This window comes from Cydia amplana, chromosome 1, assembly GCF_948474715.1.
Source record: "Cydia amplana chromosome 1, ilCydAmpl1.1, whole genome shotgun sequence".
Classification (NCBI taxonomy): domain Eukaryota; kingdom Metazoa; phylum Arthropoda; class Insecta; order Lepidoptera; family Tortricidae; genus Cydia; species Cydia amplana.
This window is the reverse complement of record NC_086069.1, coordinates 12,164,334-12,308,512: the sequence shown is the minus strand read 5'-3', so window position 1 is coordinate 12,308,512 and position 144,179 is coordinate 12,164,334. Positions and strand designations below refer to the sequence as shown.

General features: G+C 34.9%; 1 long non-coding RNA gene and 2 other non-coding genes across 3 annotated transcripts; all 3 read right to left on the bottom strand.

Annotated features, from left to right (window-relative positions):
* Positions 1–47,407: 47,407 nt before the first annotated feature.
* LOC134648706 (uncharacterized) lies at positions 47,408–143,893 on the bottom strand. The gene is made up of 2 exons (XR_010096918.1): positions 143,664–143,893; positions 47,408–47,521 (listed from the first exon to the last, which is right to left on the bottom strand). It is a non-coding gene; the product is annotated as an uncharacterized LOC134648706 (long non-coding RNA).
* Positions 63,283–63,354, bottom strand: Trnah-gug (transfer RNA histidin (anticodon GUG)). Its single transcript has one exon. It is a non-coding gene; the product is annotated as a tRNA-His (tRNA).
* Positions 79,489–79,577, bottom strand: Trnay-gua (transfer RNA tyrosine (anticodon GUA)). Its single transcript is given in 2 exon segments — positions 79,489–79,524; positions 79,541–79,577. It is a non-coding gene; the product is annotated as a tRNA-Tyr (tRNA).
* Positions 143,894–144,179: the final 286 nt, after the last annotated feature.

The window sequence follows — 144,179 nt, the reverse complement described above, 5'->3', positions numbered from 1 at the left end:
TTTGAGCCTTGAGGTTTGCTCGATATGGCTGGTGCATGGTCGCTAGGCAGATCATGAAATGCCGGCGTTTCATGATCTGCCTAGGAATATCACCCATTGAGGTTTGCACGATATGGCTGATGGTCGCGCTAGGCAGATCATGAAATGCCGGCGTTTCATGATCTGCCTAGGAATATCACCCCTTGAGGTTTGCACGATATGGCTGGTGGTCGCTAGGCAGATCATGAAATGCCGGCGTTTCATGATCTGCCTAGGAATATCACCCCTTGAGGTTTGCACGATATGGCTGGTCGTCGCTAGGCAGATCATGAAATGCCGGCGTTTCATGATCTGCCTAGGAATATCACCCCTTGAGGTTTGCACGATATGGCTGGTCGTCGCTAGGCAGATCATGAAATGCCGGCGTTTCATGATCTGCCTAGGAATATCACCCCTTGAGGTTTGCACGATATGGCTGGTCGTCGCTAGGCAGATCATGAAATGCCGGCGTTTCATGATCTGCCTAGGAATATCACCTCTTGAGGTTTGCACGATATGGCTGGTCGTCGCTAGGCAGATCATGAAATGCCGGCGTTTCATGATCTGCCTAGGAATATCACCCCTTGAGGTTTGCACGATATGGCTGGTCGTCGCTAGGCAGATCATGAAATGCCGGCGTTTCACGCTCTGCCTAGGAATATCACCCCTTGAGGTTTGCACGATATGGCTGGTCGTCGCTAGGCAGATCATGAAATGCCGGCGTTTCATGATCTGCCTAGGAATATCACCCCTTGAGGTTTGCACGATATGGCTGGTCGTCGCTAGGCAGATCATGAAATGCCGGCGTTTCATGATCTGCCTAGGAATATCACCCCTTGAGGTTTGCACGATATGGCTGGTCGTCGCTAGGCAGATCATGAAATGCCGGCGTTTCATGATCTGCCTAGGAATATCACCCCTTGAGGTTTGCACGATATGGCTGGTCGTCGCTAGGCAGATCATGAAACGCCGGCGTTTCATGATCTGCCTAGGAATATCACCCCTTGAGGTTTGCACGATATGGCTGGTCGTCGCTAGGCAGATCATGAAATGCCGGCGTTTCATGATCTGCCTAGGAATATCACACCCTACTTATTTGATATGCCTAAACGTCGCTAGGCAAATCGTCAAACGTTGATGTTTGAACGATATGGCTGGTAGTCGCTAGTCAGATCATGAAATGGCGGCGTTTCATGGTATGCCTAGGAATATCTCGATATGGCCGATTTTACGATCTGCCTCCGACATATCAATTATATGTGCATTGACAGATTTCAACGCATACCGCTTTATTCTTATGTCACAACTCCTGAATATGTGCTCAAGTTGAGCAAGAAATCATTTGCCTTTATAACTCGGAAATAGGGGCGAGAATGACGCGGTGAATACCGAATTGTTTTGTTTTCTTTCGAGACAAATGACTGTGAATATGAAATTTTGATGAAATGTTCTGATGTGTTTTTGTTTTCATGGAAGATTAAATGTAGCGTGGTGCTCCTGTATTTTGATATAAATGTTCAGTAGGTAAATATGTTGTAAGTAAAGTCGACGTCAAATATATTTGTTTATATTTTTGTCAATATGGCGGTATGTGGAGTTTACGGAAGGATACAAAATATTAAATTCAACAATTATTTGTTTGTCACGCTTTTGGTAATATTTGTTTTCAAAACACATTAGTGTTATGGTTATCTTTAAATTTTGGTTATATTTAGCAATAAATCATTTTAATGTATAACAACTACAAACAATCTTTCTAATAGATCGAAATTTCTCTCGGCAAATCAAAACCACGTAACCAACCCTTAATCTGAATTTGCAACGGGGCTATTCCGCGTGAACGCCCCGCTGGCCCTTTGACGACTTTCGGGTAAATTGTGTTAAGGACTTCTGTAAAATGCCTAAACGCCTTTTAGTATAAGAAGCTAAAGATTAGTTTTCAACGATACACTTGGAAGAGTTAAAGTGGAATTTTAAACTAAGTTTATGAGCAATAGAGCAGGATATAAACAAGAAAGTTGGTTTTAACATAGGAATATAGTCTCACCAGCCATCAACATTTCTATTTCAGTTTATAATTAAAGGGACGTATGTACTTACCTAGTAAAATAAATAAATAACTATTGTGGGAAAATCTTACACAAATCGACCTTGCTCACACTAAGCCCAATAAGGCTTGTGTTGTGGCTATATTTTATTGATATATATAGATAAATACTTAAACACATATAAAACATCTATAAACTCAGGAACAAATATTTGTGTTGAACACAACTTTAAATGCCTTTACCAGGATTGTAGCTACCGACTAGGGTAGGGTAGCTGGCCATCAAGTAAGTCTACACCGTTTTCTGATTTACCTACCTTGCAGAAGCAGTTCTCGTTCATCAGATCGAAGACATACTTACATGCACCTGAAACCGACAATTTTTTTTAATTTGGTTGGCTAGTGTAAACAAATGTTTAATTTTATTAAATTACTTCGTGTATGAGATTCTATTAAATTCCCAAAGTATTACTTGCATCACAGCTCCTTTGATAACCTGTCTCAGGTGTGTTCCGAAACTGCCGCCGCTCGGGATTGCCTTCACAAACGTCCTCAGATATAATGAAATGAGACAATTTGGTCTCATCTGGCTTCAAATTTTAAAGCCCCGTTACCTAGGCGATCATTTAATTTTAATTGGTCATCATTTCGTTTTTCTGCCGTTGGCGTTGTATGAACATTTTTGTTGCCTTTAAGTCGACGAAACAGTTACTCGTGTTTCTTAGGAAATACATGTTTTTCGTTCATTTGAATATTATTAAGTAATGTAACATGTAATGTAGCTTTAACAAGTTATTTATAAAAGAAACCTTTAATAAAAAAATAGGTGGCTACTTTTTTTACCGAGAGTCACATTATTCGCCGTGCCTTATTCTGTCGACTGGTATTACGGTTGGATTCATAATATGTTTTCATTCGATCCGGTAAAGATTAACACATCATTAGACCAGCCCGTAAGGTGAAAATCGAACCTTTTTTACCATGTTAATTAAACAGATTAAAGCCGATGTCCGCATGACCTATTTTTACCCCTTTTTACTCGGGTTTTACCCCACACGCATGTTATTTCATCCCATATGAGGGATTAGAGGCATCGTATGAATGATTTAAAAGAATAAATGTTAATTAATTAGGAAAATATAGCGATGGGGACCGTGTATTGGATGCTTGTTAAGGCATCAATTATTATTAATTGGGGCTTTATTGCATGGAACGTTTGAAATTGTAATGGTCATCCAGGCTCACAATCATTTTGATATTAAACTGATGTTCTTTATGCTTTTTCGTTTTCAAAGTAGGTACGTATGGAAGCTTTGCTTATCATACTCGTAAATGTATTTTTTTTATTGAAATGTACTTAATGTATAATTCAAGTAAGTACATACTCGTACAACCGTGAAATAAGTTTTTAGGTACCATACTCATAATTTAGCTTAAGAATTACTACTAATTATGTTGCACTTAAAGAGAAAATTTTACTCATTTTAACATACGCATTTTAAATATGCCTTTAGTAATATGTTGATGTTAGTTTTTAAAGGAGGATCCCTAGTCTCATTCCTACATATTACCTCTCACAACCCCTTTTAAGATTATAGCCGTCTCAAAAGATTTGTATTATTCCATAGGTACCTTAACCTATACAATTGCAAACCCACATGAGCGTAACAATAACAAATTTCCAAATCCCCGAAAGGGAATCTGAATCGTCTTCCACCACGCTTGGCCGGTCACATGACAAATTGTCTGCGGCTCAACCCTTGCGATTGTATCCAACACAAACAGTCAGTAGAAACTCGGTTTTATGTCCCGGTTACTACCTTTTATATCTGTACTAGAGTACAAATCCTCATACTTAAACGCGGGACTAGAAAGATCTTATGCTATTGAAATAAATACCATTCTTGCTTAGGCAGCATGTAGCAATGATAATTTGGTTGGTCGACTCGCCTGGTAATCTTCCAGGTAATATGTGATTTATGACTTGCAAATAGAATTTTGCTGTTTATATCTGGGCAATGCTGAAAACATTGAAGGTTATTAGGTTTAAAGAACCGTACCTACCTACAAGGAAAATTTAAAATTAAGTACCTTTCAGGACAAAATTAAAGTATAAATATACAAATCACAACATGGCTATTAAGTATCATGTTGTCACTGTGTCACTATATTGATTTAGCCATTTTAGCCGATTTAGGCCCGTGGTAATAATCATTTCCTTTTTAGCAAAGTTAAATAAAATACATTATTAAATTAATATTCAATGAAGTCTGCAACATGATAACCAAGCCAATAATAAAATAAAGGTATCATAAAGTATCATAATTAAATCAGAAATTTCTACAGTTTCATAAAAAATGTCTGTCGAATAATAATGAACGTTCATCATTTACCGCTATACCCATCACCGGGGAAAAAACTAAAGTGGATCATAATATTCGATTATCCCTCTATCCCTGCATTCAGTGATTTGATTACAGCTCCCTTTTACTTCAATTTAGCAGAAATAGTTGCTTCCAACCGCATTTTGGGGCAAAACTATGGATTAGTAAATTTTGGGGTGAATATTTTTCCAAATTTCATTATTATAATATCGTTTGTTATTACACATCTCGTTTTGATCGGGGTTTAAGAGGCGAACGATACATCTGTTGAAATGTTAATGCTCACCATGTTGCTGCGCTTCTTTGACCAGAATATATTATCATTATATTTTGCTTTTTATTACTAGGTATTAATTCGTTATGATCTAAAAGTGGGAAGACGTTATTCTTTTTAAGAGTGTAATGAAAAAACTAATCTGAGTTTAAAACACTCATATTGAAGGCTGCAGCTAACAACCATACCAACATTACCAACCATAAAGTAAAAAAAAAGTTCTAAAGGAATCTATAAGGAAAATCTGTAAGGCATTTTTCCTACATTGTCGTGCAGGGATAACATAATAAAACGGTTTACGCAAATTAAGTGGGTAAAACGTTTGGCACCTTTACACGAATGAAACCTAATGTTAGTTACAAGAGTTGGCCAGGATGAGTCAGGGCATAGAGAAAAAAAATACATAGAGTGCTCACTCCATATATCAGTTCAGACTATTAATTTCAGTGTCTACATCTAGCATCGTGTAGCGGAACTATCAGTACTGCTACTTGACAATAGATGTAGCACCGACCGGAAAGTCTTATCTCAACAGCATAAGGCTTTCCGGTCGGTGGCGACATCTATTGTCAAGTAGCAGTACTGATAGTTTCGCTACTCGATGCTAGATGCTAATAGTCTTTTTGGTACTAAAACTGATGTATGGAGCAGGGTTAAAAGGTCTGGGGATTAAAAGGTCAACTTATTATTTGGAATCAGTAGTAAGTAGGTAGGTAATACGTTTAGGATCAAATTTATGAAATGATTACATGGGCTTAAAGGTTTACGTAAATCGAACCCCAGGTAATTTTTACGGAGTCAAATAGGGCCGATACCGACATTGTAGATGACATGCAGTCGGCGTGCAGTTCCCATACATATTGCAGTCGGGATGCAGTCCGTCTGTTCCCGCGGCATTAGGAGTAAGGTTACATGGCATGCTCTTACTCATGAACTTCGCCCTATATATCCTATATCTATAAATCGGCGTCCCAGAAAACAGAATTATACTTCCTGTTCTGTCCTATAAATTGCCTCAATCTCCAACCTTATAAGTTATAAGACACAATCAAATGCACAGCTCTGGTCACACATGGAGCGCACTTCCTCATGGCGGCGCCAGCTGCCCCGCCATAATTCTTGTTAGGCTCAATAGAAACAAAGATAATTCCTTTGCAGAGGTAGTTATAGGGTATACTTGCGTCCTTAGTGTACAGGATGATGTCGTCAAATAAGTGACCTTAATATTTCCTGAAAACTTTTTTCAGAAGAATTTATGAGTGGTTTATTAACACGGTAATAAATAAATACTTACTAAATCATTTATGGAGCTTAACGGAAAAGTTCCCATAAAAAATAATAAAAATAATAAAACTTCCTTGTAGTTTTACATGTACATAGGTATGTAAAATGTATAATTATAGGTGCAATAACGAATATTTATTTACTTATTTAAAGTGGCAGTTTTCCTAAACCAAATCTTAGAAAGATGGACTTTTTATTAATGCGCCTTTTTGGCAACCAGCCAGCCTATTATGGATAGCTTTATCCATCTTTATCCACGTGATAAAATAACTGTCACTGTTTAACACCGTGAGAAAGAAAGTACGCTGTCACGTAGACAAGAACGACCATCATATCCGTACAGTAGGGCTATTATGGCCGGCTCTTTATCATTTGTCACCATGGCTGTCACGTTCTAACAAATAGGTAAGTGCGAAAGTGACGCATAGCATGACAAGTGATAAAAATGCGACCATGATACGCCGCCTGGATGATATGTGTTATTTAGGATAAAATAGGTGAGGGTGGGGAGGGTCGATCCCTAGGGGACACTTGGTAAACTTCATTTTTAATCAAACCAAACGAGATACATTTTTTTGCACTGTTAACACTCATTCATTCGTTCCTAACTTCACGTTCTGTCATGGCACTGTATCGGAAAAGTCAGTGGTTCAAAAATGGCGGATGGTGAAAGATTTTCTGCGTACTATATTCAATTTTCGGTAAGCTTTAACTGGATTTATTTTCTAATATGAGATGGAAATGATGTTAGTGAGTGTGCTTATTTTATTTGTTGTTTATTGAAGTGATGATTAACTTGGATTACATTGATATACGCGAACACACGTTTCGAGTACGGCACGTTTTATAATCTTACTATGTATGGGGAGACTTTGTCTTTTTCTTCAGGGGAGATATGTTTCCGGGATCATGTCACCCCCAAAGCGATCAAGTATACATTGTAATAAATTTACTTACAAAATGATTCATAGAGCTATCATAAATATTTTCTTTTCTTTAGTAAATCATGCCGCAAAATTACGACCAGAGAAACACTGATTTAAACTTTCAAGGTTTTTGACTCATTATTGTGTAAGGTGCATTAGTTACTGTGTATAACGAAACGTATTGAGTGAGCGAGACAGTATGATTGAAGATACCTTAGAAAGAAAGGGAAGGATGATTGATTGAATGAAAGAGATAGAAATAGGATTAGGTTAGAGTAAGTTGAGATAGAAATATATCCATTATGGCCGAAAACGTTGTTTCAATTCTTACATGTCGCGCGGACGAAATCGGAAAATAAATTAAATCTAAAGTTTCAAATCACAACTTGTAGTAAAATTTGCCTAAATTTCGAGTATACGTTTTATATTCAGTTAAAACTAAAGGAAATACGTTATATTTCTAATGAACTAGGGAACATCGGCGTAATCTTGCACAATGGATAGCACGCGGGAGGAGGATTTACAGGATTTCACAGTAAACCAGCTCAAAACGGAGCTCAGGTCCAGGTATTTGCCCGTCACAGGGAACAAGGATGAGTTGGTGGCACGTTTACACCAAGACAACATAATGAAACAGGAACATGGGATATTGGAGGAGTACAAGATGGAACGTACGAAGAGGTTATCACAAGAGGTCGAGCTTAAAAATCTCCAAATTCAGCTCGATCAGATCAAAAAGGATGACGGTAATAATGGTACTACACCAGGTACGTCTACACCAGATAATACTTTATTGCAAATTTTGCACACTCAATCTATGATTTTGCAACAGATTACTAGTCCGACACAACAAACATTGCAAGTCTATTCTACAACAGACACAAGTCAAGCAATCCCTTTATTTGGCGGTAACAGGTCAGAAAGTGCGACTGATTGGATAAAACAAGTAGAAAGAATTGCAAAGTTAGCAAATTGGTCAGACAATTTAACATTAGTAAACGCATCAATGAGGCTTAGGGGTCCTGCAAGTAATTGGCATAAGGCCATAGGTAAAAACTTAGGTAACTGGCATGAATGGAAAGCCAAATTGTGTGAGAGATTTTCTTTGAAGATGTCATTTGCTGAATTTATAACATTTCAGGCAAAGAGGACACTGCGAAGCACAGAAACTATCACAGAATACATTTACAGTAAAAATGCCTTATTTGTTAAATCACCATGTACTATTCCAGAAGCAGACAAAGTGTCATTGATCCTGGAAGGCATTTGGGACTCTCGTTGGTCCATTCCGCTAGCATCTCATTGTTGTAAGGATGTGGAAGGATTGCTGTCGCATGCTGCTGCGTTGGACAATATTAGAAAAATTATGCCAAGAGATAAGTTTTATAGAAGTGAAACCGTAAGTAACACCACTGAAACCCAAAAATATAACAAGTTTATTCCTAAATTTAACCCACAAGTTGACCGTAAAGAAGATCAATTTTGTTATAGGTGTAGAGCTAAAGGTCATGTGTCATACGATTGTAAAATGCCGTCTAGAACGGGCATAAATGCAGAAATTTCAAATAACAAAGCCAATTACAATAAATTTGATCAAAAGTATAGTAAGCCCCAACCGTCAACAAGTTCGTCACAAAAAGTTAATGCCAATGAAAAACAAATAAGTTGTATTCAAGAGGAGGGTCCCAATGTAACATTGATTCCTGTAACGATTAATGGATGCCTTAAATTAGATGCTTTGCCTGATTCAGGTTCAGTTATCACAATCATGGACAAGGATTCCTTGCCTCAAGACACAGAAGTCTACCCATGGACTAAAGGAGCCTACAAGGTTGCCGGAAATCAACTAACACCTATAGGATGGATGTCTGCTCGAATTGAGGTAGGAAATATTGATTATGTTATGCCCCAAGTTGCTATATGCCAAAACCTACCCGTCCCTATGATAATAGGGAAAGACTGGCAATTTGCTGTATACGCTCGCATAATACATGAACCTGATGGTAAAGTGTGCATAATAACGCCTACTCATACTGAATATTTTCCAGCTGTTACAAGAAAAGAAGCTTCAATTGCATGTTGTGTGTCAAACAATAACTCTGTGCATCAAGTGCTGCTAAATAATAAACAGAAAGTAATGGATTTAGTGGCTGAATATGAGGATATATTCAAAAAGGATGAAAATGATATAGGAAAATTCCCAGATTTTGAATTAGAAATAAACCTGACCAGTGATAAGCCTGTTAGTTGTAAGCCTTACAGATTACCAGAACCTGAACGAGTTTTCTTGAAAGAAACTGTAGAAACATGGCTTCGACAGAAAATATGCAGATTGTCAAATTCACCATATGCCGCACCAATGTTTGTAGTGGCACAGCCGTTCCATGACACCACACCATACAGGCCAGTAGTTGATTATTCTAAAACCATAAACCCCATTACTGTTTTGGATACACAACCAATTGAGAGAATGGAAGACATCATTTCAACAATTTCCCAGTATATATATAAATTCAAACTAGACATTTATCATGCCTATCATAATATATGCATCAGAGAAAAAGACATATTTAAAACAGCTGTTGTAACCCAGGACTACCATATAGAGTTTCTAAGAGTAATGTTTGGACTTGTCGGAGGGCCTTCTATAATGTCAAAGGTCATTAAGTCAACATATGGTAATTTGTATGAGGAAGGAGTCCGAGCTTATTTTGATGATATTACAGGAGGCTCCAACACTATAGAAGAATTCATCAAATTATTAAGAAAAGTTTTTCAAGTAACTAGAGAGAAAAACCTGAAGCTTAACAAAGAAAAATGTATTTTCATAGACACTGAAATACCATTATTTGGAAAAATAGTTGGCCATTTACAAGAAAAGACTGATCCTAAAAGAACAGCCGCAGTCGAGCAATACCAAACATTATCATCTATAAAAGAGGTACAATCATTTTTAGGATTTACAGGAACATTTCGTCGCTTCATTAAAAACTATGCTGCAATAGCTCAACCACTAAATAATCTTCTGAAAAAAGACAAGTCGCAGACCATTGAAGAAAAACAGAAGTCCAAAAATAAAACCATAAAACTTACTGAGGAACAACAAAACGCATTTTTGACGTTAAAGGAACTAGTTGTGACAGCACCAATTTTGACAAATTTTCAACAGAATGCTGAAACAATTGTGGAAACAGACAGCAGTTATCAAGGACTTGGTGCATGTCTACTGCAAATTCAAAATGGTGAAAGAAAAGTAATAGAGTATGCAAGTAGAAGTTTGACAGACGCGGAAACAAGGTACCACATTAACGAGTTAGAAGTGACAGCAGTACATTGGGCAATCGTAAACAAATTTCGAATTTACCTACTGGGCACAGAGTTTACACTGATAACTGACAGCTATTCAACAGCATATATCATAAATAAAGCTAAACTCAACAGAAAATTTGCAAGGTATGTCATAGATTTGGCACCATTCAATTTTACACCTGTCCATCGACCAGGAAAACAAAATGTAATTGCAGACCACTTATCGAGATATCCACTGAGCGAGGTATGTCTAACAGTTGTCAGTAGTAATATGGACAAATTAAAATTGGCACAACAGAAAGATGCGTTCATTCAACAAATAAAGGCAAAATTGGCTAAAGACATAACAACACAGCATTTAAAACAAATAAATGATTCATTTAAAATGTCTGAGGGCATATTACTCCATGTAAACAATGAAGAGCTTACAAATAAAGAAAAAATAGTTGTACCACAAGCATTAAGATCTTCAATTTTGAAAATGGCACATGACGATAATGGGCATTTGGATTTCAGCACTACTATGAACAAAATCAAGAGCAAATACTGGTGGAAATCTCTACGACAAGATGTTAAGGCATATACAGCAGCATGCATGACATGTGCCAGAACCAACCGACGGACCAAGTTGGCATATGGAAAAATGGGAGAACGACCTATCCCAAATACACCAATGCAAGTCGTTTCATCTGACCACATAGTGGCATTACCACCAACGACATCTGGTAACACCTATATATTTGTCCATATAGATCATGCCACTAGGTATGTATTTGCTAAACCATCATGTACATTGTCAGCACAAAGTGTGATGAACACAATAGAAGATGACATAATATATGTGTATGGACCTCCTTTAACATATATATCTGACAGCGCACCCTGTTTTACAAGCCAGTTAACACAAAAGTTTTTTTCAAAATATGGGATTGAACATGTACCAACAACTCCTTACACAGCTCAGAGTAATGGCCTCGTGGAAAGGGCAAACGCTGTGATAGTATCAACTCTGACTAAGTTTGCATTGAATAATGCAAAAGAATGGGATAAACTGCTACCCAAGGCTATTTTATCTATAAATATATCGAAACAGAAAACTACTGGATACTCACCATTCTATTTAATGCATGGATACCATCCGAGAATACCTCCTAATGAAATCCATATTGGAACACTAATTGAGGACAGTGACAGATGCCATCAATTAGATCTTTTAACAGAAGCAAGGAAATTGGCACTAGAGAGGATAGAAAACATACACTTATATAACAAGAAAAAATATGATTTAAGACGACTAGAACATAATTTCAAGGAAGGCAGCTTTGTTGTGTACGAATGGTATAAACCAACAGACACCAAGCTCACGCCAAGGTTTAAAGGTCCATTTAAAATATTGAAGAAGATTGGCTCAGTATGCTACGAAATACAAGATATCAACAAGCCAAGTGTCAAGAAAATTGTCCACACTCAATTTTTAAAACCTTTAGAGACACCACATAATCTAGATTTAATTTCAGATTTCTCAGCAGACGATTACAACCAGTACACTAAGGAGGAACACCCTGTAGATGGCCACCCCGATGATGACAGCCATGAATACCATGATGATGCAACCCGGCAGGATACCAGCTCTGATGAGTACCACAGTAGCGAGGAACTGCCACCCGAACACCACGACCATATCCAAGATGACACCACTAAAGACGACCGTTCCAGTGACGACAGCAGCACACGTCCGTTTGTAACATCCAGAGGCCGGCATACAAAGTTACCTCAAAAATACTAGGCTACTAAATGTAGGTAGGTAAATATAACTATAACACAGTAGCAATAGTGCTGTAACTTCACTTTCACCATAATTTTGTAACAGCTAACAATTAAAATACAAGTTTTTTTCCCCATGTTAATTATTAATTTAATAAAATAAAATACATTTGTAAAACACCAAAAGTAAAAATCCTAGTCCAAATTTTTGTTGCATATATTGCTAGCATATTTTTTAATAAACATAATACAAGTAGTAATGTTATATCTGTTTAACAAAAGAAATCCAATTTTCAGTCATCTTTACGTTACTTTAATATGAAGTTAAATTTAATAAATGGAATAAATACATACTAATTGAAAGTAAAAGTTATAATACCTAATGTTTCCTAATGTTGAAATATAAAGTAATCCATTTTATTATCTTTCAGTAAATCTCTGAACCAATTTCATAGGCCTGTCAATTTAATACATATTTATCTAGAGATACTTTCCTCTATCAGAATCAGAAAAACTAGATAATATTATTATTATTGAACACTATAGTAAACATATGTCAATAAGTAGTTACAGATTAATAGATAGCATATTAATAACTTAATGTATTTGTCACTTAGCAAATGCCTCCTTATAGAAGTAAAATTCCATATTACAGTGTATATTACACATACCTACTATATCATTTTGATAAAAAATAAATAAATTAGATTTCACTACAAGACTTGGTGACATTAATGAACACCACATGAACACTATAAAGTTGCATTTGCTAAATTAAAAAATAAGTAGGTATAGGTTGTATAAATTAGTAAGTTTTTTTTTCTCAAGGAAACAACAGTTTCTTACTTAACACCTTTATTTAATGTAATTTCAGTAACAAGTTTTTCATAAACTTTAACGCCCACTGAATTGAATTACCTACTTTAAGGATAAATAAAAAATGTATTAACAACTCGAATAACTAAAACATATTTGCATGTACCTATTAAATAATTAGATATACGTAAATTAAGTACCTAACGCAAAGAACATGTAAGGTGTGTGAAATATACATGTGCAAAGAGTGTCTATTTGCACATATATATTTCAGAGGGCATGTAAGGTGCATTAGTTACTGTGTATAACGAAACGTATTGAGTGAGCGAGACAGTATGATTGAAGATACCTTAGAAAGAAAGGGAAGGATGATTGATTGAATGAAAGAGATAGAAATAGGATTAGGTTAGAGTAAGTTGAGATAGAAATATATCCATTATGGCCGAAAACGTTGTTTCAATTCTTACAATTGTTTATTAAAACGGGATTTAATGGCGTATAATTCAGTTTTTAATTATACAACCGACTCCGAACTCCGAAAACGGAATTATCCCCGTGGCCTTTGAAAAGACTAACTAAAGTTGACATTTTTTAAAGTATAAGATTATGGATTAATTTGTGTTTGATATCTTCATATATTAATTTTCTGTAGATAAAGTGAATAAATTAATGTAGATACTACCCTCGAAATATGACATTGCCGCTTAAAATCTTTTTACGAAGTGTCCCCAAATCTGGAAGACTTGATCCCTTCGGCTTAGACATCTGATTACCGGAAATACAACTTCAAAGCATGGAAGATGCAATATATATATGTTTGCTATGTATTTTACAAATTATAGATGCATTGCTAATAGCGATCCGAGTTATATAATCAATGCGAATCTGGTACGGGGAGACATGGTAAAAATCTGTTTACCATGTGTCCCAAGAACCAGGGTCACTTGATCCCCCTAGGATCAAGGCTCCCGACCAGGGGTAAACAAGTCTCCCTTACATAGGGGACACATGGTAAAAGTCAACAGTATGGGTTTTCATTAAATAATGGTCTAATTTATTGCACAAATCTGTTCTAATTCAAACTATTAATGAAGAGATAAATTCTGAATCGTATGGTCTATAAAGTTTTTCAATACTACAAATAGTTAAGAAAATGTATGCTAAAAACAAAAGGGGTGATCAACCCTCCCCAGTTTCCCCTATAAGTTTAAATATTGAGTTAGATGATCATGCAATTAAGAATATATACTTACATAATATAATGAAAAATGGCTGACCCAAAAATACGATGTCAACATTTTTTAATGCGGCATAATGTTGATAATTTTAACAAAAGTTTACGTTTGTGTACCAAAGCTAAAGGACAATATTTAAAAGATAATATGTTATGTTTTAGTTTATGATTATGAAATTTATGTTTTGTAGGTAAAGGTCGTGTAAGTAAGAAAAATATCCCAAATATCTACGTCAAATAAATGGTCTCTGAGAAAAACACATTTAACCGATTTGCTAGACCGAAGTGATCCCATAAGTGTTCCGTGAACAAAGTTTTGTACGGAACACTAAAAATATTTCTCAACGCATTTTTGGGCCAGCCTGTACTAAAGAACAGCCTATAGTGCATCCAATAATTCCCATGAATGTTACATGACGTTTTCGCGCTGATATTATTTACCGCACCCCCCTCATAAACCTGTCCGCAATGAAGACAAACTGCGCTGGACATCTTGCGCTCAGTTTTTTGCTTGACCCTCCAGCCGGGGATAATTTGTTCCGATATCGCTGTGCTTTAATGAAAGATGCATTTGTTACTCACAAACATTGATTCTCTGACTAGCCAAACTACATGACTAATTTGTTAAAATAAACAAAACAAGACAAGAGCCTGTTTGTAACTTGCATGAGCGTTTTAAATTTATTTTAAACGGGTCACTAACGTATTGTCGAATAGCTTGACATGTTTCGATCCAATAGCATTAATAGCTGACATTTTTTTTAAATTAGTTTGGATCGAAACATGTCCACTTGTCCAGATATTCGACTTAATAATACGTGACTTACGTGAGTGACCCCGTTAAAGATAATTTTAATAGTATCCTCCCGCCATTTTGCTACGGATAGAACAAGAAAGAAATAAATAAGGTGAAATAACATACATGTATAGATCAGATAGGTATCTATTTGTAATTCAGTTTTATGATTTGTTACCAGAATTTCTAATTTTCGCATATTTTTAATATATGATCAACTATAGCGTCATCCAGCCAAAGCAAACATTTCAATTTATAACCTAAAAAGTCACAAAGCATTATGAATGCAGATTTATCTCGCGACTTAATTTGCATACTGCATGTGAGGACACATTTCGGCACGTGTTCTTCCGAGCGTTACGGGGATTACATTTATTTTCAATCTTCCATGTTGATTAAAGTCAAACTTATTTAGATTTTTGAATGCGGTATCGGTTGACGGGAAAAATAAAAGAAGCAGTTTTATTGGAACAATGGTACATATTAGACTTTAATTTAGCAACGTAAAATGTACATGGCCTTGTATGTAACTATGTACTTACCTACACTGCTGTAACGAATCTTGATTTCACGACTTTCCTTTTTTTTGCCGAATGATGGAAAAGGAATCAGAAACGTAATCCTGCCCAAATATCGATGAAAATTAAGTTTGAGAATGCATTTTTATTTAGGGACAGGGAATACGTTAAAGTTCGCGCTATAGAATCTAGATACATGCGATATATTTAATTTTTAAAGTACTTACGCGGTTAGGCAGCCATGAAACTGCTGACCGAATCGAATTCTAATGCAATGATCGCGATGTCACACTGTTTTCATGCTTTGGAAAAAACATAGTGAAATAGTTACATAAGTCTGAACTTGTTTTTAAAGTGTGATTAGAAAATGTCATGAAATCTTACATACATATATATGTCGGAGCGAGACACCAGAAAGACGTATTGCAGCATTACAGTTCATAGTTAGACGCCTGTATAAAATCGATTAGCAATGTTTGGCGTATTGTTGAACTAAAATGACAGGTAGAAGGTTTTGGAACGTCAAGATGTGTATCTTGAGTGAACGTAGGCACGAGCAGGCATTTTTGTCGTTATGTTGGTAGACTGGTCAGGCAGGTTTACCAACTTGAATTGGAGGCGGGAGCGGTTGGCTCCGCCGCTGGAACTGTACGGTTACCATCAGTTTGTCACTGACATAAACGCCGTCGAGAACGTAATTTACTTTCTATACATCCCGTTTGCACTAATATACGAGTGCGAGCGAGATGTATAGAAAGTAAATTACGTTCTCGACGGCGTTTATATCAGTGACAAACTGATGGTAACCGTACTGGCTTCCTCCTTCTTGATCGGACCGCGCTAGAGATCGGACGTTAGCCAAGCTCGTGCCAATTCGCTACGTTCCTGAAGGCTTACACCTGAAGGATTATTCTGAAAGCTTATAGATTCTCACGTTGTTTAACCGTTTAGCTAAGTGTTTTATTCCAAGTGTTATTTTAATTTCTTATGTGCCATTAGAAGCTTACTTTTGTAAAATAAAGAAACTATGTGTTGTTTTGAAAAGATGTGTCCCGCCGAGTTTGTTGCCGGGTTAAATCTTCTCGGGTCAGTCAACCCTACACGGTTGGAGCCGGTGTAGTTTGACTTAAATAAATATTTGAACGATTTCATGTGATCTTTTTATTTTTATTGAATCCGATTCCATCGTAAGATGGTTTAGTTATTTTGATTATTTAGTACTGAAATAATAGTAGGCACTAGTATGGATAATGAGTCCGAATGTTTATTTCATGCGTTGGTAGCATACCTACTATTTTGGCTGTGAAGTAATACATCTAGGTACTACCCCCACGCGCCCACCGCCGTTAGGATGATCCTTCGCCGACATATATATGAAGGTGTTCTGAGATCTTGTTTTTGTAAATAGGTAGAACTTTCAAAACAATTTGCATCAATTTTAATATGCACCAATGAGCACTGACGAATCGCTCAAAGGAAAATATTTCAAAGCCAATGCAGCATCTTTGACGAAATTGTGCGCGAAACAAGAAATTTGTAATTACGGTCCGCTGATTGGATTAATTTTCTAAAGGTAATGTTTCCGAGTTTGTAAATAGAACAATAGTCCCTTTGACCGTCACCTGCTTTAGATTTTCTGTTTAAAATATCTTTACTGAAAATTTTAGTACCGTAAAAGCACTCAAATATAGTCCAAAAGCTCTTAATTGTGATCCAAAATGAACTCCAATATGGTAGTTTAGGTTAGGTCAGATTAGGTTACAAAGGTGGCTATTAAAATATGAAAGTCGCAGTTCTACAGTAAAATATTTATAAATTATGTATTATATTATATATCTCACGTCTTAATTTTATCCATCTCTTTGTTTCCAATTGCACGAATTAACAGTTTTCATTACCTAGACCCGTTATTTTATAATATCTACTTACTAATAACAAATAAATAAGACGAAACTAAAACCGAGGAGAAAATATTGTCCCCTACAGTCCAAGAGGCCCTTGATCAACGCCATCTGTCTTAATTCGCAGACAACTTGAAGCACCATGCATGCCACTCGAGCAGACCGATCGTCCTGCTGCATATTTATAACATTGCTCTTGTAGGGTGAGATGTGTAATAATAGGATTTCTGAAATTGTTGCAAATTTTGGGGATTATCTGGCAAATCTCTATTATAGTGTTATGATTGATCGCAGTTCAATTTGTACCACTTTATTCATGAGATTATATTGTCAACTGATTTGTTTGTATCACCAAGACTTACAGACACTTTGAAGAACTATTATCTATTTTATACTTATACATATAATTAAATGTAATTTTTAAACTAATCACCAACAATATTTATACTTACCTACTCACTTGACTCATCGTTGTATGTCATTACATTAAAGTATCAGGTATCACAGTAATATTATCAGACAGCTCCCTCGAGGGAAATGTTCTGCATCGTTACCGCCAGCTCCAAACAAAACATCGTAAAAGACACAATTAAAATTAAATAATCTGCATACGTTCCCTGTTTATCTGATCTCAGATTTCGCAAAATAAAACGAGAATCTACTCTGAGTTTAAAACAAGGCACTCGGCTGAATTTTTCATAGCATAATTGCTAATTTGCCTCATCTCCCTTCCTTATATCCCGTTTGTGTATAAAATTCTCTTGTTTCCTATTGTTAAAATTTCTGGATTATCTTCCTTTACCTGATGAATTATTACGTTTTTTGCTTCCTTCCTCTGAATCTGCTCTAATTATTTCCCCTTCAGTTGGTAAACAATGGGACTTCTGAAATGTATTTTGACAATATTATTTGTTATTAATTTCATGCGTTCCATAGGATGTTTTTTTTTAAAATAAATTACTTAATTTGTTTTTACTTTTCTTGCTTATTGTTGACTTGTAAAAATATTTTGCTAGTGAAATCGTAGATAGGTAATTCTATTCATTCTAATTGTTAATTATTGCTTTCACGATTAACAACAAACTACAAATGAAACATTTAATCTGAGTATGAACATACAATATTTAAATAATACCTAATATTGTTTTAGTCTAGTACAACAGCCAAGTCTCACATCGCATCGAAGCCGTGGCCATAACGACAAACGCCGATATAACCGACACTGATGTATCACTTATCCCTCAAATGTCCCCTCCAGGGCCTCCGTAATCCGAAGCCAACATCTTCACAATTACTTGCCCTTACATTCACACTCAATATTGCTTTGAGCACAATAGAAAATGAGCAGATTTTTGTTTACTGGAATAGACAGCTATGAGTAATGTTTTTTATTTGAACTGACTTTCGCAGGAAATGCTTTACTACGGTAAAGCTGCTTATTCTACCAATCTTAGGGCTCATTTAGACGGCACGCGAACTCGTATACGATTTTAGTTACATTGCGCACCATTGAGGTTACGTCAATTCAGCCGAGCAAACAAACGACGCAATGTAATCAAACTCGCTTGCGAGTTCTCGCCCCGTCTAAATGAGCCCTTATTATAAAATAATTATCAAGTATTAGAATCAAGAATAGAAATAAGAAGAAAGTTCAACAATGCACCAAACGTTAGAACTCGGAAATTTAAAAAGTGATAAAGAAGATATTGTTGTTTGTCGTTAGGTAAAATCGATATACCTAATTCTAGATTATAAGTCATTTCCATTTTTATAGTTCTACGTCAAGAATATAATAGGGAACCCTTAGTGAACCCCGATTTATCGCGAGTTGATTCAATCATAGATTTCTTTTTAAAGTTTGATGTTTGGAAACCAATTCCGGATTATGATGACAGGTTCAATTTATTTCTACTTTATTGATAGGATAAGGTTTTGTATTTTAATAATAAATGTTAACGGAAAATAAATAGGTAGGTATAGGCTTTCTTATGATCACTGTGAGTGAAATAAAGCGTTAAAATATGTAGTACAATCATACATTTCGACAAAAAATAATACATGGTCGTTATTAGATCCATATTTAGAAACACATTAAAATTAACAACTTGATCAGATAAAAGTCACATTTTGTACGGTAACGCAGGAGAAAAAAAGTTATCTCCCATACAAAATCAGGGACACACCATTTTTGCCTTTTTCTACTGCGTTACCGTACAAAATGTAACTTTTATCTCATCAAGTTGTTAATTTATTGTGTTAATTAAATATTTACGTATCTAATAATGCCCGCGTAAACAAAAAAGTAAAAAATCAACATGGTTTTAAAAAAATCGATTTTTTATGCTAGGAAGTTTAGAGACACGAAATCAGTGTTCTAAAAGTTGATTCACCCACCTACACATTTTGTTCTAGACACCAAAACAAAGGAAATATGGGTTAATAAATGTTCCAGAAAACGGGCATCTGTCCTTTGGACTAAACGATTTAAATACATTGTACTTTTTTACTATGCAGATTTTAAGAAGTAAATATAAGGTTTGAACATGCATATGGATATTGAACAAGAAAGTTATGAAGGCTTTAAAGACTATTCCACAGGAAAAATGCATAACTGCAAAAAATGTTTTAACGAATATTATAGTATTTTCCTATGTAAGTATCGGCAAATAGTTAATGGTTCAAATATGTCAAACTAGATTCCTTTAATTTGACGAAACAATTGCGGCTAGTCATCCAAGCGTAGCGTAATTTAGTAGCAAGCTATCAAAGGAAGCTGAAACTGGTAAGCGCGGTTTTGCCGGTGACTCCAGCTTAATGTATTCCGGAGTATTGTTCGCGACAGACAGACAGACAGATTACGATTGCGCTGAATATCAAATTGCTAAGGAAATAGAGCTTGGAAAGGACTGTCGATGAAGGATGATGCAAAATTTAAGATAAAATATTATACCGAGATTATGTAAAAAACTATTTTTAATTAGGTACCTATTTACTACATACATATAATGCGTATTGTGTGTTTATTACTATTGAACACACTGATTAATATTTTAAAACATACGTATACAGGTCTTCGAAAAGGGCCATCACTAATCACTTTGAGGTTACAGATATGTCGCAATTCGTAATACTTATGATCCTAAAGGAAATAAGTAATTTCAATAACCATAATAAAATGTTATGTTGTTGGGTGTTTCGTTTTAAATTTAAAAGTGCTTCATGGATACTGTCTCTGTCGAAAATTACATGAATTGCAGTAATAAAGAACGTACAATTATTCCAAAACTTAAGTATGAAAATCTATTTAATGCTACAAGATATTGATCATTAAATAGGTACTAAAATTATTCATCCAAAATATTAAGCAAACCCTCTTAGACAAACTACCTTTCATCCCAAGTTTAGTAATGCATCGCTATTTCACGATCACAATGTTAGAATTAATAGCGCCATCGACAACTTACCTCTTACTCAAATTGCAAACCCTACAATATGGTCAAAGGACAAATGTCTCAGCCTGAGAGATGGTAAATAATTAATTTGACTAATGGAACAGTTTGTTCGTAACGTTTTGATATTTGTCACAATGCTGGCTGCGAGAGGAATTGATGGGCACTGCGGATAGTGCCCGCTAAAAGGTATTAGATGGAATCGATTAGGTACTACAAGTAACTAGATTTTTACAGGATAAGCGCAAAATGCATTATGCGAAGTTGCTTAAAGGCATCGCGGTTATAATGATGTCTACCTCCAACTTTTTCATAGTATTTTCGTCGGGTGGTTACATAAATCTCTGTTTTGACATTTTGCTGTGGTATAAGTTAATTCGCGGCCACGACAGATGAAATCTGCGTCGAAATGAAGATAAACGAAATAAATTCGCGATAGACCCGCTACAATTATTATTAGATGTTTGTTATAAAATCAAAATTTACTTTAAAAATATAATCTATATATATAAACGTGAAAGACCTGACTGACTGACTGACTGACTGACTGACTGACTGACTGACTGACTGACTGACTGACTGACTGACTGACTTAAATCAACGCACAGCCCAAACCGCTGGGACTAGAAAGTCCAAATTTGGCAAGTAGGTTCCTTATAAGGTTTAGGGGTCCACTAAGAAAGGATTTTTCAAAATTCATCCCCTAAAGGGGTGAAATGGGGGTCCAAAGTTTGTATGGGGTTCAAGTTTTATTTTGAGCTAGGAAATTAAAACTTCGTTAAAAGATATATTATTAAAATTCAAGAAAACTAATCTCAGCGTTTTTGAAAATTCATCCCCTAAGGTGGTGAAAAAGGGGTAGAAAGTTTGTATGGAGATCGAAATTTTTTTCGAGTGTGGGACTTGAAACTTTGTATACGGGCATATTAATAAAATACAAGAAAAGTAATTTCAGGGTTTTTAAAAATTCATACCCTAACACTAACAGGGTTAAAACGGGGTTGAAAGATGGAATCCATTAAGAATTCTTTGAAACTTCTTATTATAAACGCGTAACATAAAATAAAAAAATAACATTAATTGAACATTATTAAAAATTCAACCCCTAAGGGGGTTAAACAGGGGATGAAAGTTTGTCTTGGGGTTCAAATTTTATTGTAAGCTAGGAACTTGAAACTTCGTAAAGAAAACCGGTTTCATCGTTTTTGAAAATTCATCCCCCAAGGTGGTGAAAAAGGGGTTGAATGTTTGTATGCACATCAAATATTTTTTTGAGTGCGGGACTTGAATCTTTGTATAAGGGCATATTATAAGAATACAAGAAAAGTTATTTCAGCGTTTTTAGAAATTCATCCCTTAAAAGGGTTAAATAGGGGTTGAAAGTTTGTATGGAGATCAAACATTTTTTTGAGTGCGGGACTTGAATCTTTGTATAAAGGCATATTATAAGAATACAAGAAAAGTTATTTCAGCGTTTTTGAAAATTCATCCCCCAAGGTGGTGAAAAAGAGGTTGAAACTAGTTGAAAGTTTGTATGCACATCAAATATTTTTTTGAGTGCGGGACTTGAATCTTTGTATAAGGGCATATTATAAGAATACAAAAAAAGTAGTATCAGCGTTTTTAAAAATTCATCCATTAAAAGGGTTAAATAGGGGTTGAAAGTTTGTATGGAGATCAAACATTTTTTTGTGTGCGGGACTTGAAACTTTGTATAAAGGCATATTATTAGAATACAAGAAATGTAATTTCGGCATTTTTGAAAATTCATCCCTCAAGCTGGTAAAAAAGGGGTTGAAAATTTGTATGGAGGTCAAACATTTATTTGAGTGCGGCACGATTCAAATCGTTGTGTAAAGGCATATTATTAGAATACATGAAAAGTAATTTCAGCTTTTATAAAAATTCATCCCCTAAAAGGTTTAAGAATGGGTTGAAAGTTGGTAGAGAGATCAAATTTTATTTAAAGCTAGGAACTTCAAACTTCGTAAATAGGTAGTTAGGTAGTAGGTTTTATTAAATAGTGGACTTGAAAATATGCCGGAGGTTGAGAGGGATTATATCGAGAACAATTTTATTCAGTTAGGGGCTTGAAACTTCGTAGCCAGGTTGTGTATAATAATTAACAAATGATTAACAGTCCCTACTGCTATCTTTTGCTGCATAATGTTCTAAGCTAATGTAGAATATGTAACCACCAATATACAAATCCACGCGTACGAAGTCGCGGGCAACAGCTAGTACTTAAAAAGAAAAAAACAACGGGTTGCACTCAGGGAGCGCCGGCAGAAGTGAAAACTCAAGGACTAGTGCAAAATGCACTGTATAATTGAGGTTAACGCCATCTAGCGTTAGCGTTAATTACTTGAAACCCATCACTGTTAGTACTCGACTTATATTAATACCAGTTAGAGCGAAACTCACTAGATGGCATTTAAATCACTAAAGAAAAACTCAATGACATTACATGTAACAGTTTTTCACGTAATGTCGTTGAGTTTTTCTCTATTGATTTAAATGCCATCTAAATGAGTGGCTATCTAAATCTTACGGTCACGTGATCGTCTTACGCTGTCTCGAGTTAAACATTTTTTCCTCACCTCAAAAAGTGCACAGCGCCGCTAAAGAAGTTCTCACTTCAAAAAATAGATATTTTTCTGAATTCCACTTTAGAACCATCTATTATGGGACAATTTGCTTCTTATTTACAGATAGAAAACGATTGTTTGGCCCCTTTTGTTTTATGTGATTGACGCTGTAACGATGTTAACATCTCATTGAATCTTGCAATAAATGCGAAATTCACTCTAAAATCACTTCAATAAATCGGCCCAGGCCGTTGACGTACAAACGACCCGTTTTGAATTTCACAAACATTTGGATCGGGCACCGAAGCTCTTAGATATGGTTCGCTTGATGCGAACACAGGGATTCAGAGGTCATGAAACCAGTACTTAAACACTTTCACTACAATAAATATGTAAATATGTACTTACTTACTAGATAAATACTTACTTAAGCATTATTCAACAATAATAACTTATAGCAAATGTTTAGTTATTAAGTTACAATAGTCTGGTTAAGATTTTAGATAATAGGTATACCTAATGTTTATAGGTTAAGTAACTTCTTTTTTTAATATTGTGTGTTCTGTATTCGCTGTTGTGGCAATAAATACATCTTCTTCTTCTTCTTCTTCTTCTTATAGATATACACTATAATCATCATAATCATAATCATTTATTTGCACATAAAAAGGGTTTTACATACAGGTGTTATGAAGTTACATTTCCAAGCCTTTTTAGCTTTTTTTTTATAATGGCTGGAGCATAATAATTTGTTATAATATTTTTTCTTGCAACTATATTTGTGTTTGTTTGGAAGGAGTTATTATCGTGGCATGTATGGACAATCTAAATATCTAATCAAATATCGTGATGTACGCAGAACTGTTAAACCTTCATTTATACCAAACTTATAAATCAATGCATTAAAACGAAGAAGGTGGCATAATATTGGATATGAATAAAATATAGACAATGCAAGGTAAGAAATAGGTAACTTTATTCTACAGCCCATCAGTCCGTGTGTATCGAAGGTGTTGTTCTATGTTCTATCAAGAAACATCTAAGGGCCCGCTACCATAACAATAAACCGGCAGAAAGGGACTGCCAGCATTAACATACGTATTGCCAAGTCCCAACTTGTTCACTCCTTGACAGCTAAGTATTGTTTCAAGTTGATGAATAACGGTAATCTTATGGGGAAGTTTTGGATATCGGTTTGATAGATTTATGGGATACGTGGGTTACTGTTAAGTGTTTAGTCCTGCAATTATTGATATGGATATTACGGCATGGGATTTCATGCGGTAAATTCTATTGTGGTTTGGTGAAGCTAGCTATGTTTTGGTTTCCTAGTTTGTCAGTATTGCTTTAATGTAGGTAAGTAGGTAGTAGATACCTACCTACATTTTATGAATATTATATCAAGATCTTTACTCTTCTTCTTCCTCGCGTTGTCTCGGCATTTTGCCACGGCTCATGGGAGCCTGGGGTCCGCTTGGCAACTAATCCCAGTAATTGGCGTGGGCACTAGTTTTACGAAAGCGACTGCCATCTGACCTTCCAACGCAGAGGGTAAACTAGGCCCGTATTGGGATTAGTCCGGTTTCCTCACGATGTTTTCCTTCACCGAAAAGCGACTGGTAAATAAATCAAATGATATTTCGTACATAAGTTCCGAAAAACTCATTGGTTCGTACCAAAATTGGTTCGTTCGCTGGGGTTCGAAAACGCGACCTCCGGATTGCAAGTCGCACGCTCTTACCGCTAGGCCACCAGCGCTTCATATCAAGATCTTTACAAGATTAAGTTATATATTACTAAAGTTTTTTTAACATAATCCTAAGCTGCCAAAGTATATAAAAGGAAATGACACGTGTCTATTTTATCCGAAAATTCGGCTTTTATTCGAATACATCATTGAATTATGTATCTTGTTCGTTCCGTTGCGTCATCGGAAGTGATGCGTTGCGCCGCGTGCTTCAAATCCATCAAATTTCAAAACCTTTAATAGAAAAATATCGCATGTGACTTTGGCTCCGACCATAACATGTGTCATTTTCGTCTTGAAATAAACGTTTTCGAGTTTGCGATTCATCAAAGAACTACGGGCTGTTCAATTGGATCAGAAAGTTTACTAAGTCAGAAAGTTTACTAAGAGTAATTTTGCTTGTTTTATATTCAATATTGGGGAAATATTGGGGAAAATGTAACTATAGTGTTTTTCACGAATAATTAAGGAAACTACTCTTCTATTTCCTATTGCTAAACTTATACTTTAACACATTATTAAAAGTAAAATTATAGCGATAGGCTTTATCCAGCAATAAGCAATATTTCGCTAAATATGATAGATGCTATTGATGGTAACTATGGAATATAGAATGGTAACTATAGGAAATTAAATATAGGTACCTACCAGGGATGTTGCGAACATCCGCACCCGCATCCGCAACCGCGGAACTTCCGCATTATTTTCAACATCCGCATCTGCATCCGCATCCGCATAAAATCGATGCGGAGCTTATGCGGATGCGGATGTCGAACAAGTCGGTATAGGTACGCCTTAGCGGCGGCGTAAGTGCTAGGTAATTTCGTCATTACCTATGACGAAATCGTCTAGATCCAGAAAAGTCGGCGAAGTTACTGTTTATTAAATATAACGCACCTATATTCTTGCTCAAATACTAAAAGTTTTCTTTTTTTAATAAAAAAATACTAAAAATGTAATATTTGACGTTTTCTAAGTACCTAATCTTGACATCCGCATCCGCATCCGCATCCGCGGATGTGAGCCTTCAAATATCCGCATCCGCATCCGCATCCGCGGATGTCAAAAAATCTGCATCCGCAACATCCCTGGTACCTACCTATACTGACCACTTTAAGGGTATCACGTTGCATACATTTCAACTTTGCAGAACACGAGTTCCAATTAAATGAAATCTAATTTTGATCATTGTACTAAAACTCCTAGCTTAAATGGATACAAGGATTTTTATTCGCTAGAACAGACAATTGCAGATTTAGTAAATCCGGTTAAATATTTACAGTCTGAAATACAACAAGATGCCACAACGAGCCAGTAAGCCTGCTACTAGTTTTGGTTTCAGTTGGTTTTTCTGAGGAACAAAGACAATACCTATACAGTACAATCTTACTAATCCGGCACTAATGACACAAGAGAGCCGGATTTGTGTAAAATTCGGATTACTGGAACTTATTATTGATGTGTTTTTTTATTATATTATTAAGTTCTCCATTTAGAGGGCCTGAATAAAGTAGATATTTACAGTCGACAAACTATTACTGTTAGGGTCAAAACTGTGGACCGTACGAATGGTTTTTTTTTCTTTGACCATACAACTTTTAAAAAGTGTTAGGTGTTAACGTGCCTACATGGATAAAGTAAGAAAATTAAGCTTTAAAGTCCACAGGAAAATCGCATAGCCTTAACTCATACTAATAAAGTTTTTGACCCATTAATCAAATAATCACAAAAAATGGGTTTTATTTGTTATAGTGAAAAAGAAACCACATAATTATAATTCATTAGTATTTTACCGGTCTGGCCTAGTGGGTAGTGACCCTGCCTGTGAAGCCGCGGTCCTGGGTTCGAATCCCAGTAAGGGCATATATTTGTGTGATGAGCACAGATATTTCTACCCGAGTCATGGTTGTTTTCTATGTATTTAAGTATTTGTATATTATATCTATCGTTGTCTGAGTACCCATAACACAAGCCTTCTTGAGCTTACCGTGGGGCTTAGTCAATTTGTGTAAAAATGTCCATTAATATTTATTTTATTTTTTATTTTTATTTTTTATTTTATTTTTTTCTTTAATCCGTATCCGTAACTTACCTACTTAATTTTTTTTTGTACATTTTACAGCTAAAATAGATTTTTAACAACTTATATTAACAAGCAAATGTACTATTACAAAGGGGTTTAAATACCTACTGTCTTAAATTGTCTATTCCATTCTGAACTTAGCTAGAACAATATCATTGTTAAAATCCAAGCGTCACAACAGACACAAGCTTAGCGAGTCGCGAATCTGGATGCGGATCAAGGGCTTTGCCGCGTTTACACTAATTGCGATGCGATGCGTCGATGCTGGATTCCAACTTCTTACTCCCGCAACCACGTATCGTGTAGAAAAACAATTTTGCAAACTACACCTTTTAACGTACCAAGAAGGTTCAATTTCAATAATGAAGGAAAACAGGTTATGTGACTGTAAAAGTCATTAGCCGGATTTGCATCTGCGAGATAAGTCCTTCAAGGGGATGTAATTGAGGAATTGTAACGTCATTAGACGATTTGGCTTGTTTCCGAAACTAATGAGGAGAAATATATTTAGGTACGGGTGAGAGAGGTGGGTATTGTCTTGCCAATCAATAATGAATGAGAAAATAAATATCTACATGATATTGAATTGGTTGACGTACTTGGATTCAATATTGATTGATCATAGATGTTCGTAATATTTGTGCCGTAAGATATATTTAATAAACCTATTAAATATTTTATTTGCCGGTTATGATTACATTTAAATATTAATGAATCTTTCCGTTTTTAGGGTTCCGTAGTTTATCCTCCTCCTTTCGCAGACTAGAAACAAATAGTAAAAAAAATCATTTCCCAATTCGGATTCGATTGACTTCTGGTTAAATTAATAAACTTTCTTGCTGACCACTCCGAAGTAATTAAAACCAACCCTACCACGTATCCACTTCCCAACTCCTTTCACTTATCATCCCGTGACACATCCTCTATTTGTCCACTCCTAAATAATCCCGAGGGAAGAAAAACATCCAATTGGGCCAGCATCACGTAGCGGGCGTTTAACTTTCCTATCGTCCTGTCCGGGAATTAGTCGGGACATTGATCGATGGCCGACTGACCCGCGACAACTAATAGACCGTGTTTTAGGGTACGGAGTGGTTCTAGTTCCGTTTCCCGTTGTTTTTCTCCGATACAAGTAGCACATTGATAACCTCATACCATATAGTTATACCTAAGTATATCAAATTTGAATTGACCAAAAGAGTAGGTAGGCAACTTACGTTACGAGTAGGTGTTTGAGAACTGTACACCAATTGCCCGAGTTGCAGCTAGGATGCAATATCTCTGGGTCGGTTCCGATGCAAAGACATTTTATACCTACCTACTTTTTCACCTTTCACCATTTTGGGTTTTACTCAAAACCACCAAGGAAGTTGTGATGGTGATAACTGGATCTTTTATCGCTAGGTTACCTAGTTATATACAATCAAGAAAATATGAAAACTGGCTTACTTCTAATAGCTCTTTCCATTTTCAATTACAATAACAATGGTTTTAATATGAATATGACAAAATGCAAATTATAGGTGATGAAATTATTTTCCCATGGAACAATTTAAAAAAACCCTAAATTATATTTTAATGCGCACAATCTTGCTCATTTCACGTTCCCATGTCCCTTTGTAAAATTTATATTTATTTCCATATTATAGTTGTGATTCAATCCATGATCAATTGGGTGTTACAGAAACCATTACACAACGCTAAACAGTAGCGTTGACATCACGCCCTGGAGTTTACATTCCAATTTGATTTAAATCTTCTATCTCAAAAGCAATAGTCGCATCTAAACGAACTTCTTTAAAGTCCAAATTGCCATGGCTGTTCATCAAAATTTTTCTTTGTCAAAATCTAGTAGACACGCGCCTTCACACATGAGTGGATTATAGTCATTTGTCATGTTTAAAAGTGTTTAGATGTAATTATTTGCTAATGTTTGCAGCGTGAGAAAATTTTTATTTGTGTTTTTTTTTATGTACTTAAGTACTTCATCACTTATAAACCCAGGCTTATCTATAATTATGGTAATTTTTTGCTCTTCATGTTTATGTTAGTCAATACTCGTAGTTTCCTGTAAAATTCAAAGGAATTATTGAAATTTTGCATTCTTACATATGTATGTAGATCGGATGACTATGCAATATTATGATGACATTGAGCTTATCTGATGACGGAGACAAGAGGTGGCCATGGGAACTCTGTGGTAAAACAACGCAAACTAATTGTGTTTGGGGTTCTTAGAATTCTCTTGATGAGTTGCCTGTGGAAAGAAAAGTACAGACAGCGATAAAAGCTTGTATAAAAAATTGTATAAAAGATTTTTTTTCCATAAACTTATTTTGAATATTCAATCATATTGTTATTCATCAATGTGCATACACAACAGTTATAAAATAATTGAAAGTAAAGGTGAAATCTAATTAATATTAAATTACCATGCTTTACTCGGAACCAAATTGTTAGATTCATAGATATGTATATCTATGAATAGGAAAACAAAAGCATTTTGTTGAAACCAAATACATAGATGTCGTCCAGGAATCGGACAGCTCACATCAAAGGCCTCTATTCGAGCCGCATACCTCCGTCTAATTGGATTACCTACAATATTAGCTCAATATCCCGTGGACTACGTTCTCGCACATTCGAGGAAGAACAAGATTGTCCACTGATAGTGGTAAAGATTGTATTGATGTGAATTGTGAGATGTTTAGGTACTATACGGAATTAAGGAAAAATAACTTTCGATTAAGTAATATATTCTTATTTTGTTCATATTATAAAATACAAACGTGAAAATTGTAACGATAAAATAAGACTTCATGTTCCAAGAGACTTTTTTGAGAATGATGTTTTTATAAAAATATCTATTCACTACTTTAAAGTGCAAATATTCTAGTTATTTTTTTCATTCGTAGCATACTACGATCAATACATATATTGATTAGTCATCATCATGTTTATTTATATCTTCCCTAGCTCTCTGTTGATCATCGTTGCGGTGTCAAAGTACACTGACCCTAGCGCCTTCACAATCGATGGGGGGCCCGCGGCGAATTGTATCTGTTACTACGAGGGTGACGGCATTTAGGGACGCTACCGGTTGACATGCATTGCCGTCATTATGGCGCTCACAGCATTCTAGCCCTTATGGTGTAGAATTCGCCCTTATTATATACTTAGCTATAACTATCTATATAAATTCTTACTGATGATAATGCTAATAAAGGCTTAGCAATGGATAATGACAATGTTCAATCATAATTTTTAGTGATCAAGTGTAACCTGCGTCGAAACGTTATAATTACATATGTTTAAAGTTAATAAAACATGTTTCTTTCACATTGTGAATCAGATCACAAAAAAATCGACAGGAATAGGTATTTCCGTAATCTTTTTTCAATTTTAGCTCAAATGTACCTTTTATAACTTATTTTGTCTAAATACCTTTAATTACATCTCTAATTTCAGAAATTTACAATCATCAAATCTAGCGCCTTTGGTAACTTAGGTAATATAATTCTCCTCGTGAATACAAAAATACTTTCTCTTTATTTAAATTGCTCATAGTGACTATTTAAACATGCCTGCTTTTCGTAAATGTATTAAATGCAACACTAGATCGCACACTATATGAATCAGTACAATGCACATAACGATACATCTAACCTCAAAACTTAATCCATTACCACATGCTGCATGCATACAGTGTGCACAGGATCACCAGCAAGTGACCATTAATCTTCCCGATGTATGTAAATTTGCTCTGATAAATCGTTGGTCAAGTTTTGTGAAACACCATCAGTTATTTTAGAGGGATCATTTGGTGGGTTTGGGCTTAAGAGTGATAAAAAACCACTGACCAAAAATAGAAAACCATTCGATTAGTATACACAGCGCAACTGCCGTATTCGAACTTCAAGATATTCACAAGAGACGACACGTATTAGATCCATTCTAGATACGTTATAGTTTAGATTTCAACTAGTTCTCTTTTGCAGCGCAATTCGGGCAACCAATGTCACTTTTACGATAGGACGTGTTAGATATCTATTAGATGTGAATTAGATCTCTTAGTAATATCTTGTGGAAATCGTTCAAGAGTATCTCCAGAATCGCGGAAATGTCAAATTTGACAGGTTAGATCTTAAACATATCGTTATCGTATCTTGGCGATGTCTTAATAGATGTCTATTACAACATCCGAATCGGGCCCCAAGCCTTCTTTAAACAGAGTACTTGTAGGTACCTACGTTTAATTAAGCTTGTGTTGTGAGTACTGGATTATAATAAATATAAATTATAGTACGGTAGAGTAAAATAGAGAATAATAGATAGATAAAGAAATACGAACTTAGATACATAATAAATAAGTATATCTCCGGAAAAAAATATATTCATGCTCATTATAGAAATAAATGCCTTTATCTTGGTAAAGCTCAATGTGCAATGTGTAATGTACTCTTCGTATTAATTGTACATGAGTCTCAGAAGTTGCGAATCAATTTACATTGAAATTAAATAAAATTTCAAACCCGCATTGCACCTCTGAGCTACATTCACAGAAAAAACCTCATTTGTCTCGCCTCAAGATTGCTTTCCAGCTATTATTTTCACGTAAATCGTTGCGATTTAAAACTCTACGACCGACGTCCGATTCCCAATTCTACAAAACGGTTGTCCGTTCTGATAGATGTCCATGAAAGTCGTTGAAAACGCTCAAGGAAATCTCAATCTGGGAATATGCATTAAAATCTCAACTGTAAATTTGACGGGGTAAAGTCCAACTTTAGTTGAACAGATGCTCCTTGGTCAGATTGCAGCTCAAACGGTGACGTGGAAAAATCAGATAACTAAAAAACGCGAGCAATTACGTTTGCTTTATTTATGGCAGTTTAAGTCTTCGAACGTCGACTTTAAAAACGGAGCTTAGGATCGCTGAAAAAGTGTCAGATGTCGAAGTTAATCCGCCAATTAAAATGTAACGTGAAGCTGATTGAAGTCATGGAAATTAGGAAAAAGACGAGAGTGGTTTTACAGCCACTTTGTTTTGAACAATTAGGTTGTAATATAAATAAAGAAAACCTCTTATTTGCTTTGGGTCTCTATTGTTTCACAAAAAGTTTTGTCATAATGTATTGTTTGCCCGCATCGTTCGTCATAATTTACGAGTATTTGCTTCAGAAACGCGTCACTTTTCAGGATTGCCATAAAACAAACCTAACCTAACCTATCTATAGGATAACCTTACGAAAATCCTGAAAAGTTAACAGCTTCAGTTTTATGACTAATGATAATATAAGGAGGGGTCCCTTTGTTTCCCATAAAGTTTGTTTTATTTATTTTTCTGAAGTTATTAATCGAACTCTCTTTGTAAATACCATGATTTCTATTCAATAATTAGCAAATTATTCGTCAATTTTTACTATAAACCACTGGTATATTATTTCCGATTAAAACTTACAATTTACTTAGTTGGCAACAAGTGAATCCGCTCATTTGCATCGCGGAGCAGTTAGCGATGCCATTATTGAAATTTTATGTGCGTTTGATTATTATTCAGTAGACCGCTATTAGAGGAGTGGACAAGGGCTTTGTGAGGTAAGGTTAGTGTCGAAACTGCTCTTTTTAAGTTAACGGTAAATTTTAGTTAATATTTACTACATATATTGTTTGATGCCTAGCCTATAACCGCGAAAATCGAAGTTCGCAAATTGCGGGCCTTTTTCTCTGTCACTGTAATTATTCATTGGAGTGAAAGAGAAAGATCCCCGCAATTTGCGAATTTCGGTTTTCGCGGTAGACCCTCAGATTAGCACAGCGTTTAATTTTGATGCCAGAATAAACGATTATTTTTACAAACTTACTGCCATTAAGTTTTTTTTTCATATTAGGGTGCTAAGGTTTAGCTATCTTTGATATTTAACTACTTTAACTTTTTTTATACGATTTTAATGTTGACCTATAGCATTTGTACCTTCCTTAAACGTTCATTGTGCATTTTGAATAAGTGAATTTGTTTGTCGATATAAAAAAAAACTGTGTGTATTTATTTTATATTAGTATCTTCCATGATAACTTACCCTTACCTTGAATGAATAGACATCGCTGAGTTATGTAATGGAAGCCTGGTAATTGCTTTCAAAGTGCTACCATACATAATTTATACGAACTTATGTAGCATGGATGACATATGGATTGGTGAGTTTTTGCATATCACACGCCTCGAGTTACGGATGATAATCTGAAGATAATATGGTATGTAAATTTAAAAGAACTATGTTAAATGGTCTTAATATAATATATTGGTAGGTAATTATTCGATTAGGTCTATATCTTCTTTTTTACTTATAATCTTCGTTAGCTTTTACCCAGCTGCCTGCTAAAGGATCACACGGTCAGCTTTAGGACATTAACATATTTAATTTGAGTCTATTATTTAAATAAATAATCATGAAGGTGATATTCGGACATATTAGGTAACTGGAGCTGCATTACTGCAGCGACATTTCTGCGATGGCGTTGATGTTGCCTCTGTATCTGTCAATTTTCTTGATAAAATCAAACCGGCCGGCGTGACGACCGGTCTGGCCTAGTGGGTAGTGACGCTGCCTGTGAAGCCGCGGTCCTGGGTTCGAATCCCAGTAAGGGCATTTATTTGTGTGATGAGCACAGATATTTGTTCCTGAGTCATGATTGTTTTCTATGTATTTAAGTATTTGTATATTATATATACCGTTGTCTGAGTACCCACAACACAAGCCTTCTTGAGCTTACTGTGGGGCTTAGTCAATTTGTGTAAAAAAAATGTCCTATAATATTTATTTATTTATTTTTATTTTTATTTAATGTGTGGCGTTCGCCGCTGCATTACTACCGCGATTATGACTTTTAGGGTAACATTCCATTTCTGACCGCAGCTGCACTACTGGTACTGAACGCGTCGCTGTTACTGTCAATTTCCATAGGTGAAATGAATAGTGCAGCTGCGGTTGGAAATGGACTATCACCTTTAATCGGTCAGGCGGCATCATCACGGCCGCAGTAATGTCTGCAGTTGCCATCCAAAAGTCAACTTTACGAGAAAGGTCGTAAATATATTTTATTTAAAATATTTTCTTGTTTTATATTAAAAAAGGTTTGAAGAGTTTATAGGTATTATTGTATGTTGTCATTGTTTTCCGGATATAAAAGCTGGAGCACAGAAATATTTTTTAAATTATCCGTACGTTATAAAATCACGAAATCCCAGTATTTTAATTAACCCTTGTTTATCCAAACAATAGAATGTCGTTCCAAACGGATTTTCTGCTAAATCCGTTTCATATGTCCATAAAGCTTCATCCAAGCCGTCTGTGCAAAACAAAGACAGCCTTAACAGCCTTTCAGAATTCCACAGACCATTGTCCATTTTGCCAAAGGCTAATACGCCCTAACCAAACGTCGAAGACCTCTGACCGACTACATACAACGCCCTTATGAAATCATTTAAATGACATAAAATTCCGGAGAGAGGTAGATCAATTTAGTCTGGTTTTAAACTAGATGTAAAGGGGATATGCAGGAATATTATACTCGGAATAGGAACAGAATGCGGTTTCCGCATATGAGATGGTGACATCTGATAGCCGAAGTGTATAGGCGTGTAATATGATTTGATAGTGTTGCGGCGATCGCTATCGAATGAAAATTATGAACAAAAGAATATTTACATGAGCGATATCACTGCTTATACATATATTATTTACATTAATGCAACATCCATGTTATAAAGAAAATTTGTAGTGTAGATATTAGAAATAATGTGTTCCATCGTTATAAGACTTATAAGGTCTTCTAATAACTTACAGTCCGACGTGTATTTTTACATAGTTAGGTATACCTCTTATTGGATTCATATAAATATAAATGTTACGTGTGTAGTATACAACAATTAAATAAATCTGTATTTGAAGTTAAGTAAGTTTTAAATTGCTTAAGCGTGTCGATATGCCTAGATCCAATCCGTTCCCTCTCTATGTTACGTCCGTTAAGTTAGGGTTTATTAAGGCCTGAACGCTTTCATATGACAAATTATACGACTGTATTAGGTACGCTTCAGATGTAATTGAACAGTGATTGGAATCGAACGTAGCATTGCCCTGATTCTATCACTAATCAACCCCACAACTTCGTTAAGGACAATCTGACATTGCTTTATTCTCAAATAGGGCTATTTAAGTTGGTTTAACTGCACCATCATAAATAATATATTAAACCTTTAGTAGGTACCTAGCTGAAATGGATTTATTCATGGTAAACATATCAGATCTATGGTACATTTTAAATGTGATAACAACGAGATATTTCTTTGTAACTAGATAGACATTTATCGACCTACCACAATTATAAAAATACCAAAATGTAACATTATGAATGAGTATGATGTGGAATTATACTTAGTCGTATGCAATTTCTAATCTAATTAGAATATTGCATTTGATTTGCTGGAACTCAAAGCATATCTGCGCTATACAATATCCTGTATAACCTTTGGACAGTGTAAGGACAATAGTGTTGCTCGCGGCGACAGTTGTAATTAAATGCCTGAAGTCCTCAACGCCAACGCAGTTCTAATTGTATCCCACTATTCTATCGGAATACCTATGTATCTATTCCAAAATTAACTTGAAACACCGAGTATATCCGTGTACGTAGATTTTATTACAAATTCAACCATAATTTACATATTTTGATTATTTTGTTTGCCTTTCATCTATTTCTATCTATTGGACCACACGGTTGACTGCACTGTTGTCCCACATCTTATGGATTTTCATAACTCAGATTTTTCTATTGCTGTGATTTCTATCACTGCTTCTTGTAATTCCAATGGCTAACATTATACTTTGTAATTCATTTATTTGGCCCATAATCAAGCTATCCCATAATCCCGAGCCTAAATCTCCTATCCCGGCCGTTTGTCTTGCGTGATGACAGTTTTACTGCTCCGCCGAAGTGCGAAGCATTAAATATTAATACACAATTTGTCCGAGTGGCCGGCTGTTCATCTACTTTTATAGGATCTGTGGTGGAAGAATTAATAAGGTGAAGTTATTAGGGGACTTTTGTCTACGAGGTGAGAATATTTGTGGTATTCTTTTAATCGTTGTAAGTACTGTATACAGTCAAAATGATATCGCACAAATTTCAAGGTGAGTAATAATATCAACCGTAGCATGCAAGGGCTCTCACTTAATATTTTACTACCTATCACAAATAAACAGCGGCAAGGTGCACGATGATAATAAATATAATAAAACATGAAAAAACTATATTTAGGTATTTTGATAATTATATTTCGTTAAAATAATTTAGATTTAAAACTAAGATTTATATACCCATAAAGGACAAACAAGTTAAATAGATCTAGGTCATTTCAACGCTATCCAAGCATACAAAGTTACAAGGACGAATAATTGCTAGTTAAATCCAAGGCCTTTCACTGATTCAACTTTAATGCGTAGCTTGTAGCCCATTAATTTAATCTTTTAGCCCCATCCCGACATAAGTACACAGACATTGACACTACTAATTAAATACGATTAGTAGCAATTTGATCGGAATGGCACGTCACACGCATGGGCACTAATTAGACAACGCATCGCGTCGCCGCATCTGCGCCGCGTCACTGGAGCGGCAACTTGTAATTAGTGCTATTGATCTAGTTTTTATAATCTTTATTATTCATTTATTTATATTTCAATTAAATAAAAATATTGCCGGTTAAATTCTATGACTATAAAGAAGACATATTCCGGCTGTATCTTAGGGTGTGGGTGAGAATTTGGCGATATTTCTACTAAGACTTGTTTCCTCCGGAGGTTACCTCGTGATTTTTTAGGGTTCCGTACCCAAATGGTAAAAACGAAATCCTATTACTAAGATTCTCATGAACTGTGATAGCTAGACAGTCGAAATTTTTTACAGATGATGTATTTCTGTTGCCGCTATAACAACAAATAATAAAAAGTACGGAACCCTTGTTGGGCGAGTCCGACACGCACTTGTCCGGTTTTCCTATTTAAAAAAATCTTATTGCTAAAAAGCTGGTGATAAATATGAACATTTCAATTAAAGTGTCATTCAATAGAACTTGCTAACTAGTAAACAAAAGTTACTAGTAAATTGACATTCAGTGTCAATTTTAGTATGGCGGTTTGTTTACATAGTTAGCAAGTTCTATTGAATGACACTTTACATTCTCAATTCTCATTGATAGGTGCGAGTTGGGGTTTGCACCGCCGTATTCCTGATTGAAAGTTACATACATATTAAAATTATAAGACAGTTATTTCTTACATATATTGTTTGTATTTATATTTAAGACATTAACTATATTAACAAAGATATATAATAATCATTTATTTACAAACAAGATACATACAGTGTATTACTAAAAGAAATTAGAAACTAGCTTAAATCTAAAATAGGCCCTTGAAGCATTGTACCAAGGATGCTGGCGACATTTCCTCGCTGTATCGCAATGTTGATACGTTGTGCGAAGTAGCCGTCAGCTCTTCGGTCACCAGTTACGTCAACCAGACGCTATTACAAAGATATTATATGATGAAGACAATTTTGTTGGTTCTATACATAATTAGTAAGGTACAAATTAGATAAAAATAATGTAACTTTGCAAAACCGGGGGATAAGGTTATGTCTTCACTAAAATTACATATACGACATAAATGATTGTAGCTAATCGAATTTAAACTGTTGTGAGACATACTAACATTGAATAATCCTACTACTATTGACTTAAGCTCTCCGAAACATGTTAGTCCCTGGCGCACACGACAAAAAAGTGCGATTTACGGCAAATGATGATGATGGAATTTCCTTTTGCAGAGTTGCTCCTTTTGACTTACAGATTGATTTAGGAAGGGGAGCCAATCGAATTTTTGATGCAAATTTTTGACTTCAAGGGGGGTGCCCCCCGAAATTAGTAAAAAATAAAGTTTTGCTATTTGGTCAAGTTTGGTATCATTTTCGTGTAACTCAAGAATGCTAAATTCATTTCTGATATCTAATTTATATGGTTTCATATAAATAATTTGAAAAAAATTAAAAATTAAAATTTGTTATTTTATTTTTTTCCGAATAAATGCCAAAATTTTTCTTATTTTAATATATACACAAAAAATAAAAATTTCATGAAATAGCCCTACTATTCCTCGTTATAAAAAGTATACACATGGTATATTTATTTCTAAAAATGTGAAGAAAAAAAAAAAATGTAGACCTACTTTCGACCACAAGCTCACCGAATAGTATACAACGATGTGTGTTACAGCTATTAGAATTACGGCGTTTGATGATGATGAGATACCTTTTAGCATAATGAGTCCTTAGAACCCTTAGATTATTTTAGGAAGGAGAGCCACCTTGATTTTTGGTGCGGTATGGATGAAAGAGTGGGGTGTGATTTGTCCCATACAATCATAACGTTATGAAAGCACCTGTTTAGGTTTCTGCATTACGTTTGGTGTCATTATCGAGAAAATTAAAAGAAAAAAAGGGAAATGGACTAATAATTACATTATTTCGTATTTTAAAGATTTTACTACCTATATATAATTTGAATATTATATAACAACGAAACCTAATACCTAAATAAATTGACATGTAATATTTAAAATATTATAAATAAATGACTATGACTATGACTATGACTATATTTGTTTACACTCTTTAACATTGCTTATGCTCGGTGCACAACCTAATCCGATTTAAGGGACGTAGCTATACGCAGGAAAATAATGTAAATATTAGTCAATATTTACATTATTTTGTATTTTGAAGATTTAATCACCTAAATGATCTCTTCCTTTTGATTTACTCAAGAATGTCACCAAACTTATTGCAAAAACCTATACAGGTGCTTGCATAAATTTATGATTGTATGGGACAAATCACCCAAACCTTTTCATCCCGACCGTACCAAAATCAAGGTGGCTCTCCTTCCTAAAATGATCTAAGGCTTCTAAGGACTCATTATGCTAAAAGATATCTCATCGTCATCAAACGCCGTAATTCTAATAGCTGTAACATACATCGTTGTATACTCTTCGTCGAGCTTGTGGTCGAAAGTAGGTCTACATTTTATTTTTTTTCTTCACATTTTTTTAGAAATAAATATATCATGTGTATACTTTTTATAACGAGGAACAGTAGGGCTATTTCATAAAATTTTTATTTTTTGTGTATATATTAAAATAAGAAAAATTTTGGCATTTATTCGGAAAAAAATAAAAAAACAAAATTTTTTTTTTATTTTCTTTTTCTAATTATTTATATGAAACCATATAAATTAGATATCAGAAATGAATTTAGCATTCTTGAGTTACACGAAAATGATACCAAACTTGACCAAATAGCAAAACTTTATTTTTTACAAATTTCGGGGGGCACCCCCCCTGAAGTGAAAATTTTGTATCAAATATTCGATTGGCTCCCCTTCCTAAATCAATCTGTGAGTCAAAAGGAGCAACTCTGCAAAAGGAAATTCCATCGTCATCATTTGCCGTATAATTAAGTCTGCACCAGGGACTATGTCGCGCGAGTGACTTAAAACAAGTGAGTCTAAACCGTAAAATTATTCAATGATTGTAGCTATTGCAGCCGGTAGTTAGTTACAGTTTGGTGGGTTACATAATATAATATATCATCGTTTCCAATATTACCTAACTGAGTGTAGTGCTGTCCATGCTGATACGATTACTCTATGAAATTATTACGCAAAATTAACTAATTCATGTTTGGCGGTAATTGTAGGTAATCTAATATTACTATATTACTAACGGGAAAACAACATTCGATACTGTTGACAGCGAAACAGTTAAGGTTTGTTTACAGTTTGTTTACTGCTAGCCTAACGGCTACATTCATAAATATAGACGGTCAAGCAGATCTTGTCAGTAGAAAAAGGCGCGAAATTCAAATTTTCTATGGGACGATATCCCTTCGCGCCTACATTTTTCAAATTTGCCGCCTTTTTCTACTGACAAGATCTGCTTGACCAGGTATAGATGACAACATCTTTATTTTACATAACGGAACACATTTACCGGTTGATTAATTGTTTTTATAAGTAGGTACCTAGTTTGTTTCTTTATTTTAAATTACATATCGATTTTGCAGGTATTATTTTCAAATTAAGATATGAATAAAAGTAGCTTATATAATTGATGAATTAATTTAATTAAAGTATTTTCATCTCCTATATTTTCTTTAGAACCAATAATAATAAGAATGTTAAGTTGAATGTGTGCCTAATTTTATTCAAGTCATCTCTCAGTCGTTTTTAGGGTTCCGTAGCCAAATGGCAAAAAACGGAACCCTTATAGATTCGTCATGTCTGTCTGTCTGTCTGTCCGTCTGTCTGTCCGTCCGTATGTCACAGCCACTTTTCTCCGAAACTATAAGAACTATACTGTTGAAACTTGGTAAGTAGATGTATTCTGTGAACCGCATTAAGATTTTCACACAAAAATAGAAAAAAAACAATAAATTTTTGGGGTTCCCCATACTTCGAACTGAAACTCAAAATTTTTTTTTTCATCAAACCCATACGTGTGGGGTATCTATGGATAGGTCTTCAAAAATGATATTGAGGTTTCTAATATCATTTTTTTCTAAACTGAATAGTTTGCGCGAGAGACACTTCCAAAGTGGTAAAATGTGTGTCCCCCCCCTGTAACTTCTAAAATAAGAGAATGATAAAACTAAAAAAAATATATGATGTACATTACCATGTAAACTTCCACCGAAAATTGGTTTGAACGAGAACTAGTAAGTGGTTTTTTTTTCATACGTCATAAATCGCCTAAATACGGAACCCTTTATGGGCGAGTCCGACTCGCACTTGGCCGCTTTTTGTGTAACTGATCAACAAACAATGTATTAAACGTCTCAGAGTCAAAATTTTGATACCTACGAAGATTAACATTATAAGTATAAGTAGATATACTGATTGAGAAATTAAAGTTAAATGCACCAATCGACTCTCACCTAAATAATGTGCCTGGTTATTTGCCACCGCCCATGATTCGATTTGGGCGGTTAAGGTGATAAACACATAGCACTTCGCCTGATTAAAACCCGCGCCACAAATGGCCGGGTTGAGGCCGGATTTATTTTACGATGCGCCCGTATTTATGAAAGTAGTCAAGGGTTAGCAAATTTAGCAATTAGCTTAGAGAGTTAGATAGCGTTAGATTCAAATATACAAAATTGAAACATTTCATATGGTCCCAATTGGTTGATTTCGTGAAAGAATTCCAGTATTATTAGGATCATGCATACGCGACTTACGCGAGGCCGAGTCCAATATTAAGAACAATAAAAGCGGCCAAGTGCGAGTCGGACTCTGTTGGTAGGTTGCTATGAAACCGTTGTTATTGTAATGTCTGTACAATCAACCGTCAGTCATCTTATTTTATGTATCAAATATATTCCACGAAATTCCACTGCGACTTATTATTCTTCAGGTTATGGGCCCAGTTTACAAAATTTTCTGTTACCAAATTAAACGGATTAGAAGATTTTACGTCATGGAAATTCGCAATTAAAATGCTACTCGTTCGCGAAAAATGCTTCAAGTACACGTCAACACTACCGAAGAATCTAGATACTGCAGAAATAGAGAAGGATCAGGAGGCTTTCACGTTAATATGTCTACATCTGGAGCCGCATCTGTATCCGTATGTGCAAAATCTATCTTACGCTAAGGAGGTGTGGGACGCGTTAGCAGGCATATTCGAAGATAAAGGTATTAACCGGCGGATCTCTTTAATGAATAATCTCTTGGATGAAAAGCTAGAAAATCACAAGTCTATGCATGAATATGTTGCATCCGTGATGAGCCACGCTCAGAAGCTGAAAGAGATTAATCAGAGCTTTGATGACGATCTGATAGCCGTAGTGCTATTGAGAGGTCTACCAGATGAGTATAAACCATTGCGAATGGCTTTAGAACACTCAGGTATGAAGCTTACCTCTGAAAATGTCCGTCAGAAGCTGTTACAAGAGGATTCCGGCCAGAGTTCTTCGAAAGATTCCTCAGTTGCGAATTCGGCGTTAGTAGTAAAGAAGCAAGGTCAACATTCAGTTTTAAAGCTCAAGTGCTTCAGATGTGGCCAGAAAGGTCACAAGAAGTCAGATTGCCCGAAGCTGGTAAAGGAAATGGATGGTGAAGGCGTATCAACGGTTTCTTCAAAGTCGAAGAAAGTTGCTTTACACTGTTCACTGTCGGTACATGATTCCTTCAGCCCCTCGGCATTTTATCTGGACAGCGGTGCGTCGAACCACATGAGTTACAAGAAGCACTGGTTTAGAGACTTTATGATAACTGATAAGAATGTTGTGACATGTGCGAATGATGACAAAATGTCAAGTGAGGGTAAGGGTGACATTATGGTAAGTTTAAAAGGAGTTTTGTTACCTATAAAAGATTGTTACTATGTACCCGACTTGAAAGTTAATCTTTTATCGATATCGAAGTTGGTACAGAATGGGTGGAAGGTGATATTTGATCTTAATGGTTGTAGGATGATTCACCAGTCGATAGGCCAAATTACGAGTAAACTTGTGATGACTGCTAGTGAAGTCTCAGGTATCTATAAGGTGGATGATTGTTTTCCTGTTGTAGAAGGGGCTTTGGCTACAGTTCAAGTTGAGGACTCGTTGGCGCTTTGGCATCGGAGGCTTGGGCATGTGAATCTGAGTTATTTACGGAAGCTTCCACAGATCGAGCTTGGAGGTAAAAGCGTAATGGAACCTTGTGTCGCTTGTATAAGAGGTAAGGCACATAGATTACCTTTTCCAAAGGGTGAAGCAGGACGAGCAGATGACAAAGTCGGGTTATTACACGCCGATTTGTGTGGACCAATGTCGGAACGTTCTTACGGGGGTGCTCATTACATGTTTGTCATTGTGGATGATTTCACTAGGAAAATGTTTGCTTATTTTCTTAAAGAAAAGTCGCAAACTTTAAGCTACTTTAAGGATTTTGTGACGCATGTGGAGAATGAGACAGGTTTGACAGTCAAACGATTGAGAACGGACAATGGTACCGAATTCGTTAATAAAGATTTTAATGCATTTCTTTCCAGCAAGGGAATAAGGCACCAGTTGACGGTTCCCTACACGGCCGAACAGAACGGAGTCGCGGAAAGGTCCCTGCGTTCGATTACGGAGATGGCACGGACCATGCTTATGGATAAAGGCTTAAATAGGAAGTTTTGGGCGGAAGCTTGTAATACAGCGGTATACGTCAAAAACAGACTTCCTCATAGCGCCAATAATGGGAAGATTCCGGAAGAACTGTGGACAGGGAAAGTACAGAAGTTGGATCATTTAAGAGTCTTTGGTTCAACGGCCTATGTGCATATTCCGAAGGAGAAGAGAAAGAAATGGGACGCTAAGGCAAAGCAATATATTTTCGTCGGCTATTGCGAAGATACTAAAGGGTATCGCTTTGCGGATCTTAGCAATCCTAGACAGATTATAACAGGTCGAGACGTTACATTTATTGAAAGTTCTGATTTAAAGGAGTCAGAAACTGGTTCAAATGTAGAGTTGATATCGTCTCAGAGGACTGTTCAAGATGGAGACGATGCTGTTGTATGGGAAATCGGTCATTCCTCAAAGACGGTTCCGAATACGTCGATGGCAGAAGAGTTCTATGAAGATGTGGTAGAGAGCTCGAACGCAGCCGATGTACCTGTAGAAGCTTGCGCGGAAACTACTCGTACAGCTGAGCCCGATGTACTCAATGAAGCTTCTGGACAAGAACCGACCATTGAAGATCGTAACGAAGAACCAAGAGCGGCTGATGTGCAAAATGAGGCAGAACCTAGGTATCCTCTAAGGAATAGGTTACATAGTGCACATAGCGGACTGTATTGCTATAACAGTACTTGCAATGTAGAGGAAGAGCCCCGGTCATACAAGGAAGCATTACAGAGACCTGACAGTCATGAGTGGCAAGCAGCAATGGAACGTGAGTTGGAGTCCATGAAGGAGCACGACGTTTGGAAGGTTGTTGATAAACCGCCAGAAGCCAAAGTAGTGGGAAACAAGTGGGTCTACAAGTACAAGTATGACGCCGATGGAAACCTGACATACAAAGCCAGACTTGTCGCAAAAGGCTTCACTCAGTCATACGGTGTAGATTATTTTGAAACGTTTTCACCGGTCGTGAGAAGGTCAACTCTAAGGTTATTGCTGGCGTTGGCTGCTGAAAATGATTTACAGGTGCATCATTTCGATGTAAATACTGCATTTCTGAATGGCGATTTACACGAAAAAGTTTATATGCGATTACCGGAAGGTTTTGACAGCGAAGGTCAGAAACAAAAGGTTTGTTTATTGCAGAAGGCAATATATGGCCTTAAACAAGCAAGTCGCTCGTGGAACGAAAAAGTCAATTATGTTTTGCTGTCAATGTCATTTCAACGTTCTGAGTACGATAGTTGTTTATATTTTAAAGACGATATTTTTATATGTCTTTATGTGGATGACTTTGTAATATTTTTTAAAAATATTAAAAGCAAAGTGGCATTGTTGAGCGGGTTGCGAAAACACTTCAAAGTTAAGGATTTGGAGGACGCTCGCCAATGTTTAGGTATGAATTTAGAACGAGGAAAAGAAGGTACGTTTTTCTTACATCAGAGGAAGTTTATCGAAACCGTTCTAAAGGATCATGGTATGGATCAATGCAAACCAGTGAAAACTCCGCTGGAACTGGATCTGCATAAGGTTTTGGCAGATGGGGGTGGTGAGGAGTTGAATCGCCAAGAACAATTACGATACCAGTCTTTGGTTGGTGCATTGAATTACCTAGCCTGCAACACGAGGCCCGATATCTCGGCGGCTGTGAGCTTCTTAGCTCAATATAATTCATGTTGCCGATCTGTACACATGAAGGCGGCTAAGCGTGTTCTACGTTACATAAAGGGAACGTGTGACTTAGGCCTTCTATTTAGGAAGTCAAAAGGTGAACGTAACATTCATTTAATTACAGGTTACGTTGATGCTGACTGGGGAGGCGACTTTAGAGACAGAAAGTCTTATTCGGGGTACATTTTCAAAGTTGGACCGAATATGATATCCTGGGAGTGCAGAAAGCAGAGCTGCGTGTCACTTTCTTCAAGTGAATCAGAATTTGTCGCATTGTCTGAAGCATCCAAGGAAGCTGTATACCTCCAGAGGTTAGTAAGTCACGTATTCAAAACGGGGAACTCTAAGAGTGTCAAGTTGTTTGTAGACAACCAGAGCGCCATAGCGTTGGCGAACAATCCTGTTTCTCACCGGCGGACGAAGCATATTGATATTAGGTACAATTTCGTTCGTCATTGCGTCAATGAGGGGTTGATTCAGTTGGAGTACATCCCGACTGAAGATAACTTGGCCGATGTCTTAACTAAGCCATTGCCCCGCGTTAAGTTTGAAAGGTGTGTGACTGGTTTAGGTTTAGACTTGAGTGCTTGATGATGCTGTGGCTGTTCATATGATGATGGACGGTTGCTTGAGAGGAAGTGTTGGTAGGTTGCTATGAAACCGTTGTTATTGTAATGTCTGTACAATCAACCGTCAGTCATCTTATTTTATGTATCAAATATATTCCACGAAATTCCACTGCGACTTATTATTCTTCAGACTCGCCCATGAAGGGTTCCGTATTTAGGGGATTTATGACGTATTAAAAAAAACTACTTACTAGATCTCGTTCAAACCAATTTTCGGTGGAAGTTTGTATGGCAATGTACATCATATATTTTTTTTAGTTTTATCATTCTCTTATTTTAGAAGTTACAGGGGGGGGGGGACACACATTTTACCACTTTGGAAGTGTCTCTCGCGCAAACTATTCAGTTTAGAAAAAAATGATATTAGAAACCTCAATATCATTTTTGAAGACCTATCCATAGATACCCCACACGTATGGGTTTGATGAAAAAAATTTTTTTGAGTTTCAGTTCTAAGTATGGGGAACCCCAAAAATTTATTGTTCTTTTTCTATTTTTGTGTAAAAATCTTAATGCGGTTCACAGAATACATCTATTTACCAAGTTTCAACAGTATAATTCTTATAGTTTCGGAATAAAGTGGCTGTGACATACGGACGGACAGACAGACGGACAGACATGACGAATCCATAAGGGTTTCGTTTTTTTCCATTTGGCTACGGAACCCTAAAAAGTAGAAAACAACACACGATTGGTGACTAGTCTGTATTATTAAATATTTAGTAAATAATATGCTTTTAACTGAATGGTTTTCTCCCTTTTCTTTCAACGTTATTCCAGAAGTGTACGGAATAAACGTTTTACAGCCAATCAACATAATCTGCTTCAAATAAGCAGTACACGTAAACAAGACGATAAAAACTAAAAAGCAGTTATAAACAGTTTTATAGTTAAACCCACTCCGAGTTAAGACGAGCTATCAAAAGTTTACGCTAATGGTATTATGCTTTTGGCGAAATGGTTTGAAATGATGACTGTCATTAAGGGACGAATGAAGCGTCATGAGTCACCGTATTTACTTAATCAATTAGAGCTAGTTACTTAGTCCAGTAAATTGAATTAGCTTACGAAGTTATGTACGATCGACATACTGAACTCCGAGGTTCTATATTACACCTAAGACATCAATATAATAAGTGATGGAAATTGTGTCTATTAGCTTGTAAGTACCTATACCTGTGAAGTTAGTTAACCGACTATGAGAAAATTGAAGTATTTCACTTGCATTTCCACTCATATGTATTTATATTTTGTACTAAATTTTAATTCAAAATGAAAACCAGCAAATATACTTACAGTACATTTTTCTCAAACTATCTAAATATACGTATAATGTTACAACATTTTCATTATTTAAATTTCGTTTTATTAGAGGTGATTATGCATCAAGACAAATTTATTAAACAAGATTAAATTCCGAAGTCCCTAAAGACCGAATTCTAGAACAAATTGCAAATAAAACGTTTGTCGCGATATCAAAAAGCTTTGCCCCATAAATTAAAGGCAATATACATGTTAATGGTGTAAGGAAAATCTACATCTTCCCCTTTTCTCGCGTACACTTAGATTCATACGGGCCATGAAGCTGTTTAATATGTTCAATGGATCAGGCATTTTCCTAAATAGGTACTTAGATAAAAAAAAGCGGCCAAGTTTAGTGCGAGTCGGACTCGCCCATGAAGGGTTCCGTATTTAGGGGATTTATGACGTATTAAATAAAAACTACTTACTAGATCTCGTTCAAACCAATTTTCGGTGGAAGTTTGCATGGCAATGTAAATCATATTTTTTTTTAGTTTTATCATTCTCTTATTCTAGAAGTTACGGGGGGGAGGGGAAACACATTTTACCACTTTGGAAGTGTTTTTCGCGCAAACTATTCAGTTTAGAAAAAAATATATGAACCTCAATATCATTTTTGAAGACCTATCGATACCCCACATTTATGGGTTTGATGAAAAAAAAATTGAGTTTCAGTTCTAAGTATGGGGAACCCCCAAAATTTATTGTTTTTTTTTTCTATTTTTGTGTGAAAATCTTAATGCGGTTCACAGAATACATCTACTTACCAAGTTTCAACAATATACTTAGTTCTTATAGTTTCGCAAAAAAGTGGCTGTGACATACGGACGGACAGACAGACAGACAGACATGACGAATCCATAAGGGTTCCGTTTTTTGGTAATTGGCTACGGAACCCTAAAAACCGACTTAATTTTCGACATATTTAAGTTATAAATCGTTATACGTTATACCCGCAGATTCATTTGATGCAGTAAAACACGTCAAGTGTTTCGGTTTTTAGAACTATCTTGGAGTTTTCTGATCTAAAAAAGTTTTGGACTCACTTGTAATAGGTACGTATTGTGTAAGGCTTTGTTGAACATATATGTAGTAGATATTGTGACACTGCGTTTTGTATGGATATGTCAGATTAACGTTTTTAGATAGGTCTCAAATAGATAATGATTTTTTTCTGTGGCAAGGATGTCTTTGATGTAGCAACAATACATATGACAACCATCTAGCCAATAAGAAACTAATTGAAGCTGATGGGGTTGCTACTTCAAAATTAAATTCTAAATTTATGGAATAATATTAATTACAATAATGGTTGAAATATGTTTAGATAAATAAATATGATTTATTTCTGTATGTTGAACTTACATATAAAATTATTTCATGAATTTCATAGTTAATGTTATTTTGATTGTTGTCATCCCAGGGAGAGTAGGCCTGAGATTCATTTTCCGGTTAGCTTTCGCCCGGGATGGGCATTTTTTAAGTTCTAAAGTGAAGCTAAAAACATCATGCTCTGGTAGCATCGATCCGAGTCCTGGAGAGGCAGCAGTCGCTGCGCCCATGAGCTGAGAAGCTCATAATATGGTTATTTTGCCACAAACAGTAGGTAAGTAGAATATGACAATATGTAGTGTCTTCAGGTTTGACTCTTTATTGAATCCTTGTCCTTGCATAATTTGACCATTTCGCTTTGTTTCCAGTCTGCTGGTAAAACAATGTGGTTGGGAGGGAGAGTCACAGCTGAGAGATGAGTCCACTCTAGGAATTTCCAACTGGTGAGAAACTTAGATCATATAATGTCTCTTAGGTTAGCAGACCACATGTTTCTAGTTATTAATCTTGAAATGTTTCTTTCAGCTGACTGGGTGTTATTACGAATGTAAATTCGGGTATTATATCGGAGTATGGAAGTCTGTCCATATTCCTAAAACTTCAAGTGTGTCTGGTGAGTAGGGATTGCAAATATTCGAAACTTTCAGGTATTCGAATATTCGACTTTTTCTGACGATATATTCGAATATTCGAATAATTATTCGAATATTATACAAAATAAGAAAATTTTAATAACAATAAAAATTAATAATTACTTAATAATAATTTTATTTAAAATAAGAAAAGGAACGAGAAATCGGTTTATTATCGTTTTATTTAAAAGCTTTTTTCACATATTGCTAAAACTAATGAAATCTACTTAATTGACTAGATTTTAACATCCTACTATGAGATGCTCACATTTTATAAAAACAAGTAAAACGCCAAAATTAGACGTATTCAATATTTCTAGATAAAACTTATTATAAATGCGTCGTTGCGTGAAAATATAACTTTAACCATCCAAACACCTAGGTATGTAAGATTTTTTTTATTAGGTAATTATTTTTCGATTTAAATTAACTTGTAGTCACTCAGAGGCCTGTAAAAAGACCTTTAATTTCATTGTATTTTGAATCTTTATTGACTTTATTTGTTTTGACAAGTTTTTATTCCTATAATGGTCGGCTAATTATATAATATTGGAATATTTAAGGGAAAAAGTTAGTTGTCTACTGGGTGGATTATTCGTCAGCTAAAGGTGCATGGTTAGATTACCTAGTCGGGCAGGTTTGGTATGATCAAATTTGAGAATTGCGATAAGTGGCAAGGTTTAGACTTCAAAAATTCGCTTAACGTGCGCTTGTACTGAATAAACAGAATGACCCTTTAACTTAATACTTACGCACCGTAAAAATAACATACTTTTTGATTTAGTTTTCTTTCAAATTTAGTTAGGTTTCACTGTATTCACGAAGTCTATCGAGAGGAATACAGTAAAAATATTATTTCCTTCGTATTTGGGTACCTACCATTCCTCATTCACTGTAAATACCCGGAAAACACACAGAAACTGTAACTACAGCGGATAAAATAGATTTTTTATAGTAATAAAAAATATTCGAATATTCGAAACCTGAGCGGCCGAATATTCGAATATCAAAACGGTCGAATATTCGACAAATTCGAATATTCGAATATTCGAATTGCAAGCCCTACTGGTGAGCAGTTCGCCATGAGAGTTTCGCTCTTCTCCTGGGTGGAGGACACGACACCTTCAAGCTGAGGGCTTAGTCCTTCTGTGGTGCTCTGCGGTGTCGGTTCGGACTCCTGCTGCTGCAAGTCGGCTCCGGCACAGCGGAGGTTGACACGTCGGGCTTGAACTGGCGGTAACATTGTAATGAGGTCGGTGTACGCTTTCCTTCCATCCTAGAAGCATTTTTCCAAATTTAAGGTTAGAGAATTTAGAACAATCGTATGTGATGGCAAATGATAGTTTAGGGACTAACAGACTTAGATAGATCTGCTGGTAAATCATATAGAACCATTTTGGCACGACCCAGCTTCTACCAACTGAGACCATAGAATAAGGTGCTTAATGCTAGCTTACTGAATGATTTACTTGTAGAGAAATTTCCCTGTGAGAATAGAAATAAATTATGTGTCACAAAAACTAACATTTCATTTGACATCCTTTAGGAACCCCTGAAAGGCTGATGGAAATAAGTTGTTAGCACCTGCTTGAGCTTTTGGTAAGGTTTAGATTGGTTAATTGAGGAACCTCAATTGTCCGTGGGTTTCCGCTGGGTATGGCCCACAGCCGGGCTGGGGAATCCACGTGACAGTATGCTTATTCTAACAGTACATAACCATGACCGTAGTCATGTGATTATTAAAGTAAAGCCGAAACAAGCTGTTACAAAATTTTTGTAGTTTCATAATATTATAATCAAGAAGTGAAGATAAATTGTAAAATAAACTATGGAGAGATGATAAAATATTACAAGTATAATAAGTACATATAATACCATTAATACCCCATTGACATGTTTTGTTTCTTTCTGCAGAGTCCAGCCCTGGAAATATTATTAAGGTATTATCTCCTTGAAAGTAGCTATCCAGCAACAATTAAGATTATCTCCCTAAACAAGGGACATAACATAACATAGCATATGCTTGACGTCAGTCAAGTTAATTAGTTGTTCATTTAGCGCTGTTGGTATGTAAAGTCCATGAAAATATGAGTTTCTTGGGAAAATGCATTTACCACATCCAACTTCCGTCGACTTTCTTCCATCCTCCCTAGTCTATTCACAAGCATCGCCGAAACAGATCGTCGGCTAACGCGCGACCACTGGCGTGTGACTAAGAGCATTGTAAATTTCGCACAAATGCACTCCTTGCAGAACAAGATGAAGTACTCCCAAGCGAACATTCTAGATACTGCTTTTTACAATATTATACTACCGAGTGATTTGAATATTCTTCTATTACTTTTAGCAAACGTGTTCTCTTTCTCTCTCTCATTTAAAAACAGCGATTGAATAGGTGTGGACCATCCTAGTGTGTAAGCAATCGAAGAAAAATTAGTTTATGAAGTGTTAGACCCGAAATAAATGAACTGCATTCCATCTACAACTTGTATAGGAACTGTATTGCCTCGGTGTCAGCGTGCAGAAAAAAGAAAAAAAAATGAACTGAAACAAAACAGACGAACACATTACACAAAACTCCGAAACAGCAGCAGGTGAAAAAAAAACTACCGCCAGAAAAATTATGACAAAACACTCGATGTATTTTCAAACGGAAATCTGTAAATCTAGCTAAAGCCTCCGGCTTCTAAATAACAGATGAGTTTCGCAAAAATCCTGTAGGAATTATGAGAACGCCATTACTCACACTGAATTTGAAATAGTGGGTGCGATGAGCGTTGCTGCAGGAAGGAATATGAGAGAGTTTAACACTGATGAATTTATGACTTTCCGTTCGAGTTTTAATAGTACGCTATTTTTTAAACAAGTAATGTGACGTTGGATAAGCACACACTAACAACAACAATATAGGATCAGTACAACACATCTAAAATATCATAAATAGTATTTTAAAATAGTTTAGAAGTATAATTTATTTCCAACGATTAGGTATACATATTGTAGAATTTATTTAAACATAGTATGATACCTACCATTCATCAATGTTTTAAATGTACACTTTAAGTAAATTTTATATGCTCTTTAGTCCTTAAGGGCTACATACGTATACAATTATAGATGCGTACTTTAGATTTCAGAGTTAGACAATTTGTGGATCTTTTTACCCGCGGACGTTTTAACTGTACCCGTGGATGATTGAGAAGAAAAACAAAATATCGTTTCTAGAATTGTTCTGTAGAGCAAACAATTGGCAAGTCACTTTGAACAAAGGGTTAACGCCGCCAGACTTAACACTAGCGAAAACTCAAGGAAATGAAATCCACAATTCAATGCAGCCAACAATCAAGAGAAACAGATGACACTCGTTTTTCTCGCATCCGTTTTCTCGTATTCAAATTTGACGTTGACAAATCCCCGGTCATTTCCGGTTTGCGGCGGATGTTCATATCATTTGTATTCATTCGAGTCAGCGAAAAGATTGTTGATGATGCGGGGCGTGAATTAAAAAGGGGGATGATTGAGTTTGGTGACAAGAATTAATCTTGTAGAGTGAGCAGTGATATTGTTTGTTTCGAGTATTTCATGATATGTGCTTGCAATCGCCTTTATATACATCTAGCCTCGATACGAGCCCAACCTCAAGGAACACATATCCAGCTCGAATAAAAATGCGCAGAACTAGAAATATTTATATTAAAACGGGTCACTCAATCTGCAAGTTTTGACTTAAAATAGGTACGTGATTGACCCGTTTTAGAATATATATAATTATAATACATATTGACACTTTTATTTCTAAATCCCGTGTACACTCATTCCGTTGTTTGTTGTTGTATTCCGTTGTAGTTGTGTTGTTGTGTTTCTTTAGTAAACAAAACCTCATCGAATTCGCTAATCAACCGAATCTTTTTTATTTGTTTTCCGTTTCCAAAAATAAGAAACACTCTCCGTGCTGTGACCATTTCATTTCATTAGTCGGGACACGGAATGCATTGTCGATGTTTATCAGTTTTTCTTCTCGATTTTGACAAAGCGTGGTCCCCGAAGTGCATACTAATTCTGTGATAGATTAATCAAGTTTTGTGGTTTCATCGAATCTGTTGGATGTAAATTAAGAGTAACGATCTGGACACAGTTAGTTGTTTTTTCGTGTCAATTTGTTACCTATGTTGATTGTTCTTTGTTTAGACTTGCTTTATGTTTTCTGTTTTAGAGAAAAGCATACGTTTATTGAGCCGTGACTGACCTTAACTTTCTTTCTTTTGTAGTACCTATTAGGCAAAATATTCATTTAAAGTACCATATAAACATAATTATTCACGTACTTACAGATCCCCTGCTGATAGATATCATGCATGTAGGCAGTTAATTATATTTTACTTTAAAATAGATGACTTACAAACTGTACAATCCTACATAGGTACCCATAGTCCATAAATATGGTGTAATATACAGTGTGGAAAGATAAGTCGGGCCCTGGAGGGAAACTACCTTAAATCCTTAACCTGGCTCATTTTACTTAATGGAGACATTCCTTTATTTTTAAAAAGAAACAAAACTGCATTCAAAGTATTTTTCTTTTTTTCTTCAATTTGGCTTGTTTAAAAAAATCTTGAGTACTAAATATTACATTTTATGGAACTTTTGTACGACAGACGAGTATAAGACCTCATGTTTCTTGGGGAAATGTTATCATTAACATTAACTGTATCGACTAGTAGAATAAAATTGCGAGTTTTTATTTTTTGGAATTTTTAGTCGGTTCGAGTCCCGGGCGAGGCAAGCGAGTTTTAGAAAATCTTTCTTTCAGCTGCGTCGCAATATTAGAACTACATATACAGATATGTAGTTCTAATATTGCGACGCAGCTGTAATCAGCATTACTTCGCTTCACTAAACAATAAGACTTCTACAGCTTTCCTGTAAAAAAAACAGGAAAATATCCCCAAACTGAAAGCCACATCGGCGTGTTAAGCGACCCGTTCCAAAATCACCCTCGCGACTCAAAAGCCCGTATGCAAATGCTCTCCTGAATTTATTGTTATAACTTCTCTTTCGCTAAGTGATATTCGAGATTTCCTTCCAAATATGCTGCGAACTGTTCCCTATTTTATGTATAACCTGTCCAATTTATCGAGACCCATCTAATTTTATTGATATTGCTGGAACCTTACAGGAATCTTTAAGATTTAAGGATGTAAGAGTCCAAGTTAGCCTGGACAAGTGACTCGCATTTTCACAATGGTTTATTTCGTATTTTCGTTGATTGCTCCGAGCCGGCGCCATTTTCAAATTGAATAAGGTAATATGGTGCTAAATGAAAACTGATTGCTGAAAACTTTGAAATGAAGATAATCCTTCATTTGCATTTCACTTTTGAGATGCGGGAAAGTTAATTGTAATGCTGAGTTGACGTTTATTTAGGAGTTCTGGTTGCATTTAAATTATTTTAAATTTCATAATATATGAGATGACAGAAAATCCCATGAGAATTATTTGAGATTTAGGGTCGGTTGCACCAAACTGTTCGTATCGTTAAAGAGTTCGCTAAATTTTTATGTACGAAAAGTTCCATGGTAAAGCGCCGGGGCGCGCCGGCTGACGTTGATCAGTCTGTCAAATGTGGTTGGTGCAACTGGCCCTTAACCTATCTAAAGATTACATCGTATTTGTAACAAAAGTTAGACAATTTCATTAAATTTGTGATCCATTCTCACTTAAAATTGTCAAATAAGTAATTATGATATTCGTAAAAGAGCTTTTTTTCCTCGCTATTAGGAGGGATCAAGTGGCACTTTTCTATTATAGGACACTGTTTTTTAACTTTATTCTTATTTTTTTCATACATAATAATTTCCTCATAGGTGATTTGAAAAGCAATTTAATATATCAAGCCACAAGATAGCAAAATTATTTCCACCTTGGGCGATAACACGAACCTCTCACTACGCTCAGGATTCCATTTTAGAATCCTTCGTCACGCTCGGGATTCAATTACCTATAGCTTTCTCCGCATCGTTATGGATTCAATGTACGCCCACGCCATAAACATGTAATTTTGCTCTCTTGTGACACAATCTACTATTTTGCTCTATGTGATGATTTCCGTGATTAATTGTATGTAGTTAATTGTAGTTAATCACTAAACATTCGGTATTTGTAATGTGTTCGCGTAAAGTTCGAGGTACCGGACAAAGAATGTCAAACCTGTACAAGAGTTCTTTTGTACATAAATAAATGCTAGCAGATTTTGATAACGATGCTCCGTACAATAATTCGGTGTTGTCCCTTGAACACAATTCATCAAGTGGGATCTCCAGCCAGTGCCTACTGAACTAACTACACAGTTACACACACTGAGAGTATCACGCGTGCATTAATCATCAGCTTTTATGTAAATTCGGTTAAGTGCTGATAAATGATGGTCAAGCTTGCCCAGTGAGATGGTCGAGCTGCTCCATAATGGGCTTTGTTCACCCATTTTTTAATTTCATTATTCAGGTTTGGTTAAAATGCATATAGAGCAAATTAAATTACGTATAAAACATAACAAGGGGCCTCTTTCAAGGACTGAGGGTCAATCGCGAATATCGATAAATCGAAAAACGTTAGTGTCTCTCTGTCGTTCGAATTTGCAAGAGCGATAGGGAGACAGATAACGAATTTCGATATTTGCAGGCCCTCTGACCTTTGTAATTCTTTTGGTTTGTTGTGCATTGTGCCTAAAGAGGAGCAACCTCGTCGATTTTAGTTATATAGAAGTCTTTATGGCAAGTAATTATTGCATTACTAATGATCCGCTTTTTTATATAATTACGACTATTACGAGTATCTGTCGCCAAATAATTGAATTCATTTTGTAGGTACCTATATGTACCTTATACGTGGTATAATGGATAATACTCTGGTTATCTTCGAATTGTCATAAATGGACACCTATAGCTCCCTAAAAGTTAGATTACAAACTTAAATCGCTACCGATAAATCCATCAACGTCACCACGTTTCATATTAATATGTATCAAGTTACCGGTTCCGCTGCTCCCTCGGACTGTCCACTTGATTTCATTTTTCATTCTTAAAACGTTTTGTTCTCTGACAAGGGACTGCATTGAAAGAGTTTGTTTTGCTGACCCTTCTCGGGGTTGATGTAGCTGACCATTAACTAGTATTAAAGGTTTACTTGAAAAAGGGTTTGGGTGTTGTTATGGTTTGATTCAGAAACGGATGTGTGATAATAGTACATAAGGATTTTTACATATTTAGTTTACAAAAAGTAGGTATCGAGCTATCTGATTCAATATCTAATTGGAGTGAATGTTAAGATGCAGTAAATCGAGGCATGTGAAATTTTGGTTAAACTCAAATTTCAATAATTAATACCATGCTTTCGACCTTAACCAAAAGTGGCAAGGCAACTAAGAGAGCAGATTCTAGTTCCTGAAAATGATGTGTACTTATAAGTATTAAAAAAACAGTATATTACGAAGAACACAACACTTAATGATAGTGATAACTAGAATCAAATGAACGAAATATATCCACTTAGCTTCCTTTACAAACCAAGTCTCCATCAACCTAATGGCTCACTACATCACTGACCAATACGAATGAGGTGCACTATGCGTCAAACGACTCAAATTTGTCGAAACTAGTGCAGCTCAATCATAGCTGCGTTATGGGATGATACCGATTTATCAAAAATTACAGTATCAATATCAAATGATTTTGAATCTTATACGTATAATGGTACCGTTGATTTTTACTAAACTAGTAGTTTTGTTTGTGTTGTTTGAATTCTGAGAGGAGGCTAGGGTAGGCTAGGGTTGACCAGAAGTCAAAAGGATTTATTTATGTAAATTAAATGTCATCTATTTGGGATGGAATTATTTGTCATTGATTCATAGGATCAAAGATAAATGCATATGAATATGACTACCTAATATCAAATATTTGTATAATAGTCTGCATACAATACTTCTTCTTCTTCTTCTTCTTAAGTATTTATTGCAGTGTTTCAGGAGATTAGTTAATTTGTAAAGCTAACGTAAAGTGCATTGTAGCATAAGTACAGCTTTAAATTAAAACTACCTACTCTTAAGGGGCCCACTGATTAACAGTCCGCCGGACGGTATCGGCCTGTCAGTTGTTCGGAACTGACAACTTTTTGTTCTAACTGACAGGCCGATACCGTCCGGCGGACTGTTAATCGGTGGGCCCCTTTAGTTACGAGTATATCGACGAAAATTACCTATGGCTATTTATATTGCAGTTGTTATTAACATGCTTTTTTAGAATTAGGTTTTAGTTTTTGGACTCGATGAATTTATTAAATATGTGGGAAAAGCGTGAATTGTTATAGTCATATCATATCATAATTGTTTTCATTTATTCTGAAAGAGAGACAAATTGCCCCTTGGCTTCATGGAATTATTTATTTAAATTAAACTCCGTTAATACCCTAGCTTCCCCGATAATTAAGGCGCTAAGACTCGCTGCTGATTACACTTCATAATCCTTAAATATAATATAGCAAAGTTAAAAATAATCTTAAAGTAATGTATATACAGTACATTATCCCTTGACATTTTAAATGAACTATATATTACAATCAATGATGTGAGCTTGAATACTAAAATTTATTTTAGCCTTTAAGCTTTAAAAATAAGGTTCACGTTAGCATGATTTAGTTTTATTTTATATGGTGGCAGCTTAGCGATTTTGGCAATACATTTTACAAGTTCTTTTGAACTTAGTGGTCTTTAACCTAAGGTTCCATTTCGATTGCGCGGTCGATGAATTTTATTATACAGGCAGTGACAAATGGCGTTAATAAGAAACCTGTCGTGGTGGGATTAAGGTTTGTTAATCTAAGTTATTATTGTCGCGGGATGGGTCTTTGACGATTTACTCGACTATTGTTGTAATTATCTATATTGCATAGGTATGCAATATGTAGCCAAAAACATTTTTTAAGGGATTAATTTAATTTAATATCTTAATGAATTGTGATTAGCTTACTACTCGTAGCTTAGCTAAGATTAAGACTCGAAAATTCAATCATTACCTATGTAACTACAAACTATCTCTAAACATCCGAAACATTTAAATATTTTAGATAGGTATTACCGACTTATATGTACCTAACAAACAAAATTGAGGACATCCCTTCGGTGTTGATTTTAAAACCACACTATCGCCGAATATCGTAAGCGGATTAGTATTTAAATTAAAATGGCGGCGCAGTAATTAAAATGTGTCATCCGAACAGAGGGTGAGAAAATGAAGCGAAAATAAAATGCAAGTAATGTTCGACCGAGTTCTGCCTTCTAATATACCTTCAAGTATAGATATGACTACATCAGGTAATTCTAGGAAAATAATATGATTGATTAGATCTAGAGCTAATTCACATTAAAGACTATAAACTTACTTTTTTCCTGATATATAGCTATTAAATATATTTAACAAAATTTACTATCTTAACGAAGCTAAGGCTTTGGCTAAAAAGTACCTAGCTGCCTGAGGTCCTATTTAAAATTGACTTCCGAGTTTTGAGTCTTATTCCCATACGAATATCCACAACAAATTTCATAACGATAATGATATTATAGGTAGGTAATACCTACCTGTTATGAGTTTATAACACAAGAATTACTCGTCTTAAACTTTACCGATTCGCCGGTAATAGTGCGATCGTTTCCCTGATTTAAAGATTGTTTTTATTAATATACATATGAAAGATTCAAATATGTCCATTTCTGAAATACACAATCACATAGGTAGATTATATGTTAGTATAGCGTGCAAGTGTTTAGGGTGCAACATTTTCCAACCCTACAGTAAGCCGCAGTATTTAGCGGATTGAAATTTTCCTCTCCTAGCAATTATGGGATTAAAATTTTAATTGTAATATTGAAACATATGTGGGCTTAGCTCTTAGTCTTAGGTTTTAAATCTAATGAATAGGTATTTAGAGCTAGAGCTAGAGTCAATTTGTTGGCGAGTTAGATTTGTGGTAGGTACCTAAAAATATATTAAAACATTGATCATGGGTGTACAATATACATGGTAAGTACATGACAACAAGCTATGACATTACACTACCTACTACATATTTAGACTAGTAGTTTTTTACATAATCATTATTTATTATGTATTGATCGCATAATTTAAGTTGCACCTAATTTACACTTTAATTTAGGTATTTATTAATGTCGACTTATATACTTATAAAGAACATTACTATTATTTTTATCGTCATGCCTTCTTAGGTACCTACCTACTGACTACTGTAGTAGAGCGTTGCAGAAACCGGAAAAAAATAAGTTGAATCAAAATTTACTTTTATCATGAAATCTGTGCACAGTGTGGACAATTTAAAGGGTAGGTAATCAAATCGCTAACGCGTTTTTCTAAATCGTTATGATCTAATCACTAATACTTACATACAAGTAATATAAAGTATTTAAGACAGGCCATTCATCCGTACAAAAGCACCAAAACTAGTTATAAAGTCCATTTAGCACCCGGACAGTATCTTAAAGTCGCATTTTATCATTTTATTCAAAACGAAATCGTTGACAATACTAATATTGCTACACAATGCGAAATAAATGATCCCCATTTATAATGGCTAAGTACGGTGTGATAAGTGCTTTCATTGTGGCTGGAACTCTGTCACAGTTATGAAGGTTTCGAAATTTGGAGTGTACAGAATTTGTGAGATGCAACGACAAAGCTATAAACAAGTATAACGATGACTTTAAAAACTTTTTTTGTCACTAGTGAAGTCTGCAGTGATTGAAGCAAACCGTAGTATAAATAAGAGAGTAAATTAAGTATTTTGTTTCAGGTTACCTAACTTAACCTTAAATAAAATCTCTATTAATAATATCACAAATATCACAAAATGTTAACAACAACGTTGCGCTGAATAATTCGGAGTCGTAAACTGTACAAACAGAGAAAAAACGATGGTCTAATTTTAACCGAGCGCCTGATAGTTTTGAATAGCAGCCAGTTGTGCTCTCGCTTGGTGTCGTGAAAAGAGCGCAGGAGTTCATTATTGCCTGTTTTTGTGGTGTAAATAATATAATAAAAAGCTATGGCGCCATCTACACACAGTTACTCACAGTTGCTGCGTCGCCAGTTCCTTTTTCTTTGAACTTGGCTGGACACGCTACCGCGTGTCTAGATAAAAAGCTATGGCGCCATCTATTCGAGCATACAGTTTTCTTGATTTTCCGAGGCAAGTTTTCTCTTTAGACTTTACTTATCTTATACGGAGTTTCATATACCTTTGGTGATGATTACAACAATAAAAACATTAATAACCCAACAAGTGTAAGTAGGTACCTATTTTACAAATAGAGTTTGTTCGGAAAGAGAAGAGCCGTGGAATTTATTGGGCTCCATACATTCCACGACTCTTCTCTTTCCGCATAGACTCTATCAGCATGCATCATAAAATATGGCCATCAAACGTCAAGCCTCCACATCCCCGATCACCCCTAGTTAAGGCAAGATATTAAGATACGGCTAATCCCCCCATAACTTAGGCTCAAGACCGTTAACCGTGGTTTAGCCACTGACCATTGTCCTGCGTTTAATTTAAACGGGAAACTGGCTGAGTTAAACTGTAATGATTTTACTGGGCCCTAAAACCCAATGACGCAGCGCTGCGTATAAAATTATCATATACCTAAGGAGAGTCACTGCAAGGTTCAATTTAGGACAACTGTTGTAAATGTGGCAGTAATTTTAAGTTTGCATTAATGTGATGTAAGAATAATATCCGTAAATTTCGTACTAGCCTTAGTAACTACATGATACAGTCCAGTTTAGAACGGTTTTAATCAAGTCGACGTCTGTATTACGTTTGTATTTAGGTGTCGTAAGATTTTATGCACTGACTCTTTATGCAAAGAGGTCCTAAGGGTGGTGTTTTGGTTTTTCGGTGTATTGAAAATGGACCCATATATTGTGTAGATATGCCCTTATAGTTATTAGATCTATAACCGGGAAGTGTAATTTACTTTAATGTGTTATGAGGCAATCAGTATTGTTGTCTGAATTGTTTAGGGATGTTGATTATGTAGAGGTCCAAGTGGATAATAGTACGGCTTAATTTGTTAGATTCTAAACTTGAATATACATTCTGAGCTGATTGTTGATACCAAAAACGGTTTTTCAAACTTTTAAACACATTTAGGTTTTACCTCTAGCAAGCTAGTTAGAATGTCAACCTTTTTATATTCATTAACATTTTATCAATCTGACATCTTAAAATTGAAAATCACCTAGCCTACCACGTTGCGGATGCCGGGATGCGTAGGGATGAAAGTCATGTGACGAAAAAGGTAGGTATCAGGAATGAGTGTGGGGGGATGTAAGTTGAAATGGAAACCTGGATGAAAAAATGGATGGACTGTGCGAGAGATGATATCAATAGAATATAGATCAGATGACGAACAACACAGAGGTATGGATAAACAAGACATGCTGCGCCGACCCTAAGAGAATGGAAAAAGGGCAATCGAATGATGGTGGTCCTGGCTCAAACAAATTAGATAAATGCACTTAAAACATAAGAACATAATTAATAAAGGTTTTATTACGTTTCCTTTTTCTTACTTCTAACATCATCAATAATCATCATCTCAAATGTAAAATAATGATTAATTACGGGCCTTGTTGGAAAAATCTTTTTAATTAAGGCCATTAACGATAAAAGACGTGTGCAGCCAAGTGGAAAGCGGGGAGCAGCGGCGTATGTAGGGGCTTTGATTGAAGTTATTGGGCTGATGAATAGTCCTAGTGCTTCTAGGGTGACATCATGTTTTGGAACAAATGAGGAACCTTTTATATTCTACCTATAGTCATAGTTAAATACTAGGAGGTTATTATGAAAGTCCACTAAATGGATTTAGTTATTAGAAAACATTTACCTACCTATTTTAAAATAAATAGAAGTTAAATGCCATACGATTTTTATTAATTTATATCCAGACAAGTTAAAAAGAAAGCATATAATATTATTATTCTCTTTGTTTATTTTTCGTCTTAAGTTAGGTGTTTTATAATATGGATATAAAAGTAAAGTATAAAAACACTTACAAAACAATAAAAAATACATATAAACATATTATAAAAAAACCTAACCTAGGGAGCCGCCAGCAGCAGCGGGGCAAGACCCAAGCTACCGGTGGTCAGGGCTGCAGAGAGAGGAACCGGCGGACTATCCGCGCCGTGTCCAAGATCACCGCCTTCTGCATCTGACCCTTGATCCAACCACATATTATTATTACTTATTGTTAAGCCTCCTCATCAAAGACCAATTTCCAAAATACAAAGGTACTCACTACTCACTGAATTTAACGAAAACTTTAATTTTGTGTTGTTTTTGAATGGTAGGCGGTTCTGACAAGAATTTAATGAAAACTTTCATTTTATGTTATTTTTTAATGGTAGGTGGTTCTGATCTGACAAGTACAACATAGAAATCATTAGCATTTTACGTAAAGAAGCATAATTTATGGAAATAAATCAAAACAAATAATAAAGCGCTTCCATATCGCGGCTTCAGACAATGGGGGCGACAGCAAATTGATTGTGCCGTGCCGTTTGTTGCCCAGATCGCTGATATGCCGTTCATAAATGTGTGTTGGGTACTTAATTAAGAATTTGATTTCAAAATTCATGTGTGAAAACTTGTGTAATGAACATAACTATAACATTTGGAATTTTGTCAGTATAATTTTAATCTTATGCGAGTTCGACTCGCACTTGCCCGATTTTCAATAACAGATTAAGTACATATATGATGGTGGTGGTGGTGGTATGGTTGTCAATGTTGTCATATACTAGTAATCTGTTTTCTGGCCTCATAAATACAGTAGGTACTTAAAAGAAAAAAACTAACGATAAGTATACATTAAATACTAATTTCATAATCTCTAATACCTTGTTTATTTATTTATTTATACATATATATTTCGGGGATCTCGGAAACTGCTCTAACGATTTCGATGAAATTTGCTTTGCTGTCGATAAATTTGCTGGCGATAAATCGATCTAGCTAGGTCTTATCTCTGGGAAAACGCGCATTTTTGAGTTTTTATATGGTTTCCGAGCAAAGCTCGGTCTCCCAGATATTATACATAATTTACATAATTTTTTATCTTATTTGGGCCAAATAAAAGAGTGTTCAGTGCTTCATTGGTTTTGCTCTGTAGGTACAACATCTTACTACGTACAACATTTCAGGTAAAAAAAAAGAATAAGCTCCGCCGTAACAGTGTCAGACACTGCCGTGACCAGGATTCGAACCTGGGTTACTACGGCCACAACGTAGGGTCCTAACCACTAGACGATCACGGCTATCGGAGCGGTGAGCGGAGCGCCGAAAATGTCGAGTGCGTGCCGTGGGCGGTGGAATGCGTGACGTCACTGCGTTCAGATAAAGCTTGGATGGTTGTCTTTCGTAGTACTTAGCAATTTGACGAATTTGTTTTAATCTTTTTTTATTAGTGTACAGGCACCAGCAATAATATGTTACACAACGATGGCCGCAAAAATATCTGAAACGATCTTATTTGTAGCGCAATAAGAGCGCGTCACATTTAAGTTTGCGGCCTTCGAAGAGTAACATATTATTTCAGGTACTAACTATATTACTGTAAAAATGGATATGTTTGACCTAATAGGTACATAACTATAAAAGATATTATCTAGGCCTAACCTATTACCTATCCGTTTTGTAAAATATGTTATATATCATATCATATGTTTATAAATGTGTGTAGGTATGTATAAATATGTACTTCAAATGGTATTACTACTATAGCATGGATAATAAAATAAACACAATAAACTAAGTAGGTAAATCAAACAAAAACACTGCTCGATAAACACGGAAACAAAACAATAACGGAATTAAATAAACAAATGACGATCAATTACGCCCGAATCGTGGGCACACAGGAAAATTGGTGCCAAATTGGTCCGCGGCAATTTGTGTTGTTTTGGACACGTGGCGATGCAAGCCAACCATGAGCTTTTTGGGGAGTCAAGTTTCTTCGAGTTTTTGGAGACCATTTTTGTATCAACCGATTTAAAAAAAATAAGGTCTTTAGCAATATTCCACTAGTAAGTATTTGCTAGTGCTTGCACCTAATACGCACTGAACTGTGAATTTAAAGTTGCATATAGACATTATGCACTTATGTACTTTACCCACAGCTAAATAGCAACAGAGCCTCCACATATTGAAAACAGTTGGTAGGTAAATAATAGATATTCCTCTTAAAAATTAGTTGAATACAAAAACATACAAAAAATTATGAAATTGAGAGCTCCTAACTTGTTTTATATCTTATGTTACCTTGGTTGGTAGTCCATTCGAAATCGGTATCTGAAGAGGATTATGTAGTTACAAGTTATCATTATACGGTAATGTAAAATCAAAAGTCCTGAATAACCCAATCAAATAGGTATAATTTTACGTAAAATAGCTTGATTAGTTACTTATTTTATATTTTTAGTAATATGTAAGTAAGTACTGATATTACTTAAATAATGCTGAAATACCCTTAATAATATTAAATACGATCACAATCATCGATTATTAAATAAAACTAAAACCATACTTGTAAAATTGTAAGTCACCATTTTAAATAGGCTATTTACATATCTACGTAAATAAGTTATTTACTTACTTTCACAAATTACTGTTACCAGCAAGTTACATAATTATGTCAAAAACACTGCCTCGTTTACGAAATTGCTACTTCTCCCATTAAGCACAATTATTTTGAAGCTTGACAACTGAATATTTGAAAACATAGTATTAACCCTCAACTCGCTTGTGGGTAATAGGTATTGAACACTAAAACTAGAGAAGGACATACATTAATACGATTCATATGGCACTTACGCCATATTTAATTTGAGCGAACGTTATTCATTTCATTAGTAAAAAGAGTTTTCTTGTTATAGTAAAACTACTTTCTGAATAATTTAGTTCGTAGGTAGGTAACAATCCAAGTAGTTTTCACAAAAAGCAATTACAGGCACGTTTCTTTTTAGTTACAATTACCTACTTGTTAATTAGTAATATATTTATTACTTTGCAAATGCAAATAGTAAGTTAATCTTACTATTTAATGTAATTATAGTATTGAGAAAAAGAAACCAAAAACCAAATACCACTGCCAGCAAAATTATGTAGGCACCTAACTATAATATATGTATGAAGTGAATAAAATATTGCACACTTTAAAAAGTAATACGACATGAAATGGTTTGATCTAATATCATATATATACTACTCTTTGCCTAATAGGTACTTCATTTTTTTTGCATTAGAAATAGGGTAAACAATCATGATGACTATTTGTGTCTTTTTATAGAAAAATACCTTTGAAAAATAAGCCACAGCAAATATGTAACAATTATATAGCAGAATATATATAAGATCATTTCGGCAGATTCTTTTTGTTTCAGAAGTAATTAGTTACTATTTTTAAAGCCATTTTCAATAAAGTTCCATTAGCTAGTGCTAAAAAACGAAGTATAAAAAATATTATTGTACGAGTATTATCATCAGTGTCATAATTGTATCATCATTTTATTTTGAGTTCAAAAATCGTTAACGTCCATAAAACGGTTCTCGTCTCGTTCGATCACCGAATTTAAGAAGCAACGTCGGGCGCGGTCAGTACCTACTTGGATGGTATGTATGTACCACCTGAGAACACCACGTATCGTAGGCTTTTTACTTTTTTGCTTGTACATACTCGCTATATCTACATAATTATAATATGTCACGGCGATACAAATACGCAGCCGTCAACGTAATCATGTGAGACGACGCCACCCGCAAACTACGCAAATAAATAAAGCGACAGAATTTATCGACAACCATTGCTTCTCTTTACGTTTCACAGCGGGATGGTTATGAGCCAAAGTTGAGAAGCCCTGACGTACAAGTTGCAAAGGTATTGTTAACCCGGTTCCAAAAGTCCCTAAACCTTATAACTGAGGAATAGAGGTTACTACTCAAGCAGGGGTGGCGAAGACCGACTGCATAAGAAAATGGTTTTGATATAATGTGTACCATTTATAACGTATTGTGTTTTGATTGTGCATGTCAGTTTGCAGACTAGTTTCAGTCGACGGATGATCCTTGTATGAGAATAGGAAATGGTTATGTCTTGGATTCCGAAGCCAAGTTTGAATGGTCCAAATGGCAGGCGTTATAGACGCTCCGTTTACTAAGTTTATTGTCTTCGATGCTCTCGAGCGAGAAATCTATGGATATAAAGACAAAACTGTTGATGTCGAGAATATTGAAGAAAGATGGTTAAATCCATCTTGTGAATTTGTGAAAATATTGGAAATAAACAATAATTGTAATAAATTTTGTGATTCAATTGTAATATAATTGTAATAAATCAGATAGGTAATAATTACCAGGTTCACGCACATGATGCATGTATGAGTACAGCAACGACACATAATAACTAAAATACTTCTAAAGTGGGGCCATTTTGATGTCACATCAAAATTCGATCATATTTGGCAAGCGATAGTTCTATTAGAAAGTCAAGTAGGCGTCTGAAAAGAAAGATAAATAAGACCTGTCACGACTAACGCCCCAGAATTTTCCCTTTCACAATTTTGAAAGGCCTTTATCTAGCCACCGCATTGATGGACATGGTATTATAAAACCACCGACACAGTTCAAAAGAACGGTGGATTATAGACCTTATTTATTTGAAAAAATCCAATTGCACCGGTATCGGTTGAAATTTGGCAGCTAACAATGTCTATAGAAAAGACACCCCTCCACAAAGTGCATGTCGTACGAAGTATCATTTTAGATCAAACACGTGATAATAGCCATAAGAGCGCCCCTATTATTTGATACAATAAAAGTGAAGTGCCGACATATTCCGCATTCTACTGCGAAATGAGAGTCAAGCGTAAACTGACCGACCTGATGATAATCTACAAATCTATAATGAACTCAAACCACCTTCTTATTAGGTTGAATTCCGTGTAAGCTTTGAAGATATTTTTGAAAGATTTTAGTGTAACACAAGCAGAATGCACGGTGCTATCGTACGCAGTGAAACGGTCGGTAGGCTCGCAGATACGGACTAATGGTGATTGAGAAAAATATTGCTCCTGTACCAGTCGAACAATAATTCGCGGTTATGTCTTCATGAATATTGAAGATCTACTGATACCTATTTTTATTTTGATTCCGGCAGTACGTTACAATGCCGTCGTTAATGGAAATCATAAATATGTTGATACGCGACGCTGATGTCTGTTTTATTTTCAGGAGCAAAATATGATAATATTATATCGAATTGATATTTCCTTTAGGGAGTGAAAGCATAGGAGGTTTATAAATTATACACTTTATGATACACTGCCGGGACTTATGAGCTAAAAACAACATTCTAATAATTATTATGAATGATTTTGTTCATCTAACGATTCTATCGCACTATTGTAATGTGTATCACATTTTTTTTAAATCGTTATACCAGTGTAAATATGTATATCCATTGCATTTGTATGGTTTACCATCTTTTCAATCCTTTTTTTTTTCGTAAGTTTGAAAATTATATAGTTAGTTTACATAAACATAAATGTGTGCTAGGTTACTGACCAGACTCGTGGAGCAAACAGAAAAAAATCAGGACGGTATCCATTGCATTTGTATGGTTTACCATCTTTTCAATCCTGATTGTTTTTTTCGTACGTTTGAAAATTATATAGTTAGTTTACATAAATGTGTGCTAGGTTACTGACCAGACTCGTGGAGCGAACAGAAAAAAATCAGGACAGCTTAATAAAAAGCGAAGATATTTTTATGCATAGGTACTACCTACCTAACTAGGTTTGACTGAAAGACTGTAATATTTATAATAACTGACTAAGTGCAAAACCGACAAAAAAAACACCAAAGCAGCATATTTCAGAATTCAAATCTTTACAGATTACCCTTCTAGCAGAAATTATTAATATACAGTCAACTAGTCCGTACGAAAGGGGTGAATAAATTTAATATGACGACAAAGTGTCGCGTCGCAACCAGTAACGCGTACACAATTCGGTAATTAATACCCTGAATTACATTTCGCAAATAACCAGGGTATCTTTGGAAAGGGGTCTAAGTAGAAGCTTATTAAAAAGGGTGTATGACCTGACTCGCTTAATCCTGAGGCCTTAAGGAGCAATTAGCAAGGATAGAATGAGAGGGGGATCTGGAAGTTTACTTCTTAAGTTTGACATCACGGATTTTGTAATTACTTGTTATGTTTAAGTCTGTAGGTGGATGGGTTATAAACATAATTTTATGTTACACGCATGTGGTCAACACCATGTCTAAAGAAAACTACAAAAGTACCTACATGTTTACTACTCGTATGTCTACATACGCTAGTTAATTAAACACAAAATTTTAAAGAATTGGAGAACAATAATTTACTTACCTAAGTACCATATTTGGTTTAGAGACGTAAACCTACATTGCAATCTTATACGTTTCCATAACTAATAACTCGTCTAATTTTAACTTCCAATAAAAATCTCCAGTAGCCCACAACTCCAATTAGAAACGTAATACTAGACCACTTTAGTTTAATTTTCATTTCAAATAGATCGTCCCCAAATTGGTATCTTTTTTCTAATCCCCATTTTGAAATTCGAGGTATCACTTATAACTAAAATCTGTCGTCGGCAAACAGTGCCATATGTGTACATGTACACAAAGAGCTGCAATGAAATTGTAAGTGTGATGGTATTTATTAAACTTGAAATAGTTTTAATTCAATCCTAAATTTTATGGCAATATATTATTTTAGCCACGAAAAATATGTTAAAGTTGTAAAATATGTAGCGATTATTTAGAATTCATAATAAATCTGTTGTTGTAAAAATATATGTAATATATTACATACTAGCTGAGGTACCTGGCTTCGCTCAGAGAGTTGATATGTGATTGTGTGATAGTTGTAAAAAAAACCGGCCAAGTGCGAGTCGGACTCGCGCCCGGAGGGTTCCGCACCATCAACAAAAAATAGAGCAAAACAAGCAAAAAACGGTCACCCATCCAAGTACTGACCCCGCCCGACGTTGCTTAACTTCGGTCAAAAATCACGTTTGTTGTATGGGAGCCCCACTTAAATCTTTATTTTATTCTGTTTTTAGTATTTGTTGTTATAGCGACAACAGAAATACATCATCTGTGAAAATTTCAACTGTCTAGCTATCACGGTTCGTGAGATACAGCCTGGTGACAGACGGACGGACGGACGGACGGACAGCGAAGTCTTAGTAATAGGGTCCCGTTTTTTACCCTTTGGGTACGGAACCCTAAAAATCAAATGCCCCCAATGGTACACTTGCTTTTATAATATACATATATTGATTATTGGAACAAACTCAAACTACAAGGACAGGACATTTAATTTTAAAATTCATACACTAATGTACCTACATCATTAGTTTTTATCGTAAACTACGGGTAGTAATTACACGGTCGTCTCTACAGTAGCAAAGATAATTAAATCACTTGTACTGTAGTACTCGTATGTTTATACGCCGTGGCTATGGAGTCTTACCTCATACGATATTACAACCTCTCAGTTTCACTTGACACCCCGACGTGTGGGGTGAATATATTTCGGATTCCAATTCGAAAATTGTCAACCCCAATATCGAACGAGCATCACAATCGAATTTGTTCATAATGGTATTACTCTGTGATTATTTCCTATTAGTTATATGATAAACAATTTGACGTGGTTGGGGATTAGCTGTTTTGTTAGTTAAATTGTTTGGGTTATCTAGTTATATTAATTCAATCGTCAGTAATATAATTTATTTAATTCATACAGATTTTTATCAAACTTCCAACGTAAAAGGATATTATATTCTACTGCTTTGATTAAATAAAATCACGTAAAGTTTTTAATAAATATTTGTTGTAATCATAGAATTAGAATAGACAAGAACAACTGTCAATCTTCAAAAGTGCGACCAAAAATGAAATGCAAGTGTGTGCGTAAATTGTCTATGTGAGATCAAAAATAGTGATGTCATGTTACAACATATTAATAATCTGTCGGTGTTTGATTGCTTTATCGACTACTTTTTCAAATGTGTTATTTTAAACGTTAAAATTCTACGACATTATGATGTATAAAATAACACCTGCACTGCGCTATCAAAATCGTTACAGCCTTATCTTAGTCTAACTCTTACTGTGTTGGAAAGTGAAGTTTAAATTTACTGCTAAACATCTGCACCTTCAAAAAGGGTATAACAATCGTTATTATTTGAAGTCGGTTATAAAAGTTAATATCTTAATTATGTCTTGTGAAGAAATGATTACATAGCTATTAATATACCGACAAGATATCGATACTGTCACCTGAACATTTTGTCAAGCCCTAGCGTAAAGTAACAGTTTATGTTTTTACACAAAATATTTTAAATTATTGAGTAATATGATAAAATATTAGCACACAAAGGAAGAAAAACTTATAATCAACTGTATAATCCGGCTTCTTACACTTTTTATGCTGTTAATTTGACAAAATATCGTTAAGAAAATTTCGCTCGGAATATCATTATTCCTCTGAAATGAGTATTTGCTAGGTTTATTTGGCCCCGTGACACTGAAATCCGGTACACTACAAGACACTATCTTCATTGTATTACTTTATCAAATAGTTTTCTTCCGAATTTGTGTATATTTTTCAAATTGAAAATTACGGTGATACGCTCTTGGCCGTCCGCGGCCGTCGTCAAACTCAAAAATGGTCACGTTTTCTCATTTGTACTCCGACTCTTTCGCACTCATGCGATGTTCATATACGTGATGGCTTCCCTTTCGCACACTTCAGCTGTCTGTCAAGCGCGAGCGCGAGAATGACAAGTCTGTGGTTGTAATGCCAAGTTGACAGGAACAGAGTACCAATATACAAATATTTTTTTTGTACCTAATTGAATTAAGTTGGTTTTGTGATACTGATATCATTTAATTTAGGTAAGTAATCGTTGTATTGACTGTTTAAATACTTTAAATGTTGTTGCTTGATATAATCACCCAGTGAAATCATCCGTTCAGCTTTGTCCTAATAGAAGCTTGCCTAATGAGTTCGCCTATCCACGAGTATCCTAAATCAGCTTTATTTTTCATTGGGTATGTACCTAAGGATCGTACGGGTATATTTTTCAACGATTTCATAATTCATAATTCATTTATTTGCGTAAGATAGTACATGCAGGCTCATATAAGATTACACATAGGAATCAACTAGCTCGTTGCATAGTGACATGCAAATAATATTAATATTGGTCTTAATCTGCATATTTACATATACATACTATATTCGTTGGTTGGTAAGATTGTTTGTTTCTTAACGTCCATAGAGCAGAGCAGGTTTCACGGTAGTTTTTGATTTTATTTAGGTTCTTCTTTCCAAAGACCAAGAGTACGGTATACATATTTATAATTAATTTAAACAACCCACATTTTAAATGCCTCGATTACGCGTAATTAATTTGATGCCTTGTCCCATCCATTACCATGATAATGTTCACAAATTACTGTTAAACATCGCATCAATCTTTTTATTAATTATTTTGACAGTATTAAATGATAAAAGGTGATAAGGCACACGCGATATCACACTTGCGGTTTTATCGGGACAAATGCCCTTATCTCTTGACACAAGTATATTTGCATATTATAGGTACATTTTGTATTTATTATTAATACTATAAATAAATACCTCATGCATGTTTACTATCCTGAAAAGGAGGATTTAAAATGTATAATTATATACAGACACGGAAAGGAACATTAAGATTCTTTGAGTCGACCAAAATTCAAAAGTATTTACCGCGATTCTTGACAACTGTATCGTACACGTTTAATTCTTAGTTAGCTAACCAAACTAAAATGTCTGGTATTATTACTTTGATAAAATAATAGTCGTCTTTCTGCTTATTTATGTAACTCTATCGGTTTCTTATAAATATACTCTAGACACAAGCAATAAGGAAGATAAATAGCTTCACAATACATGTTTTATAAACATTGCATTACTGTCAACCTTAGTGGAGGATTAACCCTTCACTTGTCGGAATGAATTACCCATTGTAGATGTCTGCGATAACTAAATCTTTGGCTAATTAGTCTTGACTGTATTAACTGTTAATTGCAGTAATTATCTGCGATCTAATCTGTTCATTAAGCGTTACATCGTATCGTAATGCCACTTCAATGTCTGTACTTCTTGGCCCATATTCTGCAACCATCTTATACATCCCTGTATGTAGGTAGTACCTATGTATGTCATAGGTAGGTTTACCTTTTCAAAATGTCCTGCTCTAGTGCTAGTGAGTTAATTATTGATTTGTACTCATTTAAAAATTTGTTATTATATGTCTACATCATGAGAAATACAGATATTTTCTTATCATTTAAGTGAGGGTATAATTTACTTATACTAATTTATTTAGATTCAAGGAGTCGGAAACAAGATGTAATTTTTTACAAAATAGACATGAAAGTTAGTCGAGAAATGCAGGCCTTCACAAAATCCACCACTTGTAATTAATTTAATTTGCACTACACATTACTGGAATAATGTAGTCATGCTGTATTATACTATACTAATAAGTATAACATTACAATTTAAGAGGACCTTAGCGATAATAATTTAGTGTTGATTTCTCATGCTCTGAAAGTGGTTCATTGTTTATCTATGAAGCGGGTTGAAAGTGATTCGTTTCGGTCCTAGGGCATTTTAGTTTCCAAGTACGTATTTTTATCAATTAACTATAAAAATTTGGGTCTAAACGGATTTGTTGTACAATTTTCATCCTGATATGTATTTAATACCCGATTCCATAAACATACCCTTTACCTAAATTGCAAATTTAAAGTAGGTACCTATATATGTATTAAAATACTACTTACTAAAGTACCTATAATCATGTTTTGTAAAAGAAAATATTACATTCTAATTGAAACTTGTATTGCATAGATACAATGTTTTCTCATTTCCACCGCCAAAACATAACTGACGACTGACATTAAGGTGCATATTTTATTTAAATTTACTTAGATGAATCACAATCAATAAAAACTTCGATGACATCAACGACGAGTGATTGATGATTTTACTAATATTACAATGTTAATGGAATACAAATGACATGGATTCGATATGCATGCTTTTGGTCTCGTATTGTTGGCTTTAAGTTTATAATTCATTTCTGCATCCGACGAAAGGGGTAGTGTATTCAAAATTCAATTAATACAAATTAGGCAAGCTCGTCAAAAGAAACGATTTCCTGACATTTCATTAACAGTAATTATTGTCAAAGGATTAGAAAAGACGGTTATATAATTTCATCATTGTCATCAACAATGAAATATATTAAGACATCGATCTAGGTATATCTATAATCAAATAAATATTATTTTTCTAGTTCATATATCACATGTTACCTTTTGATGCGTAAACAGGAAATATAATGGAAATTGCTTAAGGCCTTACCTGCGGTGCCTATGGCCAACATTTGTTCTGTTATGGAACTGGCATAACATTGTATGGCGTGCCCAGGACTACTCTGGCAAAATAAGACTATTAAAATGTATAAATAGGTAGTTACTTTTTTACTTCGCCAATTGACTCTATCTAGAGCACACGTTTAAAGACTTTAAAGTGGACACCCAACACTGATGCGGGCGCATTGAGCGAGTCTAATCGATCAACTTGGGCTAATTCCGCTCATCTGCATATTAATTCTGTGCTCCCTTAATAAGCAAGGGGTTTAGCGTGTTTCGTGTATAGAGGTTGAACTATTTTATGACATAACCAGGGATAATTATTAGATATTTAGAAAAATGTTATTATTAGAAAAGTGTTATTATATATTTTTTCTACTCCCGTACTTTTATTTGTCATATAAAGGGTCGTGCTTATACTTATACACCTTTAAAACCCTACCTTATAGTTGTCAAGACAAGTCTTGCCCCAAAAAAGAATTTGTGCATACACGCAGTATCTTTTTGGCGATTTTACGATACTTCGTGTAGTGACCACTTAAAAAATATTGAATGAAATACAGTGTTGCCAACCTTATTTTAAATGTCATCTCTGACCAATAAGTGAATCATAGACATGTTTTTCTTAAATTTCATTCATTCATTCTTTTCCCGCCCGTACCCTCCATTTTTGCTACTTCTCGAATTAAAAATATTTGTTAAATTTACAATTTTATTTCAAAGTGCTTGGTCGTAGAAAAAGTATTGTATGCAACGTTGTTTAACTGAGTCAAAAAGTACTCGTGGCGTCTTTATTAACAATTTTCGGCTTCGCCTCAAATTGTTACTCACGCCACTCGCCTTTTTTGACCTCTCTTAAACAACGGTTGCATAAAATACTATTAATAACGGATTGAGGTATTGAATTTTGTAGCTTTTGCTATATTATATCGATAATTATCCATATATCATTATTCTGGAACACTTTTAGGTACAGAAATTTACAAACTTATAACTATTTCTGTTCAGGCAAAAAAACTAATTTCATGCTCGTAAAATTTGGTAAGGCGATAATTACGAGTAAGTAGGTAACTATATGGATATTTTTGTCGTTTCGGTTTTTGGAAATTCTTTTAAATCGTCAGGTTCGCGAGGTCCACAGTTTACAGAGCCAGTTACCCTTTTTTTTATAGCATTAAATGAAATTAAAACTGAAAACGTCATAAAAAATCATACAATGACTGGTTTACCGTAATTATTTCATTAGTACTGACAAGTCGTAAGTTCTTTTCAGTTTCTAAAACTTACAAATGGCCAATATGTTTTTTCATTGAAATTTGATCGTCTATAATATTATTAGGTAGGTAGTAGTCGTTGAAATTAGTTTTGGTTTGCAATAAATGGTGCACCCTGTAGCTCAGTTGTAACCTAACCGGTCATATTTAGCTATGCGGGCAATTACGCTATGAATATGTTTCCCATATCCGCGTGCGAAATTTTATTAGTCTACTCATTAGATAACATGTATCCTTCAACAACACACCTATCGGTTCTTATTTACAAGTATGGATATACCTAATTACTTTTTCTAGAACGTAATCAAACGTAATAGGTGTACTGCCAAAAGTGCCAACTTTGAAAGAGATCTTGATTTATATCCAGCCGATCAAAAACTATCTATTCACGATAAGCAGATTTGCTATTACAAAAAGTGCAGGCGCCGTATTTAATTTTATAATAATCTTTATTCTGGTAAAAATTTTACAGACATTTAATATTATAAAACAATTATACCTAAATCGAATCTAAATGATCTAACGTTGGTTGCTGAAATCGTACGTAGAACCATAAGGACCATATCTGCCTGTAGGTACACACCTCTATATAAGTACATATGTATGCTCTTTTAATACTCTATTATTGGACTAATACACAAAAGTACACATCTTGCCTGGTCACTGGACTTGGTATCTCAAGTGGAGCTTGGCAGCTTGGCACCAATAAAGTTGCGCGGGACGAAGCTGGTCGTGCTAGACTTACACGGCATTTTCTGTGTGCAGGACCTTGTCTGGAAAACCCTTAATTGTGTTTGTTTTATTTATTTTAATTATTACTTGTAATTATTTTCGTATCACTACTAAAATGAATGGCAATTATCGCCCCTCTAATTACAGTCAAAACGCATTAAACGCATCTTTGTATTAATCCCTAGAAATTTAAGCAAAAATCACGCTCATCAGTCAGGAAGACCGACCGTTACATTCAAAATTAAATATGCATAGAAAAGGGTTACTTACTAGTTACTATAAAACTGAGTACCTATTCAGGCTAAAAACTACCATGTTACCTAAGAGTAACATCCATTTTCAATTGTAACGTCAATAAAATTGTATTACAGAAAATGCAAACGTATTTCGAAGCTACCAAAGGTTTTATTTGTTTGATAAGCTTTTCCGAGTAAATGCCTATAGTTGGTCAGATTTGCCACGCTTTCGGTATTAATATCTTGATCCATCAACAGTTGACGGGTTAAGATGAATCAGCGGCGGAAGGGTTAACAGGGGTGACGCGCTATTTTGTCTGTAAGCTAGTCGTGTGTGTGATTGTAGGGTTTTAAATAGATATCAACGCCAGGATTTATATATTTTATATTTACTACAATTATTAGCTAAGTACCTACGGCGTTCACTGGACTGGACAAGTACACCTTGTTAGGGTTCCGTAGCCAAATGGCAAAAAACGGAACCCTTATAGATTCGTCATGTCTGTCTGTCTGTCTGTCCGTCTGTCCGTGTATGTCACAGTCACTTTTCTCCAAAACTATAAGAACTATACTGTTGAAACTTGGTAAGTAGATGTATTCTGTGAACCGCATTAAGATTTTCACACAAAAATAGAAAAAAAACAATAGATTTTTGGGGTTTCCTATACTTAGAACTGAAACTCAAATTTTTTTTTTCATCAAACCTATACGTGTGGGATATCTATGGATAGGTCTTCAAAAATGATATTGAGGTTTCTAATATCATTTTTTTCTAAACTGAATAGTTTGCGCGAGAGACACTTCCAAAGTGGTAAAATGTGTGTCCCCCCCCCCCTGTAACTTCTAAAATGACAGAATGATAAAACTAAAAAAAATATATGATGTACATTACCGTGTAACATTCCACCGAAAATTGGTTTGAACGAGATCTAGTAAGTAGTTTTTTTTTAAATACGTCATAAATCGCCTAAATACGGAACCCTTCATGGGCGAGTCCGACTCGCACTTGGCCGCTTTTTTTAAATATGTTCTGCAGCGCGCTGTACTTGCACACAGAAAAACGAATCGTAGCACAGTCATACTGATGTTTGAAGTTAATAATCATAATTAAAAGTAATATTGTTTTAATAGGCACTGGAGACTATTATTTGGGACTATGATCGATGTCAAGTCAAAGATCGATGTTTGTTTAAAGTGACATTTAAGGTAATCCTAACAAAACCATCAAGAGGTAAAAAAAACTACAAATAAATTAATACTTTCTCAACAATATCACATTCCAAATCCGCTCACAATAGACGCGAAGCTCAAATCCAGAACGTCTCAAGTTCCAAGCGAGTTACTAGCGACTGATGACCTTTTTCTTCAGACAGTGGTATAACATCGCACCCACCCACATAGATTAATGATTCACTCGACAATGGATCCGTTTTTTGATACGATCCCTTTTCGATTTAACAGCAATTAAAAAGTTTCACAAAGCAGCGAAAGGGTTAACTTCATTTGCGTATAATTGGTTAGATTTGCTGGTCGAAATGGGATGGAGGATGTTTTGGATAGTCACGAGACGAGTACGATACGGGATATTAATATAATTAACTGCAATTTAACAGATTAATTTCAGGTAAGTAGGTACCTACCTACTACGTGCTTAAGGGCATTTATTTGTGTCTACTTATTAAGCGATAATTGTTCCTTAGTTATAGATTGACGAAGATTGGGTACTGCAGTCACATTTATGAGAGCGCACGAGCGGGGCGGACCAGGGGGCCGATTTTTGAAATTCGACCGCTCGATTTCGTGTATTTCGTTCAGTAATATCTCCACTACTAGGCATGTAAATTCTACTAATAGAATTGAAAACGAGTGGTCAATACCACTAGATTCCCAATTTGTATCGGTCGTATTTCAAAAATCAGCATTTTGCCGTTTTCCACCGATTTTCGAGTGACGAAATCGAGCGATCGAAATTCAAAAATTGGCCCCCAGTTCAGTTCCCGCTCCTAGGCATAGTAATAGTAGCTGTAGCCGAAATCGGCCAGGAGAAGAGAGAGAGATAGAGAGAGAGTTTGAGAGAGAGATAGCGAGAGTAACACAGTGTATAATAGTTTGGCAAAGTTTTTGTAATAGGTATTTAAAAGTTTTTTTCATGTAATAAATAAATAAAAAATACCTACCTACTTGTCAATTTAATACATAATACATATATCTTAACTTTACCTAGCTTTAAATTTTCACTAATCTGAAATATAAAAAGCTGACTTAAAATTTATTATAAATTTCAAATTAATTAAGGAATCATCAAGAGTTAAATCGTCACAAGAAAAGATTCCCCGTACAAAAATTTCTTATTTTTTCCCAACTTAAATTAATTTGTATAGAAGACATCCCCGTCTTAGTAATTGATTCCTCACGGTGCTCTGCGGTGCGCAGGTCCCATTGTTCGACAATCGAATTTACACTAATTTGATTGCATTTCTTCTCCGGTATTTCTGTACTTTTTAAAGGTCGGATCTTTTAAATGGATCCTGATGAAGGGGGATGAGGGGGTATTGTATTCCATTTGATTGCTTTAGTATTTACAGTTGTGAATGTTAAGCTAGTTCATTAATGTATGAAATTATCATAGTAGGTACTTATACATTATTTATTTAATCGCGTACTTATTGCGTCATTGTGTATTTTTCAGACAATTTATAGGTATACTTGCCAATTGTATAGTATTCTTAGTAGTCTTGAATTTCAGGTGAAACATTGATAAGATAAATTGAAAAGCTGTATCAATATTTGTATGATAAGATTTTATTCCAAAAAAGGATCATACAAAAATTGAATGTACAGTCAAGGTTACGTGAGTATGTAGTAGGCAATGATTGCAGTAGGCAAATATTGTTTTATCATTTTTAAACAACAATAACTAGTGGCTCTGTGAGCTGTTGACCTCGCGAGCAGAGCTTAAAACTGAATAAATGTATGGCAAAAATATTTATTAAAATATAGGTATAGTACATGTAACATAAACAAAAAATTAAAAACTACATAAAGCTACAAACAAAAATTAAACGAATACGCTTAACCCGCGCTTGATAAATAAAATATACGAAATTTTTCATTTTTTCAAAAAAAAAAACAACTACTTATACGAAATTTAAGTATAAAAAAAATACAAAAAGTTATGTAGCAGTATACAATTACTGGGGATGGAACCAGGGACCTGCCGATGCAAACAAAAAAAAGCGAACGTTTGCAAACTACGCCATTATAGTTCTTACTAAAGCTGACGAAATTTAGCTACTCATTCTCAAGTAAAAACTAAATATCTAAATACCGCCAAAACCAGCGATACAAATTTTCTGAATTTTTGGCCATTTAATCTATAAACATATCTCAAAAAGAAAAAAACTCTTATGATACCGATACGACTATTTGTTTAGGCGGGAGCTATCACGACTCCGCCATTTTGAAAAATTTCCAAAAACCGGATCGACAAAAAAAATTTATTTAGTCATAGAATTCGGTCACAAAAATCGGTTAAGAATTGCGACCTGTAGAGAACATCCGGACATACAAAAGCAAAATGCCCGAGTCAAAACGTAGACCTTCGCTACGCTACGGTCAATAAAACGACAAAATAAATAAAATAAAAAAGGTTGTTTCATTTACACGATCCTTCGAGCCGGATTTGAACCAGCGACCTATGGATTCCCGTCTTTTGCCAACTACAGTCCACCGCTCTACCAACTGAGCTATCGAAGGGGTAATGTGATTGCCGAAATTTTGGACTGCTTACCTTTCACTTAGTATGTCTTGCGCCGCGATTGAGCGTAGTGTGCACTGCACGACACACTCGAATGTGGAGGTAATTAATACACTAAAATATTTTTTGTTGATATTCTTTGTCCGTCAAGTTATTCATTAGGTACCTAATTGCACGATTGTTGATTTAATAGGGTACTCGTTTTAATGTGATTAATAATTTGGGTAATACCTAGCAAATACTATGAGTGCGATCAAATCAATAAACATTTTAAAATAAAATAAAAAATCTAACGTTACTTATTACAGTTATAGAAACATATCAAAACGTTTCCACAAGATGGCAAAAATATCTCTAGGTTGTAAACAAGATGGAGCGAGACATCACGCTAATAACATCAGCGGGGATGAGCAGAATGCCCCGAATATTTCATCGCGAGAGCACCAGTAAATTATCTAAATAGAGATCACTCCCCAATCAGTGAGGTTGGCTCGGATGCAGTTACGCTGGAAATGACAGTAAGTACGGAAAAGAAAGAGTAAAAGTGGTTAGTCGTAGAATATTTGCGTAGTTAGGTAAAACATATGTTTAAACTTGGTCGAAATTGCTTTTTCTTCATATTTTACGAGTAATTGCTAAAATATTACTATTTATTATATAAGAGACGGACAGGCCAATTTGAACCTGCACTAATATAAAAATTACATCTAACTGATATCATTAAGATATCGTGCATTTCGCTCGTATTTGTTCGTATATAGGTATGTATTGACGTGGGATAGACGCACTATAACTACCTAAATAACATCATGAATGTCAGTGCAGTACATTGGAATTAGCCTGACAGAGTGTATTTACCTATGTGTATTATACTAATCTAGTGAATATAATCAGAATCAATATGTTAAACATAAGTAAAGAAACTCAAGGAAATAATGAGTCGCTTCTTGCTAAATTATACATTTTCAGACCTCCAACCGGATGCACAGTGTTCAGCCAAAGATGGCGCGCGGAAATGCGTCGCGCCTACTGTCATGGCCGCCGGAAGTTCTGCCATTTGATAAATAGTTGTTCTTCTACAGTTTTTATCATGCAAATGAAGGGACGAATGACGGATCGCGTTTGTCACAATTTTCTCGGGTGGATTTAATTTGGGATGCAGGGGTTACAAATCTTTGGCTCGCTCGATGTGAATTGCGACCGACGGTTGACGATTGCTGATTGCATGGAAATGTTCAGGTTTTGTATTTTGACATTTGTCCGGATTCTTGTCTAGATTGGTGGGGGTTTAAATTGAGATCGATCTGTGAGGCGATTGACTTTATAAAAAGTTAACTGGGTTTTTTAAATTATGTAAGTATGGGGATTGGGGACCTAGCGATCTAGAGGAAATGCTAGTGATAAGTTATATATACTTAGTGTAACTAATATAGCTTTTAATTTAATGTAACTAACCATATATGGACTTCTGGGTCTGAAATAAAGATATATTTAATTTAATTTAATTTATGCAAGTATTATTAATAAATGGTGGATATAATTGTTGTTTTTAAATATATATTTGAAGGCTGTAATGAAAATATGTATAGAAATGTATAACTATGTATCTATGACATATATGGTGGTAATTTGTAACAGGTCTAATATTAATCGTAATATTCGTTCAACGTGATTTTTGGGTTTAAATACTACATTTTTTGTAGCAACTTTAAATAAAATGAACTAAATACATACGTAGTTTAATTATAAAAAAAAACTTAATGTATATAAAAAAACTAGTGAGGGTATCCATAGCTCCAACGAAAAGAGGACAATTTAATACGTGAAATAATTTAAGAAACAAATCGCAAGTCACTGACTCTGGTCCATCTGCTATATCGTCGGAGCGAATAAAAAATCGCCATGTAATTTTTAGCTACTTTACAGGAGACAAAAAAACTGTTTATTTTCCTGTTTGTAGTATATTTGTTGCACCTGTATTTTTGTGGTACCTGTGGTTTTTACACGATACTTATGCAGAAAATACAAATTTTTTTTGGAAATTTTTTAGAATATGAATTATTTTAACCAGAATTTTGCTACATAGCGACTTAAATTTGGTTCACTTAAAATCGTCATGTGTAAAGTTTACACATAGCGATTTGTTGCCAAAGTAACAAGTAGTGCAACATTATCGCCATCACCCTCGACGGAAAACAAGCCATTTAATTTCGTTATGTGCAAAAAAAATCACATAGCTATTTTTTTGTACAAATTTTGTTAGTTATTTTCAAAACTAATATATGTATATATATATAATAAAAATATTTATATAGGTCAACGGGAAATTGAAAAAGGAATTAAAATATGCCATAAACAAAAAATCGTAAAAAAACACATAGCGATTTTTTTATTCGCACCGACGACATGGCCTATATGCAATGAAAAATCTAAATGGATAGATAATACACGGGATTCTATACCTCTACGTTTATAACTGTCATTAGAAATGTTCGTTCCCCTTGACTTAACTAACGTAGCGTTAAGATATGCAAGGTGCGGCTACTGCAAAACTGCCACGTGCTTCTTAATTACTAAAGGTTAAACGACAGATGTTAACAGTACGGTATAGCTGCTCATGCACTGCATATTTTTTTTTTAAGAATAATGATTGAACATTTTTTTATTCTAAATAACCGTTAACTATTGGTAATTAATTTGTATGGGCGTGTTTGATAATTATATTTCGATAAGTTTTAAACTTATACACTATACAGGCTGATTCAGGCGACGCCCAGCAGGCCCAACCCAAAATACACTATAAATGTTAAAATTCGTTTACCATAATATTTAAGTGAAACATACTTTTTACACTTTTTCTCCTTTTTGTCACGTAAAAGTTTGATTCGCTGGTACAAATACTGAATAAATAAAACCTATTCAACTGGAATGATATGAACTCAGAGTACTTAACTCTAAAACACGAATTATTACATTACATTTGAGTGAGATATGATATTTCAAAACTAACCAGATTCTGATGTCATTCAATTTGACACGTTATTGCAGTGAAAACAAGGAATATTTGAGGGAATTATGCTGTTGTAGAGTGACCATACATGTCGTAAATATATTTTCTTTTTAACATAAAAAAGGTAAACATCACTAATACTAGTACTATGACACAGTTAGACGTTACCTGAAAGTTAAAAATGTGTTACATTCATAAGTGCTTATTTTGTGTATAATGAATGAAAAATATATAATTTTATATACTACAGTAATCGTATCACAACACCAACGGTCTGCGACGTATAATACTCAAGAAACTCAAGATACCGTAACGTTATTCTCATTCACAGTTTTAAAGGTGAACTTGATGCAAAAAAGGTGCAATGTGCATCTGCTCGCGTGCTAGCAATTAAAACGGAAAAAGTGACCACGTGTCCTTTTGACCTTAAGGATGACTCATAAACGAATGCACCCCCATGTGCCTTACCGACCGTGAACACACCTGGTTGTTCTAGACTTTCTTAGAACTTTTGCTGAATAAAAATGAACTATAATGTAATATTTATTACGATTTACTTTGGTTAGTACAAATTAATTAGAGATTGTAACATACATTTCTATGCAAAGTAATTGTTTCAACACTCATCACAAGAAAGTTTTTTTTCTATGCGTTTGTGTGTGTACTCATTTTTTTTACAAAAACATATACCTTTTGTAATGAAATAAATGCATTTGTATTTGTATTTGTATTTGTATTTGTATATGTATTTATAACATTATGCACAACAAATACCTACTTATAGCTCAATTAATCAATGTAGCCCAATAATGTTTTAAGCGATATAATTAGAATGAATATTGCACTTCACCATTCCCACCATTAAAAAGACAAACTGGTCAGTTCACATTTCAAACAATCCACCCACATGAAATGTCCGGTCCATTAAGACCTTAAAAACTCTAAAACTCAAAACAATCTAAAAGCGTATCACACCCTTTTAGCAAAACGGAAGCCATCAATATGTAACTCGAAAACAATAACACAAAACAAATGTACATATTCCCATTCAAAAACTTTAGTACGCGGATAATAAGACTCAAAATGTAACCGCTCTGAAATAAATAAAAGTTCAAAAGTCCGGCTCGAAGGACCAATTTTAAAAAAGTAAAAGAGACTTCATTTGAACCTTATAAACAAAGTTTAGAGTTTACTATTGAATGGGTAGTTCTGTGGCAGATCATGGTCCAACGAAGTAAGGCCCGGTTAAGAGTCAATACGTTAATCTGCATTATAAAGGGAATATTTAAGTTATGCGGCGAGCGTGTCCCCTTAATTGCTTGATGCTGGCGATCAATTGCAAAATAGGAAAAAACGGGATGAATGGCACTCGCTGGACCATTGAGTTTTGAGAATTTCACAACGGAGAAGAATGGAGTGTAACTGTAGATTAAACAAAATTGAAGCGAGTCAGTGAAAGTGTTGCATTGTATACTTATCTACAAATAGTGGTGCTTTTTTGTGTCTAAATAGTTACTAAAAAATGTCGATCCTACCTATAGCGTTGAATTGCGTACCTATATGATACTGTAATAAATAGTTATTTACGATACAAGTGCGGAAAACAAAACAAGTAACAACGGTTGCACTCCGGTAGTGCCGATAGAAGTGAAAACACACCTCACTATGTTACCGACGCCCGGTAACACGATACATACATTTAGCGGAAGTATTCTATTTATTTATTATATATTATTATCATTCTCAAATAAGATCACACTTTTTCATTGACATGTTTATTTACATACTGCCATGACAACGTCAAATTATTTGAACATAGGTAAAGAGTCTTGAAAAGGAGTCCGCAACATAAATGTCAAATAACATTGAGTTTTTCTTTATTGATTTAAATGCCATTTAAATGATGAGTGACCACCTTACGGGGCTTACGGTCACGTGATCACGCCCCTTACGGTCACGTGATCGCCTTACGTTGTCTCGAGTTTATCATTTTTTCCCCACCTCAAAAAGTGCCCAGCGCCGCTAAAGAAGTTTTCACTTCAAAAACCGAAATGAGTGGCGATAAATCGACACGAGTTGTGAATTACCTTTTCGCACGTGTATCGTACAACGTTTTACAGTACATATGCTCCTTTGAATTTTTGACATAGCCACGGAATGGGCTAATTTCCGCTTTAGTGCAGGAAAGTAGCAACATGTGTACTGTAATAGTAATTTAAACTATCCCTTTGGATTTTTCCGGAGAGAACACAAGAAACTTTATAGACAAAATGCTACTTTCATTTTTATTTTAATACTTATATTACATTCTTATTACATTAACGACTTTTTATTTTTTTGTAAGTACCATAAAATTGGCATTTTACAACCTGGCAACAAAAACTTTACCTATTACTTACATATTGTATTACCATACCCACACCATTTCTAGTATGTATTTACTATGATTATGCTTGAAATTTAGACAACCCGACTCCACGCCACCCAATTCCGTCAATAAAGGGGTGCGCGGTCCAGCTTTTGTCCGACACAAATGACCCTAAATAATAATCATCTCCATTCACTAGCCGCTCCACTTTCCCATAGTCCTACTACTATTATAATGTTAAGACTAATAAGGCAAATTTCAATAGGTGACTCATAGTCAGATACGACGTTTTAGCTTGTAGTACCCTATAGCTCTGCTAAGATACGGGTACTTTGATTTGCGACGAATTTGAATACGATAGAATTAAACTTAATTAAGCGAATTTCATGTTTGTCCTCTCATTATCTCCTGCGGGGTCATTGGTTTGGGGTAATTTTCATTATGTGTAAAAGACATAGGTAGCCGTAGGTGTCCTTTAATTAAATTTCAAAAGGATTAAGTTTGATGATATTTTACAACAGCATACATGTATAGAAATTTCTTTACGCAAATTATTCATATCAAAAGATATGTGTATAAAAATTCTAACTATTATTACTATAATAGTATCGATAGAATTATGCTCTGTACGTGTACCTACTAGATACTAGATAAATAAATGTTAGGAAAAAGACTAAGTTTTTAATAAGTCTATCAATCAAAATGTTTTTTTTTTTTTACAGTTACACATAAGTACAAAATTTAGCTTATTTCCTCATAAAAAACCAGTTCTCATCGTACCAGCGTTAATAAACACCCATTTGCACACATTAAAGCAGCATTAACAACTCTCCCGTAAGTTACGATTATCGGTAAAACCGTAAACTGAATCGTAACGGACGGAACTGAGCCGGGACTGTCCGTCAATAAACGTCAGCGTGGATAATGACGTCACGCGCGTATCCGAAATATTTTTACGAATGCACTGTGCACGGATCGTAAAAGGTTTACGACCAAGGACCTAGGTTTATTAATGACATATATGTGTTTATATTTTATTGTGAGATGTAACAGTTAATTTGGTATAAAGATTCAGGAGTTGTAGGGATTAGGTACTTGTCATTAAACAGCATTTCTTACGATTATAGGTAACCAAGTCAACAATATATTTTTATAATTGTATAAATTATGGCGTTATATACCTATATTTATTGCTCATGCCTTATTTATAAACTTATTAATTGATTTATGAATGCCATCCAAACCAGAGCGGTTTGACTTGTTAGAACATATGAGAAATGTTCTCTACATTTCTCATATGTCCAAATAAGTGTAGGTAGGTAGCGCTATTCTAAGTAGCGCTGGTGTAGCAATATATTACATCTGCATTTTTATTATACATCAAAGACAATCGGCGGCCGCAACACAATATTCACGACGAAAAAAACCAATTCCGTGTCAATTACAATCACCCTACGATTTGAGTCATAACATGTCGTTCATATCCCGGGCCATAAATGTCCCAGAGCGCTCCCGGACGCGAATTTACGACAGCGCGTGGACACTTTATGATTATGTCCCGATGTTGATTGAATGGTCATGGTCACCCTAGTTTAATTGCGAAGATGGGATAGTGTGAATGATAGTAAATATGTCAACGCTGAAGTGTTAGGTATTGTATGTACTTAATACTAAAATATATAATTACTAGCTTCTGTATGCGACTTGGTCTGCATGGAAGCCTAAGCCCTGCTGTGCGACGTAAATAGGCTAGTGATAATGAAATAATACTGTCTATTAATTTAGTATTGTAATAAGGGTGTTTCTTTAAGTGTAGTATTGTAATAAGTGTAAGTTGTTTTAATACATTTGGTGTACATAAAACACCTTTTATATCACGGCGGTAACAATACATCATGACTCAAGCAATCCTTTTAAATTCTTTTTCTGCTTTCAGGAAATGCACGAATATTCTAGTTTACACAAATGCGCTAAAATGACAAACGTTTTGTTGCTCCGGGGACGTATGATAATAGCCCTGCATTGTCCCCTACTCCCATTTCTATTCCATCTCCTAGAATATATTGAAAAATTTATAATTTTATATCAAACAAGTGTAACGCAACAACTGATCACAGACCTAGAATCCGCGCTCGCGCTTGACAGACAGCTTAAGTGTGCGAAAGGGAAACCATCACGTATATGAACATCCCTTGAGTGCGAAAGAGTCAGACTACCAATGAGAAAACGTAACCAGTTTTGAGTTTGACGACGGCCGCTGACGGCCAATAGCGTGTCACGGTAATTTTCAAATTGAAAAATATACACGGATTAGGACGAAAAGTATTAAATAAAGTAATTTAGTGAAGATGGTGTCTTGTAGTGTGCCGGGTTGCAGTGTCACAGGGCCAAATAATCCAAGCAAATACTCATTTCAGAGGATTTATGATATTCCGAGCGAAATTTTCATAACGATATTTTGTCAAATTAACAGCGTAAAAAGTGTAAGAAGCCGGTTTATACAGTTCATTATAAGTTTTTCTTCCTTTGTGTGCTAATATTTTATCATATTAGTCTATAATTTAAAATATTTTGTGTAAAAACATAATCTGTTACTTTACGCTAGGGCTTGACAAAATGTTCATATGACAGTATCGATAACTTGTCGGTATATTAATAGCTATATATAGCTGGTCAACCAAATCTTGTCAGTAAGAAAAGGCGAGAAATTCAAATTTTCTATGGGACGATATCCCTTCGCGCCTACATTTTTCAATTTTGCCGCCTTTTTCTACTGTCAAGATCTGGTTGACCAAGTATAATTATTTCTTCACAAGACATCATTAAGATATTAGCTTTTATAACCGACTTGAAATAATAACGGATGTTATACCTTTTTGAAGGTTCTCATGTTTAGCAATACATTAAAACTTCACTTTCCAACACAGTAAGAGTTACATTAAGATAAATCTGCAAGGATTTTGATAGCACACGCAGTGCAAGTGTTATTTATACGTCTTAATGTCGTAGAATTTTAACGTTTAAAATAACAAATTTGAAAATGTAGTCGATAAAGCAATCAAACATCGACAGATTATTAATATGTTGTAACTTGACATCACTATTTTTGATCTCACATAGAAAATTTACGCACACACTTGCATTTCATTTTTGGTCACACTTTTGAAGATTGACTGACTGATACCCACGTGCTTCGAACTTTTAAGATGTCACATTGGCATTGTTTGCTGTGACATCTCAAAAGTCGGATGAGTTTCTGTAAAGTGTCTGTGAGTGATTGAGTAGCTCTCATATCATATTCACACCTTATGTAGCACATGTATAGGTAGGCTTTTATTACGTATTTCTATCATTATTTGAAAGAATAATTAAAAAAAAACTATATTATTATAGGTACAACTTATCTATTTATGACTCTAAGTATATTATTTAGCTAATAAGATTGAGCAATGGCTATTATAATATTTGAATGTATAATTAAAAAAAACTATATTATTATAGGTACAACTTATCTATGACTCTAAGTATAGTATTTAGATAATAAACTTGAGCAATGGCTATAATAATACACACTGACGTCACAAAGTCATACTTTCGCCACACAATAGGTATTCTCACAATTTTACTAACATTCGTGATTGTGTCTATAAAAATAATGAAATTCCTCATTTTACACAACATGATAATTAATCGCATATATGTTTTATGTTAAAAAAAGCTCTATGAAAGCCTTCCTTGGTATCTTAGGCAAATGGTAGGGGTCGTCCATATTTCCAACGACAAGGAGTCCCGTCTCTAGAGAATATTTGCTGAACAAACTTTGTTTCTTGCAGTTAATGTACGCGAGACCTGCTTCAGCTTCAGACACCCTAATGCCAACGAACATTATTGCTGAAAATAACCTAAGACATGCTACATTTTAGCATAAACTTAGCCATACTAATTGTGAGTTTCACACATGCAAATATATGGTATACTGACATTAAGTGAGTTACTTGTACTTTACAGTACTTAATGTATACATTTGTTTACGTGTTAATGTTTAGAGTTGCCTTACTTCTTTGCTCCTTAAGTCCTTGCTAATATAAAAGTCTTGAAAAATTCTGCCGTTATTTTTTAAGAGTTTTTTCCGCTTTCATTAACGTAGCACCTTGTTCGAGCCACAAATCGGCTCATAATAATAATATGGCGGCTCGGTAATATGTGAATACATTTTGGAAACGTAGCAACTTGTTTAAACAAAGTGGTCCTTCGAGCCGGATGATCGCTGATGGGTGAAATGGGTCAGTAATGGGAATAGTAAATTTTCTTACAGTTTAGCTTTACGTAACATATACTATGTACTTCCATATTTTCCTACATAAATATCATATATATTTAGTAATACTTCCAATAAAACCGATCCCATCAAAAACATTACATGTAAAAAGGTGCAAGTCTCGCAACGCTTTTACTACAAAAAAGTTTTGAGATGTAATGTGAAACCAAGTCGGTTATTTTAATCAGTGCCAGGGGGTGTTAAAACCGTATCAATAAGATATCTTTAATTTGTAATACCTATAATGACTTGGCCATCGCACGGCTGCATAATGACAAAAGGATCATTGTCACCTATTAAAAATAATTCTAGTTGAACATAATGCTAGCGCTAATTGCGGTTTGAGCATTACACATATTTACGAGTACGGTACGAGTAAAGCATTATGTGCGATTGCCAAGTCATTATATGTATTACAAATTAAAGATATCTTATTGATATGGTTTTAACACCCCCTGGCACTGATTAAAATAACCGACTTGGTTTCACATTACATCTCAAAACTTTTTTGTAGTAAAAGCGTTGCGAGACTTGCACCTTTTTACATGTAATGTTTTTGATGGGATCTCATCTCTTTTTGTAGGCAGTCCTTCTTTTCGGGTACTCATACCCATACTATGTATACACATATCATAACTAAACACATCTTCATTCATACTCACATCGTACATCGTAGTGTACCTTTACTTTACCTACTATTTGTAGGAACTGCAACAGTAACTTTGTAATATCATATATTTATATGGGATTACAAACTTACTTATGCAGTCCTTAGCTCTTTAAAACGTGACTGATATTGCAATATTTTTAGGTTTTCCCTTTATGTGGCCATTAAATCCTAACTCTGTACCAAATTTCAGCTCTCTGAATTTATGGGAAGTACTAGATCTATTCTGATGATCATGAGTGAGTGAGTGAGTGAGTGTCATAAATGCGAAACTTTGCTTTCGCTTAACTTCGGAACTAAATGACCTACAGACTTGAAATTTTGGATTTTAAGTATGTGATTATAGCTTACTGGATGACGAAAATTTCTGCGTTCTGGTCTTATCCAGAGGTTCTCAAATAGGGGCCTGAAAATGCGGCGAAATGGTTCCAGTAAAGGATGGTACGGCAGTGTTTGCTTCGCGCTCGACTTGGCGGGGGCACTGCCGTGCCCCCAGATATTATTCTATAAATGGATAGAAGTAAATTTTGATAGTTATTTTGTGCAATTATTTCACAAGTCCGTATCTTATCTAGAATGACGTTGGAAAAACGCCTTTGTACTGTACGCGCAAGGCTCAAGTTCATAATTTCGATAGAATTTATGAAGTTGGTTAGTCCCAAAGGATTAAGTAGTCAGTATTAGAACCTGCGTGTTTTAATTAGTTTCGGATTATGCGGAGTCCTGATGATTAATGAACTAAGAAGTTTGGACATGTGGATTAGACGTTAATTGTCTTCGCTGTGATTGTGTCACTATGATTACATACTGAAGTGAGGTTTATTAAAGTCAGAGCTCGTGGGACGTGGACTCCTCAAAGACCATTATTATGGTTAACTCCACAGTACCTACGTAACGAAGCAATAAGGTAAATATAGATATAAGTTCTGTAAATATAGTTGTATGGTTATTTAATTTGTATGTCTATAATAGGCTGAAAATGGAGACACTGTCTATAGAATAAGATCATTTATGTATAAGTACCCATTTTTTACAAATAAATATTTTCATTTCATTTTCATATATACTTACAAATGCTAAAATATACATTTTTCATGAGCCTGGAGTAATATTACTAGATATAAATAATAAAATAATAAATAAATAAAATAAAATAAAAAGCTTTTATTTCAGGCAGTACCCATATACAAATTGCATTAGAACTAATTTAAAACTAAAACTACTGACACTGTAGAGGGGTGCCACTCATGTTAAAAATGTTAAAATAAAATAATATAGGCGTTGTTTTGTAGTGTAATGATACAAATATGTACTATTACGTACTCATCGACTACTTATATAGGTAGGGTTTCTTATCGGAATAGCCTAAGTAGACAAGCATTAATATAAGTAGGTATGAAATAAATAAACCCAACAAAATACTACAGAACAGTAACTTAAAACTAATCGACTCCCTCTTAGAAACACGTCCACACTAATTTGCATCCCAACCTCACCTCCATTCACGTCCAATATTTTTTGGTCCACTCGAAGTGCTCAAAGGGCCAGCGAGGGCCGCAAAAGGGCCACAAGTGCGGGCAGATTGGTCGCCCCGATGCCCTGATATTGATAAAGGGTGTGAGGTTTTTCAACGGTGAAAGGTTTGCGGTTTGATCTCATTCGGGTCGTTTTGATTTTGCTTTGATAAAACACGTATGCAAGGGAAAATTTATTTTTCAGCACGTTTATAAGTTGAACTGAATTAATTAATATCTGATTCTGATTTTAATTTATTATTCTGAAACTGTTATGGATTTTTAACTGTCAGCTGTGAACAACATTTAACACTTTTGAAAGCTTACAGATAAGATTCATAACAGTTTTAGAATAAGATATTATATTCAGAATCGGGCTCTAAGTTTTTTGAATGTATGATATAAGTAAGTAAGATTCTGTCTATTTTACTGATATACTCTAGGATCTAAAGCGGCCCACTGATTAATAGTCCGCCGGACGGTATTGGCCTGTCAGTTGTTCGGAACTGTCAACTTTTTGTTCTAACTGACAGGCTGATACCGTCCGGCGGACTGTTAATCAGTGGGCCCCTTAAAGTATTGAGTAGCTTGAAAGTTATAGGTACCTACATCTAGGTAGGCTAGGTAATAAGGTGTCAGTATCCCATTCACGGGGCTTAAAACTTTTTTCGTTGACTAAGGCCATACTTTTTATAACTGCCCGCGGCGTTATATAGCCGACGACAGCTCACGGAGAAGGTGCCGGTACCCTGCCGCCTCCGCTCGTACTGCCAAGAGTGAGACCCTTCCTCTACGCCTCTCCCGGGGGTGCCTATCGAGTCGCGGAAGTCGAAATAAACTAATCCGAACTTTCAAACTGACTTTTATTTACTCGCGGTACAAAGTATAAAAATACTCCTAACTCGATATAGCGCGGTAGGAACTGTTCTGGATCTGGAGTTTCTTCTTTTCCCGGTTTTCTTGAGGACTTCTTCTCGATTAGGCTGCTTGTCGAAAACTGCATGCTCCAGACCAGCTCCTTCCCGCTTTTATACAGAAATCTTAACGGTGCGATAGAGAGATGTGATCGATTCTCATTAGCTGAGCTTAAAGCTTTTTGATTGGTCGGCTGCGCAATACGGCTAATTGCGTACTAATTTTCACTATCTCGTTACCGCTTGCATGATTATAAATCTACTAAATACTTAATTATCATAACAAATATTGCATAACTCACTAACTCGGTTACTTGGGCATATAGATAAGCAACAACACGTGCATTCTTCGTTCAGGTTTAGATAATAGGGCCCTTTGTTCGCGCGCTCGGCGACACAAAAGCAGGTACATTCCACTTTTCTCTGTATGCCATTTTAAAACGGTTCGGCCTATTACGATAGGATTTATGTTAGTGGGTCAGACAACTTCTTATCTACAATGTTTACAAACATTATAATGAGCTATTAATTACGGTTTCTGAGATAATCGACTGAATTGACCTGATTCATAGTAAAAATTAGAGTGTATCGAAAACTTCTATGGAAATTAGCTGACCAATGGGGTCACAGCTTGCTGTCTCGCTCTATTTATGTGGTCTTTGTCTTGATTTCAATTCGATCAGTTGACCAATGACTGAGCCTACTTTAATTAGCCTGTTCTATTGTTTATCTCATTTTAATTTACTTAGAAAATGAGGATGTAGGGAATGATTTTCAGTACTTTCGACCTAAAATACTAAATGAATTAAACCCTATTACGAATTTAAGACCTAGATAACGAACATTACGAATATTTACATAGCACTTATGTCTATTAACAATCTAAGCGTGATTTTACCTACCTAACGTAAAAACCTTTATTGCGAATACAGACTTAAATATTTGATTTATATAACTAAAACTTAGAATCGTCTAGATCGTGTCGTAGCGTCGCTAACACTTTTAGTCCTTAAAATGTCGTTTTTACATGTCATGGCAAATCGTGGTTATTACTGAACAAGAAAAGCAACAACGGGGTAAAACAAGGCCGAACTTCTCTGACACAGGCGGGGCTTTGTGAATCAGTAATGTATGCATAAGTGGGCTCACATTGCTTGTTCGTCTGTTTTGACAATTGTAAATGTAGCTAAGTATATATGTGTCGTCCGTAATATACGGATATACGTTAGGATGGAGTCATGGCTAGGCTAGGATCCGATGAAGAACGCGTATGGAAAGGCTATGGCTCGGAGAGAGCATTTATTTATATGTACATCCATCTCATCCATCCATGTCCATCTTTGGGACATGAAAGACTATTAAACATCCCTCATCGCCATCATCAAAACACATTTAAAAATGGGCGTTTTTTTTTTGTTGTCCCAAACACTTTTTTTTTCAAATTTGGGATTTTTAATGTTATTTCTACTCAGAATCACGAGCTCTTTCTATCTTAATAGGAGAAAAAAAGTGTCTCAAAATTTCTATACATTTTTCGATCTTTCCATTACGCGACCATCATACAAAGTCTATGAAAAATGGTGACGGAATGGAAATAAAAACCTTAGGACACTTTTTTTCTCCTATTAGGATAGAAAGAGCTCGTGATTCTGAGTAGAAATAACATTAAAAATCCCAAATTTGAAAAAAAAAAGTGTTTGGGACAACAAAAAAAAAACGCCCAAATATATATTTAGTCAAAAAAAATGTTGAAATCTTCTATTAGTTTTGGAATGCCTATCCAAAAAAACATCTCCACTTTACGTGTCGGAACAATTATTTTTGAAGTTTTTAGTTTATCACTTTGTCGGCATGATTGATTTATATATATGTCGCAGGGAAATGATCAAAACAGAGATTTGAACAAATCTCTAAGGGATATGATCAAATCACGCAGGATGTTAAAATGGCGAATCTATATCATCATTTCCCTAGAAAAATTCAGTCATTTGACCAAATCACTGACTCTGTTTAGTGAAAAGACAAAATCGGTCAATAAACGCGAAACGCTTTTTCATTTCACTAGATTTGTTTAGGAATTTGACAAAATCCCTAACCACGACAGTAAGTTGACGAAACGAACTTAAAAAGTCAACTAGTATTATCATTTCGCTAAACAGGTTTAGTGAAATGATAAAGTCTCAACTGGAAGATGGTATATGGTGATTTGATTAAATCTCTGAACGGTTTAGTGAAATGACGAAAGCAAGTACAGAATACAACAGTTTACTCTACAGTTAAGCGATTTGATCAAATCTCTAGATTAAGTGAAAATTTTTGAAAATATCGCCTGAAAAAATTAAAGAGACTTCTCTGCACAAATTTAAAGAGTTGCTAATCAAATCAAGCGTGTTGGTGGACGTCCCTAAGGTAGACAGAGGTCCATTAGATGGAAGTAATGTACCGGGGATTGTTTTAAATAGGTATTAAAAATTATCTGTACCAAATCGGTACATCTGTCGGCATCATAATTTCAAAAATGTTCACTTAATAATCAGAGATTTGATCAAATCGCTTAACTGTAGAGTGAACTGTTGTATTCTGTACTTGCTTTCGTCATTTTTGACTTTTTAAGTTCGTTTCGTCAACTTACTGTCGTGGTTAGGGATTTTGTCAAATTCCTAAACAAATCTAGTGAAATGAAAAAGCGTTTCGCGTTTATTGGCCGATTTTGTCTTTTCACTAAACAGAGTCAGTGATTTGGTCAAATGACTGAATTTTTCTAGGGAAATGATGATATGGATTCGCCATTTTAACATCCTGCGTGATTTGATCATATCCCTTAGAGATTTGTTCAAATCTCTGTTTTGATCATTTCCCTGCGACATATCCATGCCAAACTCCAGCTTTCCAGCACTAACAGTCAGTCTGACAAACAGACATGGCTATAATATAAGGGTTCTTAGTTTATTACGGAACCCTAAAAATGATGTGTTTTAAAGATAGCTTTAAAACTTGCGACCATTATAGGCTCCTTTCCTACAAGTACTCTTAACTATACAAATTCGTTAAATAAAATCTTAATACAAACAATGTTACGCGATTTTAAACATCAATAGATACTCAATAAACCTGATTGTTATCAAATCAACCGTTATAGTACCAGAGCAATCTTGAACTATTTCTGTCCCCCATCCATCTCGTCTTGAGCGCCAAAATTGTATGCAAATTCAATGTGTCACTCCCATGGCACTTGAAGTGAGGTCGTGATTTAGAGCTACGGGTGAGGGGTAGAATAACATACGTGTACTGGGTATTGTAAGAGGCCTTTTTGGCGGTGTCAAGTACGTATCTACCTTCTACAAATGTACACATGCATATATAGAGATGTCAATGTTATATTGTAAACTAGCGACCCGCCCCGGCTTCGCTTGGGTTAACAAATTATACATAAACCTTCCTCTTGAATCACTCTATCTATTATAAAAAAACAGCATCAAAATCCGTTGCGTAGTTTTAAAGATCTAAGCATACATACAGACAGACAGCGGGCAGCGACTTTGTTTTATACTATGTAGTGATGGGGAATATGGTCCGCTACTTCTTTCTCAAAGCGATTAACCTATTTGCGCCTTTTTAACTAGGTGTTAGAATCGGAACATTTTCAGTACCTATGTGCTCTTTCTATTATTCTACGTAAAAAAAAGTAACCCTTCATTTAAAATATTTTAAATATAATAGTATCTTTATGATACTTGCCCTGCTGACAATGAACAGTTTTATATTTCAATCAAATTAATTAATTTAGTTCAAAATATTTCACGCACTAATAACCAAGTCCTGATTACCAGAGATTAACCCACTAATTACGTGCCAGTTCAAACCGTCAATTGATCGCAATCCCACTTAATCCTCTCAGACTAATAACTGTAATTAATTTCTGATTATTGATCCTAACTCTGGCCTAAGTCGACTTAAAGGGTGAAAGTTTAATTCTGATGCCATATAATTGATAAGTCTTGGAGTGCTTTACTTCTTGAAACCAAACGAAACGTTACTTTGAGCTGCATAGGGCTTTAGTACTAGTACTCTCGCATCGAATGATGATTCCTATGACTGTTACTTCAAGTCCCTTTTGGTTGGACTGAATTTGAAAAAGAATTGGAGTAATGTTATTTTGTCGTATTTTTATTACTTAAATGTTACATTTCTAAATAAATTAATGTGCTAAACTTCCAAAATGTATCTACAACCATTTTACTTAACACCTACCTACTCCATATAAAATTAAGCGTTCCGTGAACAAAGTTTTGTACGGAACACTAATTAAATGTCCTAGGGGATCATCATTCGATGCAATAGGTATTATATAATACAACATCGCTAGCTAAGTTCAAAACATATATGAATATACGATAAAAAAACAAGTTTTGTTCAACTTGATATAATTTCCTCTTATAAAATTATTGACAAGTTGACTACACACCAATACATATTTGCGAGCTTTAGTGTTTATTTCTAGCAATGGAGGTGACTATTGTAAACGAGCCATAAACGATTGTAATTGGGATATCAATACTAGGGTCTAGGACGTTTACCGTACTTCCTATTATTTCATTTTCTTCACCTTACCAACAGTATCTCTCAAGTCAATACCTATAAGTCGTACCTACTTAAACATAACCTCAACCTGTTCTCAATACGCCCCTTACACTCGTAAGCCAAAGGGCCCTCCACACAGATCGCCCGCATACTCGCTGAACATTAAAGAGTTAAATGCATCTTAGACTATGCAAAACTTGAGAGACACTCGACATTTTTGTTTGGCTTGAGGTAAGAGCAATTTAGAAGTCACTTTTTGTTTTTATCTCGAATAAGGGATATGGAATCATGTTAACCTAATACTTTTGGCGACTTACCAAAGGTGATGAACTGATGAAAGACGAGGTAGATAAATCGGCATCAATGAAACAGGTGAGACAAAAAGTGGCGTAAAGATACCTATCATCAATTTACCGCAAATTAGCAATGTCACGACATGTTTTTGTTATAGTTGAGACAAAGCACGCAGCGTATTGCTCAATAACTCTGTTTTATTATAACTACTAGCGACCCGCCCCGGTTTCGCACGGGTTAACAAATTATACATAAACCTTCCTCTTGAATCACTCTATCTATTAAACAAACCGCATCAAAATCCGTTGCGTAGTTTTAAAGATCTTGTTGTTGTTGTTGTTGTTTTATACTATGTAGTGATTCAAATCATAATGCAAAGCAACAAAATGCAAACGCCACCAAAGTCAACAAACAATGGATATGTGGTTGTAGAGATTAGTAGAGCTCATAGTTTATTGCCAACAAAAGTTTTAATTAACTATTAAATTTACTTACTTTTTACTCCAATAGGTATATTATATCTCACCTTAATTTTCATAACCAAGAACATTATACCAAACACAAGTCCTCATGTTTATTATTTCATACAATATCGTTGCGTGAGTATTTTTCTTCCATTTTCCGCTTCAAGATTGTTTGTTTCCAATACGGGAGTAGGTAAGTGCAGTCGTGTTTTTCTAAGAAATTGGTTTTGTATCAGACGAGCTACATGAAGTGAGATATTGCCAAATGTACTAATCGAATTATAAACCAAAATATAAGATAAGTTAGTTAAGTCTGGATTAGCTCTTAGATTATTATGAGCACAAGCAGCATGTAGTACCGACATATGTAAGTACGGTAGCTCCAAGCTTTTTAAGCATTCGATTCTCTACTAGCACTAGTGATAATGTCAAACTAGCTTATGAGGAAACAATAAAAATCCCGTCTGTTTTTGATTATGCTCTTTATTCCTATAAAAACACTATTCATTATGGATCCTAGCTTAGTAACTTACCGGTTTCTAATTTCTGAAAGCAAGATCGTGATTTAAAGGAGGAGAATTTAGTAATTCAATATCAAATAATATACTCTTTTTAGCCGACGTAATGTATTAATTAGTTACACCATGCCGCATCATTATTTAAAACTTTCGCACGAGTTTCAATTCTGCACACACTTCAAAATGTCAATCATGGTTGACGCAATTTGAAAGTACTCCTTTCTTCCGTGCACCGCGACGAATCCTGGCGGGTTTTAAAAATGTCGTTTTTATCAACCCTTTCTCTCTAATAATCTATCATCGTGGGAATTTAATTTTGTTTTTAAAATCGCAATTATTGCTTTAATTGTTCAGTTTTATTGCCCTATTCAAATATGAACCGCAGATGCTCAAATGTTTTAACCGGCGAAATAGAGACATTGTTATTTTTAATGCGCAGGTATTAAGTTTACGATCGATACGTCATTTGACTAGTAAAAGTCATCCCTTTAGTCATTAACGGCACAACCCAGCTTTTCATCTTTTTATAGTGCACCATGATTATGCAAATATCCTTCGTATTAACAAATCAACCGTTACAAATTAATATTTACCATCATTAGCATACTTTTACAAAAAACGCGTGTCATCGTCACCCATGCGATATATATGCAAAAAATAACTGCCAGTAAAAAAAAATATGCGTCATAAAACTTAAAAAAAATATATTTTTAACCGATTATTTTTTACGACATCGATCAATCAGAATCGTTTTTGTTTATGCAAATTTTTAAATATCGAATTCTTAATTCATTACAATTTTAAAAATAAAAGTGTTTGATCATAAATTGTTATTTTATTACGTCACAGATTTAGGGGTTGCCACCCGACATTTGTAGCAATATCTTCCACATGAGTGTCTTCGGTGATTTTTAAAAGCAATATTTTTAATGGCACGTCAAATTAATGTCGATCTTTTGTGCCATATTGTCAATATGTCGATAGGGTTGCCTAAGGAAATGCACGATGTTGTACCAATGTACCCCTTTTAAAATTTCATGCTAGGGCTTTATATTACAAATCGAATCAGTACAATGTGTCGATTTTATATTTCATTTTGTCATTTATTTTTAAGTCTATGTAGTGTGTGTTAATTATTAAATTTATTTGACGGGTATTGTGTCGGCAAAAACTGGCCGGCAGTATTTATCATAGTAGTGCAAATGGTTTTAAAGTATGAAGTGTAACTAAAACCCTATTTATCTTCGTTAAATCGATTGAATTGTTGTAAAATTAAAATCGTAATTAATAAGTTTGAATTAAGTACAAATATGTAATATATTTCTTAAACCATGTTTAGAATTGATTTACAAGGGTTAATTAAATAATAATCAACTACGCTACCAACCAAGTTTATTGTTTTACTGTAATTAGAGTTGGTCATAAAAACGGGTTGTAAAACCCAGAAAGGGGTTATCGTTGCTGTTTTGTGCCTGAGATGTGGGCATAATCAGATTATCATTGGTTTTAATCAAATTTGACGTTCTTTTACAAGTATCTAGTGAACGCATAATACTCGTAAGTTTTAGGGTTGCATTCTCAAAATACAAAACGTTGAATTGTTCTAAACACAAAAACCCTAGATGTTTTTAGAGGTTCACGCTAGTAGGTAAGTACACAACAATTTTATTACTACCGAGATACAACTGCGCGGTCATGGTGGCCTAGCCAAAGTGACAATCGCTATCGCTTCGCCATCGAATCGCTTTGTGTCTCTCTATCACTCTTCCATATTCGTGCGACAGTGACAGTAAAGTTGCGTTTCGACCGCTACGGAGCGTTAGCGATTGGCACGTCGGCTACGCGGCCTGTAACTCCTTATCCCTTTACGGGAACTAAGTGAACGTTTTACGTCGTTTTACGTCTGCCTCTGAGGGATTGTTAGCTAGTGTAATTATTTGTAGGCAGTAATTTTGCATTTATTTACTTGTATATACAGCGTAAAGAAAATGAACATATGTCAAAAAGACAAAGGTTAATAAAACTTAATTACATTCTGCACAAAATGCCGACAACTAATAAAACGGAGAAGCTCACCAGTTAGCTCGTGGGTTGTAAGCATTTATAGGAGGATTGTCGTATTTTTACGACACGTCTACTGATAGCCGTGACGACAAGGGAAGAAAATTAGTGGAAAGCTTATGTTGGGATTAAAAGAAAGGGAGACTGCACATACAAGTTAGGGATGAACAATTTGGTCATTTATACATCTTTATATCTTCTTTTACTTAGTAATAACTAAATAACTAAAGTTATTAAAAAAGGAAAAAGTTACAATAAGATGTGGCTTCTAGACTAAACATAGATATTTCGTTGTTGTCAATATGAATAAGTAGGTTTAGTAAATAAGTAAACATATTTTATATTAATATCCTACTCCTACTGTCCTCAATCTATTTTGTATTTCGAAGCTTCAAGTCAGTATTTGATTAGCGTAATTGTATTATCTATTTCTATAGAGCTACGTAATTATGTAGGTATAAGTATTAACCAAAACTAATCGTAATTCACAAAATCATCCTTAATTATTACAATTCTACTCGCCAATTATAAATTAGTGCCCTTTTCATATAAAAAAAAACATAAAAGATGAAAAAAAGATAAGAAATAATCAAACCAATTATTTTTATCATTGTGACACATTGACATCAATTGGAGTGGCAATTTTACCCCACAATAATTTGGAATATCTTTAAAATCACGGGAAATGATAATTATGGCAATTTGTCGCCCCACGCTAAAAATAGGGGGATGTTTACAATTATTACCAGAAACAAAAATTGTGTAAAAAAGGAGAGTTATTCTGATTGTAATAGAAGGTAAAGAATTTGATCTGGACTGGACATTTCTTAAACCAGGAATGTCACTTTTGACAACTTACAGATCATAAATAAATTCTTAACAAATCGAGATCAAATACGGTGATTTGTTCGAATCACTATTACTAGGTACATAGTAGTAACAAAGTTGCTTCCCGCTGTCTATCTGTCACTATGTATGCTTAGATCTTTAAAACTACGCAACAACGGGTTTTGATGCGGTTTTTTTTAATAGATAGAGTGATTCAAGACGAAGGTTTGTGTATAATTTATTAACCCGTGCGAAGCCGGGGCGGGTCGTTAGTTTATAATAATTATAATAAGTATCTTCCTTCTTTTTATGAGTCGCGGTAAGATGTGCTAGCCATGTTCATAGTTTTTGTTGAGGACATTATATGTATAGTCTGATAAAATCAAACTAGTATTTTTACTGATTTTTTAGGGTTCCGTACCCAAAGGGTAAAAACGGGACCCTATTACCAAGACTCCGCTGTCCGTCCGTCCGTCTGTCACCAGGCTGTATCTCACGAACCGTGATAGCTAGACAGTTGAAATTTTCACAGATGATGTATTTCTGTTGCCGCTATAACAACAAATACTAAAAACAGAATAAAATAAAGATTTAAGTGGGGCTCCCATACAACAAACGTGATTTTTGACCGAAGTTAAGCAACGTCGGGTGGGGTCAATACTTGGATGGGTGACCGTTTTTTTTGCTTGTTTTTTGTGGATGGTGCGGAACCCTCCGTGCGCGAGTCCGACTCGCACTTGGCCGGTTTTTTAAATCACACTTCATTGAATATTCTATGTAGTGAAATCAATCATTTTTATAATGACTCCATTGTAACTAACATTTGTACAAAACGTGACATGTGGGGCTAATGTTATCGGACAGGTACGGTCTGTCATGGAATTAACACCTAATCACAATATGTTTTGTAACTCTCACGATTTAAAACGATTTTTATCTTTTGTTTTGGGTTACCTACTAAATTGATGATAAAATTTAGATTCATCGTTATATTATCGAAATTAATTAAATATTATCTTATCTAGTTTACTGTGTAAATAATCGACTCTATTATTATTTCCCATCTCTTAATAGGTGCTGTAAGAAAATTTTAGTGCATTAGAAGGGTTTTTTATTTTACTTAGTGACATTTTCTTTCAGTGGCATATTGAGGAACTGCCATAATAGTCTTTTCCACTCCCTTATGGCCATTTCCTCTAATTTCCGTATAAATATGTAACAATTGCCATTGCGGGCATTATCGTCTCTCAGCGCATTTCACGGAGGAATTATCACGTAATCAAATTATTGCCCCGCTCCAAGGTACAGGCCAGCACACAAGTTGCCACCAATGCCTGCGAAAAAAACTAAAATACCACCATAATATAACCATGTTTCATTTAAATGAATCCATGAATTTAGAAAGGAACTTAACGTGAATTAAAAATCTGTAATAAAATAGATTTAAAAGATAATACCCCAATTATTCCATAGAAAACATATGCAGAAACGTCTGCAAACGATATACACATTAAGCTCAGAAACAAATTAAATTCACCATTTATCTTGCTTGAGATGACGAATTTATCTCTATGCGCAATAATGTTGTACTTTTTTACATTTATTTACAAAAAATACACACACATTTCCATTGCTTGTGGCTAACGTTGCATGCACATTTGTGTGGTCAACTGTACTATAGGCTTAACCCATTAGAAGATGGTGCAGCGGGTTTCAATTTGTGACACGGGGACGGCAAATTGGATTACCGGACTAGTCTTTGACTGTTATGCTCGGTGAGAAGAGGTTATGGGCCCGAGTCTGTGGGAAATAGCCAGGCTCACATATTTGGATTACGTTGGATCTATACTGTTTATAGTCTATTGATAGACCGCAAAGACTAATAATTATACATATACCGCTAATACACATTAAAAGGGATGCATTATTAAAAGTAATAAGAATAAGTATTATTTATTACCATTAGTAGGTACTCGATTTTGCTATAACTGTTAGCCACAATTAATTTAATAGCTGCTCAAGCACTGTAATCACGGAAGTTCTCGCCAACCGCAATTCGGACGTCATAAATATGACGGACCATCACTCTCCACCGCTCGTGACGTCACACGTGCGTCACCACTGACGTTATCGTAAAATTTTACGATTGCGCGCGATCATTGTGGCCTTCCGTTGTGGGAGATTTGAATTGTTATTATAATAGAATGCTTTGCAAAAATCTTCCCAAACGAATTTGCCATTTATGTCAATAGCGTTATGGTGAAAATGAATATAATCCTGTCATTCTAATTAGAGGTAATGTGAGTTCCCACGACTGAGTAGTATTTATACGACAGTTAGTTAATTTCCATTACAATTCCACTGCTTCCAAAATGTTTATAATGTTAGCCTCAACATGATGATGAAAAAACCCTGATGCTATTGATACACATTTTTAGCGTTAAAGGTTTTTATTTGTATAATAGCTTGGCATGGTAAATTAAGATTCCTTGGCAGTTGTGATCCTATTAAGCAGTAGGTATATTCAGTATTTTCGAAATGCTTAAAAACAAAAAAGCCCAAGTAAATTAACAATACAATTTTTATTTTTTATTTTTACAATCATTGCTAAATACATAAATTTCATAATAAATTACAGCTATTTTAATATTTCACTTTGCGCGTAGTTTGGTCAAACGTTTCCTCGATTCGCCTTGTTTAACAATCATGTAAAAAAACTCCTGAATTTCCAAATATTCGCCCGTGTCCCCGACGTAACGGTTGTCTGTGATAAAAGCATGTCCATGTAGAAAATAATAACGAGGACATGCTCGTTGATAATCTACCTATTTGTTGTACCTTTAATATGTTGTTGTAGGTATTTTATAAAAACTGAAAAGGTTAATCAAAGAGTGCGTACAAAATGTTGAACAAACATGATTATAATATTATTGAAAAATATGAAATACGTAGGTATTAGTCTTATACCAATAGGCAGTTAAAAAATAATTCGTGAGCTAAACCTGCACTGGCTAGTAGGTAGGAACTAGCTAAACTGTACTTAATAAGCCATAATGAAAAAAATATTTCATTTAGCATGTAGTTTTAGCCGATGGCGACATTATGTTCCTCTTCAGCGCAACTAAAATATTTCTTAATAGGTATTCTTATTACGTATTACGGCTCCAAAACTAAGAATGTCCATACAACACTAGCCTTCTCACATCCTAAAAGGAAAATCCACATCGAAACGCTAAGAAAATATTGAACAGAGATTAGGCCATACACTTTTATTACACCCACTATATTTATGTAATGTTTTTCCTTCATGGTACGATCTAAAGAACTTATCGGCCACTTCCTACAAATCTCTGTTGTGTTGAGTTTTCCTCAGGGGTTCTTTTTAAGTTATTGGACAAATAACTGTGGAGTAGTTCACGTGATAACGTCGCGGTGAGCCGAATTTATGGTTGTCTTTTCTTTTGTATCTATAGCAATTCGGTAAATAATATGTAGGCAGGGTTTTATTTAAGCTACGTACTAGCCGAAGGTTTTGGTTAAGTTAAGGGAGTTAAATTACGAGTATATTATTACCTACATATTATTTATATTTGTTAAAAGAAACACTACCAATCTGTTCCGGATCAATTAGTTAAGTATTTAGTATACTGTCCAAAAACGTGATCACATTGTTACAGTTTGTCTTTTATTGTTCTTTATTTTTCAATTCACTATGAGTTAATGTAATACATAGCTGTTTTCATGTAAAGAAACGCTATAAAACGGTTGTTGTCTAAGATTGTTTAAGTTTTTTGAAGTAAAAACTTCTATAGCGGCGCTGGGCACATTATGAGGTGGGGAAAAAATGATAAACTCGAGACAGCGTAAGGCGATCACGTGACCGTAAGGTTTAGATGGCCACTCATTTAGATGGCATTTAAATCAATAAAGAAAAACTCAATGACATTACATGAAAAAGGTTCTAATCTTGTACGGGCTGAAATACGAGGATCTCACAGTTACATTCTAACTTTATATCTCTCAAATAAAATTCAATAAAGCTACATCTTGATGAAATCGCTAATAAAAGTGAACTCTAGTACTGATGAATAAAACTCAAAATATTATGACCAAATATATTTAGATGCGAGGTCTGCAAGGTAACTTTACAATTTCTATTCGAATTTTATAGTACATTACTGCAGACGCCGGGAAAGAAGGGCTTGCCGGGTGAGTAGGTATAGCCGGCCGACCGTAGGGAGGCCGGATAGTGATACGAAGCCGGCAAGACCTTTTCACGGCTAGGCATGTATAGTGCTTTTCTCAAACATGCAATGAAATAAAAAAATACACCACTCAAAAAAAACAAATTTATAACCTTTATAATAAAAATCCAACTTCATAACAAAAGTTTTTTAATTTTCCTTCCAATCCCGCCATAATTGTCTTTTTTTTACGGAAGTCGTCCGTATTTCGCGTGTGTAGTGTTCGAATAGACCTTATTAGGGCCATTATACACAATCTGATGATAAGAATCTCAATTTCTATAAATAAAATAAATGCAGAGGATTTTAAATATTGTCTATGGTCTCTGGTGACTTACGTGTAGACAAAATTTTAAATTTATTCATTGAATCATACAGATTCGTATTCTTAATATCAGTACGTTCGTGTATAACAGGCGTTAACACGGATATTTTGGTCCGATAACCATTCATTCACTAAAAATAAAAAATAAAAAATATAATTCGGCTGTTTAGCCTGTTCATGGACACAGACCCCATGTTTACATTAGAATTTAAAAAAAAATTACTTCCCGGCCTAGGCCTTCAATTTCGTATGAAATTCCTTTACAGTTCTCTGGAGTTGCTCCGCCCTAAACGTGATACTTCGAAGCCTGTTATAACGCCCGGAGCGACGACATTTCATTGCATGTTTGAGAAAAACAATTAACGTTTATTATTAATTAAAGTTTTTCAATAGAAAGGAGGATGGGTCAATTATACATAGTGCTGCAGACATTTTGGACTAGTCATTGAGTTTTCACTTCTGTCAGCACTCCCGGAGTGCAACCCGTTGTTTTTTTTATATGTAATTCGCTTATCCAACCGGATATATCTCACATTAAGGCATAGGTATTTCTAAGGTTCTGAAACTTATTTTATATTAACCGTAAATATCCGTGAACAAACAGACACGGAATGATCGCGACGGATGCTTTTTTAATAAAACCCGGGCGTTAATCCCCGTAGGGCCGTAAATGTTTACGACTCGCGGTGAGGGCCCGCGCGACGCCGTACTGCCAACGCGTTTTCAAGTTCGGGGCACAATGGGACACCTGAGCCCGTACCATGAGTCACTGACAGTGTCAAAACTGACATTTACGCTATCGAGAACGTAATTTACTTTCTATACATCTCGTTTGCACTAATATGCGAGTACGAGCGAGATGTATAGAAAGTAAATTACGTTCTCGACGGCGATTATGTCAGTGACAAACTGATGGTAGCCGTACTGACACAACACTACTGTGTCGCTGCGACTTCATATGCTTCATCATACAAACGTAGTCCACATTTTCCTCTGGGGACACCTATTAATATTTTTGAAAATGTTTTTACGAAATCCAATGTACCTGTATTACCCAATGCTATGACCTATGACTTTTAGTTTGTTATTTATTTTAGATTTTTTAATCATTATTAGAGTTAGTCACTTTTGATTTGTGTCTGTTTTTCGCTCCTAAATCTTATAGGTGATTGGCAAAAAATTTAATAAAGTCAAACGAAGGGGTATAGGGTGGCTAAGGTTAATATAGGTATGTACCTACGTCAAATTGTGTAGAAACCTTTACCTACTTGTACTATAACATGTCTTTCGAAAGTGATTAGGAAAAAACCCATAAAAATCGTCGGTTTTTTTACTGCTAACAACTAAGTTCTAAATTTATAACCTGAACGGTCTTGAAAACTAAGGTTAAACTCAACTTTATACGTACCTTTTTTGTGCTAATGCTGACAAGAATTTCAACACCCTAGTGTACCCACAACCTGTCCCATCCACGACCATCTCTCCTCTCCAATATTGCCACTTATTGTATTTTGTATTATTTACCCACTTTTACGACCTGTATCCTTCATATTTTTGAGTAAGTCCAAACTACTTAAAGTTTTATGTGACAGTTTTCCGCGTCAATTGCTTAGCTCAATTTTATTGTAGTTGTAAAATATTTTATTTGTATTTTAATTAATCAATGTTTCTTGTCACACTGTTTATCAAATTATGACTGCTTTATATGATTTACCGTATAAAAAAAATCCGACATAAGTACTAAATAATAATATTATAACTTAGGCAACTGTTGTGAACTCAAGCCCACTCTCGGTGGTGTTTCAGGTTCTAGCTGCTGTTGTGTTGGTAATGCTCAGCTCACTGATATTTGTTTACTCCAATTATAGAGTTCCGTACTCAACAAGAAATTATCATTCTTGTAGTCTTGCAATATGTTTGTCCAGCCGTCTCTCCAGTCTCTCCACCTATGTCTATATCTTAGAGAGCTTATTTAAGTCTAGTACCAGAAAACTGCAACTAAGAATAAATGGGTGATTACTGAATTAAACTGTTTAGAATTATTTTATTATTAGCTGTATGTTATGTTTATCTGTCATTGTCACTATGAAGTACAATAAAAAAAGAGATGCACATATCTACTTATTATAATTATGTTTCCCAAATCTTATTTGCTCTCTGAGAATATAATCCAACCCGGGTTCTCACCAGCTAACCTCATTACACCAACCACGAACATTTAGCGATGACCAGCGCAAAATCCGATTACCGCTAGCCAGTGGTCAAATTGCTTATAATTGGCCTTTCAACATTTGGACGGAAGTGCGTAAAATTAAACTAACTTGCTGAGCAGGAGAATATAATAATATTATTTACAGTACATATGGGGCTATTTTTCCGCACTAGTGCGTAAAATATCACTTTTCGTGCGTATGTCGAAACTTTAAAGTGTCATATGTACTGTAAAACGTTGTTCGATACACGTGCGAATAGGTAATTCGCAACTCGTGTCGATTTAAAACACTCCCTTTGGACGTGTTTTAATTTATCGCCACTCGTTTCGAATTTCCTCTTTTTCGCACTTGTATCGAAAATAACTATTTATTTATCGGAAAGCTAATATGAAAAGTAACGTTAGGTACATATATAATATACGGAGTAATTACTGTAGAAAAGTAACTTCCTAAGAAAAATAAAATTTATATTGCAAGTTTAATATTTTTTATAAGTTAAGTTCTAAACAATGTAAAATAGAACGATTTTTTTCATATAACACGTAATATCGTTATCAAGCCCAAATTGCGTAGGTATTTCATTTTACAAAATGGCGCATAATAGTTCAATTTGGCGTATTATTTGTCTCATGGCTTTAAAACTGAGCCCACAGCGACTATCATGAATTCCCATAGCAAATAGCGGTGACCGCTCAATCCGATTACTAGGCAGTGGTCAGTGGGTTTGGGAGAAAAGGGTTGTTTCCAAAATCCCGTGTTTACGTGACCACTAGGGAATTTTGTAGTTTTATTGATGCGTGGGAAACAGTAGGGTTTATTTAAGTATGTATGTCATTAAATCAATATCCAAGTGAATTAAAGCATCATAATAATTATGTTGGAATGGTACTGGTTATATTTAATTAATACTACCATAAACACATTTGACTCCTTAAAAATTTAGGATTAATTTGAATGTGACTAGAAAACTTGCACCGCCAATCTCTTGTGATACTAAAATTTCAAGCTAAATCTAAAAATATCTAGTTAAGAATAAAATGATTCCAGGATTGACAATCATTTGACTTCAACAAATCATGAGAAACTTTAAAAGTACTCATCACATAATTTATCAAAGTATACTTAAAGTCAATAAATGTTGCGATCAAATGTCATTACGCGATTATATGTTTTGACAGACCATTAAGCTTTAACTTCATAAAGGACTTCTGACAGTTTACAATCCATCGATTGACTGCTATTGACAGTTGCATTTTACAGTTGATGTCATTCTTATGACGTCTAATGATGTTTAATATAGTTCTTTAGATATATTAATGGTATTGTAAAAATACTATTATTGAAAAATAAACTATTACTTATAGTAAAATAAGGTAAAAACCGAATTACTTAATGGTTGTTTAAACTTTAAGTACCTACTAGCAGAAGATGTTCTGAGTAGTAAGTAGTGATCATACATAAAACACTATAATAAGTACAATGATTACCAGGATGAATAGATAAATTTCCAACATACTGCTGAATTCAATATCTTTATGACTCGTACTATTTATATAATTATGTACACTTTGTAAGATGACCAATTAAAAATGATAAACTGATTAATATTCAAATTTAAAACCCTCATCATGTCAAACTGTCATGTAACTGTCACTTACATACGAGATGATGTCACGATTGGACGCAAATTAATTATTAATTACTCGTAATTACTTTCAACCCTTTAATTCAAGCTAGTTTTATGGTACCGCAAAAAGTAGGTAGTATCTACGTATTATTTTCACAATGATATTAAGTATAGTTTAGATAAATGCGAGGCGAGGTGGGCAGCAGATTTATTGCAGCAATAAATATTTACAAAACTTAAAACTGCTATATCAATATTTGAGACTAAAGACCTATGAAACCTACAAACAACGGTACCATAATAAAAATTAACTGAGACTCTTTTGAACCACAATCTTACATCTTTTCATAATTTTCGTTTAAAAAGTATTATAATACTGAACCTCATTAAACCACGAGACTTTGCACTTAACTAGCACTGCATAGTGTGAGGGCAGTATCGACCACACGCACTTTAGTAAATATTGTAACAGCTAGTAGTTTAGATTTAAAAGGGAGATTACTGCTGTAATTTGATTAGCTTATCTAACTCACGTGCATTATGGAATATTTCATAGCAAAAGTACAAAGTTGCAAAGGATACCTTACTGATGTGCCTAAGGAAACTTTCCAAAATTGCGAAATGTTTCGGAAATTTAACGTAGGAAAAATTCGGAAAATTTCTTACATTTTTGTATGAGAATTGAAACTTTCCAATTTGAAATTTAAATTTCCCATATTTCGTAGTGAAAGTTTCATGCAATTTCCGAGAATTTATAGAATTTTATGGAAACTTTCCGCAACTTGCACATCTGTAGGATACCTACGTTTAAACCACAAAACACAGCACAACATCTGCCTCGGCCTAAAACATTTTTAGAATGGGTTAGCATATTGTTATGCGTCTTTTCTTTAGACATCACTAAATAAATGTACATTAAATCCTAATTTTTTTGCTGAATCCTAACAGGTGGTCTAGCATGAGTTGCGTTCTCGCGCGCGACTCCATACATCTGGCGCGACTTCTAGTATGGACTCGCGAGCGAGAACGCAAGTTGTGCTAGACCGCCAGGCATGGACAAACTCTCTACTTCTAAAAACCGTATGATGAAAGCTTTAGTAAAATGTTTAATTTAATCTTTAACTTGTAGGTAGGAAATAGGCCCGTTTTCCGGAACATTCATAACTTTCATAAGTCTAGTTATTTTTTCCTTACTACACAAGACACAAGTAACATTTATTATTTACTAGCTAATACTTAGGTACACATTAAAGTTCCACAGTGTATGAATAAGTACAATTTAAACAATCAACCCTACGACTGCCTCGGTGATTGCAAAATGACCCGTGACCGCTAAAACGGTCGCACGTGGTCCAGTTTACATTGTAAGCAGTGACGTCTTAATTCAATGTGACGACATTGCGGCCGATGGTCAAGCTACGTTTTAATATGTCGTGACCATGTCGCGGTAGACAGCCAGATTGGTAAGTGTACTGTGAAATTACCCAAATTCTTTGCATGATTCTATTAAAAACTGCTAAATTATGTTGAGAAAAACAATGTTATTGTTATTTGCGCCTAAAAAGATTGAGCGTTTCAATATATGTTTACTTAAACAGTACCTACTGGTTGCGCGTTCCGAAATTCGACTGATCATTTGAAAGTCGGTAAAATTTGTAGGTACTTACATACAACCAGAAAAAAAAATACGACATTAGATATTGTAATATGACATTAAAAAGCTTTTATACTTACTCTTTTATATTTCAGTTATATGCATAAGCATAACTTATTTTAGTTTTAAATTTGTATCAATATGTATAAGTGTGGTGTACCAAAGTATTATAAACTAACTGTAACTCAATGAGATAAAATGTGATATTTAAAGTTAACACTAATATTAGGTGTGACTGGACGAAATGACCCTTACGTTCACGGACAATGTACTTTTAAGGACAATACTAATGTAGCTGCGATAAAATTAGTTCCGGAATCTACGACAAGGGGTCAAATTTATAAAATTGCCAAAATTTTGCTTTTGCTACTCAAAGTTGACATATTTATGTGCGTTGGTAACAAGTGTTACGATGTGGGTGTTCAGATTTATTTTTTTACATTTGTGTACCCTTATACACATTGTAGTGATAAATTGTAAATCTCCATTATGTTGAGACACAAACATAATTAATGCTCTACGGATACGAAAATTGACGGACCCTGCGAGCTTATGTTAAAAATATTATTAATGTTTTTAAATAGACAATATCGACTTGTATAAAATTGTAAGGGTGTGGCAATTTAAAATACAAATGCTATACAATAAAGAAAGTAACCCAACCATCATCGTCTTACCACAAACAATCGATTAAGAAAATAATAAAGCATCGATTTATCAAATAAAAAAACATTAAATGACAATAATTGGCAACGAGATAAATGTGATTTCGATGTTTTTTTTCGGCTGCAAGGGGTTAAGTCAGTGGCAATGACGCTAATGCGTTTCACGCTTCACCGATTACGTGAAGGGGAAAAAACTATTTTTTCACCTAAATCGAATTTTGACGCAAGGATATTACTAAAATTGGAGTGACCGAAGGGAAATAAGAAAATTATTGGGCACGGAGCCGTTGAGAGTGTTAAGGGATTAAAGGAAGTGTTTTGGTTAGTGAATAAATATTGCTTTTATATTCGGGATATATTTATGAACAACTGCCAGTTTAAGAGAATTTAGAGGTTAGGTCCTCGAAAAATACAATTTACATTAGTGTTATTTTCAACGGAAAACTCAAAACCTTATATATTTTTTAACACTGCCAAAAAACACCTACGCGTAATCAAATATCGAGTTGATACAATTATAATCTATATTTTTGTGTGTGAAATTAGAACACCAATTACACGATTTAAAAAACGCAGTCACAGTTGAATACTTATAGTGTAGGTAACAATTCACCAAATTCTAACCTCGTAAAGTTAAATGGAGTGTTCCCTCCACCCCGACATGTGTATGCTCGCAGCTTCTAATGGATTTAAAATTTATTATATTAACACCCACTTTACTCTAACATCGGGTTTAAAGGTTAGCTGGAAGAGATCCCTTAACGGGATAAGTTCGCCTTTGTACACATTTACTGGATTATCTATGTGTTATGTACTTGTTTTGTGCAATAAAGTGTTTACTACTACTTACTACTACATCATTGTAGATTTACAGTTACAAAAGAACGACACAGGCTTTTTGCGTATATAAAGTTTATATTTGCGAAATTGTCGTTTGAAAGGCTTATTTTGTATTTCATATTAATTTACCGACTATAAGAAATATGTGGTATGCCAATATGATCGTATTATTATATATTGTATAATTTGTATAAAATAACCTCCAGGCCCCTATTTCACCAAGCTGACAGGTACGACAATTGTCAAAAAAATGACAGACCTTTGTTTCACCACGCCGACATTTGTCAGTGACATATGTCGAGTGACAATTGTCAAGTGACAGGTGACAGATGACAATTTCGTAAATTGTTTTGTATAGAACTTCATATAAACATGACAGGTAGTTTAGTACAATTGTCCATCTTAAATTTAATGACAATTATTTTGTGAAACAAGGGTAATGTTTACTAGTCGACATATTTGTCAATTCTTCACAAGAGATCGTTAATTGCTTTCGATGTGCCGTGTTGTCATCACTAACATGATATTGATTGAGATCCCATCTGTGTCCCGACCCCATTTAATGCAGCGTATACCTACATTATTTGTTGACAAGGCGTCAAAGCATTATTTTTTTGTTTGTTTTAAGTAATTTTTTCTGCAAATGCAAAGTCAGTGACGTCAAAGTAGGAATCTATTCGTACTTTATATATTCCCTTGTATAAGAATATCACCACTACTGCTTTCGCGGAGATTCATTTTCTAACTAACCAAAACCCTAACTTTACTGTTAGTGCCCAACTTCGCCCAAGTAAATTATTAAAAAAACAATACCTACCTAAACATACCCAATTTCGCTACCGGTCCCCAACTTCGCATTATAATTTTTTTTTAATTATGAAAACTATACTGAGACTTATTCCAAATCCTAAATGTTGAATTACTAAACGCCTTCATAGGCAACAATTACAATTTTAATGGAATTATGATTTAATGCTAGTTAAGAAGAATTTAAAAGCGATTTAAAGCGATTTTTATTTGTACCCTAAAGGCGAATTTAGGGTACACAGTTTTGCCAACGTTTATTTTCAATGAACTGCAACAATGATAACGGGGTTTGCTAACAACGAAAACACTACAATTGTCACCCAAGCCTGACACAGCTCCGATCTCATGTCAAGAATTACCGACAAATAGACAAATATGTCGACTTATAAAAACTACTCTTGTTTCACCAAATCATTGTCAATTGGACAATTGTAACTAAATGCCTGTCATGTTTATAAGCACTTCTATACAAAAACAGTTTACGAAGTTGTCACTTGTCACCTGTCACTTGACAATTGTCACCCGACATATGTCTCTGACAAATGTCGGCGTGGTGAAATTGGGGCCAGGTCTTTTTTTTATAGTAAAATGACGTGCAATGCACTTTTGACGTTCGTATTTTATATGAACTGTGTGCGTAAAAAATAACAAAAAAATGCATTTCGAATTATTAAAGCTGTCATAATTATTATTTCTTAGGTTATTTTATTATAATGCGCATTAAGCTTTAACCGTCTATTTTTTTTAAACAATTACAAACAAAGTATGTTACAGTCGCCATCAGATATAACGGAGCGGCCAAAGTGCTCACAAATATCTTAACACGCCTCTATTGTCAAGGCGTTACAGTGAGTGTTCAGATATTTTTGAGCACCTCGGCCGCTCCGATACATCTAAAGGCGACTGTACTTAGCCAAAACCAAAAAAAAATCATAGAAATATAAAATAAGCAAGCAAGGTTATTGGTAGGTGCGCGGTAGGTGTATGGAACTTAAAATATAATGCTTAGAAGCATTTAAGTAATTTAACGCAAGGTGAAGATTGACTACTTGCATGTGTAGTACAAATAATAGTTAAAGATTATAAAATACTGTATATTTTGGCTGAAAGTGTTAGGGTAACGTCTGTTATGCTCTCATCCAGAAGACGATTGAACTAAATCACGGCAATATGTCCCTGCATCCTTGACGTTAATTTGCGGAACTCTCTCGTAAAGTTTTACGACGGCCGATTGACTTCCGAAAAGCGTTGCCGAAAGGGTTCCGAACGTCACAATGGATATTTCTTGCTAATAAAGACGTAGGCATTTAGCAGGAAGCTTAATAAAATATGTAGTTTTTAGCAACACACTCAATTCGTTTTTATGTCGCTTTATTTGTTTCGTAAACTCTTTATAAAAGTCTTTGGGTATATCTACCATACCTACACAAAAATTACACAGCGATTAAAAAAACGCCTAATGCGTTTGAAAAATTATAAGACCACGACTTAAAATTATTGTTTACAAATATGGAAATATAAAATAATTTTTTTTTGTTATTTATTTAATTTTTACCAGATTACTGTTAAATCAACGTTTACATTGTAATTTGATCTAGTAAGTTTTAACAGTATTATTTTTGGATCAGAGGCGGCTGGTGTTCACTCACAATAAAAAACAAAAACTAAACCTACACATTCAATTAACCGTCGCAAAGTACCTAGATGTCGGTTTCCGTCCACCCGGTCATTGAACTCTCTCATAAATTTTCGGTATTACGAATATCTTGACGACCGATAGACGCCAACTGCAGTTCATTTTACAAATGGATATAATGTCTTTATTTAAATTTTATGGAAAGATGTGCTAAATTGTTAACACACCTGTTTCGGTCCAAACAAACTCACCGCACAGCCGTCGCCTGCGCCCGCGCCAAACACAAAACATATAGGTAAAACGAAAAACAAAATAAGCTAGTTACTTTTATCACATTCACACAACACAACCACGGTGTGTTGGCAACCATGGCGCCAAGCGCTGAAAGCGCCACCTAGCGGCTTACGAAGACACTACGAGGAGCCGCTACAGCGCCACCTATCGGAGAGCTGCATCATAGGACCAGGTAGCCGCCGCCCCGCCTACCTGGAATGGCAGCAGACTTCGGCGGGGATACCGAGCCTATAAAAGGGGCTGCACGACCTTCAGAGCTCTCTTGATCCAGCGACAGTCGATAGGTTTACTTAAAGTGTAAATTATAACGTATTTTGTAATTAATTTGATTAAAATAAAGTATTTTAAAAGTCCAGTATTTTACCTTTACTTATCATAGTCAGGTCGTTTACATCAGAAGTGTTCTTACCTTCGTCCAAATGGGTAAGCGTAGTAAACGCTCTAAAGCTAAACGGAAGCGGCAACGGTCAAGTTCGAGTTCTTCGAGCGTCATTAGCGTGTCTACCGGGAGGACTCCGTCACCTCCACCACCAAAGAGAATTAAGGTATCACGTAAAGCTGATATCCAAACAGTGAGTACAAATAATGTTCCTACCTTGAATAATATGATACCAGAGTTTAATCCACTAAATGATGACGTGTCTGCTTGGCTCAATATAATCATGAACTACGCGCGAACTTTTTCATGGAAGGATGAGATGATCCGGTATCAGGCTTTAAACAAATTAAAAGGTCCCGCGAAAGTATGGTACGATTCTCTCTTGCGCACCGATTGTTCTTGGCCCTCGTGGAAATGGGAGGATTGGAATAGAAAGTTAACATCTAGTTTTCAACGGCGTCGAAACATGTTCGACTTATTAAAGGAAATTGTAGAGAATAAACCAAACGATAATCAATCTCTTTATGAGTTCTTTTTCGAACAGAAATGCAAAATTGATAGGTTATCGTTGGGTTTTTCGGAACAAGATATAATTTCTATTATTGTGGGTAATATAGGAGATTGCGGTATAGGAGCAGCTATCGAAGCTACCAATTTCGGAACTAGTGACAATTTAGCAAGTTATTTACATGGTCGCGTGTATAAACCATCTAAAAACGCGAAAAATGTAGGCGCGATTTCTCGTGACGTTCCACCAAAAAGTGAAACACAGTCGTCGACAAGTCAGAACGTTTCTTCATCTGGGTCTTCAGTTTCACCTAATGTATCTGAGCGATCCACCACCGCGCGTAATAATAACACGCAGCAACGAAAACAGATCAAATGTTATAACTGTGGCGGTAATCATACAAAAGCAAATTGTGATGTTGTTGTTAATAAGATTGCAAATAAAAAGCAATGCAGTTACTGTAACAAGCAAGGACACTCTGAATCTGAATGTTATCATAAAAAGAATGCAGTTAAAATAGAGAAACATGAAACAAAATTCGTGTCTACCTCTAATCCGCGGAACAAATTTATAAAGAATATTCGTATTAACGATTTTGAACACGAAGCTTTTGTCGACGCGGGTAGTAGTTGTTCACTCATTTCTGCATGTTTGGTTAAAAAACAGAATATAAAGATAATTAAGCTGCCCTTGCCTGTTACATTGCATGGCTATAAAATGCAAAATACAGATACAGTTACGCACAAGATAACAGTTGATCTGAAAATCGATGCGGTTTGTTTGACAGGAATAGATTTTTACATTATGGACGATTTAGCAGATTATGACATACTGATTGGCAGGAACGTGACCGAACGCGATGATTTAATGTATTCACGAGTAGGGAATTCATTGAAGTTTGATTATGCGTCTTCATTTAAGGAATTCTGTAATACAGTGACCGATCTTGAGTTAGATGCTGATTCTCACCAGAACGAATTGATAGCGCTTTTCAGAAAGTATGACGGTTGTATTGCGTCAAACATTAAAGAATTAGGTAAAGTCAACGGTCATGAAATGACAATAAATGTAACCAGTCCTCAACCAGTTCAATGCAGGCCTTTTCGAGCCTCTATTCCAGATCGAAAAATAATTCGGGAGATGGTAAATGAACTTTTGGAAAATAATATTATTCGTGAAAGTAAATCACCGTATGCAAGCCCAGCTTTGCTTGTTAACAAGAAAAGCGGAGAAAAAAGGCTCTGCATTGACTATCGGGCCTTGAATAAAATTACAGTTAAGGACAAGTATCCCATGCCACGGATTGAGGAACTGATAGACAGACTTCAAGGCCATAAATGTTTTACAAGTTTAGATCTGAAAAGCGGATATTATCAAATCGCGATGAGTGAGGAATCAATTCCTAAAAGCGCATTCGTTACAGAAGACGGGCATTATGAGTTTTTAAGGCTCCCGTTCGGGCTGGCCAATGCACCTAGCTGTTTTCAAAGCATGATGAATAAGGTTTTGGGGAATTTACGGTTCGGAAATGTTATTCTTTACTTAGATGACGTTTATTTAGTAACTGAAACAGTTGAGGAAAATTTAAAACTTCTAGAGGAGGTTCTAAAAATATTTAAAGAAAACGGACTGACTTTAAACCTAAAGAAGTGTCATTTCTTTAAAAAAGAGATTGATTTTCTCGGATATAAAATTAAACCAGATTGCGTTATGCCGAATGAGAAGAAGTTAGAAGCTGTACACAAATTTGCCGTTCCTAAAACCGTCCATCAACTGCGGCAATTTCTCGGTTTGATAAATTATTTCAGGAAATTCATTAAAGACTGTGCTTTAATTTCGGCCCCATTAACTAAATTATTGAAAAATGACACTACTTGGGAGTGGAAGTCAGTTCATGATGAGACGTTTCAGTTGCTTAAAAGTAGATTAACGTCAGATAGCGTTTTAGCAATGTTCGACCCTAACAAAGAAAACGTATTGTACACAGATGCGAGTAGAGATGGCATCGCAGGAATACTAATGCAAGTTACAAACGAAGGTGAAAAACCTGTACATTTTTATAGTAGACAGACTACTTTAGATGAAAAAAAATTCCATTCTTTCGAATTGGAACTTTTGGCGATCGTTTGTTCCTTGCAAAAATTCCGGCTATACCTATTGGGGTCAACTTTTAAAATTGTCACCGATTGCAATGCAGTTAGATTCGCCCTGTCAAAAAAAGAAATAATTCCCCGGATTGCCCGTTGGGTGCTATCCACGCAAGAATTTTCATTTGATATCGTGCATCGCGAAGGAACTCGGATGCAACACGTGGATGCATTAAGTCGCAACCCAGTGCCATCCGGAGAAAAATCGGAAACTGAGGTTATTATGTCTATAACGGAATCAGATTGGTTGCTCTCGGTACAATTACAGGATCCAGAATTACAAAAAATTAAAAGCATTATTGAATCGGGTGACTTGGCTAGCAACAAAACTATTTTTTCCCAATATGAATTGCTAGGTGGAAAAGTGTACAGAAGAACTGCCCACGGTCGTCGATGGGTTGTGCCAAAAAAATGTATTTGGCAAATAATTAAATGTAATCACGACGACCTGGGGCATTTCTCTCTAGACAAAACGGTTGAGCGAATAGGAAATCAATATTGGTTTGCAAGAATGAGACACGTTGTAAAAAAATACATAAATAATTGTTTAAACTGCATTTATTATAAAAACAAAGGCGGACCTAAAGAAGGAGAATTATATCCACTTCCCAAATACGCTCAACCGTTCCACACACTACATCTAGACCACCTAGGCCCTTTTGTGAAAACTAAAACTAAAAATGAGTATTTACTGGTAGTCGTTGACGCGTTTACAAAATTTGTTTTTATCTCTGCTGTGAAATCGACAAAATCATCTTGTGCAATTAAAGAGTTAGAAAACATTTCAAAATCGTTCGGTAACCCTAAGAGAATAATAACGGATGCTGGGTCATGTTTCACTTCGAACGAATTCGTTGAATATTGTTTAAGTAAAAACATCCATTTGCACACTATAGCAACAGGGATGCCACGTTCAAACGGACAAGTGGAACGTTTCAATAAAACAATTTTAGAGGCCTTAAAAACAATCGGCGCGGATACGTCAGATGATAGGTGGGACCAGTATATCAAAGCTTTACAGCAGGGCTTGAATACTACATTCCATAAGACAATTAAAGCGGTCCCGAGCGAGGTATTTTTCGGTTACCGATTGCGCATGGATAGTGATAGTTTAGCCCCGGATAATGACTCTCAACAATTATTAGACGTGACTAAGTTGCGCGAGAAAGTTGATGAAAATATTAGAGCTGACGCTGAAGCACAAAAGCAGAGATTCGACCGATCAAGAATCAAAGCACGAAAGTATACTGAGGGTGATTTGGTTTTAATCAAAATCCAAAGTCAAAATAATGATGGCAAAAGTAGAAAGCTGTTACCTACATTCAAAGGTCCATTTCAAGTTAAGAAAGTAGTGGGTAACGATAGATATGAGGTGACGGATGTAAAAGGTAGTGAGAGAACCGCTAAAAAGTACACTGGCATTACGTCGGCAGAGAATATAAAACCATGGATAAAAATTGATGAATGGGACCTAGCTTAATCAAATGAAAAGTATGTATTGTGGCCATTTATTGTCTAATAATTTTTATATATATTTTTAATTTTTTTTTTTAAGTTTTGTTCGGCTCCTCAGATTTACAATATTTTACAAACGCGATTATTCCAAGATACGAGAGTAACTGTAATGTGTTTTTGTTTTGATTTGCCGTGTTGGCAAGGAAAATAAAACGATTCTAATAAAATAAATAGAAACTTTATTTCTTCAGTTTAATTTAAAATTATATATTTTAGGGCGAGTCAAGATAAAATGCATTGTTTACGGGATCATTAAGACGTGCAAATATTTCTATCATAACTGCCATCCAAGTTAAGCTTGAAAATCTTAAGTGCGGCGAAATGCCCTTTAAGTGCAAGTTATTCCGATGTATAAAGGCCTAAAAACTAAGTGCGGCTACAGCCCTTTAGTCGGTGCCTGGAATTCGGGACTTGAATGGAGTAATGAGGAAAATTTGCTAGCCGAGATGTTTTCCGTCAAATAAATGTACAATATATGCTAATTATTATTTTTGTATGTTACAGCATTTCATCTTAACTCGTGAGGTGCCCGAGGCGGGCCCCGTGCAGGAGGGCCGTGTTGGCAACCATGGCGCCAAGCGCTGAAAGCGCCACCTAGCGGCTTACGAAGACACTACGAGGAGCCGCTACAGCGCCACCTATCGGAGAGCTGCATCATAGGACCAGGTAGCCGCCGCCCCGCCTACCTGGAATGGCAGCAGACTTCGGCGGGGATACCGAGCCTATAAAAGGGGCTGCACGACCTTCAGAGCTCTCTTGATCCAGCGACAGTCGATAGGTTTACTTAAAGTGTAAATTATAACGTATTTTGTAATTAATTTGATTAAAATAAAGTATTTTAAAAGTCCAGTATTTTACCTTTACTTATCATAGTCAGGTCGTTTACAGGTGTTTTTGCATATTGATCTGATTTAAAAAATATATAAGTTTTTGTTTTCGACTAACATTGCTACGAAAGTTCAAGGTCTTCCATAATTTAACTCGAGTCGATTTTGTAAACTTTTTCAATTCTCACGTTACATTCATTCATTTTTAACCACCTCACAACAAACAAATTATGTGCTTTAACTGTTTAAACTCTTGTTTCATTATTTAGAATGAAAACAAGCCAAAATTGCATTCCCGCACATACTTTAAAATTGGCTAAGGTCTGTTTAGAAACAAGTGACAACAATATTCAACATGGCGCGCGGGATGCGCGCGCAGATCAACCGGGCTCAGAGCGCCGCACCGATTTTGCCTCTTCCCTCATAGAAAATATTCCGTTTCACGCGCGGAGCTCTGGCGAAACTTCTCTTTCGCTCTTATTGAATTTCCTATTAATCGAATGTACTAAATCTTTTTCCATAGGAGCGCAATCCAAAGCGCTCCGCTTCGCGCGTTACCTTTGATTTCTATGAAATTATAGGAGTACGCCGTGTAGGTAGTGGTGAGCTGTCTATAAACTTATAATGAATAAAGATATTGAGTTTTTTACGATCGATCTTAAATAGTAATATATTAAATAGGTACCATAATTTCATTTTGATTATTTATGGGAGTGCACCGCACAAGCGCTCCTTAAGGCGGGCCGCGCCTGTTTTGGATATGGCATTGTAATAAAATAGGTTACCTATTACTTAAATAATATTTATAAAAGGATTACCTAATTTTTATTAATATTATACTCAGTGTTTTGTCACCTTTAATCATTTTCTAGTGAAATGTTTAGCCGACAGCTGTTGGCAAGTCAACTCATAGGTATAGGTATCTGGGGGCACGGTAGTGCCCCCGCCAAGTCGTACCATCCTTTTCTCGAAGCGATTCAGGCCATTTTCGACGTCCTGTAATTTTGTGCTGGCTGAAGCTAGAACCCTGAATTTTCAGTAATATATAGGGCTAAACATGCTTAAGATATATTCTCAAAAACATTCAATTTGAACTAGTAGTTTAAGAATTATTGTATGTCAAAGTTCCTTATTTTCGACACTGACACACTCACTCACTCACTCACTCACCTACGATCATCATAATTCTAAGGTACTTCTAGTATACCCACAAGCTTCAAATTTTAAACATAAGTAGTTTTCAGCTTATCAAGCCATAGAAAACCTAAAAATATTGCAATATCAGTCACGTTTTAAAGATCTAAGAACTGCATAAGTAAGTTTGTAATCCCATATGAATATATGCTATTACAAAGTTACTGTTGCAGTTCCTACAAATAGTAGGTAAAGTAAAGGTACACTACGATGTACGATGTGAGTATGAATGAAGATGTGTTTCTTTATGATATGTGTATACATAGTATGGGTATGAGTACCCGAAAAGAAGGACTGCCTACAAAAAGAGACGAGATCCCATCAAAAACATTACATGTAAAAAGGTGCAAGTCTCGCAACGCTTCTACTACAAAAAAGTTTTGAGATGTAATGTGAAACCAAGTCGGTTATTTTAATCAGTGCCAGGGGGTGTTAAAACTGTATCAAATATATATCTTTAATTTGTAATACATATAATGACTTGGCAATCGCACATAATGCTTTATACTCGTACCTACTCGTAAATATGTGTAATGCTCGAACTGCAATTAGCGCTAGCGTTATGTTCAATTAGAAATATGATCCTTATGTCATTTTGCAGCCGTGCGATGACCAAGTTATTATACGTATTATAAATTAAAGATATATATTTGATACAGTTTTAACACCCCCTGGCACTGATTTAAAATAACCGACTTGGTTTCACATTACATCTCAAAACTTTTTTGTAGTAGAAGCGTTGGGAGACTTGCACCTTTTTACATGTAATGTTTTTGATGGGATAGGTATTATAGGTAGGAAAATGATAATATCAACTCTATATTTCTCCCCGACTTTTGTGGTTAAAACCTATCTATAAAATTTATTTCTCGGTAGTGAGGTCGTTTAGAACTGCATTACTATCGCTCCGGGGTCGTTAGTGCCAGTTTAGACTGTTAAAGCTTTGACTCAGCTATTCTCGATACGTTTTTAAGAGATACGAGTCTATTTGGCATACAGTGTGTTAACATATCTTTTACTCGACTAAGAAAAAGGAAGGGTACCTAATGAGACTAATAATTATTAATGTCTGTTTCAAACAGGTTGATTACTGTACCAATAGGTACCTTGTAAGATATCGTTATAATTTATAATACATATTTATTATACTTCTTAGAGGTAGTTTAATGATGTTGTTTTGCTCACTTTCCTGTTGTTTTGCTTCAAATAATGATAATTAAGCTAACCTATTCTGGTTTTAAGTTAATATTAGGGAGTTTGTAAACTTTTTTAGGTCAAATCAAGTATGTAGCTATTTGTGACAAGTGATATGATCTTAAATAGTAATGTGTGCAAAAGAGTTTACTTTTTAAATCAAGGCATTTGATTTTTGAAAATAGTTCTAAATACTAGATATAAAAGAGGAAACAAAATCTATACAGCATAGAAAACGAAACGCTTTACACACATTCCATATTACTGTTGCAATTGCAATACACCATCATTATTTATGACGACTGCAAGGAGAACAAATCTGTCAGAATTTAACAGCCTGCATCAGCATGACAATGCGCTGGCTGCGGAAGCGGAGTTGTAAATTTTTACAACTCTCGCAATCGTGGGCAGGGGAAGGGTTGAATTAGATGCCTGAAGAAAACCGCCGTAAGCGCCTATAAATTTATAGACAGTTAGGATGCTTTAGCTAAACAGATATCGGGAACGCTCTTCAGATTGCATAAGGTCCGTTATTTTCAATGTGTTCGGTTTTTAAATGGTGCGGAATGCATTTTTGCAATAGGTCGCGCTTCACGTACATTAATCGTGTGTTAATCTAAAGATGCAGTAACATATTATGTTGTTGTATTATGTTTATCATAAGATTAGAAACAATACATCGGTAGGTACATGTTCTACTAGCATTCTAATAATGTAGGCAAAGCAAAATCCGTAGGTACTTACTAATTTAACCTCCACATTTAGTGGCCTTATTCGTATAGCAATTTTAATGAAAGTATTGTTTGATTTTATTGCCTGCCATGCCTTTATTTTACAACATATTTATTTTCCGGAACTTTAACAAAAGTGCGTTTGACCCCACCCGAGATTATATTGAAGAGCAATTACGCTCATACATCTAACCTCTCGGCACCCAAATCACCACGGGCGCCATAGAAACCCTATACTCTTAACGAGAACTGGACATCAAAACAAATACTCAGGCACGCGGCCGGCCGACAAATTGTACGAAATATGTCAATTATAATTAATAGGGAGACTTGGTACATCAATCCCGCGTAAAATGATGTAAGTGCTCTTAATTTTTATTTAAAATACGACCTTTCAAGCAAACCCAACCATTGTTATGAACGGTAAGGATGGTAAGTATTGTGGGATTTGGATGTAATGATGGTATTATTTGGTATTTACATTATTATACTCCCTCTACCTAGTACTTTGATTTCTTTAGAAATGTATATTTCTAACTTCTAAATCCTGTAGATCTTTTGTAAGTTTTCTGTACGTAATTATTTCGATTTGTAAATATGTTTGTGTACACATATTGTACTTATTACTGCGTCAGACAGTGTTTTCCAAGTATGTTTAACAATTACAACCTGTAAACACATTAGTACCTAAGCTCAGAACCCGGTCAGTTCAATTTAGCTACAATACATTCTTACCCCTAGGAAATGCAAATTGAACATTTTTGTTTAACGATTCCATCAAACGGTTGAGTCATTGTCACCATCAGTGCGGCAGCCAAGTCAATCAAGTAGGCTGTCCTCAAAGGCAATATTTGTCAAGACCCTCTTAAAGGACCATCGACGCTAACACGTGTCTAATAGAACGTGGGAATAGTGCTTGAAATTCGATAATTTATGGACACTTGAGTAAGACGCGTGAATTAAATTTTGATGTGTTGATTTCGATTCGGTTGGATGGCCATATTTATAGTTAAAAGGATCGTTCATTCCTCATTATTTTAATGAAATACTTAAGACCGGTGAAAATGAGTACTTAAGTTTTAGAATCCTCTTATGAAATTTGTAAATTAATAGTTTTCCATGATGTTGTAAGAGTCATGAGTGCCAAAAATATTCTGGTTAGAATATTCTTAACTTTTGAGATCGACGACGGATGTCAACGTTATCACATAACATAGTCGTTAATAATATCAATCGGTTAATCTTCGAAACGTGACACCACTGTTCTCTGTAACACTGATTAATACACTGCAATCAGTAATCTTCAGATAGCGCCCCTGATTCTATCTCAAACGCACTGAGTATTGGCTGAGCCTCAAAGATGTTTGCACACAAAGACATATATACTAAACATGGACAAACATACGAACGCACGATTGCCCGGAGCGGGGAGCGGGTTCTAATCCAGCCTTGGTGCTATGCAAATGTCTAACAAATGTCAAAGATATACTAAAACAAAGAGTGGCTTTCAATTTCAAGCAAAAATCATGAATTTAAAAATATTCTTGGGGATATCTAGAATGTTCTTAAAAGTTTCTGTAGGATGCAAAAACATCAGTGAGTTTTAGTTAAATATAAATAACTCATCTGCTTTGTCATACCTTTTTTATATGAACATAAATGAAGTACTATTATTTTAAGGAATATAGTAATTTAGTCTAAAAAATACTGAATGCTTCACGGCACTAAGTTTTCCCTCTAAAGTTGTCTTCTCGTATGAAAAACTGGTAAACCCGCAAGTTTAAAATGTCCTTATTGCCAAGTCACAAAAAAGAAGTAGGTACAATTTAATAACTATGTTCTTTTTTTTGCATTGTAAATCTGTTATTGAATTTTTATTTTGTGGTGCAATAATAGTAGTTTATGCAACAGTGATATAATAAGGCTTCTTAAAATTCAAGGGTCGAAGTTACAAAACGAGACGTAGTCGAGTTTTGTAAAAAAAGACCCGAGAATTTTAAGAACCAATTATGAGCTGTTGCATACATTACTTTTTCTATGACAGCTGCAGCAAAAAAAAGAGTTATTATTAAAAAAAAGAGTTATTATTTAAAAAAAATTGAGTTATTATTTAAAAAAAAAAGAGTTATTATTGTAAATGAAAACATACCTCTTTCAATCAAGATGATCGGAACTTGTATCTTTAAAAAAAATAAAGCAGTTGTATTATACTCATAAGATGACTGCTAGCAGTCATCTTATGAGCCTATAGACAAATCATTCAAATGACATTGCTTTAGATATCACTGTCAGTCATTTAATTGACACATTTAAGTGCTGGAGTAGAAAAAGTGTATTTACTTTACTTAGGTACTTACGTGTATAGAATGATTAAACTGATCCCAAAACGTACGTCGTACGCAAAAAGATACATTTTCATATAAAACGCTAAATATTATTTAAAATTATTACAAATATGAATATTCCTGCCACATCTAAATACACACATCACTGTATAAGTCAAAACTCGCTCAGGTCAATTTCTGATGGAAGTTATCTCCTACACAGCCGGATTAAGACCCTTTACATGCTCGGCTTACATCCTCCACGGCTTCAGGCCGAATGCCGATATTTGCCCAATCAGTGCGTGAACTTAGCTTCTACTGGCAATTTCCAATTTCATAGGCGTCAAAGCAATACTTGCAACCCTTTGTTAATTAATATAGAATAACAATACAATCGTGCAACCGAGTCTATACCTATTACTGAATCGCGATCAGAAAGGGATTAGAAATAACAGATTTCCATACACTTACGTCAAAATCAATATGGATTGACAGCTATCTCAATCCCTTTCTAATCGCGATTCAGTAATACTTATAAAATACATATAGGTACATAACATATTATTCATAGTTTGAACATGGAGTGCACAAGGCTATATGATGTCATTAATATTCATCAGATTAATTATATCCAAACTTTATAGTAGTAAGATAATTAATTTCGTTACCATGCCTCAAAAATATAAAATAGTTACTTATTTAGGTTTCTGTTTGATATAAGTAAGTATAATTATTTCTTCGACTAGGATCATTTAGTCTGGAAATAATTTAAAGAGCTTGCCTATACCTACTTACTAGAAAATTTCCCTAGAGTATGGCAGGATTATCTTAAATTATCGAATTCATTTGTAAGTAGGCGATTGTTAAGATACATATTATTTGATTTTAAATGTTAGTTTTATTAAACTAGACTACCATACAAATTATAACCCTTTAAACCAAACTTTGCTAATTCCCACGTAACTTCGAGCTGTTGGTAGCAATAAATAAATAAATTATTAACTCTCTAGTGCACTAATTTCCAAACATTGACTTTGATACTTTGTTAATAGCCACGCGAGCGCTCCAGGCGATTTTAACAAAAAAACTTTAACAATAACGTTTTAGAAGTGGGCGATGAATAAAACATTCTCCCATTTATTGGGGACCAAACTGTAAATATGATTTTTATTATATATTTCAAGGACTGTTTTACAAAATAAACTTTTTTTTTTGAAAATCGTAACGTATGTTCACAATATTAATTTTATAACTGGAAGTAGCGGTCTGTATTAATCGTATTCCAAAAGTATTCAATATATGCCGACTATTCACTTTCACTATCAAATGTGATTAGGATTCAACAATTAAGTATGTAAAAAAAACCGGCCAAGTGCGAGTCGGACTCGCGCACGGAGGGTTCCGCACCATCAACAAAAAATAGAACAAACCAAGCAAAAAAACGGTCACCCATCCAAGTACTGACCCCGCCCGACGTTGCTTAACTTCGGTCAAAAATCACGTTTGTTGTATGGGAGCCCCACTTGAATCTTTATTTTATTCTGTTTTTAGTATTTGTTGTTATAGCGGCAACAGAAATACATCATCTGTGAAAATTTCAACTGTCTAGCTATCACGGTTCGTGAGATATAGCCTGGTGATAGACGGACGGACGGACGGACGGACGAACGGACGGACGGACGGACGGACGGACGGACGGACGGACGGACGTACAGCGGAGTCTTAGTAATAGGGTCCCGTTTTTACCCTTTGGGTACGGAACCCTAAAAATAGGGAGAAAGAGTCATGAGATTCTTCAGAAAGGGAGTAAACATGTTTCTAAAGGTCGGCAACGATCATGTGACACCTCTGGGCTTGCAGCGGTGGCCGCTTTTCATAATGCCATATGCTTATTGTTTGCCACTAACATGGTATTTAAATAAAAAAAGGCAGTCGAATGACTGTTGACCTATGCCAATACCACGGCATATGTTTATTATATTGGCAAAAACCCTAATATGTTTATTGTTATGTTACATTACAATAGATAACTAGATAACGATTGATCTTAAACGGTTTTTTTTCAATAACAAATATAACTAACCCCAAGACTAAAAACTGCTGGTATACGCATTGTTTTCATATTACTCATGGGAGAGAGGCGAGTAACCTGAGGCGTTGCGGTAGAGCGGGACTTTGGTAATGTTTACATTGTTACAGTGCTCCAAATGTTGGGTTGATTTTTATGAGTGTGTCTGAACAATCCAGCAAAATTAACAATAATAATAATTATTATAAGCCTATACAATGTCCCGCTGCTGGGCAAATCTCCGGCCAATCGTTGAGATATGCGTCCAGGTCGTCCCGCCATCTCCTTCTGGGCCTACCAGATCTTCGCCCGTCTTGCGGCACCCATACTGTGGCTATTTTGGCCCACCTCTGTGGGTGCATACGGGAGACATGGCCGGCCCAGTTCCACTTCAGCTTGGTGGTATTAGTTAGCACCAACATCAGTAATGCGCGTTTTTGAGCGCAGCGTAGAGTTACGGATTCGGTCAATCCGTTTAAAGGGGCCCACTGATTACCAGTCCGCAGTCCGGCGGACTGTTAATCAGTGGGCCCCTTTACTCCTAGTATGCTGCTGAGTTGAAACAGTCGCCGTGGTCGAAATCGGCCGGGAGAGTATATATATATATATATATATATATATATATATATATATATATATATATATACATATAGTATGCTGCGCTCCAATAATAATTAATTACAGGAAATTAATATTTTAATAATAATAAATGACAAAATATCAATCCAAAAATAGGTAGGTACATGCTGTAAATATTTAGGAGTATAAAAAATACACCCGTTTATTGTTTTACGAAGCATCCCCTCCAAATTAAATTAACCATAAAAACGCAACATCTCATACAATATTTGTTCCACCAACTTATTTGTTATGTATTTTGACCTATGGGCGTGTTCACAAGGGTAAGTAATTGTAGTTTGCTATTACAATAAGATATCCCGTAGGTCGGCGTGTGGTGGCCTCAGGCGAATGTAGGAGTTTATTGTTCAAATTATTTGTCATTGTATAGCACTTTATTGTATTATGATTTGATAATTAGGGGTTTGGTAAGCTTTGAACATATTGAAGTAATCAGCCTTATTTTTTATATACGTGATCGTTGATGACACTTCAAATATTAGATTTCTTTTCAGCACATTTATCTTTACTTACACGTATTTCAACTATAATTGTACTAAACTTTCCTGTTAAATTATTAAAAAAAAAAACAGATTTTTAAGTAGGCCGGCCGCGGCCCTACGCTAAGCAACCATACTTTGCGCAGTTAAAAAATACTACGCTACGAACGAGGACGCTACGCCTTCGTAGTAAATGTTTTTTGCTTGATATAAGTTATATATGTACTTATAAATAATTATAATCTAAAAGTTAAAATTACAAAAAAGAAAGGATAAAATATAAATGAATAATGTAATGATAAAATATATTACAAAAAATTTCAAAACTTTACACCAAAATCGGCGACCGCGGTCACCCTTACGCTGGAAGAACAAAAGGGGAAGCAGGGGACAGTCGGACGGGCAGGAGTCGGGGGAGGCAGGGTTGATGGAACACGGCACGTGACCGACACGTGATCGTAGCGTGATGGGCACCGGAAAATTGATGTGTGGATCAGTGCGGGTGAAGTGGAGTAGGTAGCTGTTGAAAAGTTTTTTCACGAAGTTTTAGTTAGAAAAACCGATGTGATTTCCTTAAACAGCGCCGGTTTCGGGTGAGACATTAGTATGCATTTTTATAGCACTATCTCATTCACATAGCCGCAATTGCGAATAGTGTAATTACTACCTTACCTTATATTACAAAACTAAAAGAAATGGAAAATTGTGTCACTTGTCAAATAAAGTAATAACACAATGATAAAATAAGACTTGTGTATGTGTATATAAGAAACTACGTGTCCAATGTCCAATAAAGTACTTTATGATCGTTAAAACAAACAAAAAATAAATACAATAATACCAATACACAGTTACACCAAAATTCTGCCAAGTTATATATTTCTAAAAATGTAACCGCTCCACAGCTCCCCTAGCCCACACTTCTAAATCTTCCATTCACGTACGTTTGATTCGATTCTGATTTTGTCAAAGCCATCGTAAAACAACCAAACTCGTGCGATTGTTTTTATACAATTTACTCACACACTTCCATTCGTTCATCCATTCACTCATTCACTCACTTAGACATGGCGGAGCTTTATTTAGTTTGATTTGCGAGTGACAACCTCTTTGGTAGTAATGTTTTTTTGTGTTTATGTTTTGTTGTTGTTATCTTTTTCTATGTTTTTGGTGTTGGAGCGTGGCTGTTGTGATTGGGTGTCAAATTTACATTATAATGATGTGTCAGGATTTTGACACCGTGAGAACTTTTTTAAATATTTTCATTGTAATCGTCACGTTTTAATGTGATGTCGGGTTTAGCGTAATTCTGCGTAAATTTGAAAAGGGTGCGCGGTTTCAAGGAGACGTCAAGTTTTGAATTCCTTTAATCGTGATCTACCCTACCTTTTGAAGGCAAAGAACTTCCCTAAATTTGGGTAAGTCGGGATATGAGATTATCAATATTAGAAAATACATACGTGCCTAAGTTGAAAATCATTTTAAGGTGAAATAATATAACGTAGATCTATGAAACATACTGCGGTGTATTAAATACATTTTTTACAAGAATCTAAAAGTACCTACTTTACGTAAAGGATGTATTTTAGTGTAAAACTTGATATTAAGGTTATTCTGCATGTTTGATTTGTAAATTTTACACCCTGTGGGTTCATAGAGTAGATACTGATGAAACATAGGTATCTCGATTTAAAATTCTCATCAAATCATTTAAAGATTATTACAAACCCATCACGCATGGTTAATTCCCCTCCATCAATAATTGCATACGTTTCTACCGATACCCACCCATACATTTGAATATGGTCTCATTTCAATTGACTTGCCTCAAATAAGGGTCGTTTCTGCTCTTAGGCTAACTCGACTCAGTGAAAAAAGAACCGTTTCACAAAATACAAAAGGAATATTTTTCAATGTAGTCTCTAGATTTTTAGGGTGATTTTAGGTATGAATTTGTACAAATTAATAAATGAATTTAGTTTTTTAAAGCGTAACTGTATTTGTTAAATTGTCACCGCCACTTAAAGGGCCACATGTCGCCTTGAGGGCTTTTGTGTTTATTGTTCTATTCGCGTGCTTCGATTATGTTTTGTTTTTGGAATTTCGACTTTGATATTGGCACGTGATGTTTCTTTATATACTCAATGTATAATTATGAATAAAGATTATAATTGTTTTATTTTTGTTTCTAATATACCAAGTTATATCCTCCTTATAGTCACAATTTATAGTATAGTAAACAATTTTCTGTAAACTGTCCAAAATTCCAATGGGTGAGCAATTTTCTCTCACTTACGTAAAGCCGCAATCCTTAGAATCCAAATTGCATTCTGGGCAAACTTTAAAATTTAAAACCAATCTAAATCGCACATGCTTTATTTAAATTATCTGTGGCGATCCGGTCGTACACGGAACAAAACTTAAAATAATTGGTGCCCGTGCCTGGCTGTTGCGGACGAAGCAGTTTTGATACTTTTACAAGAAATTGCAAAGCACGTATGCAACAGTTTTAAAATAATCTTATTATAGGGAAGACGAATATAATTGTATTTAATTTTTAAGTGTAATTGTAAATATATGTATTACAATTTACCATTATTTTTACGATACTTATACGTAAAGTATATGTTTTTTAAACCCGGATAAAACAAATTACTTTTATAAATAGCAACTTTTTTGAAAACATTATTAGGTACCTACTTCATATATCTATTTGTAACTATGCCAACATAAATGTTTAATTTATTCTTAAAAGACTGGATGTTACAATATACATTTTGTAATTGACAGCTTCAGAAAGTTATTTCTGTGACTTAAGCGAGAATGCATCCGCGACAGCGACTTAAGATGTTGACTTCATTCATCCTTTCAGATTAAACAATCGGTAGGGAAAGGCAGATTAGTTACGTCTTGCCCCACTGGTATAAGATATTCCACTAGCAGTAAACATCCAATGCAACGGCAATATAATACGATAAATTATCAAGACTACTAACTGGTGTGACATTATACAGGGGAAAGAGTTATACGGTCGTCGGGTAGACGTGTATAAGTCATTAACTAATACAAATAAATTAGATTTACGGCAAAAAACAGCGGATTCGCCGATGGACGGTAATACCTCCCAGGGGACGTTGATGTAGCGGTGATATAGGATGATTTTAATATTATTTTCGTATTACTAAAGTGTAATGAAGAACTGGTACAGTGCTAACAGTTTCCGTGGTTGCAATTCCAATTAGATTTAATTAAATTTATTAAAAATCAACATACCTAACACATGAAATATAAGTGCAACATACCAGTACCTACTTATAATAAATCGGAGCGTTTAAAGTTACCACACTAATATATGTATTGTCAACTTTCACTAACAAGTTTATGTAAAGGTTTATGTATATAAGTTTACATTACATACATATTATGCACATACAATATTCATTACCAAAAAACAATCCGTTTACGGTTTCATATGCAGCTCAATCTGCACACGGAAACGAAGCTGTAGTTACACACAAAAATCCACAATTCGGTTTCCGTACAATATTCAATTATTTAATCCGAGAAGCCGACGTGCACGGAATAAAGGCGCTGCACTGGCATTTAATTAACTAGTTATACGGACAGACAATTTTCAGGGAACGCTTTCAACTTAAATAAATCTAAATTTCGTGTTTACCTTGCTTTTGGCACGAAACTAAATAGAACTAGTATTTAACTTTAAGTGGTAATTTGGTTCTAATTTTGTGTTTAAATTCTGTTTTTGCTACCGAACTTTTAAATTTAATAAAGTAGTTAATAAAAGTAGATAGGGTCCTAGTTAATTTTAATGTGAAATTGAAATAAAGTTTAAGAAAAAGGAATTCAATAATTAAAACAAGCTGTCAATTACCCACTATTATTCATGGCGACTAAGTGTTTAGAAAAATATTGAATTTACGTTTCTAATATTTTAATTTTTCCATATTAATAACAAAAAAAGATAAAATTTGAATCAGCCTGTATCGATGGATTGATCGTGGTAAAGTCCAAGCGTTTTCCGCAATCTAATTACTTTAAGTGCTTTTCTCTCTTCGCTTATGCTATAAACATTAACTCGCTGGTCTAATTTACAAGAATTAAGAAAAACATACATATTTGTATGCAGAAGTGTTAAGCGAATAGGTTTACTAAAAATAATATTGAATTCTCATACAATGCCAACTTATAGGAAGGATAGCTTAAGCGAAGGTTAATAAAAAAACAGTAAGTATTTGATGAGTTAAGTACTCATATCTCATAGAACTGTATTTTGAACAACATTGGTGTTTTTACTTCTTTCAATCAACATACTCTTGCGGCATAGCTTACGATATTGAAATCTCCGTTTCTTATAACTTTTACCTCAGTTTGAGCGCGGGTTAAGCACAGTTGGCTCGGGGTTATATAATTCGCACCAGTTCCGAGTGGACAGGGGTCGGCAACATTAGGTGACCGGTTAATTAATTATAATTTGTCTACCAGGGGAGTGGAATCTTTTGTTCCGTTGTCATTATTGCAGTGACGCTGATGGATTCCTATTTTGATATCAAGCCAAGTCTTTGTAAACATTACGGAGAAACAAGATGAGAATGAAAAGGCACTTAGGTACTCAACATAGGTAATTAAATTGTATGTATATTACACATAAAACTGCATATTGCTTTTAAAGGTGGGTGCTAATTTATTAAACAAAAGGCTTAACAAATAAGGCACACTTGAAATAAGTAAATCTTCATTTTATACGAATACCTACAGATTTTTTTATGTGAGTAGGTTTATAATATTTAGAAGTGTTCTAGACTGAGGATAATAAAATATTATGTAGTATGTTGAAAAATGTTTCATATGTTTTTTTAATGTTACGTTAATATGCGTCTGAAATATGACTTATCGGGTGCACCAGACTTATTAATCACCTGAAAACATTCCAACACTACTGCACATTTGTAAATAGCAAAATGCATTGAAATATTTATCTCTCCCTCGGAACACATGTCCCTTATTACTAATAATGCTTGTTATTTCACCATTTCGTACATCGCAAGAGTATTTATTTTCATGCAGTCACGCGATGGTCTTCATTTAATTAAGTGAAATAGATACCGGTGGTTTATTGCGATGCAACTTGTTATTACTGCATTATTTACTATTGTAAGTGTTATTCAATCATGCAAAATAGTGTCCCTATCAAATAGTTCTATATTATATTTATTGATAGTTCCCATAAATATGATATGACACAAAAACCACGGCACCCGATAATAATGTTACTAACTTAATAGTGTTAAATGGTGAAAAACGTTCTACATAATATTTTCCGCAAAAAATTCTGTAACAATAACATTCTAGACTCTGACCACGCTAACTTTACATTGGGGCTTGGGGGATGAAAACTTAGCGTGGTCCAACTCTAGTAAAAGTAAAACTACATTCATAACATAAGAATATGCAATAGTATCTTTTGAGAATATTAAATGTTATTTTTCTTAATGACGTCAAATGACACATACCTAATATTAAAATCTCAAAAGTTACACTATTGGGCTGAACAATATTGCGTACAACAAATCATTAATTTTAATATCAGATCTCCACCCCATTTATGTAATAACAGCGTAAACGGCCATCCCATGTAATTATAACTAGAAGCTAATTTTAAAACAACTACGTAATAAATTAATGACACACTCATCTGACCCCCCTTCGCCCATTATGTATTGCGGTTAATTCTAAACAAGAAATACAATTATGAACCTTCACTCTTTCACAATACATTTTACGATATAGTTCAAAGTCGAAATAATAAGTTGCATTACCATAATTCTAACTTAGGTGGCCCAGCATCTGTCACTTTGACGTATTTGTCACGTGATCCTTTTTAATTTGACGCCATTATGGAAATTCAGAGGAGACTGCAATTATAGAATTAAAAATGAATTTGTCCAAAAAGGTTTATGATGGCTTTTTGATTGTGAACATTTGACGCAGCGCTTGTTTTAAGTGATTTTGATTACTTGTTATTCAGTCCATTAATTGTTTTTATTCGGTCACGATTTTGCGGGAATCAAAATTTTATGTTATGTATATTTCCTCATATGCAATATTTTGTTAAACTAAACAAAAAGAAACATTGATATAGTTTTTATTTCTAGTTTCAGCAGGCAAACCATTCATCATCATCATTATCATCATCGTATCAGACCTTTTATCGCCCACTGCTGAGCATTGTGTATCTAAGCGAATATAATCAGTGGTAATACCAATCAGTGATTCTAAACCAATCATTGCCCATATAGGATAACATTGTTGCATTATTCAGTGATTTTATAAATTGGTGGACTTAATATACGTCCGCAAAAGAGATAAAGAGACAAAGGATGTTAGCCTCTCAAAACCGAAACAAAACAACACCTTCATTTCACCATGTATGTTTACCCGGTCGTTGTACAAACGCAATTAAGCTCTCGTCGTTCCGATATCGGTCCTAAGTGTTTGATAGACAAACATACAGTCGTGATCTTCGTCGGTCTTTTATAAAACATCATGTATTTATGTATCGTACAGGAAAACGGGTTTTGTGGCCGTGTTTGTAACAGTTATATAAATTAATTTATTATGTTGGGAGATCCTCGGTCGATTATTGGAGAACTCTTGCAGTACCTTTTAAATCAGTGTAATTAAAAAATATATAACTATTAGGTAAGTATATTATTTTAACTAGTGATTTTATGAATAACATACCTAAAGTAGGTAATAAAGTTGTCAGTTTGTAAAAATATGCTATGCTAGGAAATGCAATGATAATTTTGGTGGCGTATTAATCTTTGTTGTAAGATAATTAGTTAGTATTATGAAGAGGAATTAGAATTCGTTATTTATTTACCACAGTCGATATATTTGTGTATTTAGTTGGGCTAGCCTGTAAGAAATCTGGTGAGATAGATGAAAAGTAGAAAGTATGCGTTGGTAAATAATAAGTAGACCATTTTATAACAAGTTGAATTAGTTACATAGTTTACAATTAAACTATCTACCCTAATTGAACAGATGTCCTGACGTACGGACGCGAAAATTAATCCCAATACAGTCATCCAAAGAATTGTAATCCCTCTTTTGAAATCACTTGTCACTGGAAACCACTCGCGCGAGTCGGTACCAGTCAGCGCTTTAGCTGATTTGCCTAAAGAATTCAACCGAATTAAAATAGATAAGGTTATGTATTTAGTTAAAAAAAAATATTTTCAATTCCTGCGACTAGTCATTTAAACTGTTATTCAGCATTTTTTTATTCTGCATGATGAAATTTTTGAAACTGTAAAGTAATAACATACATGTTTCGTTCAGAATACTTAGGTATTCTAAACACTAAATTAAATTAAATAAAAAATAAAAATTAAAATAGTTTAAGAGTTAAATTAGTTTAAGAGGTAAAACATTATACTTGTGTAATATAAATATAGGGTCTCTAAATTGCAGCACAAAAAGCGCTTCAAGCGGCCACATCAATTCAGCTGACTGCAGCTCAATAGCAGTGCAATAAATGATATTTTCGCTCCAAAACACATTGACAAAGCAATCAGATTGACACTTAGCAAGTGTAAAGTTGGTGGTGGATAAAAAAAATCCTACACACTTTAGAATTGGCCATAGAAAAATAGTTCTAATGCTTTTATGTAATGGTTTTTTCTATTATCATTATGCGGTGGTTATTGAGCTGTGTATCACTGACGTTTGATTTGTTGCAAGTGAAATTGGGTATTTTTTTGAGGGCGTTTACATGAACTCTGTGCATTACTTCCACATTTTGTTTTCTTTTTCCCAATTAATAAAGTTTTGAATAAAGTTGTACTAATAAGGGTTATCTAAATATACAAGCAACAAATTTTATAATATACCTAATACAATTAATGAGTAATAGGTACTTATTACTCATACATGTTCTGGTAACCCATAAAAGTAAGACGTATTTCAATAATAAATCCTGCATAATCTCAGATCAGATCAGCGTCACCGTAAATATCCCCAACAAGACATTTACCCGCTTACGGCTCTTCGCCGGAATCAATCGACAGATTCATGTCTCATGAGCAATTAATTTGAGTATTTATGGTTGGTCCAAGTTATAAGCAGGCGGCGTCGGTAAGTATAGCTTAAGTAATAAATATGTTAAAAACGTGTAATGATTTGATGTACCTACATATATTTGTGTATTTAATCCAATAATTTTGCATTTTGGTTGTGTCCTAGATTTGTTTTCGTAACTAATTTTTTCCAGGGAATGTAAAAAAGGGACACTCGTACCTATAGTTTTTATTATTTATATTTTAGTGTACATTAGGTAGCTATCTGCTTTTACTTTTTTATCCTTTATTAAAACAAAGAAACTATGCTTTGCCAATCATTATGATGATATTTCACATGAAGGAAATACATAGGTATTTATAAATTCACTGTCATGGGCGAGTCCAACTCGATTCCGAGGTAGGTAACTATTAACCCGTCATATAGCGATATGTGTACCGAGACTTATCTGTATGCAGCTGGTCTGCAGTAAATATTTCCGCCGTAATATTGTATTTACTCCACGTTATATCCATATCAGGATACCGAGGAAATGAGGCCAGCAACGCACTTAAAACACTTCTGGTGTCTAAGATAGGTAGGCGACTGTTATTTCTTACCATCAGGCTTTTCGTATAATCGTGGTCCTTCTGTATCAGAAAAAAAACCTCAGTCAGGTGGAGCCGCGGGCACGGCCTGTGAGTCATAAGTACAGTACTCGCTGTACGCTTATAACCTGTGTGGTGTACATTTAGCACTCAAGTCAAGACGACGCGAGTTTAACTGGAAGCGATCTCGGACGCAGGTTATGAGTCAACTGGGCGATGTATGCCTTTAAGGATGTGTAAAGATTAGTTACTTGCAGAAACCACATTGCATAATCTTACGATTTGCATTAAAATAATTTCTAACAAGTTAATATTTCTGACAATAAACGAGTAAGAACCTACTTTAAAACTATTTACTAAATACACACGTTAGTCTCATTTTTTATTTTAATAAAGGCTCTCTACTAATTTTTATACACACAGTGTCTTAGCTTAGTGGACTGGTGTGGTGTGGTAATCGAGTTTGCTTCCTTTTAAAAAAAAATGTTGTTTAATTTTCTACCAAAAAAAATAACACAAAATGACTACAAGACTACAAGTATGACAAAACGACTAGAGACTAAATATTTAGTTTTCGCTCGTCCGATAATTTCCCGCGTTAATCGCAAATTAGGTTATTTATTCATTTATGTCAATATACTTAACTTCCCAAATGTTTTTATGCAGATTTTTTTACCTATATTTTGTCTTTATAGGTACCATGATTTCGTGTTTTTTTTAATGAGATAAAAATATTTATTTCAGTAATATAATTTCATGATTTGTGCCAATAAGAAAATGCACACAAGTCTATAATCCCATAAGAACGCATCTGTTCGCACAGCTACTCTCTGTCTTATAAGGAATAAAGTTATAATTGAATTTCTGTTAACAGCTCCCGCCGGTTAACTTGGCTGCAACTTGCTTTGTCTGACAATGTATGCAATAACGACCTTATGCAACGAATGCGTATTGACGTGGCACTCGTAAGTATTATATCATTTATATGATTTAATATATAAGTTATGGAGTCATAAGATATTATCTAGGTTCATGGGAATAGTTAAACCATATATGTATGTATTTGTAACCATATTAATCGAAGCCATTGTTTATAATTTGAATAATATATCATATTATATTGCTTAATCTTTATGTTATTGGTCAATAATATTTGAATTCATTATATAAAAACTGCATTGTTGTTACTTTTTTTGTCCAGGCAGTACAGTCGATATTTTTTTATGTGTAATTAGAAGGCTTATACTTATTTATAAAAATATCATCAAGTTTATCTCAAAGTTTTTCACCGCTCATTCAAGTTTTTCAGGCTAGTTATTATTAAATAATGTTTTTTTATAACACGCAATTTAATCTACATTATTTGAAAGCATATTTAATAGAACAATCTTTATAATGCTATATAAATTAAATTGGCTTATTTAGTGAAACCCACTACAAATGGAAAATAACGTTTTATCTTTTTTTATCTTATCTTATATGAATTAATTTAATGCTGCGAAGCTGTCCCCAATTCCCAGATTCCACTAAACTGAAACCTAAGTGGATCTGTAGCACATCAATAACAGGTACACTTAAATAATTATAGCTTAGCGTGTCATAAGAAAAACTTCAAGTAGGTAGAGTCTGTGCGGAAAGAGAAGAGTCGGGAAATGTAGCGGAGCCCATACATTCTACGACTGTTCTCTTTCCGCATGGACCCTAATCGTATATTTTCGTCTCTACCTATTTATTTTTCGTTACTGGCTTCACTATTAGATCATACAATGGGCCTTAAATGTCTATACATATTTCTTAATTGAGCCTTTCTCTATAATTACTTGTGTTTATAATGCCTGCATCGGTTTAAGTTGCGCATTATTTGTCAGCATTTAAGTACCGGAACAGCTTTATATGTACATATGTACAAATTCATTAGGTACAATATCTGTTTTGGCAAAGAAACCATCCACACAACAACGGCGATCGTAAGAATGCCACACGTCGCCGGGGACATCGGTATTTCAATTAGACAAGTGGCCGACGGTAGCCTTTAATTGAAATCGTAAATATCATGTGCGGACAGCGCGGGATATTCCTTTCTTGTGGCAGCCTTTTGTGTTCTAGGGAAATAAATATTTGAGTCTCAAATGAGGTTCTGATAGGTCCTTTACATTCGACATAGAATTTTACTTACATTCATCAACAACGTTACGGGGGGCGGAAATTATCCGTGGTGTACACTTACTTAATTATCCTATCAAAAACCAATGTGAAATAAGAGCCAAGTAAATATTAAGAAAATGGGCCACCTCACAATAGCGTCTTTTGAGCGTCGGCGTCTAGTCAGCGCTATGGAAAGTGGTGTCTCTGCGCAGTTGCGCCAACGTTGCGTCGAGCAGCGTCCATAGAGTTGACTAGACGCCGACACTCGGAAGACGCTAGACTGGGGTGGCCGTATGCGTTGTTGTTGACTTTGACGGCAAACGAATTAAGATCTATATGGGTGCCAAGTTCTTGCCTATTTGGAATGTAGTTAAAGTTCAGGATTTGAATTGGCTAGTTTTTACGAACAGGCTATGTTATATTTGTTCTAAAATTTAGTTTGTTAGTACATACCTACAAAAATTAGCCAAGACCAATCTTGAACTAATTTACATCCCAAGTGAACTAGACCTTGGCAATATAGATATCGATTATTTTACCTACATTGCGCAATCTATATGAAAAGGACCCTCATCTGAGCCATGTTGCAAGTTATATTTATGGGAAAATAAATTAACCTCTTGTCTATTAAAAAAACCTTTTTTCAAAGTTAAGGCAGAAATTAAAAAAAAAAAACACTTTTCAACGTAGTATGCCAAAAAAACTAAAATTGTACAGCTCAAAATTATTACGCTAATATAATCCAGTGAGTCACCGCTAGCGTCCTGGAATGCATTATTCAGGCCATAGTCCTTAGTAGTCCTTAGCAATCGCTACATTATACGGTCATAGCAAGTTTATTACGGACAGGCAAAATAAAAATACCACATTTTGTTAACTTTGAAGACAATGGGAGTAACTAAAAATGATATAAGCTTACTCGTACTTATTGGTAAAAAATAAGTTAAGTACGTTATTTTATTGGCGCCGATTTAAATAGTAGGTTCCTATTTATTTTGAAATTTTCAACTTTTATAGGTATTTAATAATGCGGCAAACGGGTTTATTTTAATGTTTTAATATTAAATGTCTGAATTAATTTTACGTTGTTATAGCTAGGTAGGTACATATGTTATAAATACATAAATATTACAGACATTCTTACACAGACTGACTAAGTCCCACAGTAAGCTCAAGAAGGCTTGTGTAACGAAAACGAAGTATGTAAGTACCTACTCCAAATTTAAAGTTACAATATATAAAACATATAAATAACATAATGTAAAAATAGACTTGTTTAATAGTGAGTGAAGCTACAAGTAGGTAACTAATACAGTCTGTATAAAAGAAAGGATTGGATAAACTTGAATTGCGACATTATTATTATTTTTTTTCAGAAAATTGCGGTGGACGTAGTAATAAGTCGTGCATACATTTTTTGACGTGACTAACTAGTAATTACGTCCTAACCTAACGAAGTGTTGCATGACTTTTTCTGTTGTGTATCATTACACTCATTACTTACGACACATAGGTGTGAAAATTGCAGGTTGTTTCAGGACATGTTTTATATTCTCAAGAAAACGGATTAAATATGCCCTGTTATTAGAATATGCACGTAAAGAACTATTTGAATAATATCGCTACTACATGTTTGTGTTTGAGGTACCGCGTAATATACTATTTATAGACACAGTAGGTAAATGTTGTCTAATAAGTGAAGCTCTAGGTGGACGTACAATGCGACGGTGATATATGGGATATCGGACAATAGGGCCGAGGCGAATATTTCTACGCTTAGGTCAGGGCTGACACACGGCTCAAATCTAGTAAACTTTTATTCTGATTAGTGATTGTAAACCTACGTTAACTGCCTAGGCGATATCATGATTTTGAACAAATTTATAGGTTAAGAGCAATATAGATACGAGTAGGTAAAATAAAAGATACCTTGTAGGTGAATAAGACTTATACACTGCACACCCTACTGTCCATATGACCACAGCTATTGAATATTATATTTTTTAGACAAATGAGATCATAGTTAGGCAGATTAACAGTAAATTACAAACAATTGACCTAAAGTTAAGCACTTCCTGGCTTTGTAATCTGTTTCTATATTTTGTGCAGATTTTTTTAAGGATTTTCCTCCAAATAACTTGCGATGCTTGCGACATGAAGATTTGTTCATATAGGCCTTTTTTAATTACTCAGTAAAGTTCAAAATTTCTTAAAAAAACTTAAATTTATCTATCATTGATTGTTACAAAACTTTGATACTAGGCAACCCTAGAATCGCCCTAAGCTGCGACGACACGTCGGCGGTCACCCTTTATTGTCGCTTCGACATGTCGATATCGTGGCACGTCACTATGTGTAGCCGTCTGGTTAATACGGTCTGCACTTTATAATTATTGCTAATGTACACGTAGTAGATGAGCATGTGAGCATACAAATATATTTATATATAAGCGTGCTAAGGTAATAGTTTAGCTAACATTCTGGTGGAGTAACGTGCGTTGCCATCGCAGAAACCTATCAATTTTTAAAATTACATCTAAGCTATACCTATACGTTAATATGTTAACAATTTCAGGTATTTATAAGGTAATACAAAATTATATTACAATTATTATGTACCTTCCTTACTTATGCTACCAATTTAAAGAGGCTTTAAATTTATATGAAACTGTAATTTCACCACAATACAAAATCGTTACAAATTTAATAATATGTAGGTACAGAGTACCGTTACAAAACTCGTAGTAGGTACCTTCCGTTGACGCACATGAAAATCCTACCACCTGTGTTTGACATTCTCAAATAAATTTAAAAGAATTTGACGTAAATTACACAGTTAAGAATCTGACCGTTTGATTAAATTTACTTTGGGAGATGTCAAAGTTCAAAATAGGGTAAAACCGGGGTTTTTACACGCAAACTATTCACCTTTTGTTTAAACTTACTCGTGCGCTACCCCACTGACTGCCAGTTACTTACTGATTGATGTACATGATATAATATAAAGACTAAATTATCTATCACTCATACTCATAAATTGTTTTATTTAATTAACTACTTGTTATTAAGTAGGTACACATTCAACATGAGATGCTTGATGTTTAATATTGGTTTTAACCGACTTCAGAAAAGGAGGAGATCAATTTAATTGTGTAGTTTTTAGGGTTCCGTAGCCAAATGGCAAAAAACGGAACCCTTATAGATTCGTCATGTCTGTCTGTCTGTCCGTCTGTCCGTCTGTCTGTCCGTCCGTATGTCACAGCCACTTTTGTCCGAAACTATAAGAACTATACTGTTGAAACTTGGTAAGTAGATGTATTCTGTGAACCGCATTAAGATTTTCACACAAAAATAGAAAAAAAAACAATAAATTTTTGGGGTTCCCCATACTTCGAACTGAAACTCAAAAATTTTTTTTTCATCAAACCCATACGTGTGGGGTATCTATGGATAGGTCTTCAAAAATGATATTGAGGTTTCTAATATCATTTTTTTCTAAACTGAATAGTTTGCGCGAGAGACACTTCCAAAGTGGTAAAATGTGTGTCCCCCCCCCCCTGTAACTTCTAAAATAAGAGAATGATAAAACTAAAAAAAATATATGATGTACATTACCATGTAAACTTCCACCAAAAATTGGTTTGAACGAGATCTAGTAAGTAGTTTTTTTTTATACGTCATAAATCGCCTAAATACGGAACCCTTCATGGACGAGTCCGACTCGCAGTTGGCCGCTTTTTTTGTATGTTTGTATTTTTTTTTTCTATAAAAATATATAGCTCGCTGATGATGGATTCCATGAGGAATTGAGGGTTCTCTTCAAATATTGATGATTAATTCAGATCTAGACCTTGAAACTTGAAATGTATCTTTTTAGTGACTTGACTGTTTGGCCAGACAGGAACGAGTCCTGCAAAAT